The sequence below is a fragment of the Pipistrellus hanaki genome (genome assembly GCF_964339955.1).
Source record: "Pipistrellus hanaki genome assembly, chromosome: 4".
NCBI lineage: Eukaryota > Metazoa > Chordata > Mammalia > Chiroptera > Vespertilionidae > Pipistrellus > Pipistrellus hanaki.
In genome coordinates, this window is record NC_140506.1 from 69,923,904 (window position 1) to 70,045,799 (window position 121,896).

Genomic DNA, 121,896 nt, shown 5'->3' on the forward strand with positions numbered 1-121,896 from the left:
ACTTTTGCACTTTTTTTTTTTTTGCTCGTTCATCGTCATGAGACCTCGTGCCTAATGAGGATGATCTTTGAGCACTCCTCTGGTGCTAATTGCCGTGAGCTGAGCTGTCAGCTGATAATTCTCCAAAACTCTCTTGTCGTGTAAAGATAAGGCTGGCCTTGTGGCACTATTGGAATCTGCTCTCATCGTTGTATAATCCAGCTGTGGTTGGAGCATGTTTTTACTTTATGTTTCCCACTAGCGATTTGTTACAAGTTAGTGCGTGGAAAGATGGAACCTGCATCATCCGTTTGCTGGGACACCGGGTGCTGTTTGCTGGTGTCACGAGTTATTTTTATCCTGGCCTACCTTCACTCCGGGCGCCTTGTAACAACTCAGTTCTCCCGTTGCTTTCTCTGTCTGCAGTGCTGCAGACTCACTCTTTGTATTGGGCACTTGGTGTGGATTCAGAAATAAACCCAATTGTGGCCGAAACTGGTTTGGCTCAGTGGATAGAGCGTCGGCCTGCAGACTGAAAGGTCCCGGGTTCGATTCCGGTCAAGGGCATATATATTGGTTGCGGGCACATCCCCTGTAGGGTGTGTGCAGGAGGCAGCTGGTCGATGATTCTCTCTCATCGACGTTTCTAGCTTTCTATCCTTCTCCCTTCCTCTCTGTAAGAATTCAATAAAATATATATATATTTTTTTAAAATTGTGAGTGGCATCAAAACCGGGTGGTGGCAGTCAGCTGTTGGAAGGTCACCCAGGTGACAGAGGAAAACCTTTTAACAAAGCCTCACAGAGCTCTAAGAATGTGATCAAGGATCCCCGTAGGAGGAACGTCGAAGGAATCCAGTCCCTGACGTTACAAAGAGGAAACTACACCAGAGATGCTGTTTAAGCTCAAGGTTACCTAGCAGGTTGGAGGCGAAACTAGGTTAGGACGAGGTCATTAGACCTGCCGTGCCCTTCCTGCCTCATCGTGCGGTTGCACATTTGCAAAAGACTTTACATATGATTCTTACTTTCTTCCTAGACGCACGTGTGCATCCAACAAACAGCCCTGGAGCTGGTCGGCCGAGGTATTGAGGTTCATATAGTTGCTGACGCCACCTCATCGAGAAGCATGATGGACAGGATGTTTGCTCTCGAGGTAATTGTCCTGCAGCAGAACAAGTCATTTACCGAGTTTCCCAGATCAGTGTGAAGAGCACTGAGTATTTGACAACAATGCAGGGTGTGCCTCTGCGACGTGAGCGTGGGCAGGCAGGACCGCGCTCCTTGGTTTCCAGAGACCTTTCGATCTCACCCCCGTAGCCTATTTTATAGCCGCTGCCTCCTTGGATCTAGATAACTAGTGACGCCAAGAGCTCCTCGATGTCTTTTGTCATAACTTTGCTGGAGATTTGTGCATGAACTGGGAGAAATTCCAGTAAGCCGAACCGGAACCATTTGGAGATTTGCCAATTAAAAACAGCTCGCCTAGGTTTAACTCACCCGGGATTTAGCCCACGTGTCAAACACAAGGCCCGCGAGCCAAATCCAGCCCGCCAGGCCTTGCAATGTGGCCCGCACCGCGCTGTCATCACTGCACTCCGCTGTCAGTTTATGACATTGTCAGTTTATGACTGTTCAGTAAACCATTCGGCCCTCGATTTAGGCTGGATTTTAGATTTTGGCCCCTTCTCTGATTGAGTTCGACACCCCTAATTTAGCCAAACCGAGGGCGTAGTGGGCCTAAGCCTGGTTCAGCCTCATGGGAGGTTTCCTCAGACGGAATTTCTGGGACTCGGAGGCCTGTCCCTGACTGCATACCACTCACGTGCGGTGTATCGTGGTTCTCTGACTAGGGTGTCAAGATGTGCCTCATCGTCCTTTGAAATATTCCCTCCATATTGTGAAGATTCATTCCGTGTGTGTGTGTGTGTGTGTGTGTGTGTGTGTGTGTGTGTGATTCTAACCCTATAATGCTTTTAGAGTAATGTACATGTAGGTTGAGTTGCTGAGTTCTTTAACGGATGGCCTATGAACCACTTTCTCTGTAGGATGGCTGTCCTCTTTTTAGCCTGCCGCGTTCCCTGGGGGTGAGGAGGGGAAATGAGGAGGAATCCGGGGTGGAAAGGAGAGGAGTCAGTGGGGAGGACTGGTGGAGAGCAGGTAGGGAACAGCATTTGTTTACGGTCCTGGTTGGCCATCCCTCCTCTGTTTTATTCCTGCCGCAGTGGATTCTGTTTGGAGATTATGGGTGGAAGCAGGTGTATTGGTTTTGGTTAAATATTTTTAAGTCCATTTGGACTGTTGGGTTCCCTGGTACCTAAGGTACTAAGTGTTGCTTTTCCCCACCTCAGCAAAGATCTTTAAGCTGCTTTTACAGCCGGGAGTTCATCACCTTCCACATTTCGGGTTTTAATAATGAGTTTATCACTCCCACCGCCAGATCCTTGCTGCCCAGCCAGCCGCTCCGCTCCTCGGCGGATAATTCATCTTCCTGGGAGTGCTGGGTTCTGGAACTTGAAGTGTTTCCAAGGAAGTGAAAGCTAAAAGCATACAAGGAGCACAAATCTTCCTTGTTTATAAAGATAGTTCAAGGACGTTTGTTCTACTGTCGTGTTAGTTTTTTAGACGTGTCTTTATTATGGCATTTATTATAGAAGATGGTTATTGTTGGCAATCCCGTCTTCTCCCAAGACTCAAAATAAAATCTTAGCTTTTTATCATCGGAATCGCATTCCTTGAGAGGCGACCTGTGATCTCAGTGAGGAGGGGTCCACCCCGGGGAGGGTTCATGTGGGTGTGAATGCAGGTTCTGGCGTTTTGTAAATTTGTTATCTAATATCTGTGCCTCAGATTGCTCACCGGCGAAAGGGAAGTGACATTCACTACCTGGGAGGGTTTGGGGAGGATCAAATGAGATAATGTGTTGGTAGCACTTAATACCGTGTCTGACACTGTAATCACACATGATAGCTGCTGCTTCTATTCTTATTGTTATTATTTGTTGTCTTCCTGAGGTTAGTCTTACCAGAAATGTATTAGCTTGCAAGACCCAGAAGGGACTAGTCCTGAGAAGTTCTTAGGAGGAGAGAAGAGAATATAGTCCAGGGTGGACTGGGAAGAGCCTGAAGCAGCCAGCGTTGAGTTAAGGCGTTGAGGTTGAAAGGGAAAACAGAATCAGGGCAGACGGGGAGAGGGGAGCCACGCCACATTTCTGCTAAGTCTGGAATCGCTGTGGAACTGTCTTAGTTTGTCCCTGAGTTATTGAGAGAAACGTTACATTTTCTCCTCTATTTTATGACCCTGAAAGTTAAACAGCAACCCGCCAGCTCCCCTTCTCGGTTCCTTTAGAACCCAGCTCCTGGAGATAACTCCTGAGACCACCCGTACTGCCTGACAAGGTCATGACGCTCATGAAGTTTATAGCTGCCATCACGGCAGTTCCTGTGCCAGGGTCTGTGCTGGGAGCTTTACTCAGCAAAGCTCTTGGAGCGCCTGCCACCTAGCAGGCCTTGTTGCTTTTCACTAACAGCTGTAGAGTAAGTGCAGAGTGAAATGGAATAAAGCACTCTCCTGAAGTTCATGTCCTTGTGCTTCTGGGGAGTCGTTAGTGTTGCTTGGAAATTTAATGGATTTGCTTCACACACACACACACACACCCAGCCCCCACACCCTGTCCTCTCTTAGAGCCATCATGGGTTTGTGCTCTTGCATTTCTCGGGCGGTGGGCCAGACTAACCATCCCTCTGGCCTGGTTGGACGGATGCTGCACGGGTAACCTGTTACCATGTCCCCGTGTGCGGTCAGTACACCTGGCGTTTCCACTGCCTTCTAAAGCCAGGAACGGAAGCGGTTTGGGACCAGCCCTGCGGGTGTCCTGTAGCTCAGGGTGGCGAGAGGAGCCCGCCAGGGTCTGGAAAAGCCGCCGTGGCTCCCTCCCCGTCCAGGCTGCGGTCGGGCAGGTGCCGTGCGAAGGTCCACCGGTCACGCTTCCCCTGCACGGGTTCTAGGCTTGATTATTTTTGAAGCCAGTCCATAGTGGCCGTAAGGTCGTATAGGCTGTAGTGGGTCTGCCTGGAGCTCCCGGCCTCCCCCACCACGGTGGCCGACTGACGCTCGGCATCTCTGAAGGCTGCTGAGGGGACCAGGCCGGGTCCGCAGAGCGCTGGGGAGCGCTGGCTTCTCCCTGGGACAGCCGGTCTCTTCCTCGGACCTGGGCACAGCTCTCTGTCCTTCCTGCCTCACTGAGGAACTGGAGGGATGGGTGACAGCTCCCTTTTGCTGGCATGTGGGATTTTCTAAAGCACCTTCCCTGACATTGAGTGTGTGTGACTCAGATCCAGGCTGAACGCTGGAAGTCCGCTGATGCCACAGGGTAAGACAGGCAGCACGGCCGGCCGGCGGGGAGGGCACTGGCGGGGTTTGAACGCCTGGACACACGGCTGGGCTGCAGCTAGTCCTGCGTGTTCTCCCAGCCCTTCTGCCCGAAGCAGGCACACAGTCCTGTGAGAGTCCTGCAGGTGTGGAGATGTTAGAGGACGGAAAAGCAAGGAGGAAAGGCATTCCCAGAGGTGCTGGAAACACCCAGAGCTCACGCCCCTCTGGCGTTTATCCCAGCGCCAGGGGCACCGGCACCTCGCTTTGTGCTTCCTCTTTCCTCCTTTCGTCCCTGCTGTCTTTTCTCCCAGAGTTCTGGTCCTCTGCCCTGCACGCCCTCCGTCCCGGCTCCCGAGCCCAGGCCTGTTCTCTCATAAGCAGGCTGTGGCTCTTCCGCCTGCATCTTCGGGGTGAAGAGCAGGAGCGTGCCGGTGGGAAGGGAGGGCCTGCGGATCTGAAGGAGGATTTACTTTCCCTTTACAGGGCTGTCTGGCTATTCAAGCAACTCCCTCCTTCCTTCCTTCCTTCCGGCCTGATGCACCAAATTTGTGCAAGGGGATTGGTCCCCCACCGCCTCTGCCTTGGCCCCCGCCTGCCATGGCAGCCACCTCCACCTCAGTCTCGGTCACCTCAGCTTCGTTGGGAAAGTCATCCGATCTAATTAGCATATTACATTTTAATTATTATCAATTATTATATTTAATCTTTATTGTTGAAAATATTACAAATGTCCTCTTTACCCCCCAGCGGCGCCCCCCTCCCCCCCCCCCCCGCCATTGACCTCTCCCAGCCTGCCCCCGCCCCCCAGCCCAGGCCTTCACCACCCTGCTGTCTGTGTTCCAGGATTGTGAATATATGCATATTCATGTATTCATAACAAGGTCGTTGGTTGATCTCTCCCAACCCCCCACCCTCTCCTGCCTTCCCTCTGAGGTTTGACAGTCTGCTTGGTGCTTCTATGTCTCAGATCTATTTTTGTTCATCAGTTTATGTTCATTAGATTTCCAGGAGTCGCTCACATGCGGAATCTAAAGAGCAACTCCTTTCCGATGAGAGGCTTGCCTGGGAGTTTTTCTCTCACCTCATCTCCATGGTCCTCACATCAGATGTTTCTGGGGATAACCGTGGGTCCGTTGTTTTGCTGTTTGTTTGGTTTTTTGTTGGTTTGGTTGGTTGCCTTGGGTTTCGGATAACAAGTACATCCAAACAATGAATCTTTACTCCAGAATTCTCTTCTCACCTCCCTTTTCCCTTCCCCCTCCTCCCCGTCATTCCCTCCACTTTCCCCTGTTTGCCTTCCTCCCTCCCTCTTTTCTCTCCCCACCTCTCCACGCTCTCCCTCCTTCCTTTCCTTACATTTCCGTCCTTAGTTTTCTTCCGTGATTCCACTGGAGCGGTTTGGCAAGGACTCTTTGACCTGTCAGTGAATTTACACAATCTTAACTTTTATGCTGTAGTTAATGATGTAGTTAACATCATTAACGTGTTAATGATGATGGCAGTGGTGGTGGGTCCATTGTCATGAGGGGCACATTCTTTTTTTAATATATTTTTGTTGATTTCAGAGAGGGAGGGAGAGACTGAAACATCAATGATGAGAGAGAATTTCTGATCAGCTACCTCCTGCATATCCCCACTGGGGATCAAGCCCACAGTTCAGGCATGTGCCCTTGACTGGAATTGAACCCGGGACTCTTCAGTCCCCAGGCCGATGCTCTATCCACTGAGCCAACCGAGCTAGGGCCAGGGGGGGCACATTCTTAAACGAAACCTGAGGCTCTCCCACCGCCTGTCCTTTCTTACTTAGTGGGAGGACACACATGCTATCCGTCACATGTTTGTGGACAGAAAAGGTAAGTGAGACTCACTGTTTTACAGCCTTGATTTCCCATCTATCCTGGGCAAAACATGGGCTGTGTTCTTTCACTTGCTTCTAGCCTGTAGTGCCAATATCGAGAATAATCACGGTGGGCTTGTGGTGTGGTTAGTTTGAAGTCTGCCCCCGTCACTGAATTCGATAGGATAGCTAAGGACCATGGATTTAATGGAGAATACTAATTACCGTGTCCCAGCATCCTTTCTGCTGTTGTAACCTGGTGTTTGTGCTTTATCTCTCCTCTCTCTAAAGCGCCTTGCTCGGACTGGGATCATAGTGACGACCAGTGAGGCCGTTCTGCTGCAGCTGGTGGCTGACAAAGACCATCCGAAGTTCAAGGAAGTCCAGAATCTGATCAAGGCGAGTGCTCCGGAGTCGGGCCTGCTTTCCAAAGTCTAGGGCCTTTGAAGGACTGGCGTGCCACCCACCATCAGGGGCCAGGGCTGTGACCCGACAAGCCCTTGTCTCTACTAGAATTAAAATGTTAAGTCAAATACTGGCTCTTTTTTTGCGCCTCTTAGTAAAACCTAGTAAAAATGGTCTAACATTTGGGTACCAGCATTTAGTTACCAATGTCAAAGGCTTCAGGTGCTGCTGATCTTCTTTTCTTCTTCTTGACGTGCCCTTATTTATTTAAAAAATATATATAATAGAGGTGCCTGTTTTGTCTATACTGTGTACATTGGTCATAGCTCAGGAGTGCACACTCGTGAAGTTTTCTTATGTTGTGCACTGCAGAGAAAACGCTGTGTTGGCAGTAGTTTGACTTTTGTATTATTGTAACACATATGTGAAGGCTTTAATGTGGACTCAGTGCTTTTACTTTACAAATTGGTTGAAATAGGATTCTCACGTGAGATTTAAAAGCAGGTCTCTGATTCATGGTATCCCCTCCCCTCATAATGCAGTCAGTGTGCTGACTGAGTTGCATTCATCTAACCAGATGGAATTAGGTTGGGTAATTATATATCTTTCATGTTTATGCTAATTTTCTTATTCTGGTCACCATCACTAATTCTCTGTCAATGTTCTCTTTTTTTTAATTGAGTCTTTTCCTAGTTAGACTCGTTGGGTCATTGTTTTAATTTTGTAAACAGATGGGATGATTTGCAATGTCACTGGAGGGCTGTTTTTAAATCATTGAGGTATTACCTTAGCTGACTATCTTTACAAAAATATCAAATATATCTTCTAATATGTATAAGATTTAGCAAAAAGTTAAAGGCTGGATAAAAATGTAGTTCTCAAATGTTCATATTTTTGTTTGATATTTTGCCACTTACCCTCCACTTATATAGGTACCAGTAACAATTTGGTAGTATTAATTTTGTAGTCATTGCTATCCTTCGATAAATTTATTTTCGTTAAATAACTAGCAAAGGGTTTTGAAACTTTTTTTAAGTATTATGTGAACTATGGATCATTGCTGTCTTTTATATTAAAGTAATTGAAGAAAATATATTATGTGAATGAAATTATTGTGTTCCCCACCACACAGCTCTCTGAGTACTATTCCAGGCATTCTACTACTTACTTAAAGGTAGAATATAATGTATAAATGTTGCCATTTATCATTCTGAGAATGTTCAAAGAAGGAAAATCCTTTGCAGAGGTTTTGCTGCCGGGCCGTCTTCGTGGTTTAGGAGCAGTGGAGGGTTGGTTTGTTTTGTCAATGGTAACAGACAACAACCTCACAGTTCTTGTGGGTGTGTTTCAGTTTTTTCTTTTCAGCAGCCTCGTGTGTCAAAAAGAAGAATCAGAGATCCCTCCACATTTTAAAGTAGTTCTTAATAAATTTGATGTAGTGCTTTTCAAACTTCAATATGAGTGCCAATCACTTGGGGATCTTGTTCAAAGGCTGACTCTGGCTCAGGAGGTCTGGGTTGAACCACACTGAGTAGCAACGATTTGACTGACAGCACCAGGGTCCCTTCGCTGCTCCTTCCCTTCTTTTTTCATGAAATGCCGCCACCACGAAGCTTTTCGGAGCTGAAGCCAAGCCTGTGACCCTGCCTCGCTTCCTGTGGCCGCCATGCCAGGTTACCCCAAACAACACACTTATTATCACAGCTCTGCAGGTTCGAAGACTGAAATGGGTCTCCCTGGGCTAAAGTCCGTCTTTCCCAGGGGAGTGTAAGTGCCTTGAAAGCAACACCTGTGCATTGTCTACCCTCCTTCTGGAAACACGTTGTGAGAACCTAGTAAGTTCTAAATAGTGTGCTACGTGGTCAGGATGAAAAGATGCTCGGGCAGCTTATGGTCTGGTATTGAGTTAAGATTCAGGAATGTCAATTCAGTGTTAAAGTTCAGAGAAACCTAATTGGGAATTCTGCCTTCTCCCTTCTTTTTTGCAGATCATGCAAAAGCAGGATGTCAAGGCCTTATAGGAAAACTGAATTGATTTTAATACATTAGACTTTGAATTTGGATGTGTCTGTAACTCTGTAAGATAATAAGATCCTATTAACTGATGGACATAGAGAACTTGAAAACATAAGCAAAAGGATAGTATAGTGTATGGAACTGCAAGGGGGTTAGGAGCCAGGAGCCAGACACTTCATTTATAGAAATGTTAACACATTTGCAGACACTTAGTCTAAAACTGAAAGGGATAACCTGTTCTCTCCTGGAAACCCAGGACCCTGTTATACCCATTCAGGCACCACATTTCTCTGATAAGGTGTGCGAGTTTCCTCCTTAAAAGTTAACATTTGGGTAATGATGACTTTAGAGCTGGGAAGAACTTCCAAGATCATGATTTCAGAGGTCCATGCAGCTATAAAATTCTAACGTGGTTTTGTTTCACAGATTCGGCTGGTGAGGCCCAGACACACTCTTTCTGAAATTGCACAGGTGGTTCCAGACAGTGTGAGGAGAACCAAACTCCTTACCACCTGGGCCGGCACTTTCAGTAGTGGGAGCGGGCGGGGAGGCAATAAGAAGGAGACGGTTTACAATCCATAAAACAGTCCATGAGCAAAGCTGGTGGGATACCCCTGGTGCCCACGGCTGTTCCTGTGCCACAAGCTTCAACCCAGTCTCACTTCTTTTCGGATGGTTTTCGAACTATTTCAGGAGAATGGCTGATCACATGAAAATTAGCATTTTCATTGTTGAGTAACTATATATCAATAGTCCCACATCGTTAATGCCTCTTCTGCTTCATTGAGCATTATTGTCACTGTTTAACCTTGATTAAAAAGAACTGAATAATCACCAGGCCACCACGAGATGTATCAATTTCTTAGGTGCGATTGAAATAGATTTTTAAAATAATTGCACTTGGCTTTTAGAGTTCTTATTTCCATGTTGCTTTTATCTATGAAGCCTGAGAAGGAAATCTCTTACCAAGGAAGTTTAGTTTTAGAGGAGAGACAAATCCAAAATGGTGGCCCAATAAAAATAGCCCATGAATTGCTGTTGGAGAGATTATAATCCTGATCTGCGTGCTTTTGGAGACAGAATTCTGAAATGGCCGTCCAGGTCCCCGCTGTGGTGTACGCACACCTTCTCCCAGTTAACGCTCACCTCAGTGCAGCTGGAAGGGGTTTGCTCTGGGAATTAAGGTCTCAGATCACCTGTAGATAAGAGAGAGCCTTTGTGGTCTTGAGCCAATCAGGGGAGCTCTTAAAAGGGACTGGGCTCCTCCAGGCAAATTGGATTCAGGATGTGGGAGGGCGTCCAGGGAGGAGGCCTCGCCTCGGCTGAGGGTCGTCCCAGGCTGAGGATGGGGCGGCCAGCAAGGAGACAGGGACCCAATTGCACAACCACAAGGAACTGAAGTCAACAACCAACGTGCGGGAGTTTGGAAGCAGATTGCCCTCGGAGCCCCAGGTAAGAGCGCAGGGCAGCTGACACCTGGATCTCCTGCCTGGGGGGACCCTGAGCAGAGAGGGCCGGGCTGGGCCTGGACCTCTGAGCTCCAGAACCAGGAGCGAATGCCTTTCTCTTGCTTTTAGCCACAAAGTTTATCCTTGCTACAGTAGACCAGGAGAAAACTAGTGTGCCTGCTCTTTGGGGTTGTTGTGTTATTTTAACTTGCAGTCATGTATATATGAAGAGAAGGGGGAAGAGATAAGTGGGATGCCATTAAGAGGATACACTATGTCTATTTTAAATTCCAGTTAGTTTCTATTTGTTTCCAGGAAAGTGGGGTAGGCAGAGAAAATATGTCCTTAGTCCATTGTTAGTAAAGTTTTGTTTTTGTTTTGTTTTTTTTTAGTGTAAGGTTAGCTTTTTGTGTTTTTCTTTACAGAAAATAGTCAACTTGGAGCACACCTGTCATTTCTTAATATAATTGTTAGCTGCACCGTGTGTTTTACTTCTCAGCTCTAAGAGTCACTTGGCTTCGGATTTGTCCATTGTTCTTGCAGCTGCTTCCTTGTTAAATTGTCCCTCCAGACAGTAAATGCAAGAAATGAAAGGTGATGTGTCTCAGAACCTATAGTTAATACGCAAGTACTCATTGTTAACATGTATGGAACACATGCAGCTTTGAACTGGGCTTCTGGAAAATGCATATTGTGCTAAAAATGTGATTATGAATTGTTGGAAATGTGGATTTTCCCCCCAAAGAAATTAGAACCCTGAAAAGAAAACATGAAACACGAATGAAGGACGTGGGTGTAAATTGTTAGCTGCTGCTCGTATATTGGTGCCTTTAGGTTGTGTTGTTTGTATGCCAATAAGTAAATGCTCTATTCTTTTGGACAATTCGGCAAAATTTAAATATGCTGTGTCCCATGAAGTCAATATTGGATTTCAGCAATTCATTCCTGAAGGTAGACAGCATGTTTATATCTAGCACAGTGTGTGTGTGTGGTTGGTTGAGTGTCGTCCCATGCGCCAAAAGGTCACCGGTTCAATTCCTGATCAGAGCACTTCCCTAGTGTATAGGCTCGATCCCCAGGAGGGGTGTGCAGGAGACAGCCAACCAATGGTTCTTTCTCATCAATGTTTCTCTCTCCCTCTCCCTTTCCCTTCCTCTCAGTGGCTATGTGATGCATTGTGTAATTGAAATCACAGGCCTGGCTCCATTCTTAATTACTTTGATAATTGGGGCAAATTTCACTTCTCAAGGTTACCAACTGCTTAAGTAACACTGAGAAATGGCCTGGGTGGGAGTGTTCAGGGCCTTGAAGACATGTAGGGGTGTAAGAAACTCAAAGGGGCACTGCACCTCCCGACCGAGGGGCGCAGCATCCTGCAGGGAGAGGGCGGTCGGGCAGGGCTCTGGTGCTGGTCCAGCTCCCTCTGCAGCAGCCCTGACGCCTTTCTGAGAGAGCTCCAGGTTCGTACAGCAAATGGGCTTGGATGTGATAACAAAAATTACCCACCCCTTCCTCTTCTGGATCCTACATGTTACACTTTTCTGAAAGCAATCATTTTAAATAAGATCTAGCTGAAACTGTTTGGCTCAGTGGATAGATCATCAGCCTGCTGAATGAAGGGTCCCAGGTTCGATTCCAGTCAAGGGCATGTACCTTGGTTGCAGACACATCCCCAGTAGGGGGTGTGCAAGAGGCAGCTGATCGATGTTTCTCTTTCATCAATGTTTCTAGCTCTCTATCCCTCTCTCTTCCTCTCTGTAAAAAAATCAATAAAATATATTAAAAAATAAATTAAAAAAAGAACTAAAATAAGATTTACAGGTTGCCTATGGCTAAAAATTGAGCCTCAGAATTTTCTCATAACCAAGCAACTCAAATACAGTGTGACGGATGGCCCTCAGGTGCTAAATGGATTCGATAGCAGAGAAAATGAATCATTGTAGTTGTTCGATCAAGGATGCCCTCTATAAATTAAAGAGAAATATATCTTAGAAAATGCAAACACAATTATGAATGCATAACGATTACCTCACTTTTTTTTCCTTTGATAACCATAAAAAAAAACCTGATTGAATAAGGCATAAGGGTTGTTGTGAGCATTTTAAAAATTAATCTCTATGGAATGTCTGGATTAATTAGAGATATTTTAGACTGACTGCCTTGTTTAAGATCGGTGAGTTTGTTTTCAAGAACAAATGAAGGAGAGCTCATTGCTTTGTCTTTTGAAATGCATGTTATAGATTTTTACTTTAGATGTTGGAATAAACTCCGTGAATACAAATTTGCTAAATGGTGCATTGCTTAGATCAGCTTGGTTGGTCGAAGCGTCTCAAAATTCAGCATCTCCTCTTTACCCTTTAAAAAATGTCTCTATTGAATGAACTAATAAAGATTTAATTGAGAGATACTTAGGAAGGCAAGGTGTTACATTACGTTGGTCCATATTAGCTTGCAAAATAGCGGAGCACATCTCTGGAAGAAATCAATCACCCTAGCATCATTATTGCTAAAATCTGGGTTGTACACAAACTCTCTGAGGGCTCATGAGAATGCGGAACGCTGTAAGTCCAGGTGCAGAGGCTTATTTATAGTAACATCGTCTCACAAACAGGCAAGCACCACGGGTCTGGAGGTGTTAGAACACATAAATATAATACAAGCAAACCTTAGCCAGAGTCCTCTGGGACGAGTTTATTTATGTGTGGGTTTATTTGTTCGTTCTTTCAGTGCCGCTTTATTGATTACCTGGCTGTGAGAGCCTCCCCACGGGGACTGTCTACAGAAGGGAGAGCTGTTGATTCTGAAGGAAGTCGGTGGAGTGAGAGACAGAACGAAGGGCACACGAGGTGATTGGTGCCGAGATGAGGTGCTGGACACAATTAGAGGACAAATTCTCCCCGGAGGGTTTGGAGCTTTAAGTCCAGAGCCTTTCATTTTCATTCTTTCTGGAGGGTTTGTTTGTTTGGGGGTTGGTTGGTCTGGGTTCATACACAAAACATGTGTGGCTGCTTCTCTAACAGGATAGGACATGTCTGGCTGCTGCTTTAATAGGATGGGAAATGGTGCTCCAAGGTCACAGTCTCTCGAAGGAGGTTAGCGTCTGCTTGTCTAAAATTGCTGCCCAGGGTGCTCTGGCCCAGCTCCTGCGAACAGGCATCAGTACAGAGGGCGGACGTGCAAAATGGGTAATGACACCGACGGAGCACTTCCTCTGGGCTGGGCACTCGGATCAGCGCTCCCTGTCTATGATCTGAGTCTCACTACCTTGCCCTCCCACCCGGAGGCTGAGTGCTGGAGCTGGGAGCTGGAATGGCCGCTCTGGTGTGTGGCTCCCCCACTAACATTCCTGAATGCCAGCTGTGGGCAAGAGCGTCTCTTTACTTCCTGTGCCAGGGCAATGTCTGCAAATTCTGTTGAGGAGGCTGGTTATTCACTGCACGGACAGCCACTTTGAGGAAAGGCAGCTCTAATGGGCATGGCCAGTTGTACCGAGTGACCTGGGGTCAAGGTGCAGCAAGCATTGCAAGCCCAGAGCTCTGGGCGCAATTGCTCTCAGGGTGAGGCAGGTAACACAAGGGCCTGGGACAGGCAGGCCTGGCACCTGGGGAAGTGCAGGCCCTGCCACAGGAGCGGGCCCAATGCAGTGCCACCTGGTGGCTACCACAATGGCACGCAGACCCAGGGGTGGCATAGCTTCCAAATCTTCTAGAAAAAATGAAAAGCCAGGCCTTTCTGATCCTGTCTGTAGGCCACGAGACCTGTTTGCCAATGCAGCTCGTCCCCTGCACATGGTACTCTCCTAACTCCTCCTCTAACTCTTCCTCACGCCGGTTTATTAGTTCTCTCTCTCCTCAAATTGTGATGCCAATTGCAACACTTGGGGAATTTTTAAAACTGCTCCCCACACCAATGAAATCTGAATCTCCGTGGAGCAGAGATGACAACCACGTCTGAGGACCAGGCTCTGAAGCCTTGCTACTCGATGTGCCCCTCACATCATCCCCATCGTGCCCGTGGCAAATGCAGACTCTCAACCCCGCCCAGCACTACCGAGCCAGAGCCAGAGCCAGAGCCTGCAGTGTAACGGCATTCCCAGGCGACTCCTACACAGGTGAAAGCATTGCCTACTAATTATCAAGTGACAGGTTGAACCTCCCTTTTCAGCCTTAGGACAGTGGGTCTTAACCACAGTTACACATTAAAATCACCCGTGTGTTTCCAGAATGCCCCCGTATCCCAGCCTGTCCTGGAAGAGTCTGGTTTAGTGGATCTGGGTGAATGCTCGCACCAGCCTCCTTAAAAACTGTCCCAGAGTGAGTCTACTAGGCACAGGGCTGAGAACAACTAACTGCCTTAGTCCAGTGTCCTTCATTTTGTAATTCTACGAGCTTGTCTTCGCCCAATAAATCTCTCTCCTGTAAAGTTGTCTGATAGAGAAAGGTATGTACCACATGATCTCACTCATACGTGGCATCTAATGAGAAAAATCAACTGACAAACAAAAGAGTGAACTGATGAACAAAATAGATCCAGAGACACAGGAACATGGAACAGACTGAGCAATCTCTGGGGGAGGCAGGGGTGGGGGGGTGTGGGGGGAGATGAACCGGGGACTTACATGCATGTATGCATCGCCCACGGACACAGACAGTTGTTGGTGAAGGCCTGGGAGGGGCTGGTGCGAGGTGGAGGGGGATGAAGGGGGTGGAGGGGCAGGAAACATCTGTAATACTTCAACAATAAAGATAAATTAAAAAAAAAAGTCTGATAATTCATATTTCAAAAGGCTCTGGGGGGATTTTGCCTACTACCAAAACTAAGTGAGCAATTATATCTAGGTCTGAATGTTTTGATTACTTGTATTAACTCCTCAACTGCCACTTTTGAAGAGGGGTTTAAGAGTTAGTCTGCCCTCTTTGTAGACAGGCGGTCCTTCACTCCCCGGTTTTCAGCCTGTCCCCACAGCGAAGTCCTCGGGGGGCCTTTCCAAAGAGCCGGGATGCCCGGATGCAACCACACTCGCTGTGTTTCCCACAACTCCAAAGCCTTGGCTGAAGGGAGGGGCAGAACCCGTGCCCCAGGCCCCCAGACACAGGCCAGTAGGAAGAGACAGGAGTGGCTCAGTCAAGCAGGAATCTTGCCTGAGAGGACTGAGAGATCACCTGGGGCAAAGCAGATCGCTCCTGTTTCTCCAGCGGGAGAAAGGAGAGGGCACCTCTTCTGTTCCTGATGGGAGAACTGGGTGTAGTGTTTATAAAACCTGTCAGTACTTCTTGAAGCCTAATCCGACAGGGCAGAGCTGCTCCAGACAGAAGATATTCGTCGTAAATGGGGTATATCAGAACTTTGGCTCCCCTTTCTTTGACTTCTACCCAAATTAAAGAAGGTTTGTTGTTTTTTTTTAATGAACTAGTTGCATTGCTTTTAATCACAAAGATATAAAATAACTACCTTTCCCTATGCATATGGTGTGGCTTACCACAAATCACCAGAAGTATCTCCAGTAAGCCACATGTTCCCCACTAATGAGAAAATGGAGGTCTCCCCCCACCCCCAGACAATCTGAGCAATTCGGCTTATTCTCCTTTGTGGGGTATGCCGGAAAGCTAAATCGTGTATGAGCAAGCAATCTTTGGACATAGTGGCCAACAGGTTACACGTTTTATTCAAGCTTAACGGGCTGATTTATCTGTGTCACATGCTGCAGTGGCTTCCAATCTTCCCGTCATAGCAGGAGTTAAAAGAGAAGCTAACACGATAGAGGGCACTTTTGGATATAAATAGAGATAAAGCTGGTCTAAGAGAAATAACATGTTTAAACACTCTGGCCCAGGGGGCTGGAAAGATCCGGAGGAGTTTAGGTGGATGCTTGGCACAGATCACCTGCGCTGGAGGCTCTTTGGCGCCCCCTTGGGGCACACTATGAGAATAAGGCTCAACCTGGCTTACTACTCAACGGCTCAGCTCTTAGGTTTTCTTAGTTAACCTTCCACATACGTCTTCGTTTACAATAAAGTAAAGAAAGTCCCTGCCTTTGTAGAGCTTACACTCTGGTGGTATCTCAGATTTCATTTCTAAACATGGATCCGATCATCTGGAAACAGTTAGAAGAAAATGAAAATACTAGATCTCTATGGAGGTGTTTCCAGCAGTCCTTTAGGAGTCCGTTTTAATGACGGGTGCTCAGGTGTTTTTCCCTGGTTTTCCCTTCTTCCTTGTGCAAAGACATGTATCATTTGTGATCATTGTAACAAATCTGGGTGCATTGAGAGACTGTGAATGCTTACCTAGAAATTAGAGAATTCTCCAGTAAATTCAACCTGAGAAGTTACCTCACCCAGTTTCCCTTTCAGGAGATAGCGGGATACAGACTTACCCTCCCAGCTGTCATTGGTTCTGTGGGCTTCAGTGTCTCCCTAACCAGGCCCCATCCTAAGTTTCCCCAAGCTTTGAGGGGATATTGTTTATCTGGTAACTGAGAAGCTTAAAGGGCCAGTAGTCTCAAATATAGCAAAACTGAGTCAAGCTTCGAAAAACCAAGACTCATTACTTATTGTTTATAAACATGTAAATTTATAAGGAAAAGTTACTTTTTGAATTAGCATGCCTACTATTTTTAGCTAACAAGAAGCATATACTACTACTACTTGATACAAGTTCCTAAGTGGATCTTAAACTACTCATATGTGTTCTTTACGAAGGCATACATTTGACCATTGGTATTTTTATCAAATTATCTCCTGTGGTTCCGATGGCAGTGGTTGTAAATCAGAAAACGCTGAGCATCGGTGCCCTGGGGCTTGAAGGAGGGCCCAGAAAGCTCGGGTGTGCTCACTGACTGTCTGCGAGGAGACACTTCCCTTTAGCTTCGCGCTCAGGGAGAGACCCCAGTTCTGTAAAGGCTCTCCAAGTTCCTGCAGGCCTACTTGGCGCTAACAGATCTGGACTGACTGGAAATGGCTAAGTCATGTCCAGCATGAAGTTATTCCTTCGTAAGTTTTCCTACTTAGTCATGGTGCTCAAACGTGAGTATCCATGCTCGGGCAGGGCTGGGGGGGCGGGACCTTTCAGACTTAATAGGCTTCCGAAACCGCTGACAGAGTTACCCTGAGGAACTGAAACATCATTCCCCCAAAATGCCTTCCAAGGACATGGCTGTAAAATGGAGATCAGTTTCACTGCAAAGGATACTTTTTGGCTTTGCAATTAGCAAAACAAATTTTTCTTGCTTCTGGCATCAAAATGAACACATAAAAATTAAAAATTCTAAGTTTACGGATTCTAAACAGGTATGCAAATCCCGACGATCCTTCATTGCCAGTTTAAGGTATATTGTAATATCTGCTTAGACAGCGATACTTCAGTCCTGGCCATGAGCTAATATTGGACGCAGACCAAGGTGCTCTCTGGTCTCTGCTTCCTGATGCTGCTCCACCTGGGAGAGTGTCCATCTGTACCCTCCTCTGGCCCCGGGGCCTGGGCGAGCTGAGCTCGGCTTCGTGTTTGCAAGCCTGCCTTTCTTAGCTGCTAAGAGGAACTCACAAATAGAAGCAGGTGTCTTGCCGCTTCCTGGGACTTCCGCATTTTGAGGATGGAAGGTTTTGTGCTAAGCAGGAAGGATGATGAATCTTTGCGAAAGTTCAGAAAATGTATCTGGGCAGCAAAGGGGTTTCCCCTGAAATCAAGATCCCAAGACTATTTCTTCCCTCTGAGAAGTCACTCTGACCTTTCTTCTTCCTTCCTCAGTCTTTTCATAATATGGTAGTTATAAAAATGCCATCTTCATCATCGGTGGACACTAAAATGTGTCTCTGAATACATGCTACTTTCATTTTCCCTTTACAGTTTCTTAAAGCACATTAAACAGATGACCATGGATTTATGTAAGTTCACATGAGTAGATAATTATGTATATATGAACATATTGCCATATTTTCTATAAATTGCTATAAAATGGAGATCACTTTCAAGTAATGGGCTTTGCATGGACTGTTTATTGTCCAAGAAGAGTGTGTGCCTCGTATCTGGAGACTTGGGGCAACAGAGACATACATATCATGTTGAAACTATGGTTCAGGTGAAAAAGGCAAGAAAAGAGCTGTGCCAGCTAATGAAACACTGGCGGTTCCTTTTGTAAATGCCTCAGATATTGGTGCACTGAAATGTACTTGTGATGTTTGTTCCTCAGAGTTTTTTTTTATTATTATTTTGCAAGTTTCTATTGAAGAGAGAGCAATGGAAGAGATAAGCCACTTTTACATACTCTATGTATGTTCTTAATTCAGAGCTTAGCATGTTTGGCATGTTGCAGGCCCTCGCTCGATAGGTGTTTGTTGATTCCTTTGAGAGGTCCTGGAATGCAGGGTGGAAAACGCACTGGGTTAGTGCTGCCCCTGGCAGGTTATGTGAGACCAGGACAGTCGCTTCAGCCAGGCTCACACACTTATTAACTTATTTACCCATGCCAAAACCAGTTTGGCTCAGGGGATAGAGCATCAGCTTGAGGACTGAAAGGTCCCAGGTTCGATTTTGGTCAAGGGCACATCCCCAGTAGGAGGTGTGCAAGAGGCAGCTGATCTATGATTCTCTCTCAGCGATGTTTCTAACTCTATCCCTCTCTCTTCTTCTCTGTAAAAAATCAATAAAATACTTTTTTTTTTAAACTTACTTTCCCAGCGTGCAGCTATTCAGTCAGAAAATGTCACAGTCGATAGAGAACTCACATATTGTTCAGCCCTCTTTTCCAGAGGAATTTGAGCCCCAGATGGATCGATGATTTGCTCTGTCATTAGGAGTAAAACTATGTCCTTTATTCTCATCCCAGCTCTTAATTGCATGCTTTCCCTACAACCCTTACACTTCTATAGAGTATAGCCAATTTGAATGGTACAGAAGACGGGAGGAAAACTAAGCAACGCCCAGAGGGAATGGAGTTACACTGTTTATTATGCCGGCGGGCTCAGAGAAAGATTTCTCAAACTCGGAGCAAAGACATGGATGGAGCTTTCTCTTTTTATATTTTCCTAATGTTTTTGTTTGGGGCTTCCTCCCTTTTGCAAGTTTTCAAAAGAGCTCTCTGCGTGTTTCGTAGCTATCTGGCTGGAAGCCTGTAACCTTGAGCACAGATAACTGAGAGGCACCTGGCATGGGGGTGGGCTATCTAGGGACAGCAGCAAAGCGGCATGCAAGGTCAGACAGCCACGCTCATCTTCCTCATTATTCAAGGAAGCCAAAAAGTCAAGTTAATTTATAGAACAAGGGACCATCTAAAAATAATAGTGTTGACTCACAGAACAAGGAACCATCTAAAAAGCAGACAATTTCATATAGCAGTTTTACAAAATAGGGGTTGGCGTTCTCCCTAATAGTTTTGAGTTCACATTTTATCCCCCCAAGTCTGTGTGCATAGAATTTAATGATATTCCCATTTGACAGATGGGGGGGGGGGGACAAAAACAAAGAAAAGAGGGTTAGAGAAGCTGTGCCTCATTCAAGAACATGTTTGTCATAGTAGAAGCACTTACGCTTTTGCTCTTTCTGGCATTACTTCTTTGTTGAGTGTGCAATGTTCCTAGGTCTCTAACCTGAACATTTGTTAATGTTGCTTTTATTGGAAACTAGAGACCCGGTGCATGAATTTGTGCACTGGTAGGGTCCCTCAGGTTGGCCTGTGGGGATCGGGCCCCAGCTTGCGCCCCAGCCTCCAAGCCCCGCAGCCCAGCCTGGCACCCCGCCATGGCCTGGCACCACCCCCTCACCTGCTCCTCCATCCCCCCTGCAGCTCTTTGGCCCCTTCAGTGTGGCTCTTCCACAAAATACCGTGCCCTGGGCGAGTCTATTTTGAAGATGTGGAGTTAGGAGAAGTTTAAAAAATGTGGCTCTCAAAAGAAATTTCCATTTTTGTACTGTTGGTATTTGGGTCCGTTGACTAATGAGTTTGCCGACCACTGCCCTAGGCTCATGGAGGTAAACAAGTTCCTACAGCATCTCCTTAAAATGTTATAACAAAACAATGTTGAACAAAAAGACATTTTCAAAAACATGCTGTACTTTCAGACTTCCGGAAAATGGTGAGTTTCTAGTTCCCAAGTGACCACTTCCCAATCTCTCTCTACTCTTACACGTGTATTCGTTTCTCTGTTCCTTTATTGTCTCGGGATTGAGGAGGAAAGTCAGGCCAGGCATACGTGCACAGGTCTGAGCTAAAATCCAGGAGCTCCCTTCAATCACAGGGTCTCCCTGCCCGTCGCAGGCGCGCCCGTGGGCCCCCGGCTGCCACCGCTCCCGCTGTTCGCCCACGGAGAGGCCATGTTCGCTCGGGCAGGGCTTCTTCGTGGCAGCAGTGGCGGAGCCAGAGTCTTGGGTTTCAGACTTGGCTCCGGACCTGTCTGGTGTGTCGCTGTAGGAGAGTTACTTAAAATGTGTGCCTCAGCCAGGACCCGATCAAGATGATTACTGGTGTCTACCTCACGGAGTAATCTGAGAATGACTGCACGCATTTCCAGGCCATAGTTTTTCTAAAACTGTCTTCTGACTTTAAAATAACCTTCTCTGGAAAAGATAAAAAATAATAACCTTCTCAGTCATAACAGCCATAAGCAGACACAGAAGGATGCCAACAGGCAGAGGTAAACTGAGTGCATCCTGGCATCAAAAATTCGTCATTCTCACCGGTCAGTGATTCCTGACAACATGCCGAATGCTAGGCCTCGGGGCCCGGAGGGGAGACAGCAAGGTAACTTTATAAATCCTGCCCCTTGCCATCACTTATCCACAGTGCTGATTTCATTTTTATAATTCTCTGGCTAAATAAGAACCTGATGAATCATTGCATAATTAAATTACCCTGAAACAGCAGGGTTGCACCCTGGCTTCTCTCAAATAGGCCAGGCGTGTTTTCTCTTCATTTGGTTGATGGAAGGAAGGTGACTCCTAAGGGGAAATATTTTTCTTACTATATTTTTAAATATGAAAAAAAAAGTATATAGGAGAAATAAAGGACTTCCATCACAAATATCAACATTTATCATTTTAAACTTTTACAGACAGTTAACCAAAGAAAAGGTTCAACAACCTCTGAATGTTCCTTTAGATGTTTGTTTCCAGCATTTGGGTGAAAAAATGAATCATGTCCATCTAGGTCTGAGCTCTGTCTCTGGCCGACACCAGAGGACTGTTGAAGGGGGGCTTGGTCTATGTCCTTGCTGTTAGCCTCAAAAAATAAGTTGAGTCGAAACTGGTTTGGCTCAGTGGATAGAGCGTTGGCCTGTGGACTGAAAGGTCCCAGGTTCGATTCCATTCAAGGGCATGTACCTTGGTTGCGGGCACATCCCGAGTAGGGGGTGTGCAAGAGGCAGTTGATCGATGTCTCTCTCTCATCGATGTTTCTAACTATCTATCCCTCTCTCTTCTTCTCTGTAAAAAAAAAAAAAAAAAAAAAAAAAAAAAAAAAAAAATCAAAATATTACAAAAAAATAAGTTGAAGCACCAAAATGCATGGATTTACTTAATACGTTATGAGAATACCAACAAAAATATGTATATGTAGAGCTTTGTTATTTCAACATATTTTCAGTAGTTATTGCTTTAGGGGAAAAGTCTATAATTCTACGACAATTTATAAAAATAGTTCCCTTTTTTAAAGCACTGTATGAGGCACAGGCCAGGGGCTGAGGCAGTCCTTATTCTTTTCCTTCCACGTGTGCCTCCTTCATAACTTTTATGACCACAGTTCTGTGTTGGATTCAGGTGTCATGAACCATAGAAATGACCTATCCTGGGTTATGATTGATGATGGACTTTATAGTTGGAGTCCCTTCCCTCTAAATACATTACCTACACCTTAACTGGACCTTCTCTGGGACATTTCTGTCAGTCCCTACAGCCTTTACAGCACTCCCCATGCCCGTTTGATATCTCACTGTCAGAGACGTCTACTCTGTCCCTCTGGACATGCAAATAGTATCTAAAACTAACTGACAGTGATCCTGAAGAGACCCTGTTCTATACCTGATTCTCCTAAAAATGTGTCTGCTGTTGGTTTTAACTTTTCAATTTTTTAAAATCTCCTATCTTTGTGCCAGTTATGTATTAAAATGTCTTCACATTCTCCTCTTTATATGAGCCGTAGCCAATAGCAACTTGTTAACTGGATTCTGAAAGCAAAGATTACCATCACTGCTTTCTCACATTGACTCTCTCTCTCTTTTCTCTTCTCTCTTCTCTCTTCTCTCTTCTCTCTTCTCTCTCTCTTCTCTGTTCTTCTCTCTTCTCTCTCTCTTCTCTGTTCTTCTCCTCTCTCTCTCTCTCTCTCTCTCTCTCTCTCTCTCTCTCTCTCTCACACACACACACACACACACACACACACACACACGATTATATTGAATTGACTTATAAAGTCACTTGTTTTTCTGGTAGATTGCATTTATCAAAAACATTTAAATTCATAATTGATTAATGAAAAGACAGGGCCAAATATTGACAAGAGGAAAATGGAAATAGAAAATGAACCTCCTAGCAAAATGATTTTCAAAAGAAAGTGTTTTTCTTTAAAAACTTAGTTTCTCCTTTTTTTTTTTCTTTTTTTTTGGTGCGATGATAAATGGGATTGTTTTTTTAATCTCTTTTTGTAAGTTTACTATTGGTGTATAAAAAATGCCATAGATTTCTTGGTGTTAATTTCATATTCTGAATTCATTTATTAAATCTAATAATTTTTTATGGAGTCTTTAGGGCTTTCTATGCCCAGTATCATGTCATTTGTGAATAATGAGTTTTACGTCTTCTTTCCCAATTTGGATATCTTTTATTTCTTCTTCTTGTCTAATTGCTATGGCTAGCATTTCCATTACTATGTCAAACGGGAGTGGTGAACGTGGGCATTCTTGTCTCGTGCCTGTTTTGGGGCGAGATGGTTTTAGTTTTTGCCCATCGAGTATGATGTTGGCTGTGGGTTTGTCATATATTGCTTTTATTATGTTGTGGTATGATCCTCTATTCCCACATTGCTGAGAGTTTTTATCAAGAAAGGGTGTTGGAGTTTGTCAAATGCTTTTTCTGCATCTATTGATATGACTATGTAATTTTTGTCTCTCAATTTGTTAATGTGATGTATCACATTTATTGATATGCAGATATTGTACCATCCTTGCATCCCCAGAATAAATTCTACTTGATCATGGTGTATGATCTTCCTTATGTAATGCTGGATCAAATTTGCTAGAATTTTGTTGAGGATTTTGGCATCTATGTTCAGATACCTAGGAATAAACTTAACTAAGGAGGTAAAATACCTGTACTCAGAAAACCACAGGACACTGGGGGAAAAAAAATAGAGAAAGACATAACCAGTGTGTTATGGATTGATAGAATCAACATCATTAAAATGTCCATACTGCCCTACTCAATTTGGCTCAGTGGCAAGAGCATCAGCCTTTGGATTGAAGGGTCCCAGGTTTGATTACTGTTCAGGACATATGCCTGGGTTGTGGGCTCAATCCCCAGGGGATTGCACAGAATCTCTAGATTGCGTTGGGTAGTATGGACATTTTATTTATTTATTTTTATTTTTTAAATATATTTTTATTGATTTAAGAGTGGAAGGGAGAGGGAAAGACAGGTAGAAACATCAATGTTGAGAGAGAATCATTGATTGGCTGCCTTCTGCACACCCCCTACTCAGGATTTCCATGGTAACAATGAGAGAGAGATCCTATTCCATTTGTAGTGATACCAAAGCTACCAGCAGCCTGCATTGAATGAAATGTGTGCCCCTCCCTTAGTCGCCTTCTCTTGCTTGGAGAGGTGGAAAGGAAATTGTTACATTCCTCTTGTCTTCGTCCACCCAACCAACTTCTAGTCTTGTTTCCACTCTAGGTCTCCTGCCCTGTACAATGAATTCTAAACTAAATTTGTACCTCAGCAATTCCTTGCTCAACTGGACACAGGAGGTAGAGGGTAAGATAGATCTTAAACTTTTCTTACGTTGTGGGCAAGACAATGAATGCCTTTGCCAGTCAGCCAAGAGTACATCATATATCTTTAAAGGAGTCTTGAACATGAAGGTAATTAAAATTCATGATTTTGACAAAAGCACTTAAGACTTTTAACTTGAGTTGACAAGTTAATCCCACATTCATTTACTGTGAAGCTGAAGCGACAGAAGAGTGATGAACATGGGTTTTTCCTCTGCAGTCACATGGTGTCTGGGGGGCAGGTGCCCTCTGGCCCAAAGTTTACAGAAGGAGCATTTTACTGAATCCTCACTTTTAGTCACAACCACTTCTTCGCAGAGAGAATGGGCCTCTTGTCCGGCAGCTGAAGCTGACTTTGACACATAATGTTATACCAGGGAGCATGCATACACACTCCGGTCTTGGCTGTTTGGGGTCAATGAGCCACTGCTAACCTTGAAGCAGGGAGAGCTTTGCCTGAGCTACTTCAAAGTCTACTCAGTTTTATAATAAAAAAAAAAATTACTGAGTGCTGTTTAAAATTAAGGTATTAAACTTCTATATCTATTGAGCATACTAAATTGCCCATAACTAACTAATGTGCTGTCAGATCATAAATCAGAAGATGTGTACTCATAAATCATGATTATAAATTATACTAATATTCCCAGTACAAGGTTAAGATTTTACTTTTAACCTTGTACTGGAAATATCTTATAATTTTCTGGTTTCTTGAGCAGAGAAATAAAAAAAACTTTAACTCAATTGTTTTACCTAAAAAAAAAAAAATGCACTGAAAAATAAAAGTTAAAGACTTCCTATAACTTCTTAATGGAACTGTTCTTCTAACTACTTAAATTATGAAGAAATCAATGCAACTTAATTCAAACTGGAATTCCAAAAAATGGGCAATTCAAAGGAACATTTCTTCTACAAGATACACTGGGCCAGAGAGCACTATCAATCTTGCATTCTTAACATGGGGTCTGTTTTGCTCCATAAATCATTTCCTTAAAATATTGGTGCGCTAGGGAAATACATACACTCATGACTGGGGCTGAGCACCTCACACTCCCAGGCCTGGCCAGCTGGCTCCCACTCTGGTTCACTTTTTCTATATTTCCCCCAAGGCACTTACTAACCACGGACGTTAGGTAGCTCGCCGCTCATGTTTATTCTTTTCTTCCTCTCCTTGTGGGAGTTTACGTTCCGTGCAGATAGAGATCTTTATCTGTCTTTCTCACTGATAAATCCCAAACATCCACAATAGTGCCTAGAACATTGTAGGTACTCAACAGAGAGTTGTGGAATGAATAAGAATAATGCGATTTTTTCCCCCCTTAAAATGCATCATTATTCTTATCTGTGATGTAATTTCTTATTTCAAATTTGTTTAGGAATACATATTTAAAAATACACTCTGGGAACATGAGTTATTAAAATACTTATTTCAGTTTATATTTTGCTATTCTAATAAAAACATAAGGGGCACTTTAAATGATGCTCCTAAAAACAACAGTGGTCAAGAATGTACTATTTTAAAATATAATGTGTTTAAACTAGAAAGAGAGACTGAATTGTTACCCTCTGGTCAAATCTTAAAAAGATGTATTTATTTTAGAGCTGTTGCTTATTCCTGCTCTAAATCAGTGTGTTTCCAAGTGTCAGTTTCACCGACAGCTGGCAAAATGAAGATGGCTAAGAGTCACCTAACTGGAAACTACGTGGTTAGCAGGTCTCTGGCTGCTTCTGTCCATCCTGGCTGCTGCTACAAAAATACCATAAACTGGGTGGCTTATAACAAACACTTCTCACAATTCTGGAGGCTGGGAAGTCCAAGGTTATGGCAGCAGAGGTGGTGTCTGGTGAGGGCCCCCTTGCTCTCAGGGTGGAAGGGACAAGGAAGCTTCCTTTGGCCTTTTTTTTTTTTTTTTTTTTTTTAAGGGCACTAATTCCATTCATAAGGCCCCTCCCCTTATGACCTAATCACCTCCTAATACCATCACATTGGAGGTTAGGCTTTGAACACAAGAATTTGGGGGGCACAGACTTTCAGACCATAGCAGTGGCATGGCTGACTATGAGATCAGCTCATTGGATATCAATGCATGCCGTATGATCAACATGGCTAATACTTCTTTTCTTTTTTAATAGTATTATTAATTTATTAGGAATTAGTAAATTCCTACATCAGAGCAATCTAAGTGAAATAAAATATTGAAAGGAAAAGTGTGGCTACTCATCAAAATAACTGTTCTTTCTGACTAATCATTTAATTTTACTTTTTTGCAAATGGATGCCTCCCCAAGTTGGCCAAAACCATTTGTACAGGTTTTCATTGATTTGCAGTAAAATAAGAAGTTTATTTCAAATAAACTTTATTGAGTAGTTGCATTGTATGTGTTGTTTTTAATGTATATACATCATTTCCATCACCTCCAGCAAGTTCCCACAATCCCCTTTGCAGTCAGTCTTCCTCCCCTACCCCCACCATTCTGCAGCCACTAATCTAATACTGTTAGTTCTGGAACTTTGTATAACTGGAGTTATACAGCTGTTTCATCGCATATTTTTTAATTCATCCAGGTTTTTGCATGTGTCGTAGTTTAATGTTTTGTTTGGTTTTATTACTGACTAGCATTTATCTGAACTTTACAGTTCATTTATCTATTCACCTGCTCTTTCTCTATTTGTGTATAGCTCTTGGTGTGGTCATGTTTATATTTATTTTGAATAAGTAGCTATGAATGGTATTTCTGGGTCATAGAAATATATATTTAAAAGAAACCAGCAAATGACTTTTCAAAGTGGTTTATCAATTTTACATTCCTAAGAGCAAAGTTTGAAATTTCAGAGTTGTTGAAAACTCTCTCCAAAGCTCAATATGATCAGTATTAATAATTTTAGTCTTTCTGATATTTTGTGGCATCTCATTGAGGTTTTAATTTATATTTCCCTGATGACTAGTAGTGTTGAACACCTTTCATACCATTTGTATTCATATATACGTGTGTGTGTGTGTGTGTGTGTGAGATGAAGAGTCTACATAAGCCTTTTGCCCATTTTAAATAGTTGGGTTGTTTTTCTATTTTTGAATTGCAAGGGTACTTTATGTATTCTGGATGCAAAATCCTTTTGAAATATAGCTTGTAAATATTTTTTTCCTAGTTCAACATGGCTTTCTTAGTGGTGTTTTTGAAGAGTTGAAGATTTTTATCTTGATGAAATCAAATTGACCTTTTTTTGTATTTTAAAGTTAGTGATTTTTTTTTTTTATCTTGTCTAAGAAGTCTTTGGTACCACTTGATCCAAATATCTGATTCCAAAATTTTTATGGTTTCAACTTGTTTGGTCTCTATCCACTTCAAATTAAGGTTTGTGTTTGGTATGAAGTTTGAGGTAGAAGCCAAGGTTTGGGTTTTTTGTTTTTTGTTTTTGTTTTATGAATATCTAGTTATTTCAGCACAGTTTGTTGAAAAACTTTCCCTTTTGGATTATTTTGGTACCAATGTCAAAAAACAATTGACCATACATTCATGTACTGATATATCTATTTATTAATCTGAGGAGACTTTAACAAAACTTAGTCTTTCCAGTCAACAAACATTTTTATTTTCCTATTTATTAAGATCTTTAATTTCTCTGAATAGTGTTTTGTAGTTTTGTAGTGTACAGTTCTTATTTTCCATTAAATTTATTCCTAATCATTTTATGCTTTTGCATCTTTTTAATTTTTAAAATTATTTCTTAATTTTGTAGCTAATCTATAGTATACTAATATTTATCTTATATTCCATTAACCTTGCTTAAATCCTATCTAATAAAAAAAAATACGCAAATTGACCATCATTCCAACACACAAGATGGCCACTCCCATGTGGTCAAAGATGCTGCTCCCATGTGGACACAAGATGGCCACCACAAGAGAGCCAGTAGGGGAGGGCAGTTGAGAGGGACCAGGCCTGCAAAGGAGGGCAGGTGGGGGGTGATCAAGTCTGCAGGGGAGGGCAGTTAGGGGTGACCAGGCCTGCAGGTGAGGGCAGTGAGGGGCAAACAGGCTGACAGGGGAGCAGTTAGGCATTAATCAGGCTGGCAGGGGACTGGCTAGGGGGTGATCAGGCTGGCAGGTAGAAGTGGTTAGGGGCAATCAGGAAGGCATGCAGGTGAGCAGTTGGGAGCCAGCAGTCCTGGATTTTGAGGATGTCCGACTGCCCATTTAGTCTATACAAGGCAGTTGGACATCCCTCGAGGGGTCCCAGATTGGAGAGGGTGCAGTCTGGGCTGAGGAACACACCCCCATGCACGAATTTTGTGCAACGGGCCTCTAGTTTATTTATTAATTTAAGTGGCTTTCTTAGGATTTTCTATGTAGACAAACATGTCATTTGAGAATAAGAACAGTTTTACTTCCTGTCTTTGTTTTATTCACTGATACTTTCTTCACTATCTTATAATCTTTTCTTAATCTCAGGTATTATATTTTCATTTCAAATACTGTATTCTTCATATCTATAGTTTGATTTGCATGCTATCTTCCATTTCTCTAATTTATGTTCAGTTTACCTTGACATACTTATAATCTTTATCATAGCCTTTTAAACCTCTTTACTGCTACATCAATAACTTCTGCCACTTTATGGTCTGTTTCTCTGGATGATTTTTCTATTGGTATAGATAGTGTTTCCTGCTTCCTTGCTTTTATGGTTATTTTTAGTTGCTGGGTATTGTTGAGGGCTTAACTGAAATGTATTCCTTTAAAGAATTTTGGAGTTAGTGTCATATTAATTTGAGGCTTGATTCTAAGATTATTTCGTGGGCCTACTTCAAGATAGCCTCACCAATAAGTTCATACCCATCTGTGGACTCTATCCAATGCAACATAGAGTCTTTAAACTCTGGCTAATGGAATCATAAGTTATCCCTAGCCCCTTATGAATTGTAGGAATTGTTCAACCTACTGCTTTCCGTAGTTCTTCTTTTCTCGTCTCTCATACATATGCAGATCAGTACTCGGCCAAATATTTGAAGGAACCATTTTGTATGTCTGTCTGTCTCTGCAGCTTCCTTTTTCCCACTGCTCTGCCCTACTGAATCTAGTTGTTGTCTCCCTGCACCTTTTCGGTATGTACTAGAGGCCCGATGCACGAAATTTGTGCAAGAGTAGGCCTTCATTCCTATGGCACCCGGAACCCGGGCTTCCCTCGCAGTCCAGCTTCATCCGGAAGGACATCTGGTCTAATTCCCATATTACACTTTTATTATTATTCTCAGTAAAAAAGGACAGCTTGATAGGGTTCCCCCTCTCTGAGGTGCGATAAAGAAACACCTCTGGCAATTACGTGGCCTACTTTGTTTCCCTTTTCTAAGGGATAATAGTTACTTCCGGTCTGTTACATAATGTCTGAAATCAGTTGTGTAATCTATTTTGTTGAGTTTTCTACTGGAGGAAGTGAAATTCCTGTCATATTTAATCATTCATGGACAGAATAGAATTTTCCTTGCTAGTTTTATAATTTTCACTCTTCAGCTCATATTCCTTATCTGTTTTCCCTTTAGTTCTTTGAACCTATTGATAATATCTGTGTTAAATTTTTGTCTGCTGAACTCACCAATTTGGCCATTTTAGGGTTGGTTTCTATTGATTGCTTTTTACTTTAATATGCATAACAATATTTTAGTTTTTGTATATCTTGTATTTTTTCATGTTGCACATTATTTAAAAAAAACAAAACATTGTAGAACCTCTGAATTATTTGTTTTATCTAGCAGTTAGGTTACTGACTGATCACATTGGACTGTGTAGGTTTGGTTTTATGCTTTGTTAGAGAGACTCGCTGCGAAATCCAGGGTGTTTCTCAAGCCCCTCTTATGTGTAGAGTCAATCTTCAAGTTATTTCTTCCTCGCTGATCTCTTAGGACTTGATTTTCGTTTTAAAAATGCTTGAAGGTTTGAAGTCACCTTACCTTAGGCCACATGTGTCAAACACAAGGCCCGCGGGCCAAATCCAGCCCGCCAGGCCTTGCAATGTGGCCCGCACCGCGCTGTCATCACTGCACTCCGCTGTCAGTTTATGACATTGTCAGTTTATGACTGTTCAGTAAACCATTCGGCCCGCGATTTAGGCTGGATTTTAGATTTTGGCCCCTTCTCTGATTGAGTTCGACACCCCTACCTTAGGCCCTAAGGGCTTGGTCCTTATCTCCAAAGTTTGCTTTTGATCTGTGCTGAATGTACATGGTATTAAGGAGGCGTTACGATATTTTCTTGACAATATAAAAACAAAAAAGCAAAATGATATAAACTCTAATCAAAACATTTGCGAGCCTGTCTCTTAGGCAATAAGGTCAGGTAACAGACCGTGGCGGTGGCCTCAGCAAGAAGCGCCCGTACAGGCTGACTGCGCTTAGCTTGTCGGGACTTCACTCATTACCCTGGGAGAAGCTCCTTTCATTTCCAGAATGGCTTTGAAATTAGATGATGAAATTTACTTTTTTTTAAATTTTTGGTGAATGGTACTTTAGTCATTTTTGTTTACAACTAAAACTCTAGGAATTGAAAATTAACAATCTTGCCCACAAGCTTCTTATAAACTTCAGACTTATGTTCCACATCCCATGGTTCTGCAGCACTCCATCTAATAAACCTCGGTGATGCCCCCGGGTTCTCTGGCCCACAGGTTCACTTGGGGAGATTAAGTCCTCCCGGATCACATGTGCACAGCTGTCACAGTGTGGCTTCTGGGACACTTTTGCCCTTTTAATATATTTTTATTGATTTCAGAGAGGAAGAGAAAGGATGAGAGAGATGGAAACATCAATGATGAGAATCATTGATCAGCTGCCTCCTGCACGCCCCCTACTGGGGATGTGCCCGAAACCCAGGCATGTGCCCTTGACTGGAATCGAACCTGGGACCCTTCAATCTGCAGGCTGACGCTCTATCCACTGGGCAAACCCAGCTTTTTTTTTTTCTTCAGTTTTTTTTTCGAGTTGGCTTAGGCAGAATTCTTCTCTGAGCATTAGAGACAACGTGCTTCCCACTGAACCTTTTTCCAAGTACTTACCAGACTTGTGTGTGTGCGGGGGGGGGGGGGGGGGGGGGGGGGGGCTTGTGTGTGTGGTTTTTTTTTTTAAAGAAAGATTCTTCTTGAATGGACATTCCATTCTTCCAGTTGCCCAGGAAAAAAAGAGTTGGGTTCTACTCAACTCCTGTCTTTATAGCACATGACACATCCAATCAACCAGCAGATCCTGTTGTCCACCCTCAGACTGTGTCTCATTGCTGCAGTCACTGCCTAATGTAGCCACTGTTTCTGCTTCCCCACCCCCCTATAGTGTGCTGTCCTCAGAATGGCCAGTGGGACTCTTATAAATACAAGCCAAGTAATAATGTTGTTTCTCTTCTTAAATATCTCTGAAATCTAAACTCTACATGTGACCTATACAGCCTCACATGATGTGTCTCCCTGCCACTTCCCCAACTTCTCCTCCTTTCCCTCACTCCACCCCCACCCTCACCCCTACCCCCAATTTCTCAAGTTGAAGAATTAAGTCTGAAGGAAGGAAACAAGCAAGCCATATATGGGAAAGGAATTCCAAAAGGCAGGGTTCAATGCAAAGGCTCTGAGGCTCTGTTGAAGAACAGTAAAGAGGCTCCTGAGACCAAGAAGAATGAGAACAAAGGTCATAATAGCTTTCTGACCCCCATTAACTCCAATGTCCTTGGCCGCTGTTATATTCAGCTCCTGAGCTGGGCCTTCAGGCCTGAATGCATCTCTCAGTACAAGAGCGCCTACGAATGCTGCACTAACACTCACCTGGCTTTGGGCTTCACAGTCCTCATGCTCCACCTGAGCATGCCCTCCCTGTTAGCACTGGCCAGCGAAGGTAATACTCTATTTGCATCATTTCTTCAACGATGGGTTGGATATAATGAGATATTAAGGTATTAAAATTTCAGCCAATGAGGTTACAGTTCAGTTCATAACCCGTTTCATCAACCTTGCCTCTTTAATATCATTCACATGGATTCTGTCCTCCCCACCTTCACTGCACAATCTCTGTCCAGGCTTCTCTAATTACCTACTTGGTTTACTGACACTGATCTCCTCTGTCTATATAGCAGCTATATAGAGAATACAGCATTTGGAGTGTAAAGTCTTCCTCTGTACTGAGAAGTAGAAATTATTCATAGATGAAAGGAATGAGAGAGAGAGAGAAGAACTATCCTTGACAGAGAATAAAAAAAGCGTAACATTGTGAGCACTGGGTGTGGTGTGGGAAAGAGGGTTCAGGAAAAGCTAGTTGGAAGAGACCTCAGGGCATCTTTACAGGTTGGACGGATGGGGATTGTTAAGAGAAGCAGGAAAAGTGAGGCGATTTCATGAAGGGCCTTATGAGCCACGGAAGGAGTTGGACTTTTATCCTAACACTGTGGCTCTTAAACTTTAGTGTGCATTCAAACCACGTGGGGCTCTTGTCACAATGCAGACTTATTCACTGGGTTTAGAACAGAGCTTGCTTTTTTTCTGTGGTTCAAATGTTTTGTTTTTGTATTTTTTTGTGTTTTGTTTTGTTTTGTTTTACATTTTAGTACTGAGGACCAATCAATAGAATTAACTCCTCTGAGTTTGGTGTTATGCACCCAAGGAACCACACAGGTTCGGACGGCAGTTGGATGTTCTGGTTGGAGCACAGCCAGGTTTCAGAGCAGACTACGCTCTGTTGCCACTTTGGCCAGAGCAGTTCAGTCAACAGGAAAAATGACTGAGTAAGACTCTCGGGTCCGGCTTCCCATTCTTTCATAGGTAAAATCTGGCTAGACTGAAGGGCAGCTTTGAAGTCATGCATCAGCTGGAGAAGTGCAACATAAGGGAGAATGAGGAGGAAGACTTACTAAAGGCCAGAGGAAGGCATGCCTAGGAATGAAAAGCTCTTGCACTTGAGCTGGCAAAGCTGATTGCTGGCCAGCTCCCTCGGTTCTAAGCAGCCCATTCCCGGGCAGTCTGTCTGTCTGCCACATGGAACGTTTAGCTCTCCGCATGATACTAGATGCTGGTGAGGCTGAGCATAAAGCATCGGGGAGCAGGATTCATAGCGCTTCTTCATTCTCGTCCTTTATTTTAATGAGTCATAAACGGTTTCACTTGTCGGATGCCAGCATTGGTTTTACAAGCGAATGATGGGATGGAGAATAGGTCTGTAAGGCAGCTCATGGTTTTTCTCAGGTCAGTGTGTCCTAAACCAGCCTCTATTTCCTTCTAATGTCATTTATTTACGTGCCCAGTGCTCCCCAAACAAGGCTTATTTTTCACTAATTTTGTAATTAGACTTCAGCATCTGGCAGCTGCAAGCTAATGCAGTTACAGCCAAGAATCTCTTAAGTTTCTTCTGATGGTTATCTTTCTGCTGTGACACTGTTTAATTAGGCTCTAAGTAAAGGATTATGACAAAACATCTAGTTCAAAATTACTTTCTTTTTAAACTATTAACAATTTTTTACCTTTTCCTTTATTTTGTAAAGCTAATTTTTTGACAGTTCATGGTACAATGGGATAATTAATTGGAAGTATAGCATTGCTGACTAAACACTAAAACAAGCTTTTTCTAACTATCACGTTTGTGAAAATTCAGTTACCACATATGGGTTTGTCTCCATAGATCAATTTTTTTTTTCCAAATGTTTTTATTTTGGAAAGATGATGTCCACAGTGGAAATTTCTTAGAAAATATCTAGTGATTGGATTCTACAGTCCCCCTATTTCTCTTCTGAAGAACTGAGTTTTAGAAAGGTTCTTTGACCTTGAGCAGAACCAACTATGCGTAGAGACAGGATAAACCTTCTGCAAAGTAAGAGCTTTGCAACTTTCTTCATCATGAGAATCACTTGGGGTGCTCATTAAAAAAAAAAAAATTTGTTTTCTTTTTCTTTTTTAATTTTTATTGGTTATGGTATTACATAATTGTCCTTTTTTTTAATTCATCAAGATTGATATAATGAGAATGTTCTGGAGAGAAATCTAGTGTGTTGAGGTACTCCAAAGAAACAAAACAAATATGTAAGTGGGAGCAAGGGGAGGGAACGTATGTATATATGTGGAAATCTATGAGAATTTTGCTTTCCTGACTCAGTGGGACTTTTCTGCCTCCGATACACCACCTGCAAGCTAGAGACCAGGAAAGCTTGTGGTATCATTCAGTTGGAGTCTGCAGGCCTGAGAACCAGAGCAGCTGGTGCTGTAAATCCCAGTCTGAGGAGCAGAGGAGATTAGATGCGATGCCGTGTCCCAGCTCAGTCAGTGAGGGAGGAAACGGGGCCAATTCCTCCTTCCTCTGCTTTTTATTCAAGGATTGGAGGATGCCCACCCACACTGGGCCAGGCACAAGTCTTTACTGACTCCGCTGGTTTTATCTGGGAGCATTCTCACAGCCCCTCCCAGGAGTAATGTTAACCTCAGCACCCATGGCTCGCTCAAGAGGGCGGAAAAGTAACCATCACAAGTCTACTTCTTGTCAACTTGGTACCCATCCGCATCTTAAACCGCACTCCGTCACCAAAGACAACAACGTGGTCATAAGTCTGCCAATCATTGAGACAAATATGCTCCATCCAACAAAAATGCACTGCATTCTTCCCCAGAAGAGTTCAAGTCCTTAAGTCATGTTTACTCTTCTCCGTGATAGCCCATAACTTCATGTTGCGGCTGGCCCTGCCCCAGCGCAGTCCAGGACCTCCAGGCTCTTGACTCAAACAGGAAAGAATTCAAGAACAAGTGAAAGTGGAAGCAGGTTTTATTCGGGTAAAGAAAAGCAGGCTGGGACTCAGGTTCCTGGTGACAAGATCAGCAGGTTGAGTTGCCTGCTGCCCCCCTGGTTACGCCTCACAGGGCACCACTGAGACGGCGAAAGCACACATCCGGGTGGATGTGAGCCTTCTGGTGAGTTGCTTGTGGGGTCAGTCAGTTCTTGGGGTTTCATGTGTTTGTTTCCAAGGACGCTTTGTTTCTGAATTTTGTGGTGCCAAATTCTGACTGCTTTTAGTTGGGAGGGGTCTTGTCCCTAATATGGTCTGTTCCAGGACTGTAAGGAGGTTTGCATCCCTTAAACTTCCTTCTGTGTGTGATGTCAGTTTTCATTATAATGATGGCATAATGAGCTTTGGGGTCAGTCTCTGGTCAGTTTTCCCTCCATCTTGGATTGACTTGGTGTTCACTAGTCCTTGTTGTTGACTTCTGTGACCACTGCAGGGGATTCCTGCCAGACCTGTTTTCCCTACGATCACCCATGGAGGTGGGGGCTCTGATGAAAGGATCTAGGGGTTTATTGGCCTGGCGATGTCCACTCCTTCTGCCTCATTCCACTTATCAGGGATTTTCCCTAATTCTTTCTATCCTGCCTCAATACTATGATGTTAAATTGACAGTACTAAAATACTATAATAATACATCCTGTATCTTATGTTACCTAATAAGGAGAGAGAGAAAAAAATGTGTATGTGCTCATGTATGTATCCAATAGGAATTGGTCACATTATTATGGGCGCTGAGAAGCCTCAGGATCCATAAACTGGAGGCCCAGGAAAGCCAATGGTATAATTCAGTAAGTTTCCATGCTTGAGAACTACGGGAGCCTCTGGTGTGAATTCCAGTTCTAAAACAGGAAAAAATGAGAAAATGAGACGTCCCAGCTCAATCAGTGAAGCAGGAAAGCAGGGAGGGAACTTCTCCTCCAGCCTTTTGTTCTGTTCAGTGGCTTAGTGATGCCCAACCATTACTGGGAGGCCAGTCTACTGAGTCTGCTGATTCACATGCTAACGTCACCTGGAAACCACCGCACAGACACACCTAGAAACAATGTTTATCCGGGTACTCCATGGCCCACTCAGCTGACCCAAAAAATTAATCTTGATATCTGGTAATGTCTGGTTTTAAGTAACCTCATCAGATGAGTCTTCTGTGCACACAAAATTGGGGATTACTGCTTTATGTTATTGGTAGGCACCAAATTTGATATTATATTGTATAAAAGTTCAGTAAGATTTTATTCCAAATATGCACATTCTAGAAAATTAATGTGATTATAAATTCTTAAGAAACAAAATGTTTGGACATTTAATCTTACAAGATTAATTTGACTATAAAGTATACAATAGAATGTTCTAGAGAATGTAGTAGATAAAAAAATAACCAATTTATTATTACAACTACATTTATAATTGTTATTTTACCATTTTAGGATTTGCTATAATATAAATTATTGGAAAACTTACCAGCAGGTGGTAGTACTGTTTAACAAATATTGTATAACCTCAGATCATAAAACAAGTAATTATAAATTTAAAAATTGGCTGCAAGTACAACAATATTCAAATACATCAGAATATTGGATTGTGATTCAGAAAACCTGACTCCGAGTGCCAGTTATGTTACTTCTTGGCCTCATCATTTTGCAAAAATAATTTTGTCTCGTGTTTAAATAACATTGTAAGTAAAGTTGGGGTAATAGCTGTCCTTGTGTTGTTTTAAAGGTAGAAACAGAATGATCATGAAATCAAGAGAAGTGTAGAATGCTGGGTAAATGCAGGTGTCAATTCTCCTTTTCCCCTCTTGCTATCCAGGCTTTTATTTTAAGATTTTTTTCTTACTTAGCAACAGTGGTGGTCATCATGTTGCACCTCAAAAGGATGATACTCATTCGGCCAATGATTTCCCATTGTCCATATGTCCAACTGTCTTTTGACTTTTCAATTCTATTTCATTTTCATGTGGTGTAAGATGCCAAAACCCTGCATTTGTTGGGTCTGAGGAAAAGTAGCTCTAGCCTCTGAATACATTTCTGTGCATAACTGTTGCTACTCTTTGCATGACCATGGGCTAGAGAGAAGTCCCAGAGAAACCTAACAACTTCAAGGATTATTTTAAAAGAAGTAGCATCTATATGCACTGGCATATTTAAAAGTATAAGGAGTGTAGTGAGCCAATCGTTCACCTTTATTGAGTATTATGTGCAGGGAAGTGTACTAACCACTGATAAAATGCAAAGATATAGAACCCGGGGCCCTTAAAAATGAATTTTTCCTTGTGTTAGTTTTTTTGTTTTGTTTGACAGGTACCATATTTTCCGGCGTATAAGACAACCCCCTAATTTTACAGTTACAACATAGGTTTAGGCCTATATTCGCTGTATAAGACTACCCCCCACTTCCGAGGCAACACCAGTTCTTTTTTTTTAATAGACCGCCTCTTTGACTCTGGCCAATCTGAGCAGCTTTTTACTAGAACACAGTGTACATGTTACAGGCTTTTTACTAGAACACATGTTACACTGTGTTCTAGTAAAAAGCCTGCTCAGATTGGCCAGAGTCAGAGAGGTTGTCTATTAAAATAAGAACTGGTGTTGCCTCGGAAGTGGGGGTAGTCTTATACAGCGAATATAGGCCTAAACCTATGTTTTAACTGTAAAATTAGGGGGTTGTCTTATACGCCGGAAAATGCGGTAATATTTTTTTTTTATCACATTCAATAGACTGCACACTTTACTAGGTGCTGGGAATACAAGACATGTAATGTTTAGAGTTGCAGACCACCTATACACAAGAGAGACAGGTGTAGTACAGAAGGCCAGAGACAGGCCATGAAAGGAAGGCCCAGCCGGGTGGCTATTTAAATTAAAGCTCACCTGGAGAAGACTGGACAAGGAGAGATTCCAGAAGGAGGAAACACCTATGAGAGCAAGCATTTGATGTGGGTGCAGTAGTAGAGTATAATATGGAGTAAAGGCTTTGGAGCCAGAATGATCGGGGGGGGGGGGGGGGGGGAGGGAATATTAAAACTAAGAAGAATTTGGAGTAATCAGCATGTTTACAAAATCAACAGCTTCTTTATATGTTAATTATATCGGGTCTAGTAATAATTAATGTCGTTTTTAAACATTCGTTTAAAATCTTGCTTGGCGTTGACTTGTATTGACATAACCTTCAAACACGTGGTATCTATAGAACGTGTGAAGTGCAATTAACAAGTTTTGCTTGAAAAAGTTTGTGTTTGGTTTGGTTTTTGTTGCAAAACTAGGGCTAAGAAGATGGCGGATGAAGAGCATATTCGGCACTGCATGCTTTACGAGTTCCAATTAGGAAGAAAAGCAAGTGAGGCTGCAAAAAAACATCTGTAGTGCTCTTGGTCAAGATGCAGTTAGCGCCAGAAAATGCCAGCGTTGGTTTGAGAAATTTCACAAGGGAAATTTTTCGTTAGATGACAAGAGTGGTCGAGGCCGTGTGTCCAATTTTGATCAAGAAGCTCTTCAAGCTCTTTTGGTGCAAAATCCTCAAATTACCCAACAAGAACTTGCGACAACTTTAAATTGTTCACAAAAAAAACAATTTCCAATCAATTGCGTGCACTTGGCAAAGTCCAAAAGTTTGGAAAATGGGTTCCTCATGAGTTGACCGACAACAACCATAATCAAAGAGTCACAATTTGCAGTTCTCTCCTCTCTCATCAAAACCGTTTGCCGTTTTTAGAGCAAATTGTTACCGGAGATAAAGAATGGGTGCTGTATGTTAATTTGAAATGGCGGCCTCAATGGTTGGACAAAAATGAGGCTCCGCAGCCCACGCCAAAACCTGACTTGCATGCGAAAAAAGTGATGTTGTGTGTTTGGTGGAATTTTAAAGGAATTCTTCATTATGAACTTTTACCATCTAACCAAACCATTACAAGTGCAGTGTATAGTGCCCAATTGGAAAGGTTAGCCCAAGCTTTAAAAGAAAAAGAACCCGCGCTGATTATTCGGAAGGGCGTAATTCTTCACCACAATAATGCACGACCGCATACTGCAAGAATCACTGCTGAAAAACTGCGCCAGTTGGAATGGGAAGTTCTCCCTCAACCTGCATATTCTCCTGATATTGCCCCTTCCGATTACCATTTGTTTCATTCTTTGCAAAACTTTCTTCTTGGAAAAAAATTTAATAATGAAGAATGCCTCAAAAATGCATTGACCGAATTTTTTGCATCAAAATCACAAGAATTTTACAACAGAGGGATTAAAATGCTTCCTGAGCATTGGGCACAAGTAGTAGAAAACAACAGCAACTATATTGTTGATTAAATTTTGTTGTATTGTTTAAATAAATTTGATTTAAAAAAAGTATTAGAAAACGACATTAAATATTACTAGACCTAATAACTAGTTAGAAAATGTTCAATAAAACCTCTTCACAACAGCAATAAATTAGTAAGATGGTGAGATATAAATTTAATAATATAAGTGAATAGGACTAATGTATTTGAAAGTTTAAAAACATAGAATGAGAATTTAATAAGTATAATGAGTTCATTGTTCTTACACAGTAAATTGGTATTCTAAGACTGAAACTATAAATCCTGTAAATTTAATATTGTGACAAAGAGAATAAAGTGATTGTAACCACAACTAACGAGAGAGAAAAAAACTCAGAAAAGGCAGAAAAAGAGAATTGAAAGCCCACTTATATTACTGTAAGATTTATATTTCATAACGTTTCACTACAGGAGAGCATTGTATTATACTTTCTGAGAATATAGATAAATCAGTGTATGAAAGAAAGGAAGCTAAATTATAAAATAAACCAACACAGGTGTGAAAATTTAGTAGTATATGATAGTGGAAAACCTGGGTAGTTGAGAAAAAGTTGAAATTCTACCTCAGACATTCTCCTGAACACACAACACACACACATACCCTATGTCCTATCAGATAACAAATTTAAAAATAAACTCTTCCTTGGGAAGTATAGACTTTTTTAATTTATTTTTTAAATATATAATAAATCTTTATTCAGATTATTACAGGTGTTCCTCTCTCCCCCCTCTCCCCCATAGCTCCCCTCCATCTGATTTCCCACCCTATCCCATGCCCTTACACCTATGGATGAAGACAGTGGCAGGGGGTAAGATTTTTGTCCAATGGACTTTTTCCCCCTATAATATTGTTGTGGAGAAGCTCCAGGCACAAAATGCATACTCTATACATTTAAAAAAATAATACGTTTGACCACATGAAAATGTAAATGGTCTCGATGATAAAAATATTAGTCAAAGTACCAACCTGAGAAAGATATTTACAACCCCTAATGCAAAGTCTAGTTTTCTTGTTGAGAATTGTGTTCGTTGTATTCACGTCTTCCCCTCTTTTCAGCATCTCTGGAATGGGTGTCCAGAAGCTTCCTAGTGTCCTCTGTAGAAACAGAAGACTGGGGGAGGGGGCGGGGGAGGGGAGGGGAGGGTTGGGGTATTGAGGCTCCTTTAGCAACATGCCTGCAGCTGGAGCCAAGAGCAGGCTAGCTCTATTTAAAGCCACCAACATTAAATGTCAGCTTAGCAGCCCAGCCCTGGAGGCTTTTAGTCCTTTGAGGAACTGATTAAAAGAAATACTTCAATACCAGCCCTCTGGTTGCACAGAAGACACCGTTTTATGGAAAACATGAACGCGGAGGACTCTGCTGCAATGATTCTGAAGAGTCAGACATGGGAGACATTTGATTTCCTGTCTATATGTTAGACTGCAGGGGTCTTCAAACTACGGCCCGCGGGCCACATGCAGCCCCCAGGGGAGTCTGATCCTGCCCGCCAGGTTTTTTGGGCAGTGAGTGCAGCCAAGGTGTTACAGTAGGGATTAGTAGTTCATATAGTCTGGCCCTCCAGCTCTCTGAGGGACCGTGATCTGGCCCCCACTTTAAAAAGTTTGAAGACCCCTGTGTTAGAGAGTGAAACGTGGCAAAAATATCTGCCTACTTAAGTATAGAAGGATTACTTAATATGTTCAAATTAAAAATTATAGTTGGTTAAATAAAGTACTGTTTCTTAATTTAAAGGACAGATTTTTTTTGTTACAATTAATGATGTAAGATTTGATGAAATGTGGAATATAATGAGCTTCTACAAGTCAAAGAAAGATAAAAAATCCAAATTCACATTTAAATATAAATGGCACTAAAAATGAATAGATATTTTGAAAATTACAACAAAAATGAAATGCCTCCCTCCAGGTTAAATAACATTTATTATAACTGACACTCTGTATGAGCTTCCTGGAGACCAAGGTTCTTGAATGCTGAGGGAACTGAGTTCAAGGCCAGCGTGTAGAACTTGGCAGGGATCGTCTGTAATGAAGGCTTGTTATGTGGGTGGATTTAATAAAGAACTTACACTGTGGGGAAAAAAAAAAAAATGAAATGCCATTTCACCTATCAGATTCACCAAATGAGGGTATAAACAAGACATCCTCAAAGTTTTGCTAACCAATTTGATTCAGTTCTATCAAAATTAGGAACACAAAATTTGACCAGCAATGCAGTATTAAAAAATTATCCAAAGATATATTCACACAGAGATAGCCCCAGAAATTTGGCCCCTGCCTTGTTTTTCATTGTAAAAGCCTTTTGACTGTTAATGGCTGGTTGGATAAATTATGGACTTCAAGCAATATAACATCATTTAGTCCTTTCAGGTGAGGCCGATGTTGTGAGTTAACAGAGAAATATTTTCAAAGTATATTTTTGGCAAAAAAAGACCAGGTTGAGAACAGTAGCTGTGCATACATAAAGTATGCTTTCATTTGTGAAGAATAGCAAATCAAATATATATTCACACAAACAACATTTTAGAGAATATGCCAGCGTTTAACTTTTCAATCAAAACGCTAGTTCCAAAAAAAAAAAAAAAGACAAAAGGTTATGCGACATTTTGGAATTTTAGGTCAGTAGCCTCCAGCAGCTTCTGGTACGTGTGCACAGACTCCGATCTGGATGATGAAACCGACCTCTGTTGCCGGGAGCCTGTGTAAGGTCTTTTGTTTTCTCGGTGTGTGCATCATGGGAAGAAACCCCACTCCTGCCTTCGCAATGGCTTCGCTGTTTCAGCCAAAGGCGGCCGCTGTGCTCCGTGCTCTGATCGTTAATGGGGGTGTCGGGGACTTTTCTGTTGAAAGATGCAGCTCTGGTTTTATGCTTTGGCCTGGTTTTCCTCTCCGCATGAGCTCCCTTTGGAAATATGTCACGGGGTTCCACCCATGAAAGACAGATATTTCTGTTTTGTCCTCCCTGTGCTCGCAGACGTGTTGCGGTTAGGGATTGCCGGAGGAAGCAAATATTGTCGCTGCTGTGGCTGGAACGGGTCCTTCCTTTCAGGTGGCTGTCAGGACCAGTGCTGCTGTTTTTGCTCTTGCCTGAGTTGAATGACTTATGACTGAACTATTAAATTTGGGGAACATTTGACATTTTTTATCTGTCATCCATCAACCCTTTGGAATTGCTTTGCTTGGTAGATTGAAATGCTGTTTCATGCCCCTGCAGATATTTTCCGTTTTCCTGGTCAGGGAAATACAGCCCTGGGGTCACCCGCGAGAGTCATCTGAGCGGTAAGCAGCTGGCTTTCCGAGGTCGGCACCACCAGGAGGACACGGCCAGGAACGTTGGTGGTAACCATGTCCCTGCTAGCATTCAATTCTTACAAAATAACTTTTCTTTTCCTCATATATTTTACTTTTGTCATAATGGTAAAACTAACCAAAAAATCCTAGAATTATCTTAACCTTCCTTAAGAAACCCAAAGAAATAATGAAAATTTGTGTTGTCATGAATTATAGGTGGCCTTGTGGGACTATGATAAAAGTTGGCCTGCTTTAATTTCAGTTCTTTAGCTAAAAGCATTTCGAAATTCCTATTTACACTGGAACATTTTTGTTCTAACCCTTCAGGATAGGTTACTCCTTCTTTCAGCAGCCTTTGTAAGATTCTGACAGGGAAATTGGTAAATGAATCTGATATTATCGATACTTAAGGATAGTAAAGAAATCTTGGTAATCCAGTAATCAATGAGACAATGCCTTTTGTGTCTACATTTATTCTATTTTGACTATAAACTTAAGGGTTAATTAGACTGTCTGTGACTTGACCGGACACAGATTTACTGTTTTACTTCCTAAGATTGTCAGTTGTGTGTCTCTGGCCTTGAGGCCTAATGCCGAAAGAGGGTCTGACACGCTGCAAGAGTTGGTTCATCATGATGAGTAGATGCTGGAGTGAAAGCAGCTGTTCTCTTTAAACTGAGCTAAAAGTAAGTGTTAAGAAACCTGGCTTTGTTATTGGGCCTGTTGAGCTGTGCTCCCTGGCGTCCAGAAATCGGTGCCGAATTAATCATCTTGTCTCCAGCAAACTTCTGAGGCGATGTTCAAAGAACAAAATTCGGATTTTATTAAGCCCAGGAGTTTAGTAAAACAAGAAAATGGAACACATAAAGAAAAGATCATTTTTCTTTCCATTGTGTAATATGTAATTGTCTCTTACATAAGGCATATTTCGGTATTAACATTATGTTCTCAAAACCTCTTTCATATTAGAACACATAAGACAAATCACTTCTCTAAAGTTTGAGAACCTAGAAGTTATTCCTATCCTCAATTCTACTGTTAAGGATACCTATACTGTACTTGAATTGCCCTGAGAATCTTAAGCACATACATTTATTCATTCAACAGAGGTATATCTGTTGTGTTCCTACTAAGTACCAGGTTCTCTTTCTATGCTTTGAGAATACAACAATAAATTAAATTTTGTATTAAAAATACAAAAATAACATGTTCTACAACTAATTATAACCTTCCATATACTCGGGAATTAAGACCCTTTTTTCCTAATTGAGGTTTATATCATTTATCATATAAAAATAACTTATTGGAAAGGCACTCGTACACATTCCTTCCATATTTTATTCCATGATCTCTTAGCATTTACCTTTCGAAAGAAAATTCTCCTGAGTGTAATTTTCCTCTATTTTTAAGATGTGGAGAATTGCCAGTGTGAGGCCTCTATAAAAAAAAAAAAATTATTCTTAAACTGGAGATCTTACTCAGATGCAGATTGTGATTCAGAGTCTCTGGGGTGGGACTCAAGATCATTCTGCATTCAAGCCTCCAGGGGGGCCAAGCGGCTAAGCTCTATACAACAGCAGTTAACTATACTGCAGTCCCCTCTATGACTCCATGACACAATTCTTTAAACTTCATTGTGTCACTCTTCACAGGAAAAAACTGTCAGACATGACTCTCCAAGATAGTGGTTATTTATAATGTGCCCACAGCATCTTTACGGTAAAGATGATGGTCATTCAGTGTCACATGGTTGTTAAGAGTTTGGGATGTAGAATCAGAAAGTCCCCACTAACTATGGAACATTTAGCAAGTTACTTAACCTCTCTAAGCCTGTTTCTTCAATGGTACAGTGGGGGTGACTGATGTTACTTGCTACATAGGGTGGTTATGAAATTAAATGAGATGATGCATGTATAAAGTTCACTTAATTTCTGGCATGAGCTTTGTGTTTAATAAATGCTAGCTTTCCCATTATTATAGGATACAAAGGCTACAGAAGATAGAAAATGAGGGTCTGGTTTTTTTTTTTATCCTATCCTTAGAGAAGACATAATTTGGGTGTATGTTAACTTTTCCAAGGCGGAGAGAGATTGGTAAAGAACAGAAAGTGCAATTGGAGCCAGGAGAGGATGCAACTGTTTTCACTTTTAGAACATGACAGCGGGCCTTACTGAGAACCCACCGTGCATCAGTCAGTCCGCAGCCTCGTGCTTTGCATACGTCATTTAATCCTCACAATAGCCCCGTGGGAGGTTTTCCAATCTCACTAGAGAGGAAACCGGGTAGAGAAAGATTCACTTGCCCATAACAACTAGGAAGTAGTTGATCAAGATGTCATATATATATGTTTTATTGATTTTTTTACAGAGAAGAACGGAGAGGGATAGTTAGAAATGTCGATGAGAATCATCGATCAGCTGCCTCCTGCACACCCCCCACTGGGGATGTGACCGGAATCGAACTGGGACCTTTCAGTCCACAGACCGACGCTCTATCCACTGAGCCAAACCAGTTTCGGCTGTTGAACTCTTCTGATTTAAAAGGACAAAATTGCCCTAGCTGGTTTGGCTCGGCAGAGAGTATTGGCCTGCAGACTGAAGGATTCTACATTTGATTCTGGTCAAGGGCACATGCCCCAGTTGCAGGCACAATCCCCAGTAGGGGATAAACAGGAGGCAGCCAATCAATGATTCTCTTTCATCACTTATGTTTCTTTCTCTCTCTCCCTCTCTAGAATCCAGAAAGACAAACCTTTGGATAGTCTCTAAACTAGGTTTTAGCAATAGGCAATCTCAGAACCACTGTGTGAAAAGATGATTGTGAAACAGATTATAGGTACTGAGAATGGCATGAACATAAGCAAAGGCAAAGACTGGAAAATAGGAGGAAGTAGGGAAAAGACACATTTTGATTAATTGGGGCCTGTATTAATAGCATTGAGTGAATGGGCCAAATAACTTGTATCTTCTAAGATTTACTAATATGACTTTAATCTATAGGAAAGAGACTGTTTTATGACTTCTTGGATTCCCACTAATAGTACTATTTAGAAAAGACAGCCTCATTGAAAAGACCATAAAGCCTAGCAGTTAACATGTATTACAGTTAGGAAAAATATGTTCCCCAAGGATATGAAAGACCTGTATTTTTCTGTGTTATATTTTGGTGTAATGCATGCTTTCCTTTCCAAAATGAATGGTTTATTCTTCTATATAAACTTTCATCACGTAATGCTGCCGTAAGAGGAATAAATAATATCTAACTTCAGCAGCTATTTTCTTTTTGTAACGTTGGGATTATTTTGTTCTCTTACTCAATTTAGAAAATAGGCTCTGTCTGGTCTGTTTTGTTTATTATCTTGGAACTTCAAAGACTAGATCTAAAAAGCATAGCTAGCCAATTGCTTCACTGTTTTCCTACTCCTAAAACTAACTCACTCTCCATCATTCCCTCCCTCTCATTGGGCACGCAGACATGATTCAAGAGACTTAGATGTTTCTAGCTATACCATTCAATGTGTGAACAATATTGGACAAGCCGTTTTGTGTTCTTTGGATCTATTGCACTGCAGGGATAATGACTTAACTAAAGCAGGGTATTTGAGAGTAACATATGAAAAGTATTTTACATTTATCAGGATAACATTTTTTGTAGTTTTGTTATGTCCTAAGAAAAACAGCAGATAAATACTCTAAGTCTTTTTGCATTGACCTGTTGTTTTTGGTTGTGAACCACATTTAGCAGTGTATCTGGCACTGGGAAGTAACTTTTAAAGTGGTAAAGAGCATGTGAGTAAGAAGCTGGGTTTTATGAGTTCTTAAGCTATGCTTTGCCTCTGGGGATCTGGGATAAGATAATAGGTTGGTCCTGTAGTTAAGAATAGAAGTGCTTTCGAAGTAATAGGACACACAGAAACCATATAGAATAGAAATACCAGAAATCAACTTTACAGACAAATTTTAGTTTGATAAGATCAGCTTTTTTCCCTTCCTGCTGTTTTTAAAGTAGATAGAATATAAGGAACCAAAAATTTGCACTATTAAGCTATAATTGAATGGTCAATGCTGACTGGTTGTTTTGTTTGCTCTCAAACTTCATGGCAAATGACAGCCCTGATAGTTTCTCAGTAGTTAACCTGTTAAAGCTCATTCTGTGGATTTTTAAAAAACAGATTTCTTTAATTTACTAGAGAAGAAAAGTTAAACCAAAGGACTCTGCTTATATGTCCTTAGACCTACTATCATTTTGTAGCATGTAAATGCTTATCTACTACAGAAATGGCATAACATCTACAGAAATTCTTCAATTTCTTATACATATAAAATCTAAGAATGATCAGTTTTAACAATAAAACTTTTTATATATGTATGTTTGTTTATTCTGAAACTACACACAATGTTTAGATATAAATGCCTCCTAGGGGAAGAAAATCTCAACTTTGGAGGCAGGAGAAAATAAAAATCCCAGTTCTGGGCTAAAGGGAAACTACACTGCTGGCCTCTGTTTAGACAGTTTTATGGGGAAGGACATCGGGCGGGGTATTTAATATGCTCAAGGCAAGGACCAGCTGTGACTGTGGAACTCCCCGTGTTTGTGATATACCTGGAGGGCGTCTGTTGGGGGTGGACCAATCTATGGTTTTGAGGGGTTGTCACAAGTTAGGTCTCAGGACCTTATTAACTTCTAAGAGTGTAAACAAAGGACCCAAAGATCTTACTTTGGAAGGTTTTAGAAGACACAGGGTCCACAGGCATATTCCATTCGCCGTCAGGATGGTGATGGCAAGAGAGGCTCTGGGGAATGTCACTGTGCACTCGTAAAAGAATGCCAGTAGCAAAGGCAGACATCTCAGTGCTTACCTTACAACAGCTTGGCCTGAGGAACCTCCAGGGGTCCCAAATGGCACTGAAAACCACCGCTCGAAGCATTGTCTGGAGGAAAAAGTTTGAACAAAGAGAACTGGCCTTACTGAGTTTAACAGTATGATTTGCTGTACTCATTGGGAAAATGTTTCATTTATGGAAAAAGGTGTTACATTCACCTTATGAAAACTATGTGAGTGCGTGTAAATTTTGTTTTTGAAAGGCTAAGAAAGCACATCTCACAGAGCTGAGAGATCCTGAGCAGACCAGACTTCCGGTCTCCTGCATACCAGGCCACTTCCTAGCTAGTCTCCTGACTCCCACTGGAGGCGGTGGTATTATTCTGTACTCAGGAATCAAATTAGGGGGGTGGATGAATTACAGGGCTTGAGAAAGCAAGACTCCCAGGCCGGAAGTTCCTCTGAAGGTTCAGGAACCAGAACCTCTTGAAGAGGGGTGGTGACCTGCACAGGAAAGATGAGGAACAGACGTTCCCTCGGACGGAAAGGTAAAAGCTAGGAAGGGGAGTTTTCCATAATTGCTTTTCCTTTTCACTCCCAAAAGTGTCACATTGAGCATACAGTTTTAAAGATATCTCCTCCCTCCTACACACATCTTTGTTGTAACATAGGGGTGTCGAACTCAATCAGAGAAGGGGCCAAAATCTAAAATCCAGCCTAAATCGCGGGCCGAATGGTTTACTGAACAGTCATAAACTGACAATGTCATAAACTGACAGTGGAGTGCAGTGATGACAGCGCGGTGCGGGCCACATTGCAAGGCCTGGCTGGCTGGATTTGGCCCGCGGGCCTTGTGTTTGACACATGTGTTAACACATTGCAGGTATTCCTGATCTCTCAGTAAAGTGGAGGTTTCACTGTGTAGAGAATAAAGTTAGGTGAGAGCTTTCCCTTCCGCTCAGGTCAGCTGGCAGACACGGCCCAGTGCCCAGGGCAGCCAGCTTGGCTTTCCTTTGAGCTCTGTCCGTGAAGGGTACAGTGCACAGACACGGAGCAGACAGCAGAGGGGGTGGTGGGGAGCGGTTATGGGGAAAACTGGAGAGTGTGAGACTCAAATACACCAGAGGAGGGCGACCCCTAAAATTGCTTTCCCTGCTTTCCCTGTCATTCTCCTTTTAAAAGTGACTTCCTTAGACATAGCTTGGCAGTTGCAAATCAGCATCATCTTTTGGCCTTTGATGCAGATCTGAGACTCACCATCTTGAATGATATGAAAATCTAGCATGTTGGTTTTGAAAGGATTTCTCTTGCATCTAATATTCAGTTGATTGTTCTTTCTCACCTGCCAACATGCTTTCTTGTCTCTCAATTATAGGTTTAAATGGCAGGTAAATTTGTTCAGTATCTATGCTAATAAGAGAAAGAACAGCCGAGACCGGTTTGGCTCAATGGATAGAACGTCGGCCTGCGGACTCAAAGGTCCCGGGTTCGATTCCGGTCAAGGGCATGTACCTTGGTTGTGGGCACATCCCCAGTAGGGGGCGTGCAAGAGGCAGCTGATCGATGACTCTCTCTCATCGATGTTTCTAACTCTCTATCTCTCTCCCTTCCTCTCTGTACAAAATCAATAAAATATATTTAAAAAAAAAAAAGAGAGAGAGAGAGAGAGAACAGAACTACTGAGCAAACAATTTTAAAAACTCTAATCTCTAACCTGTGATTTATTTCTCAGGAACTGGCCTCTATTTTTGGTTAAAGGCAATGTGATAAAAATCAAATCTTACATTAAAAAATGAAGAATAAAGTGCCTGGCTGGGTGGCTCAGTTGGTTGGAGCGTTGTCCCCCCCCAAACACCAAAAGGTGGCAGGTTCCATCTCTTGTCGCGGTGTGTACAAAAGGCAATTGATCGATGTTTCTCTCTGCCTTCCTCTCTGGAAAAAATAAAACATATCATTGGGTGAGTTTAGATGTTGTATATCTATCTCCTTTTTAATATAAAGAAAGATGTCCTAATGCGTAATAAAAATTTATTTTATACTTAAGGGTATAAATCTTTAAAAGTATATTAATAAAACACATTGATTAAATATATTGGCATGGCCTTGTTAATTAAGAATGTCTATAAATAGCACTGCTGGCAGATAATATTACATACCACATTCTATGCAACCATTCAAGTCTTCATCTCCCCAAAAATATAATTACAGATTCAGTTGGCATTTGAAGTAAGTGCTATAGCCATATCTGCCTAATGCATTTTATTGCAGCTATTCATTCATCTTTTATGTAGGATGTTTTAAAATATGATAAAAATAAAGAATGCCTTATTTTTATAACTAAAGTATAATTATCTTGCTATTTCAAGGACATAAAATTTAACAATTCCCCTGTATACAGAGTTCTAATTTTAATTTCAGATTACTGTTAGATCTCTTTTTTCATAGCTTCAATCTGCTGGTACAGTATTTTACTTCTTCAATATGGGATAGGAATTAGTGAGACCATTCCTTTTCTCTCCCCTTCTTTCTAGTGTTTCAAAGCAGGAGTTAATCATAAAATAATGGACTACTAACATTATAAAATACTAGAGGTCTGTCTGGTGAACAAAATTAAAGCACTTGGCGGGGGGGGGGGGCGGGTCCCCAAGCCTGGCCTGTGCCCTCTTGCAGTCCGGGAGCCCTCAAGTGATGTCCGACTGATGGCTTAAGCCCATTCTAGCAGTCAGACATCCTTAGCACCAGCACTGCTGTTCCCGACAGCTGTGAACCCAGCTTCTGGCTGAGCGGCACCCACTGGTGGTCAGTGTGTGTCATAGCAACTGATTCCACTCCAGTCGATTTGCATATTAGCCTTTTATTATATAGTATTTTAATGTGTCAAGACAATTCAAAACTAAGTCAGTCCTTTTTCAATTGAGGTATAGTATTAATGAAATATACTCAAGGATAGAGCCGAAACCAGTTTGGCTCAGTGGTAGAGCGTCGGTCTGCGGACTGAAAGGTCCCAGGTTCAATTCCGGTCAGGGGCATGTACGTTGGTTGCGGGTGTGCAAGAGGCAGCTGGTCAATGTTTCTCTCATCGACGTTTCTAGCTCTCTATCTCTCTCCCTTCCTCTCTGTAAAAAAAAATATATATATATATATATATATATATATATATATATATATATACACACACACACTCAAGGATACATAGGTGTCAGTATCAGGAAACACAATGAAATTACTATATGATAGTATCATAGTCATCACCCATTATTAACATTCTTCATCAACTCATAGTACTTAGTGCAGACATTCAGCATTTCCCTTATTTTCACCGTATTACATACAAAGCTTTTGCTGTGAGATTTTAGTTAAGTAATCAGGAAACCAAGCTAAAAGCTGTTCTACTTTTCCTCAGAAGGAGAAACAACCAAGTCAGAGATATATCAAAAAAAAAAAACTTACACCAAAGCCGGTTTGGCTCAGTGGAAGAGCGTCGGCCTGAGGACTGAAGGGTCCCGGGTTCGATTCCAGTCAAGGGCATGTACATTGGTTGCGGGCACATCCCCGGTAGGGGGTGTGCAGGAGGCAGCTGGTCGATGTTTCTCTCTCATCGACGTTTCTAACTCTCTATCCCTCTCAATTCCTCTCTCTGTAAAATCAATAAAATATATTTTAAAAAATATTTAAAAAAAGAAAAACTTACTCTTCATGGAATCCTCTGAAGCAGTTTAAGATAACTTTTCCTCCTATAAAGACAAAAATATCACAGAATGTTTAAAGTTTCTCCACTGTTCTTTGAGAGAAAAATAGAAAGGAAAAAGGAAACATTAGCAGAGTAACTAGAAATCATATTAATACTGTGTTAATATTTCATTGAGGTATTCCTATCAGTTGGACTTGTCTAGAGTTATCAGGAAAAAAAATCTCATGAAGTTTTTGTGAATAACCTAACCATAATTGTTCAGAACCAATAAAAAAAGATTTTTCGATGAAACAGTTAGCAATAATGGTAGGTTTGTGAACAGAAAACTTTGGGGGAAATTTTTAATGTGTGGTCAAGCTGGCTAAGATTAAAAATGGATTTAATTTTGTAAGTGGTTTAATTATCAAAAGTAAGCTGGTGCAGATTTACAGTTTGTTGCTCTTTGTGTTAAAAGGATGAAGTTTTTTGGACTGCAGGTCTGCTCCCGAGAAGATATTGTAACAAGTTTTCTGCCTAGAAAACAAAGATTCTATCTTTTTTTTAAATAACTTCTTGGGTTTTATGTGGTCTTCATCAGGTCTTTGATTACTTAAGAAAACGGAATCCTTCCACAGGAAAAGTCAGCAACAGAATGAGGCCCATTCTCCTTCCGTATAAACCACCCCTCACTGCCTGATGTTTGCTGTCCAGACGTCCTTGTGACATGGCAGCTGTCTGCTCCTGGATCAGCGAGACTAAGACGGGTAGACAATGTTGTACTTTAAATGAACAGGCAGGGCCCGGGAACCCCAAGACGGCTGCTCGCTTCTCCCAGGGCCCTGGCAAAGCTCGTTTTCTCAGTTTCGGCATTCTTTCCTGCACCAAAGGGCCTGTGAGCTGGACTTCATTCAACTGCCACTCAGTATGGGTTGTCAGTACACTCCTGCTGTTCGGTGTACATCTTCTGGAAGAGCTGACGCTCTCCCCTGCCATGAGGCTAAGGCTATTGCCTTCGCAGTGACAAAGAAACGGTGAGAAAATGCTTCTCGCTTGGGGTAGACCTCAAGGCTATTTACATAGTCCCACCACATGCTGTGGGATGGTGGCTTGGGATCTGATATAGTGATAAGGATAAATACACTATTGGATAAGGATAAATACACTATTGAATAAGTATTAAAGTGTGGAATTGAAGTGTGATATCTGAAAGTGTGGAATGGAATGTAGCCAAATTGACAAGCACCCTTGAATGACCTGTATGTAGAAAATAAAGTGGTCTGTATCCCATATGTAAGACCAGATAGTAAGGCTCCTGGGACCACTGATGAGACACACCGAAGACAGGCGCCTATCTGAGCACATAAAAAGAGCAAGCCCCAAAGAAGATCAGAGATGCTCATTCTGCTCCTCCACAGACGGTCACTCTCCATTTTCCCCACCTGCACCCGTGCCGCGGACTGTGAGCTGTCACAAGAGGCCTCCACTGAAGCCGAGCTGCAGCTGCAGCGTCCGTGAAACGTGTGTGTGTGTTTCATTGCGGATCCCCGGGTGGCCTGCCGAGGTCTGGCACCCACCAGGACTCTGGTAAATAAACCGTGAGTGATTTGTGCATTGCATGTTGGTCTCCTGTGTAATTTATGCTCGGTGGAATTATTAAGTACCTGTCAGGTTACTGGCTGAGGCACCCTAAGTCTTAACCTGTGCATACGTCCCTTATGGAATTATTGGGACGGGACCTTTCCTTGTTTGCCCTCCCAGCCTCTGGTTGTGGGCTCATTACATTGAGGAAAGTTAACCTGTGGAGATTTGTTTCTGCTGCAGAAAACCTTGCGGCCTCGCAGAGCCATCTAAGCAGTGAGGATGGGCAGTAAACCCACAAAGATTCAAGGTCCAGGCACCGCACTGACGTTCTCGGGAGTCGTATGGCCTGGTAAGACCCACATTGTCCCCGCGTCCGTCACAGACAAAGACAAGCCCATCGTTACCACAAAATGCGAAAGAGGTACCGGCTTCTGTGAGGATTTGGGGGTACTGGTGGATATTTATTCCCAGTGTAGTATAATACTGTCAGCCATTCTATCCCCTGGTTTAAAGGGCCATAGATGGGGCTGGGGAGCCAAACAGGCTGCCTGTGAAAATGCTGGTCAAACAGATGAAAGCCCGGGGGTGGGGGAGTGTGACATTTGAATCAGATATTTCAGTCACCCATCAAGGCATGGGCTGGGGAGTATGGCAAAAAATAGCAAAAAGAGAAAAGAGGCTATCCCTTGGATTTTGTTCCCTGTTGTGCAAGGGGGCAGAAATCAGTTACACTCACTAGAACCGCAATTCCTGGCAGTGTATAGTGCTAACACAGGAGGGGCCTCTCACCAAAGACCAGCCAGTTACAGAGGAACGTCCCTTCCCATAGGTACTGGACTGACATGTTCCACTGACCTGCATTTGCCACGGCTCAGGCTCCTATGCTGACCAGATGGCGAGTATTCCTACGGCCTAGGCCTACTACCCTCCCATTACTGCTGCTCCCATCCCTGTGTCAACCCCTGCCACCTGCAAAAAGCATAGGAGAACTTCTAGCGGGGACCTGGTGCACCAACGGCTCAGCCGGGGTAATCCAGCTACCCCGATGGCAGTTTCAGCCCAACCATCCACTGACATGACCTGAGCTGCTCTAAGAGCTGTCTGGCTGGTGATCGTACCTGAATCTTGGCCACTGATCCTGTATACTGCCAGCTGGGTTATGGCTTAGACAGGAGACACAGAGGAGTGAATAATTATGAACAAGCATTTATGGAGATAGTAGATGTAGAGACGTTATTTGGACTCAAGTGCAAGAGTCTGAGGCAGGCCTTGTTTTCCATGTCCCTGGCCAGAAGGTGTCTGTACCTCCAGGAGGCAGATGACTTGGCAAAAATACATGCATTAGCAACTGAACTGTCAGCTGACCCTGTAGATTGGGTACACCAGAAGAGTGGACATTATAGTGCTGCCTTTAAAATACAGCGACTGGTCAATAGTTACTGAATGAAGATTCCATTCCTATATAACCCATGGCAACTGGGTCGGTACAACGGAAAAGGGTGTCCTCAAACAGCAAAGTTATGAACTGGAAAACCTACTTGGGCCAAACATGCTTTCCCAAACATTAACACATTTAATAACCGCCCTGTGGGGCACTGCTCCACATGTCAGGCTGGGAACTCAGCCTGAGGCACCCAGTAGGGAAAAGGTGTAGAAAACAAAAGGGCATAGCAATAGATCCGATGTTTGCCATGGGCCAACATGCTATCAAGCCACCAAATCTGTAAAAGGACTTTCCTCTGGGCTGGGTCCGGTGCTTCCTGCTCCTGCACAGGAAGAACTGCTCAGTCTCTGGTGGGACCAAGGGAAACGTGCTATCCGCAGACCAGTTCATGCATCATTAAAAGGGGAGAGAAGGTAAGGGCCCTGGCCTGGCCTATTCTTCCCCTTATCTACCTGGCTCACTCCAGAAAAACATCACTTCCCCTGGCCAGATTTCCGTGGCTGCAGCCATGTTAACAGCTAAGATTATGGTGCAAATAAAATTGTCATGACCCTACTAAATATTTAGCTTTCTGGTCTTAGATTTATTTCTACTTTTGCTGTGCGACATCCAAACTGAATGTTGTGTTTTTATACCATATAAGTCTGTTAATAGCGCTTCTCTGTGAGCACATAATAAAAACTCAAGTAAATGTTTTAATCTGACCCCAAGCCTAGGTGAGCTACTAAATCACTGGTTTGGGTCTAGAGGTCATGATGGAGGAAATGTTAATACCTGGACTGCTTTTAATTTCTCTCTTTTCTGTCTCTGTACTGTTGGAGTCAATTGGCAGCTAAGCAGGCCACTTCCCTGCTGCTGAAGCCCCTTGCTGACTTCAGAGCACCTGGCGGCAGAGAGGGACAGTGAGACTGTAAGAGCCAGTCCCAAGGGGGTGAGTGTGAAGGAGACTGTTTTAGGATATGATCGCTCTCTGTCCCAAAGCTGGACCTGGGCCAGAATAGAGGTTGCTTTTCACAAACCCTCCTTAGATGCAGAATGAATAGCAGTTATGATCAGACAAACATAAATCAGCACCTCTCCCTGGCCGCCTCCTGTGTGCCTGTTCCTGGAATAAGCTGCTGTTGTCCTGACCTGGTCAAGCATGTAAAGGTATTTTCTGCACCTGGTCGTACCCATGACAATCTCTTTACCTTATAAAATTCTTGGATCTCCGTGATGCTTGGCAGGAACCAATTTCATCTCCAGCTGCCCAGGACGCACTCTGTATGTACATTTCCCTTCATAAGCCCCATCACTTACCAGGCTGCAGAGGCCAGCCTCTTCCTTCAGTCCACAGAGAGAGATCTTCAGTTTCCAGCTGCCTTGTGGATGGGTGACTTGGGGTATATCAGGAGCTGGAACAGCATGCCTGCATCAGTGGCAACCTAGGTCCGGGGATCTGTTCCCGTGACAATTTCCCCCACAATGGGGGAGGAGAGGGTGTGGGAGAACAAGGCTAGAAGTGTAACCAAATGGTGCAAGGTTATTGGAGTGGAAGGTGACAAACACACCAAGATCTGTGCCCTCCCAAACATTGGTCATGCTATGCTGATAGCTCTCTGGAAGCCTGTGAACCATTACTACATCCATGACTTTTTTTTTTTTTTTTTTTTGAGATAGGGTCTCGCTATGTTGCCCAGGCTGGAGAGCAGTGGCTATTCACGGGCGCGATCCCACTACTGATCAGCACGGGAGCTTTGACCTGCTCCGTTTCCGACCTGGGCCGGTTCACCCCTCCTTAGGCAACATGGTGGCCCCCCGGAGGCCACCATATTGGTGCCGAACTAAGTGCGGACACCCGATCGGCAGAGCGCACTACAGCCCAGAGCTCCTGGGCCCGAGCGATCCTCCAGCCTCAGCCTCCCGAGTAGCTGGGACTACAGGCGCGCGCCACCGCGCCCGGCACATCCATGACTCTTATTAGTTCAGCACATCCACGGTATTATTATAGCTTAAATGTATTGCCAGCCTCCCAATAGTTCTGGCTCACGTGGAATAGAAAGAAAAAGATACCTTTATCAAGAAATTATGCCATCCCTTTTATAGCCTTACATGGGTAAAACTGATAAATTATAGTGTTAATAATAATGTCTATTGAATTTAGTGTCTATTTAATTGAAGCTAATGAGATCCCGACGGTATTTGTTGACATATTCACAAATCTCCTCTCAATAACACTAAAGGTCCCCCAGAATTGAGCTCCAGACAGCTGTCCTAGGAGGGCTGACTATGGATTTATGTTGGTTTCTCTGCACTGTAGTGGCAGCCCAGTACAGCCCATCAACAGTTCTAGAATGTTCCTATCCTATTATGCTACATGTCTGCTATTCGTGTGAGAGGTGAAAATAGTGCTACAGGCAAATCACAGCCTTGCCAGAACCCACATTTTGGCCCCAGCTTCCCAGAATAAGCAACTTCTTGTATTTTCTTCATCCCATCCATGCCCCGACTGCTACCCCCAGACCCACCTTGACATTGAGGGATACTATGCTAATTTTAGAATAAATGACCACTGAGGTTGTATAATATGCAGTATTAAGTATAGAAGTAAAAAAGGCACCCACATTTTTAAACTACAGTTTCATCAAGTATATCATATAAGTGAAATGTTTCATAACATGGCGAAGAACTTGATTTTACTTACTTTTCACCTATATCTGCAGTAGTCTTAGGGAACAAACTGGGGAGAGAATAAGAGGGAATTTTATATTTGAGTAAGACACTCAAATGTTACAATGAGCTTTACATTAATACACACACACACACACACACACACACACACACACACAGTATAAACCAACATGTTAATGTCTACAATCACAGACCATTAGAAGGAAAGGCCACAAAAGAATAGTTCACTGGTTAGAGGGACTGTAGCAGTTTTAATTTGATGCTCTTCTCCAATTTCTAGTTATCAGATTGAGAAAAGGTACATTATTTAATACCCACTAAAATTTTAGATCAAAATGAATTCAAATGTGTGGCTACAGAGTAGCAGGGACCAGGGAAATGCAGATGACAAGCTTTGTTCCAGATAAAGGATTAGAGTTGACGGTGGTGGGAAAGGACAGACTTTGCTAAAGTGAAATGACAAACTCTAACCTGAAGGCCATACAGAGACAGGACTTGGGACACATTCCAAGTGCTCAACTGGCTGGGCAGGATCCCCACGTCAACCAGTTGGCTTCTGTGCTTGTTGCAGCCATTGGTGAGGCAGGACAGGGCCCCGCAGGTGTCTGAGAGAGCCTCGCTGTCTTGGTGCTGGAAAAGAATGGACATCTGTTTCATGTTTTTTGCAGGTTCTTGTTTTGGCCCAGTGATCCCACTTCTCCGAATATATCCTAAGAAACAAGAAACACCAACTACATGCACCCCTATGTTCATTGCAGCACAATTTACAATAGCCAAGATTTGGAAACAGCCTTATTGCCAATCAGCAGATGAGTGAATTAAAAAGCTGTAGTATATTTAAACAATGGAATACTATGCGGCTGTAAAAAAGAAAACTCTTACCATTTGCAACAGCCTGGATGGTGATGGAGAACATTATGCTAAGTGAAATAATCCAGTCAGAGAAAGGTAAGTATCACATGATCTCACTCATATGTGGAATTTAATGAACAACATAAACTGATGAACAAAAACAGATCCAGAGATATAAAAGCATGGAACAGACTGATGAATTTCAGAGGGAAGGCAGGAGATTGGGAAGTCGGTGAGGAGTGTTTAACCAGAGAACTTACTGGCATAGCCCATGGACACAGATGATAGAGTAGTGGAGGCCTGGGAGGGGTGTGTGCGGGGTAGAGGGGGTCAATGGGAAAATCAAAAGCAAAGGGAGCCCTGACCGGTTTGGCTCAGTAGATAGAGCATCAGCCTGCAGACTCAAGGGTCCCGGGTTCGATTCCAGTTAGGAGCATGTGCCTTGGTTGCAGGCACATCCCCAGTGCAGGGTATGTAGGAGGCAGCTGATTGATGTTTCTCTTCCATCGATATTTCTAACTCTCCCTCTCCCTTCCTCTCTGTAAAAAAATCAATAAAATATACTTTTTTTTTTAAAGCAAAGGGGACATTTGTAATACTTTCAACAATAAAGATAAATTTTAAAAAGTAAAATATATTTATTTTATATCCTGTGTTTGCTAATCCCAATATCTGAAGTCTTGGAGGTCTAATCATACTGTTTTTTTCTGCTGTCTCTGAACTTGAAATTGCTAATATTGGGCTGAACTTAATTTGTCATAATCCTGAGAGGCCCAATTGAGTTTTTCACCAGAAAGCATTGTGTTTTTATTGAGGCAGGAATCTGAGCACTTCCAACCATGCAATACTAACTCCTCAGTGTGAGCTTTTCTGGGAAACACAGGGACTAAAGCCTTGGTCCCAAATCCATGTAGTTAATCTTAAATTATTAAGGACATTGTAGAGGAGACATTTAGTCTCACTTTTGAATGAACTAGCCTTTTCTTATATTGTGTGAACATTTTCCCACTGCCAAAACTAAAAATAAAATAAATAAATAAATAAATAAATAAATAAAATAGGCCATTGGAGCTCATTTCCAGCTATGAACCTGTAAATAAAAAACCTGTTTGGCAATACCTGGATGGCCTGGAACATGGGTCTGGGTCAGGCATTTGTACCACTGATTATTTCTTGCAAAATGGGGCTGATCTGTAACAAGATAAACATTTAAGTCAGAGTCTCTGCGAAAAGAAAGTCATCTAGTCTAGCCATCTATCTGATTAGAACAGGCCGGCTTGGTCAGTATGTCCCAATCTTCACGCTGGTTTACACTATTATGGGAGAAAAGAACATCTGGTGGTCTCATAGATCTCACATATGCATACACCCTGCATGAGAGGTAATTCCTAACATCATTTAGATCCCCAGCACCAATGTATCTTATGCAGTAAGACATGCTTGTAAATATCAGCAAAAAAAGAAAATTTTAAAAAAATGGCAGAATAAAGACCCACAAAAATTCTGTACTCTCTAAAAGCAACAAGAAAACTGATAAACATAGTCAGAATCAACTGTTTCAGAACTCAAGAAACTAATCAAAGGCTTGCAGCAATTGGTTTTATTTACTAAACCAAAAAAATTACTGTTTTTGAGTTATAAATCTCAAGAACAGTTATCTACAAGGAAGCTCCCATAAGACTATTAGCTGATTTCTCAACAGAAATTTTGCAGGCCAGAAGGTATCAGCAAGAAATATAGGTGATAAAAAGCAAGGACCTACAATCGAAATTACCCAGCAAAGCTATCATTTAGAATTATAGGACAGATAAAATGCTTCCCAGACAAGAAAAAGCTAAAGGAGTTCATTACCACCAAAGTAGTATTACAAGAAATGTTAAAGGGTCTTCTTTTCAAAGAAAAAAGATTTAAAATGCAAATAAAATGGCAATAAATATATATCAACAATTATTTTAAATGCAAGTGGATTAAATGCTCCAACCAAAAGTTATGCAGAGATTGAATGAATAACAAAATAAGACCCTTACATATGCTGACTATAAGAGACTCACTTCAGATCAAAAGTCACACAGAGACTGAAAGTAAAGGGATGTAAAACAATATTTCATAACAATGGAAACAAAGCTGGCATATGAATATTTTTGCCAGACAAAATAGACTATGCAAAATTCTTAATGCAATTAAGGGACCACTGGGGCAACATCAAGTGTACCAACATTTGTATCAAAGGGGTCTCAGAAAGAAATAGTAGAAAGGGATTAAAAACATATTTGAAGAAATAATGACGAAAACTTCACTAACAAGTCAAAAGAAATAGCTATACATGTTCAGAAAGCGCAGAGTCCCAAACAATATAAACCCAAAAAGTGCCGAAACCGGTTTGACTCAGTGGATAGAGCGTCGGCCTGTGGACTGAAAGGTCCCAGGTTCGATTCCAGTCAAGGGCATGTACCTTGGTTGTGGGCACATCCCCAGTAGGGGGTGTGCAAGGGGCAACTAATCAATGATTCTCTCTCATTGATGTTTCTAACTCTCTATCTCTCTCCTTTCCTCTCTGTAAAAAAATCAATAAAATATATTTTAAAAAATAAAAATAAATAATAAATAAATAAACCCAAAGAGGCCCACACCAAGATACATCATAATTTAAATGTCAAAAGTTAAAGACAAAAAGAGAATCTTAAAAGTAGCAAGATGAAAGAAGTTATGTACAAGGGAGCTCATATAAAGTTATTGGCTGATTTTTCAACAGAAATTTTTCAGGCAACAAGAGAATGGCAGAAAATATTCAATAATGAAAGAAGAAACCTACAATCAAAATTACTCTACACAATAAGGCTATCATTTAGAATTGAAGGAGAGATAACAAATTTTCCAGACAAGAAAAAGCTAAAGGACTTCATTACCACTAAATCAGTATTATCAGAAATGTAAAAGGGACTTCTTTAAATAGAAAAAACAAAATATAAATAAAAATATATAGAAAAAATCTCACTGACAAAGGAAAACAGTAAAAGCAGTAGATCAAACAACTATAAAGATAGTACAAATGTGCTGGAAACTGCCCATTACCTTCATTAGCAGAAAGAGATGGACAAGGAGTCTGGAAGGCTGATCAACCTTGAAGGCTCTGGCAAGAGTCAGAGCCAGGCACCCACTGTCTAGTTGAGACAAAGAGAGCTGAAGCAACTTCTACCTTTTAGTCTTATGTAAATCCTTGCTGATGGGCTATCATCCAGCTGCTACTGGAAATTGCCTGCCTAAGGACTATAGGTGGATCCCAAACCTGAATAAAAGGGATCACAAGACCAGAGCAAAGCTTAATCTTCTCTTGGGCTCCCACCTGGCCCCCAATATTTCCAAATTAATATTTTTCAGTCTCTTATTTGCGTGTGGCCTCCTCCAAAACCCGAACCCTGAACCTGAACCACACGGGACATGGGGGGACACCCGCAACTGGCAGCCCAATGTGGGGCACCTGCAACTGGTGTCCAATGTGTGTGGGGGGGATTGGGGGGTACTATTCTCACAAAGGTTAAAAGACAAAAATAGAAAGATTGTGTGTAATTACAACAATAAATTTAAGGTACACACAAAATACACATGCAAAAGAGGTCAAACATAACGACAAAAGCATAAATGTGAAAGGGGTTGCGTAAAAATTGTAGTGAGCGTAGAATGTGTCTGGATTTCAGAGATCATCAACTTAAAATTGACTGCTATTGCCTGGCCAGTATGGCTCATTGGTTGAGCATCAACATATGAACCAGGAGGTCATGGTTCAATTCCCAGTCAAGATATATGCCCGGCTTGCAGGCTCAATCTCCAGGGATCCCCAGTGTGAGACATGCAGGAGACAGCCAAGCAATGATTCTTTTCATCTGTTTTTCTCTCTCTCTCTTCCTCTCCCTTCTACTCTAAAATCAATAACAATGTATTTTTTTTAATTTGACTACTATCAACATAGATTGGTATATATGAAGCAAGCACATGATATCCAAAAACCAAAAATCTATAAGATATACAAAAACAAAGGAATCAAAACACAAAACTATAGAAAGATATCAACATGCAAGAGAAGAACAAGAGAAGAAATGAACAGAACTACAAAAACAATCAGAAAAGAAATTAATAAAATGGCAATAACGACATACCTATCAATTATTACTTTAAATGTAAAAGTACTATTAAATATCCTAATCAAAAGGTTGGCTGAATAGCCGAAACCGGTTTGGTTCAGTGGTAGAGCGTCGGTCTGCGGACTGAAAGGTCCCAGGTTCGATCCCAGGTCAAGGGCATGTACGTTGGTTGCGGGCACATCCCCGGTGAGGGGTGTGCAGGAGGCAGCTGGTCGATGTTTCTCTCATCGACGTTTCTAGCTCTCTATCTCTCTCCCTTCATCTCTGTAAAAATTAATAAAAAATATATTTAAAAAAAAAAAGGTTGGCTGAATAGATAAGAAAATAAGATTCCTACATATGTTATCTATAAGAGATTCAGTTCAGATCAAAAGACACACACAGTCTGAAAGTAAAGGGAGGGAAAAATATTTCATGAAAATGAAAAAAGCTGGGGTAGCAATAGTTACATCAGATAAAATAGACTTTAAAAACAAAAGTTGTAACAAGAGAAAAAGAAGGGAATTTCATAGTAAAGGAACCCATTCACCAAGAGGATACAACTCTTGCAAACATCTACACACCCAATTTAGAAGCACCTAAATATGCAAAGCAAATATTGACCGACCCGAAAGGAAGACAATAATAGAAGACTATCACCCCATGACATCAATGTATAAGTCATCCAGACAGAAAATCAACAAGGAAACAATGGCTTTAAATGACAATTAGACCAAATGAAAGTGATATTAAGATATTTCACCCCAAAACATTAGAATATACATTCTTTTCAAGTTCATATGGAACATTATTCAGGATAGATCACATGTTATGTCACAAAATGTCTCAACAAATTTAAGGAGGTTAAAATCATATCAAGCATCTTCTCCCAATGACAATGGTATGGAAATACAAATTAATTATAAGAAAAAAATTATGAAGCACAACCCAAAATCTATGGGACACAGCCAAAGTAATTCTAAGAAGGAAATTCAGAGCCATACAAGCCTTCATGATAAAACAACCAAAATCTTAAATAAACAATCTAACCTTACACCTAAGAAGCTAGAATAAAAAGAATAAAGCCCAAAGCAAGTTGAAGGAAGAAAATAATAATTAGAAGAATGGAAATAAAATAGAGAAAAAATAATAGAAAATAATCCATCAAAGAGCTGGTTCTTTGAAAATATAAATAAAACTTACAAAGCCTTGACCCAGATTTATCAAGAAAAACAGAATACCCAACTAAATAAAAACAGAAATGAAAGAGAAGTGTCAACCAACATCACAAAAGTACTAAAAATCACCAAGAAATACTATGAAAAATTACATGCCAACAAACTGGACAACCTGGAAGAAATGCATAGATTCCTAGAAATATATAATCTCCCAAGACTGAATCAGATATAAACAAACCAATAACTAGTAACAAAAATCAAATTAGTTAGAACTCCCAACAAACAAAACTCCTGGGCTAGATGGCTCCACAGGTGGGTTTTACAAAGCAGTCAAAGAGAATACCTATCCTTCTCAAATCAACAAAATTAAAAAAAAAAAAAAAAAAGTTGCCCCAGTCAGTTCATCTGTCTGTGGACTGAAGGGTCCCGGGTTTGATTCCAGTCAAAGGCACATAATCTCGGTTACAGGGTCCTCCCTGCCCTAGGCCCTGGCTGGGTTCATGCAGGAGGCAACCAATCAATGTGTTTCTCTCACATTGGTATTTCTCTCTCTTTCCATCTCTCTTCCACTCTCTCTAACAATCAATGGAAAAATATCCTCCAGTGAGGATAAAAATAAAAAATAAGACACAGAGAATAGATTGATGTTTACCTGAGGGTTGGGAGTTAGAGGAACTGGGTGGAAAAGATAGATTAAAAAGTAAAAATTGTTAGTTACAAAATAGTTACAGGACATAAAGTGCAGCAAAGGGAATATAGTCAATAATATTGTAATAAATATTATGTAGGGTACTATCTTGGTACTTGAAATATTGGGGGGGGGTCACTTTGTAAAGTATGCTATACACCTGAAACTACTACAAAATACTGAATATAAACTATAATAAATAAAAATTTTAAAACAAGCATTAAATCCACTCTCAGATATCTCTGAGTACAAATCTTAGAAAGCTCTTTAACCCTCAGTTTCCTATTTATGAGATGGGTATAACACTCTTCTCTCAGAGCTATTGTGGGGATTAAGTTAAATGATGTACATCAACACAATAAACCTGTATGTTATTTAAGTCTTCAATAAACTGATCTGTGTGTAAAAAAAAAAAAAAAAGAAAAGAAAAAAAAAAGAAATTAAGAAAACAAATCCACTTACAGTTATATCAAAAAATATACGTAGGAGCTCTAACCGGTTTGACTCAGTGGATAGAGCATCAGCCCGCAGACTCAAGGTCCTAGGTTCAATTCCAGACAAGGGCATGTTCCTTGATTGTGGGCACATCCCCAGTAGGTGGTGTGCAGGAGGCAGCTGATCAATGTTTCTAACTAACTCTCTTTCCCTCTCCCTTCCTCTCTATAAAAAATCAATATAATATATATATTTAAAAAAATATATATATATATATATACACACACACACACACACACACACACACATGCACCCATGAATAAATGTAAGCAAGATTCCACCAAAAAATATTAAAACTAATAAATGAATTCAACAAAGCAAGATCCAAAATTAATATTAAGAAATTGGTTGCATTTTTACATATCAGTAAGAGAATTTTTTTTAAATCCCATTTAAAATTGCATCAGAGCCCTAGCTGGTTTGGTTCAGTGGATAGAGTGTCTGCCTGCAGACTGAAGGATCCCAGGTTTAATTCTGGTCAAGAGCACATACTTTGGTTGCAAGGTCCTCCCCGGTCTGGGCCCCTGGTTGGGGCTCATGCAGGAGGCGACCAATCAATGTGTTTCTCTCACATCGAGTTTCTCTCTGTCTTTCCCTCTTCCACACCCTCTGAAAATCAATGGGGGAAAAAATATCCTCAGGTGAGGATTAAAAAAACAAAACAAAATTAACAACCAAAAAAAGATAAAATTGCATAAAAAAATAATAAGTTACCAAGGAATAAATTTAATCAAAGAGGTAAATGTCCTGTATTCAGAAAACTATAAAACATATAAGAAAGAAACTGAAGTTGATACAAATAAATGAAAAATATGCCATGCCCCTGGATTGGAACACTTAACATCATTAAAATGTCCATTCTACCTAAAACAATCTATAGACTCAATGCAAACCTTATCAAAATACTAACAGCATTTTTCACAAAACTAGAACAAAAAGCCCTACAATTTATATGGAACCACAATAACCCCAAATAGCCAAAGCATTCTTGAGAGAAAAAAAAAGGGCAAAGCTGCAGGTATCCACTACCTGATATCAAACTATACTATCTACAAGGATATAGCAATCAAAGCAGCATGGTACCAGCATAAAAAACAAATTAATGGAACAGAATAGAAAGCCCGGATATAAACCCACACTATTATAGTTAATTAACTTATGACAAAGAATATACAAGAGAGGTAAAAACAGTCTCTTCAATAAGAGGCTTTGGGAAAATTTGACACATACATGCAAAAAAATGAAGCGACCACTTTTTTTATACCATATACAAAAATAAACTCAAACTGGATTAAAGACTTAAATATAAGACCTGAAAATATAAAACTCCTAGAAAAAAACATAGGCACTAAACTCTTTGACTTTACCCTTAGCAATAATTTTTATGGATACGTCTCTTCAGACAAGGGAAACGTCCATGTGAGAGGAACACATTGATTTGCTTGCCTTCCACATGAGTCTCAACCAGAGCTGGGAATTGAACCTGCAACTGAGATATGTCCCATTGATCAGAATCAAACCTGCAGTCCGCAGGCTGACACTTTATACACTAAGCCAAACCGGCTAGGGCCAGGCAGTAATTCTTTACAAATTCTTCCAAAAATAAAAGAGGGGGGAAATTTTTTTCTGATTACAATTGACATTCGATATTATATTAGTTTCAGGGGTAGGAGGAAACTTTCTAGCTCATTCTATAAGTTCAGTATTACCATAATTTATTTAATTATATATATATATATATATAATTAATTAATATATATATGGTGTGTATATATATACAATGGAATATTACTGAGCCATAAACAAAAATGAAATCTAGCCATTCACCACTTGGATGGACCTAAAGGATATTATGCTAAGTGAAATAAGTCAAACAGAGAAAGACAAGCACCACATGATTACACAAATATGTAGAATATAAAAAATAAAACAAACACACTCATAGATACCATGATTCCAAACCAAACAAAGACAATATCAAAATTAAAAAAAAGGGGGGGGGCAGACAATATCCCTCATGAATATGCAAAAGTCCTTAACAAATTCTAGGAAACAAAATGCATCAACATATGAACAGGATTATACATCATGACCAATGGGCATTTAACCCAGGAATACAAGGGTAGTTAGACATATGAAAGTCAAAATTAGTATACAATATTAATAGAATATAGAGGGAAAGCACACATCATCTCAACAAATATTGGAAAAGCATTTGACAAAATCCAGCACATTTCCATGATAAAAAGAAACATTCAATAAACTTATAATGAAAGGGGAACTTTCTTAACCTGATAAAGGCATCTACTAAAAAAACAACCACACATAGCTAGCAACATATTTGATGGTAAAAGATTGAAAGCTTTTCCCTAAAAACAGAAACAAGATAAGAATGTTCATTCTTGTCCCTCTTGTCCAGTATAGTACTGAAAGTTCCAGGTAGGTTAATTAGGCAAGAAAAAAAAATAAAAAGCATTCAGATTGGAAAGAAAGCAGTAAAACCATCTCTATTTGCAGATGGCATGATCTTAGATGTAGAAAATCCTAAGGAAATCTACACTCACAAAAAAATGAGAGCTAATAAGGTTCAGCTAGTTTGCAGGATTAATATATGAAAATCAATTGTATAGAAATACAATTAGCAATAAACCATTCAAAACTGAATTTGAGAAAACATTTTCATTTATAATACCATCCAAAAATATATATATTTAGGAATCCATCTAGCAATAGTGTAATACATATGCTGAAAACAATAAATAAATTTAGAAAGGACCTGTCCTAGCTGGTTTGGCTCAATGGAGAGCGCCTGTGAACTGAAGGATCTAGGGTTTGATTCTGGTCAAGGGCACATGCCCAGGTTGCAGGCTCGATCCTGAGTAAGGGGTGTCCAGGAAGCAGCCAATCAATGATTCTCTCTCATCATTGATGTTTCTATCTCTCTTTCTCTTTCCCATCGTCTCTGAAATAAAAAATACATTTTTTAATTTAGAGAGGACCTAATAAAATGAAAAAATCCCACATTCATGAATCGAGAGACTTAATGTTGTTTAAAATAGCAATAATCCATAAATCAATCTATAGATTAAATGCAATCTCCATTAAAATATAAGCTTCCTTTATTGAATTGACAAACCTATTCTAAAATTCATATGGAAATCCAAGAGATCCCAACTAGCCAAAATAATCTTGAAAAATAAGAATAAATTTGGAAGACTTGCACTTTCCAATTTCAAAACCTACTACAAAGCTACAGTAATCAAGTCTATGTTGTGCTGGGATAAGAATAAACACAGAATATATATCTTTCTCTGTTAAGATATAGTCTGAAATATTTATGGTGAAATAATATATCTGAGATTGGCCTTAAATATGTCCAGAAACCCCCCCCCAAAAAAATGGAGGTGGGATAGGATAAAGAAATAAGACAGGCAGAATGTTGGTAATTGTTGAAGATGGTTGTTGGAGTCATAGAGATGCATTGTGTACGTTTGAAATCTGTTGTAATTAAAGGTAAAAAATAAATAAATAAATAACCAAAAAAAAGAATAAACACAGATTAAAGGAAGAGAATTCAGAATCCACAAATAAGCCCTACAATTTTGGTCAACTGATGTTTGACAAGGGAAAGAAAATAGTCTTTTCAACAAATGATGTTGGAATAACTGGACATCCACATACAAAACTATAAAATTGGACCTCAACTCAACATTTACAAAATTTAACTCAAAATAGATAGATAACCTGAAATAAGAGCTAAAACTATAAAATTCTTTTGTTTGTTTGTTTTTGTTGCTAATCCTCACCCAAGAACATTTTTTTCCCATTGATTTTTCAGAGTGGAAGGAAGAGGAAGGAGAAAGACGAAGAGAGAGAAACAGCATGAGAGAGAGACACACATTGATTGGTTGCTCCCTCATACACCCCAACTGGGGCCAACGAATAGAGCCTGCAACTGAAGTATGGCCCTTGACCAGAATTGAACTCGAGACCCTTCTGTCCACAGATCAACGCTCTAACCACTGAGCAACCAGCCAGGGCAAGACTATAAAACTCTTAGAAGAAAACACAGGATAAGTCTTTATGATCTTAGATTAGGCAATGGATTATTAGATATAATACATGATGCACAATCAACCAAAGGAAAAAAATAAATAAATTGGACTGTTTCAAAATTTAAAACTTTGATCTTTTAGGTTGCTATCAAGAAGTGAAAAGACAACTCACAGAATGGGAGAAAATATTTGCCAAAACATATCCGATAACAATCCAGTACCCACAATATACAAAGAACTCTTACAACTTGACCATAAAATGATAAATCACTTGAATTTTTAAAATGGACAATGGGTTTCAATAGACATTTCTCCAATAAAGATATACATATAGCCAATAAGCTCATACAAAAATATTCATGGGAATTAGTCATTAGGAAAGTATATCAAAATACAACAACATTGGCCTTTATGCCCACTACAATAGCAAGTCTTGTAAGAATGTCAGCTGTTTGATAAAACAGTCTGGTAGCATATTTGCTTCCAATTGCTACTGTAAAAAATTACCACACATTTAGAGGCTCAGAACAACACATACCTATATTCCCTTATAGATCTGGAGGTCAGAAGTTCATAATCAGTTTCACTAAAGTCAAGGTGTTGTTAGGGCTGGTTCCTCCTGGGGGCTCTGAGTTGAGAATCCTTGCCTTTTTCAGCTTCTAGTGGAGCCACCTGTGTTCCTTGGCTTGCGACCTTTCCCTCAATATTCAAAGTGCAGTACACTACCTTCTGCTTCTGTCATATCTCCTGCTCTGACTTGTCCTTTATCCTTCCTATTATAAGGATTGATGTGATTGCATTGGGCCCATCTAAATGACCCTGGATAACCTCCCCATTTCAAGATCCTTTACTTAGTTACCATCAACAAAGACCCTTTGGTCATATAAGGTAAAATGCACAGGTTCTAGGAGACAGAGACATTTGGGGGCCATTTTTCAGCTTACCACAGGCAGTTCCTCAAAGAGTTCAACATAGAGTTACCTTATGACGCAGCAATTCCACTCCAATATATATACCCAAGAGAATTTAAAACATGTCCATATAAAAACCTATATATGTTTACAGTAGCATTATTCAGAACTAATGGCCCAGTGCATGGATTCTTGTACATTGAAAGGAAATTAGAAGAAATATTTTAATATTGCTATTCGCCCTTTCTCTATAATAGAAGTGTCAACCAAATTCACGATCGACAATGACAGATGGAAACACACAAGTGCAATTGGTGCCAGCGAGAGCTTTATATGTATCACACATGTGCAAATCAACTTAGCCATATATATATATATATATATATATATATATATATATATATATATAAGTTTATTATATATATATATATATATATATAATAAACTTGCTTAATTAGACCTGCTTTCTGATTTAGCTAAACTTTTTCCAGCCCAGTGAAGCACCCCAACTTCTCTTCTAAGTACCTGTCAGCAACACAGCAGTAAATATCAACACAAAGCAGATTATTATTGGAAAATGAAGGGTAAAATACTTAATTGCATCAGTGTTTGACTATTCTAGGTGTACCATTTACTAATGCAGATTTTTTTCAATAGATCGAGTTACACAGGGAAAATGAAGGGTAAAATACTTAATTGCATCAGTGTTTGACTATTATAGGTGTACCATTTACTAATGCAGATTTTTTTCAATAGATCGAGTTACACGTATGTTGATATATATGTGATTTGATGTGTATGCTATTTTGTTGTATTGACAGCAAGCTTCAAAACTTCATATGTCAAAATTGCTGAAGGTGTTAACATCATAGACATTTTTACACTTAAAAATGTCAAATTTTGTGCGCAAAAAAAGAACATTTGCAGGAAGTTTTCATTCATTACTTTATTTTGAAGAAAAAGTTGTTGTATACTTCAGGAAGCTTAAGGTGAACATTCGCCATCTTAAGGTATTTGTGAACACCAGTTTAAATGCTTTAAAAGTGATGATTTTGATATGAAGGACAAAGAACATCCAGGTTAACTGAAAAAGTTTAAAGACCAACAATTACAACTATTATTGGATGAAGACGCATGTCAAACTCAAAAACAACTTGAAGATTAAACATTGCTCAGCAAACAATTTCTGATCATTTACAAGCAATGGGAAAGATTTTAAAGGAAGGAAAATGGGTGCCACATCAACTGAATGAAAGACAAATGGAAAACAGAAAAGTCATCAGTAAAATGTTGCTTCAATGGCACACACACACACACACACACACACACACACACACAAAAAAAAAAGTCCTTTTGGCATCAAATTGTGACTGGCAATGAAAAGTGGATTTATTTTGAGAATCATAAAAGCACAAAATCATGGGTTAATCCAGGTCAACCATCAATATCAACTGCAAGGCCAAATCACTTCAGAAAGAAGACAATGCTCTGCATTTGGTGGGATCAGAAAGGTGTGGTATACTATGAGCTTCTAAAACCAGTGAAACCGTTAATACTGATCGCTACCGATAACAAATAATCAATTTGAACCATGCTTTGATCGTAAAATGACCAGAATGTGCCAGAAGACATGGCAAGTAATTTTGCTTCCTGATGACACACCATCACACTCTTCAAAACCAGTTAAAGACACTTTAAAAGATCTTGCCTGGGAAGTATTAACCCATCCACTGTATTCAACAGACCTTACTCCTTCAGATTACCACTTATTCTGATCTATGGCTCATGCACTTTCTGAGCAGCACTTCAAAACATACAAAGAAGTGGAAAATTGGGTCTCTGAATGGTTTGACTCAAAACAAGAAAAGTTCTATTGGGATGATATCCACAAATTATCTGAAAGATGGGGAAATGTGTAGCTAGCGATACATATTACTTTGAATAAAGCACTTTTGATGTTTCTCTTGAAATTATTGTGTTTTCTTTGATTATAAAATCTGCATTCTTAACCAGTACACCTAGTATTCCGTGCGGTGAGAAAACGTAAAGTCATTTTCAAGGCCCACCATTTCTTTTCAGTTGGGTCAAGTTTCTAAGCCTTCTAAATCTCCATTTTCCAGCTAATGAAAAGAAAATAGGATTCTACTGAGTCTCCTATTTACCTACCCCAGGACTTCTGTGAGGATCAAATGTGATGAGGCATGGGAAAATGCTTCACAGACATTTGGTTAAAGTGTAAAATGTTTGCACCTGGCTATAAAGCAAGTCCTGTTCCTGTGCTGAAGAAACTCCAAAGAGGCTAGTCACTAGGGAGAGGAAGAGGGGCATTGCAACGTGATGTCATTACCCGGCACCCACAGCCACTATTTCAGGGTTGGGCTGGGCTATGAGCCACATTTTGCACCATGGGGTCTCGGCTGTGTCAGCTGTGGTTCGGTGGGCTGTCGCTCTGGGGTGGTGGCAGGGCCTGCAACCCACTTGGGGGAAGCCAGGTGTTGCTTTGTCAGTGCCAGGTCCTCAACGCCATTTCTCTGTAGATGGCCAGTGCAGGTCATGGCAACCTCTGCATTGAGCATCTTCCCCCTGGTGATCAGTGTGTATCATAATGACTGGTTGGACAGTCAGAGGGACACTTAGCATATTAGCCTTTTATATATATGTATAGATAGCCAAAAAGTGGAAACAACCCAAATGTCCACCAACTAATGAATGAATAAACAAAAAGTGGAACACCCATACAATGAAATGTCATTCAACACAAAAGGAATGAAGAAATGATACATGCTACAACATGAATGAACCTTGAAAACATTATGCTGTGAGTGAAAGAAGCCAGAAACAAAAGGCCACATATTGAATGATTCCATTTATATGAAATATTCAGAATAGGTAAATCTATAGAGACAAAGTAGATTTGTGACCACCAGAAGAGAGGGGAAAGGAGGACTAAAGAGTGACTGCTTAACAGTTTTAGGGTTTCTATTTGAGGTGATGAATATGGTTTGAAATTAGGTAGTGGTAATGGTGGCACAACTTTATGAACATACTAAAAACCACTAATTATATACTTTTAAAAAGTGAATTCTGTGACATGTGAATTATACTTCTTTTAAAGTCATGCTAATCCATAAACATAAAAGCCTAAACAACCATTCAACCGTTCAACTGTTCAACTGGTAGCTATGACACCTACTGACCACCAGGGGGCAGATGCTCAATGCACAGGCATGGAAACATGGAACAGACTGATGAATCTCAGAAGGGAGGGGGATGGGAGGGCCTGCAGGGATCAGGCTGAAACTGGCAGTCCGACACCCCCTGAGAGGTTCCGGATTGCAAGAGGGTGCAGGCCATGCTGAGGGACCCTCCTGGTGCATGAAGACATGTGTAGTATAAAAAAAACAACTCTTTAGTTTCATAGTTTCATCTTAATTTGGTGGGGTGAATCTTATGGACTATTCTAGACAAATGAAGCTAAGGAGAGACATGCTTCAGAATCCTACGGCAATTCAAAGAATGATTACAGCACCTCTATTCAATAGCCAGTAACACATCATCAAATTCACTTGCCCAGATTCAATCAGCCTCTAGTCTCTAAGAGCCCTAAGCCTCACAGGGATGCACATTGGTGCACATGGAAAGTTAAGGCGGGACAAGGGGTGGATCAGTAAAGTCATGTAGAAAAGCTCCTGGAGTTCTAAGAAAGGAAACCTCCTAGCCAGGGCACTCTGGAAAGGATTCACAAAAGCAGTATTGGTCTGGAAGTCAAACCAAGATCTGCATTTAGTGAGGTGGTTCCTCATCTAGTGTAGGATAAAAAAAAAAAAAATCCCTATTTTAACAATTAGGAAATTAGTCCATGTATCCTTCAAGTCTTAATCTAGTCACAAGAGTTTACTTGGACATCAGATTAAGGGAGAATGAAAGTGGAAAAGAAGGGAAGATGGAGGGTAGCATTCAAATCCTAGAGAAGACTTTACAGGCTGAGTGACTAGATGTCTCTCCTGAGATGTAACCTTTATGACCCCTCATTTCCTATTTAGAGCAGCTGAGCAGTAGCAAGTGAATTTTCAATTAGAAGCAGCATTTCTCTCCATTAGAACATAGATCTCAGATTCACAGAAACGAAAATAACAGCTCGTAACTTTCTGACATCGGTTTAGTTCAAGCCAAGATCTCTTTTCCCTAAAGACCATCAATTAGAGCTTGCAAGCTCTGAACCCATTAAACATTTTCCAGCCAGAGAAACTGAGGCTGTATTTCACACACAGCTGTTCTAATTGCTATGTTCCATACGTGCCCCTTCGATCAGTTTATCAGAAGCTGGGTCCAAGGAGAGGTTGGTAGTTATCTCCTCTCTTTCAGGCCTGCTCCTATTTCTTGGCCTTCTTCAGCTCCAGGCTGACATCTGTCCACTGTTGCCACCTCATCTAGTGTTTAAAAGAAAGAGCTGGGGCACTTAAGAGCTAGGCAGTCAGGCTGTCACCACATTCAGCTTTTAGAACATGTGTAAAGCATCTGATTTCACTTTTACAGATGCAACAAGCCAGAGAAGTTAGATTACACAGCTGGCCGAAACTGGTTTGGCTCAATGGATAGAGCGTCGGCTTGGGACTGAAGGGTCCCGGGTTCAATTCCGGTCAAGGGCATGTACCTTGGTTGTGGGCACATCCCCAGTAGGGGGCGTGCAAGAGGCAGCTGATCGATGACTCTCTCTCATCAATGTTTCTAACTCTCTATCTCTCTCCCTTCCTCTCTGTACAAAATCAATAAAATATATTTTTAAAAAAAAATTACACAGCTGGTAAATACCGGTAGTATTAGCTGGTTTTGCCTCCTCCTCTTACTCCTACTATACCACACCCAGAAAAATAGTCACTCTTCCTCCCAAAGAGAATGAAGATCATGTACACCCTGGGCAGGCCAGGATTCTCAGCATCCCGTTGCCTCGAGTCTGAGCACAACTTCATTGGTGCTGATCAGTTCCCGAGGAGCAGGCCTGAGCCTTCCAATGTGGGCATCCAAGCCAGACCGGGGATGTGAAGGAGAGCCCGTGCCCCAGACATCCCTGACTATTTTAACGGTTAGGGCACATGTGTCAAACACAAGGCCCGCAGGCCAAATCCAGCCAGCCAGGCCTTGCAATGTGGCCCGCACCGTGCTGTGATCACTGCACTCCGCTGTCAGTTTATGACATTGTCAGTTTATGACTGTTCAGTAAACCATTCGGCCCGCGATTTAGGCTGGATTTTAGATTTTGGCCCCTTCTCTGATTGAGTTTGACACCCCTAGGTTAGGGAATCAGTCCATGTGTCCCTTCAAGTCTTGATCCAGTCCCAAGAGTTTTACTTGGACACCAGATTAAGGGAGAATGAAATTGAAAATAACCCTTTTCTCTTTATATCAAGCAAAACTCACAGACTTGACAGAATTGAGCGTCTTGGGAAAATGATCTAACTTTTATAGATAAGTGAGTTTTAGGTTGAATACTTTTAAGTATTAGTGATAGGAAGCTAAAATGTATTAAGATACTTCTGGTCTCTCCACAAAAGACCCTAAATAGCCACAGAAATCTTGAGGAAAAACAAAGTTGGAGGAATCACACGCCCTGACATCACACTATGCTACAAGGCCACAGTAATCAAAACAGCATGGTAACGGCATAAGAGCAGACATATAGATCAATGGGACAGAACAGAAATAAACCCACAGCTATATGGTGAATATTTTCAAAAAGAGGCAAGAACATATACAGTCAAATTAATAAATGGTGTTGGGAAAACTGGACACATAAATGCAAAAAATGAAACTAGACCACCTTCTTACACTATGTACAAGAATAAACTCAAAATGAATTAAAACACTTACATATAAAACTTTAAACTATAAAATTTCTATAAGAAAAAATAGGCAGTATAATCTCAGATACTTCTCTTAGTAATTTTTTTTCTGATATAACTTCTCAGGCAATGAAAATTTCAAAAAATGAAGAAATATAACTATATCAAACTAAAAGTTTTTGCACAGCAAAAGAAAACAACAGCCGAAACTGGTCTGGCTCAGTGGATAGAGCGTCGGCCTGCAGACTGAAAGGTCCCGGGTTCGATTCCAGTCAAGGGCATGTACCTTGGTTGCGGGCACATCCTCAGTAGGGGGTGTGCAAGAGGCAGCTGACAATGATTCTCTCTCATCGATGTTTCTAACTCTCTATCCCTCTCTCTTCCTCTCTGTAAAATATCAAAAAAATATATTTAAAAAAAGAAAACAACAACAAATGAAAAGACAACTCACTGAATGGTAAAACATATTCACCAATGATATCTGATAAGGCATAAATTTATAAAGAGCTCATACAACTCAATACCAAAAAACAACAGACACTTCTCCAAAGAGGACATGAGGATGGCCAATAGACATTATGAAAATATGCTCAACCTCATTAATCATTAGAGAAATGCAAATTAAAATCAGAATGAAATAGCACCTTATACCTATCAGAATGGCTATCGTCAATAAATCAACAAACAACAATTGTTGGCTAAATATGTGGACAAAAGGGAACCCTAGTACACTGCTGGTGAGAATGCAGATTGGTGCAGCCATAATAAAAAAACAGTATGGAGTTTCCTCAAAAAAATTAAATATGTAACTGCCATTTGACCCAGTGATCCCACTTCCATGAAGATATCTTAAGAAAACTGAAACACCAATCAAAAAAAAAAATGTATGCACCCCTATATTCATAGCAGCACCATTTACAATAGCTAACATCTGGAAACAGCACAAGTGCCCATCAGCAGATGAGTGGATAAAAAAGCTGTGGTACATTTATACCATGGAATGCTATACTGCAGTAAAAAAAAGAAAAAGAATATTTTACCCTTTGAGACAGCATGGAGGAACTTGCAGAGTAGTAATGCTAAGCGAACTAAGCCAGTCAGAGAAAGACAAGTATCACATGATCTCACTCATGTGTGGAATCTAATGAACAAAATAAACTGATGAACAAAACAGATCCAGAGATACAGAAGCATGAACAGACTGTTGAATCTCAGAGGGAAGGCAGGGGTGGGTGGGTGGGTGGGAAGAGATCAACCAAAGAACTTGTATACCTATATGCATAACTCATAGACAGACAATAAGGTAGTGGAGGCCTGAGGTGGGGGACAGGGGCAGGCTAAAAGAGATCAATGGGAGAAAAAAGGAGACATTCTATATAATAAAAGCCTAAAATGCTAAGTGTCTGGTTGTCCAATTGTCCATTCAACCAATCAAAGTGTAGTATGCTAATGATAGGCTAAGGCCACTCAACTGCTCACTATCATGTGCCCTGACCACCAGAGGGCAGACCCTCTGACTGGTAGGTTGGCTTACTGCTGGGGTCCAGCCGATAGGTACTGAGCCAGATGGGCTGGACATGCCCTAGATCCCTCCCGCGGTCTCTCCCTGGCTGGCTAACCTCCCTCGTCCCTCCCCCACCTCAGTTGTGCACCAGTGGGGTCCTTTGGCCTGGCCTGCACCCTCTCATAATCCAGGACCCCTCAGGGGATGTCAGAGAGCCAGTTTTGGCCCGATCCCACAGGCAAAAAAAAAACAAACTAAAATGCAAATCGACTGAATGGTCACTATGACACACACTGACCACCAGGGGTCAGACGCTCAACGGAGCTGCCCCTGGTAGTCAGTGCACTCCCACAGGGGAGCACTGCCCAGCTAGAAGCCAGCTCATGGCTGGCAAGCACAGCGGCAGTGGTAAGAGCTTCTCCCACCTCTGCAGTGGCACTAAGGATGTCCAACTGATGGTCCCCCTGGGGAGCAGGCCCAAGCCATTAGTTGGACATCCCCCAAGGGCTCCTGGACTGTGAGAGGGCGCAGGCTGGGCTGAGGGACACCCCCCGCTTGAGTGCACTAATTTCATGTGCCAGGCCTCTGATACGTAATACTTTCAACAATAAAGAATTTTTTTTAAAAGATGACTATCAGTTGAATTCTGAGATTTATTTTTTTTTTTAAATATATTTTATTGATTTTTTTTACAGAGAGGAGGAGAGAGGGATAGAGAGCCAGAAATGTCGATGAGAGAGAAACATCGACCAGCTGCCTCTTGCACACCCCCTACTGGGGATGTGCCCGCAACCAATGTACATGCCCTTCACCGGAATCGAACCTGGGACCTTTCAGTCCGCAGACCGACGCTCTACCACTGAGCCAAACCGATTTCGGCTGAGATTTATATTTAAACTAGTGACCTGGTGCACAAAATTTGTGCACATTAAAAGGGGATTAATTAGAGAAAATAATTTAATATTGCTATTTGCCCTTTCTCTATAATAGAAGTGTCAGTGATGAAAGAAAATTAGTAACATGTATATGAAAACGTTCCTCCTGTCAGAGTCTGGGGCACACCACGGGGCCCAGAGTCAAGTCCCTGCCCACCCACATGCATCTCAAAATCTAGTGAGACCCAACCCCAGCCCCTCCACCCCCCATTGAGCTAGATCCAGACCCCACCAGTCCCACCCTTGTCAAACCCTGCCAGGCAGGGGACATAGCCTCAGGTCCCCTGGCCTGGCGCCAGGATGGAGGGCAAGGCCTGAGGTCCCCCAAATCAGACCAGGGTGGGAGGGTGGGGGGTGTGTGCCTTGAGGTCCTCCATCAAACTCCACCAGGTAGAGGACACGGCCTGAGATCCCCTATCAAGCCCCACTCGGTGGGGGGCATAGCTTGAGGTCCCCTGTCAAGCCCCACCAGGCGGGAGGGGTGCAGCCTCAGGTCCCCCAGCCCAGCACCAGGAGGAGGGGTGCAGCCTCAGGTCCCCTGTTAAGCTCTTCTGTGCAGGGGTGTGGCCTGAGTTCCCCCAACCCAGCACTGGGGGTGCACCTTGAGGTCTCTTGTCAAGACCTACCTGGTGGGGGCACAGCCTGAGGTCCCCTAGCCCAGGACCAGGATGGGAAGTGCATCTTAAGGTCCCCATTCAAGCCCTGCCGGGTGGGGGACACAGCCTGAGGTCCTCTGTCAAGCTCCATGGGGGCGGGGGAGGGCGTGGCCTCAGGACCCTGTTGATTGTTCCTTAAGGCTCCTTATGGGAACTTGGCCTCAGCTGTGGGTGCAGCCAGCTTTGTGACAGCGATGGTCAATTAGCATATTCCCTCTTTGTCAGATAGGATGAGAAGCTACTAGAATATATCCTATCTTAAGAGATAAGACTTGAGGTATTTTGTAAGTCTGGGATAAGCTATTATTATAGGCCTATTTCAGGAAACAATGACCAAGACACGTTGATTATGTGACAAGAATATTAGGCATTTAGGGTTAAATGAAGAGCAACCTCCATCTTGCAGGTGGAGAAACTCTTTCGACACCATTTCCTACGGAGACCCAGAGTTCCCACAGCTGTTATACATATCAGAACCAGGACTTCTGTCTAGAGCTGACTCATGTGTCCATGTTTGAGATTGCTAAGCGTTGCCACCAACCAGTTGTAACAAGATCTGATCAGGAGAACACCAAGCCACCACCATGAGTGACACTTGACATATGGGGTGAGGGAAGCACGCGTTTGAGGCAATGGGAGCAGCAGAGGCCACCGGGGAAACTCTGCTGCATGCTGCCGCCTCATTACTGTGCCACCCACGGGAGCGGCCCACCCAGCTCAGTCCCCGAGACTGCCTCTGGTGCCTGAGAGGCTGGTTTGGTCCCAGGGGAGAAAATACTTTTGCTTCTGAGGAGACACAAGGCAGTTGTCTGGTTCTAGAAATGTTGCCATGGGAACCATTCAGCCTTCTGCCACACCCCCAAAATACAGCCAGAAGGAACCTTGGAAGTAGAACCCGGGGTTTAGAGAGCAAACCACCTTCCTTCAAATCAAATACCAAGTGGAAGGCCTCTGCAGGCATACGCAGAGAAGGCTCACTGCAGGTGGGACAGGGTCCTCCCCGCTCCCTGCTGTGTCCTGAAGGAGCAGTTTGGAAGCCACAGGCGTGGCCAAACCACTGCACTGGGGGACAGCCTGCAAAGCCAGCTGCAAAGCAAGCCTCCTGGCTGTCACAGGCTTCTCCGGTCACAGCTCAGAGTGCTTCCTTCCTCCCGCGTGGCTGTGTGTAGCACCCAGGAGAGCAGGCCACCGTCATCCTTTACCAGTGGCTTCTCTGAGTTTGATCCAGAAAGGGCCCAACTGGTCCTATACACGAACATCACCAACTGAGGGGCTTAACAGCACACTCGTGCCCACGCGCGTGCGCGCGCACACACACACACACACACACACACACACGCACACGCACATGCACACGCACATGCACATGCACACAGGCTCACGCCAGCTCTGCTGGTTCCCACTCAGAGAGCCCTGCCCTGGTGTCGGGCGCAGAGGCCCAGGCAAGGGCCCCGGGCCAGACCTTGCTAATGGCCCTGAGTCACTCACTCTGGCTGGGGCATCACAGGCCATGCTGTTTTCCCTCTGTTTTTCCAGATCCAGCCAATCTTTGACTGTCAGCATCTTTCATGAACTAAGAACTGTTAAATTAAGACATAGCTCAGCCTCCCAGAGTTGGCTTTCCCAAAGCAGTATTTTCCTGATTTAACATTAACACACGCAGCTTAAGAAAATCAAGCTCTTCATAAACATGTTGAGCATTAACTCCCAACAACCCCTCTCCTCCCCCACGTAACCTCACAGCGCCCGCCACACACCCAGCCGCCCTCCTCCTGTGCGGGGGGCTCATTACAGAAGAGGAGCTTGATGCGTGGGTTGGGGACACGCTTCTCACTCCAGCTGTACTGTGGACATCCTTTATGTTCAGACCTACATCATTAATGGTCACTTCTTCAAACGAAGTAGGGTTTGTTTTAAGCTAAATTAACTACACATGGAGTTGGAGTGAGTGAGGCTTATTCCCCAGGGGAAATGGAGCAAGGACAGCAAGCTGGCTGGGGTGGGGGAGGTCCCCAGGAAGGAGAGGAGTAGCAGGCCCCCGGAACGGGCCCCCCCTCGGCATTCTTTGGCTCCCCAAAGGGTTTTATCAATAAGATAGAGCCACACAGCACATTTGATGCAGGGGGATGCACGGTCAGGCCTCTCCCCAGGTTCATGCTGGCCCAGAGGGGAGGCCAGTGTCACAGCCAGGGAGGAGGCAGGGGCCAGGCTTTGCAGAGAGCGCAGAATTGAGTGGACAGGCCGCCCGGGTGGAAATGTCCGGAGGCACAGGTCAGGGAACGGGAACATAGCCAAGGCACGGGGCGCCCAGATCCACAGGCTGCTGTGTGGTCACACAGCTCCACGCCCTGCAAGCCCCCAGCTGGGTTCTGCAGAGCAAACGTACTACACCCTCCTTACCCACACCCTGGAGACAGGCTGGGGGCCACTGAGCACAGCTTCTGTAAACTGAGGCAGCAGTCAACAGGAGAGACCAGGCCCAGGCCGTCTGGGAGCCCCCCCTCCTAACAGGCCTGGCTTTCGGGAGCCTCATCCGGCCCTCTGAGAGCTCTGTGGTCACTGCCCAAACAAGGCAAGGTGTCTGGTCAAAACCATACAGAGAGCTAGGGGAGGACACAGCCACACCAGGAGCCCCCTTCTCTTCCCCCCCCCTCCCGCTGACACACACGCACCCTCCCACTGACACACACCCTCACACCTGTTCCTCACTCACCGGTCAGGGAGCCGTGGCCTCCAGCGCTAGAGTCAGCCTTGAACGCCCCTGGAAGGTGCAAGAGTTTTAGGGCATTGGGCCCTTCCCTACTGACCAGCCAATAGCCCTTGACCTGGGTGGCCACTGGAGCCATGTGGGGAGTTCCAAACACCTGCACCTGAGCCGCGCCCAGAAGCTGAGTTGGTCCGGAGGAGGCCCAGGTCCGCAGGTGATTCTCATGTCCCAAAGCCAGAGCCTCAGAGGCACCACGTGCCTTCAGGCTCCGCAGCTGCAGCCTTTTGAGACTTTCAGATGAACTATCAAAGGCGAGGGGCAAGGGGCGAGGGGCGAGGGATCTCTCTCCAGGGTCTCTGGAAAGAGCTGCAGCGCCTAGTGTCCAAACTCAACACCGAGGTGACCACCTGGAGGACCAAGTATGAGACTGATGCCATCCAAAGGACTGAGGAGCTGGAGGAGACCAAGTGAGCTCAACTATGCCGGGAGAACCTGGAAGGCCAAGAGGATGGGTGGGCCCTGGGGATCTCACCACCATCAGCCACAGCTGAGACCAGAAGGAGGCAGTTTACAGGCTCCTCTAAAGGAGGGATGAGTATCTAGACAGGTTCCATCATTTAGGGCTCACAGCCAGCCTTCAGGTTCCATCATATAGGGCTCTCTTACCTTGTCCTCCGCCTTAAGTGCTGGGTCAGACAGGGCAGTCAGGAGCAGGGGCTCCCCTCCAGGCGGCTCCTCTGCCTCTGAAGTGCTTAGGAAGCCTCCACAGGCCTGGGGTGTCTGGGGTGGAGCCTCTCTGTGATGCTGGCAGTACACAGACCACATCCCGTGGCTAAGGTTTCCACTCTGCCTTTCCCCAGGACATTTACCATAGAGGACACCTGTGGTAAATGTCCTTGAGTCCTCATTCACAAACTAGAGAAGTGGACACTCTGCTTGAAGGGCCTGAGGAAATAAAAGTGGACACGTAGATGTGGCTCTGAGCTGGCCTCTTGCATAAGAGGCTGCTTGGGTGCCATGGGCCCACCGCCCCCCCCCCCTCCCCACACACACACACCCCCTCCCCACCCCCACCCCCGCCAACCCCCAGAGAAGCCCTGCATGTGAGCCCTGTGCCTCCTTGCTGTGCCTTCTTCCACTCAATGAATTTGTGGCGACAGGATAGCAGTAACCACTGTACCTTCCAGCTGACACAAATCTTTTATCTAAAGATCTTCAACGGTTGAGCCTAAATTGCCTTCCTGTAAACTCCCACCTCCTGCCCCCAGCCCTTTTTTATTTTCTACTGTGAGCTATTCAGGAGCTACCTGCAACTGCCTGCTCTCACTCCCGGCTACACCTAAATCTCATCCCTCACCTCTCTCTGCCTGGAATTTCCACCCCAGACACCCACATCTGTGCAATACCAGATTTTGTAAATTTCTGCGTTATTTCCTAATTTGGGAGGTGCAAAACTTTTTGGGTTTTAGGACTATTTTCTGAAGCCATTCCAATGAATGTGACCTTTTGTCCCTCGCAGCTGGCATGAAGCAATGGTCCTGTGTAGCTACAGGGGAGCACAGTGGAGCAAGTGCCTCACCTACCCGCTCTGAGGCCTCTGCTCATGTGTCCCCTTCCCTGCTTTGTTTTCTCCATAGTGCTATGTCTATATGTTGTGTATTGTCTGTCCCGCCTAGAACAGAACTTCCATGAGGGCAGAGATCTTAGTCTGTTTTGTTTACTGCTGCTTCCCTAATGCCTAGAACAATACTTGGCACAGAATAGAAACAAATACTTGTTGAATTAAAGAATGGAAGTGATTGCTTCATCTTGGCCACGTCAGCCTAGAGCTCAGCGCCACACTCCCGGGCCCCCTGCCTGTGGGCTCCCATGTTTCCTTGATTGCCCCTCTTGCCCTCATCCACAGGAGGAAACTGGCTGCCAGGCTCCAGGAAGCGGAAGAAACAGCTGAAGCCGCCCAGGCCCGGGCTGCCTCCCTTGAAAAAAATAAACAGAGACTCCAGGCAGAAGTCGAGGACCTCACCATTGACTTGGAAAAGGTCAGAAGGTCAAAGGCTCAAAGGCTGCCTATTTGCCGGGTCAAAGGGCCCACAGAGAGCTGGATGAGACTGTCATATGTCTGGGGTGAACAGGAAGAAACAGTGGCCTATGAGGATGAAACACAGGGTCTATATACAGGCCCACTGAAAACAGGCTCCTGCTTGAGTATGTGTTTATATATATATATATATATATATATATATATATATATAATCATAATTCTATATCTTAACACTCAACGAGCCACTATTTAAATAGACCTATGACAAGGATAAAATTTAGTCCCAGGAAGCCATGTAATATATTATCCCTGTTCCCTATTCTCTCATAAAAACCATTTCCCACAGAGTTTGTGTGGCTAAATATTCCTCTTTGCATCTTTGTGGTTCAGGCTGATTTGCCAGTCTTCAGCCAAGTTAAATAAGATCCCCTGCCTTTCCATATCAACCTGGTCTTGGTCTACACAGGACCATTGCTTCACGCCAGCTGCGAGGGACAAAAGATCACATTCATTGGAATGGCTTCAGAAAATAGTCCTAAAACCCAAAAAGTTTTGCACCTCCCAAATTAGGAAATAACGCAGAAATTTACAAAATCTGGTATTGCACAGCAACAAGTATATAGTTACCAGAAAGTTATGAAAAAAATGAAAAATCTATGAAAAAATAATGTCTAAGAATAATCAGCTTTGATTCACAGAAAAATAATACCAAACCCATCTCTGAGTTGGACAATGGATGTATAATGTATAGTAATTCATTATAGAGAAATACATTATGGGGAATTGGGCAAATGTCATAAATCTGGGAAGGATGTTGTGGCTCATTTTACACGTGAGAAAATTCTAGCCGAGGAAGGTAAGGTAGACTGCCCAAGGTCACACATCTAGTAGCAGAAGTTTTAGAACTAGAATGTAGCTCTTTCCTGATTCCCTAAGCCTGTGCTTGTGCCATAAATGTTGAATTATATCCCGATCCCCAAGAAGTCTGTGATCACCAGAGTCCCTGGGGAAAGAGAGGAAAGGAAAGGAGGGGGCAGCAGGAGGGGAAAAGGGAAGGAAAGTCAGAGACCATCCCCATCTCTCCCTAGGCCAATGCTGCAGCTGCCGTTCTGGACAAGAAGCAACGGGTCTTTGACAAGATGCTGGCTGAGTGGCAGCAGAAGTGCGAGGAGCTGCAGGTGGAGGTGGACAGCTCACAGAAGGAGTGCCGCATGTACATGACAGAGAGCTTCAAGATCAAGACCGCCTACGAGGAGTCCATCGAGCACCTTGAGTCAGTGAAAAAGGAGAACAAGACCCTGCAGGGTGAGTCAAGGGCAGGGAGGTGAGCCTGCAGGGACAGAGACACAGCCAGAGCCCACTTTCTCCCAGGCACATCATGGGTTTAAGCAACTGGCACACGGTAGGTGCACAATAAATGTTTGTTGACTGTCTGGCAAGAGTTTTGTAGAGCACTCAAGCACTCAGTAATATAACTTCAGGCAAGTGAGTTACTTTAACTATCTGTGTCTCCATTTCCTCATCTATAAGATAGGGAAATAATACTATCTTCCTTGTAAGGCTGTTGTGCTAATAAAATACAATAAAATGTGTCAAGTCTTCACTTAGTAGAAGAGCTGGCACAAATAAAAGCTCGGTAGATTTTATTTTAGCCCTTACATCTGTTATGTAAGTAATATGCATATGTATACTTATTCCTTACATATAAGAATTTCGGGCTGGAATTTGAGGCCTTGGGGGTACTGGCAGGGTGGGGGGTTGTCTCCAGAAAGGAAGGCCTTGCATATAGAACTGACAGCCCCAGAGTTCTGGGCACTGGCCCTAACACTACTCTGTGCTTGCTTACCCTTCTCTGGGCTTCAGACCCTCATCTAGAAAAAGAGGAGCTTGGATCCACTCAAGCCCTGATGCTCCACAAGCCCATGACTTGGAGTGTGTTGCTTCTCTTTTGATACAATGAGGCTAGGAGTGCCTGCTTCTGGCCCCAGCAGAGGAATATCTGTGCCACATGCCATGACCCTGCGAAGCTGGCAGTCCTCATGCACCTTATTAACAAGAATATTATCTTTCTCAGAGGAGATAAAGGAACTGATTGATCAGCTGGGCGAGGGAGGACGGAGTGTGCATGAGCTGCAGAAGTTGAAGAAAAAACTAGAGATTGAGAAGGACGAACTTCAAGTGGCCCTAGAGGAAGCGGAGTCTTCCCTGGAGGTAACCTCGTGGCTGTGTCTTTGGGGGCTGAACACTTGGCAAGGGTCTGCAAACCTGCTTAGACAGAAAGACTGACATTTACATTCCTGGCAGGTTGAAGAGAGCCAGGTGATTCGAATTCAGCTGGAACTGGCTCAGGTGAAAGCTGACATTGACCGGAGAATTCATGAGAAAAAGGAAGAATTTGAAGCTACGAGGTGTGGGGCTGATGGGATGGGAGGCTGACTGAGTGCATGATGGAGCAGAGTTCAGAAATCTGGATCTCTGCCACTTACTAGTCATGTGATGTTGGGCAAATTAGACCAACCTCTCTGAACCTCAGTTTCCACATCTGTTGAACGACAATAATGGTAGTACTTTATACAGATTGGGTACTCTGTGGTTAACAAACACTTTGAAATGTCTTACTTCAATGATTCATCACAAAACCCCATGAAATAATAATCTAATCAAAAACTGGACAAAAGACTAGAATAGACATTTCTCCAAAGAAGATATACACAAATGGCCAATAAACACATGAAAAGATGCTCCATATCACTATTTATCACACAATGAGAACCCCAAAGCTTCCCCTCCCTCAGCTGTGGTGCTATTTACCTGTATTGCAGGTGCTGGTAGTCATGATGTGTCCCCATCTGAGTGAAAGCTCATTGAAAGCAGGTTCCATGTCCGATGTTACTTAATACTAAGCCTGGAAAATAGGCGCTGAGTACAAGCTTGTTTTCACTGGACAGCTGTAGGGACAATTGCAAGCTTATAGGCAACGTGTATTCATCTTTCACATCCCCACAGTACCATTCTTCTTGATGATCTCATCAATACTGGTTGAATTTTGATAACTAGCTTTAAAGAAATAATAATCATTGCAGTACCATTTCTTGAGCCTCAGTGCAGATGGAATTTTAGAGAGACAATTTAAAATAGCCCTTTCTTATTTTTCTTAATTCAAAACCAATTAAAAAGAATACAGGAGGCAAATTTATATAAGTTTTATTATGCTATGGTTCTAGATTGAGAACTTAATGGGTGTCCATCATGGGCATTCTTATACTTATACCCCAAAATTAAAGGTACCTGCAGAACTGGGGGGCAGCCCCTATTCCAAATGGAAGAATGACCAGAACTCATCAATCATGCAGGTAGATCCTAAAGAAGATACCAGATGGGTTTCCTGCACCATCCAGACAAGGAGGCATTTCAGCTCCTTCCACTTGCTAAGTGTTAGCCTCCAGAATTAGACACCTCATAACACATATCCCCTGCCTTGGCTTGGTGACTGTTTATTCCTGGGGTCTGCTGGCCCTAGTCCGATTGATCTCTCTCCACATCACTGTGCCAACAGCATGTCGAGGTTAGAAGGCTGGGAGCCCTGGGGTCTGTTATCCATGTCTTGATCCATCTTCACTCTCTTATCCCATTTTCCCTATTGGTCATAGGAGCAGATATGCCATCGGTAGCCATGACATGTCTTAAGCAAACTAGCTCATGAGTCAACACGAGTCAAGACCCCACAGAGTTTAGTTTTCCAAATGCCATTATATTAAGTCCCGCAAATATTTATCAAGCTCTGTATATGGCCTAGGCCTGTACTATGGAATATAGAGATGAGTAGAAAAGACCATCCTCCCTTGTGGAGCTCAGAATCCAGTGGAGAGACAGACACACACATCAATTAACACAAGGCTGTGAGCAAATAATCTGTGATGTGGTGTTTGCCTCTCCTGGGAAGGGACCACAGGGAATGAGTGGCTGATTTAACCCGGAGTGGCTGGATGGAACAGCTCCACATTGGATGTAACCTGTACAAGAATCTAGAGCAGTGCCACTCAAGGGTGGTGCCTGTTTACCTTCCAAGATAATAGAAGTACAGAATCTAAGAGGACATTTTTAGAAACTTCTATAACAATTGAGACTGTATGACATCCATGGACATGATCAGAATATTTTATAAGAGTATTAGTTTCTGATATTAAAATAAATGAAAATGAAAAAAATTAATAAAAAAAATAAACTGATGCCACACCAGGTAGAGAAGGAAAGGGAACTCCAGATAGAAGGTTCAACACATGTGAAAGTGCAGAGGTGGGATTCACACAAGGGTACATCATGACTGGAGAAGAGGGGCTCATGATGAGGCAAGAGTGATGGACAGGGAGGGAAATGAAGCTAGCAGGATAGGCCTGGGTGAGGCTGTGAAAGGCCCTGTTGAATGCAAGTATCCCACAATCTCTATAAGGAAATCTTGTTAGTTTTAAAAATCCATTTGTGGGATGAAATGAGCAGTAGCTCTTCCTTCTTGGGAAGACACATTACAACAGAAAAACAAGCCCCTTAGCCTCTCATGAGACAACACAGGCAAGCACATGGGGAGCATTGTATTCCAGGGAACCACACTCTGGTCCTCTCGATGGGCTGTGTGGAATTCAGGCCTGCTTGAGCACGCTAAGCCTAAGGAAGGTTTATCTAAACCACCACAGCCTTACACAGAATGAGCCAGATATAACCCAATGGTGTCCATTATGAGGAAGGAAGCCTGTGTAGAACCAGTCCAGGCATTTTTCTAGCAAGAAGGGGCAAAGATGTCAGAACGTCCAGCTCTGGCCCACAAGGATTTTCTCAACTTCTCTCTCTCTTGTCCTCTAGGGTGACACAGATCTCAACAGCAGACCATTGAGAGGAAAAAATATGTGAAAATGGAAAACTGGGGTCTTTCTGAGAATGTTTGTTATGCAAAGGAAAGTGCAAGCCCAGAAAAAGACAGGTGCTAAGAAATAAAGATAGCTATGGATGGAAGTGGGTTTAGGATATAAATGCCAATACTTAGAGGAATTAAAATTAGCATGGCTTCCCTAAGACTGTATCAAGATGTGTAAGCACTTGGAAAAAAGTAACAGTGGGTCTGTTTCAGTTGAGATCCTACATGTTCATGTTCAAGGATGGAATACGTAAAGTCTGTGTGACCTGGCTGTTCTCTGAAAATAATTCATCACATGGACAATTAATGTCTTGTCCCAATGCAGCTAAAATAAAATATGAAAAATAGACTGACTGGAGGTTTTTAAGTGAAGAATTTTTATTTTTCTAAGACTTCCAAATCCAAAGGCAATTTTTACAATATATCGGAGTTCTGTTGTGTCCCTATATCATAACTCACAGGCTTGTTTCTATTGAAACCATGAAAACTATGCAGTCATAATGATGTTCTTTGCAAATTTTCAGGGTAGTCTGAGTCAATAAGCCAATCTAGGTTTCATAAAGTTCAGGAAGTTATGGAATCCACTGAAGGGATGGTAAGATCCATCCTGGCTGATATCTGAGGCTTCCAAATGATCCACCTCAGCATCTTCCAGAATATGTTCAGACACAGGTAGGTCAGCTCCATAAGGGCAGATTGTTTTGTTTTACTCACTGCTATATTCCTCAGCAACTAGAAAGATCAGGCCTAAAATAGACACACTGTGACTGAGTGGTAGAGAACTAGTGGCCTCCCAAGGTAGTCCTTCCAGACATTACCAGAAAGTTCTTCTTTAAATCAAGCTGAGATCTGCCCTGTGGCAGTATCCCCTTGAAAACCCTGGTTTTGATACCCAGAATAACAACCTTAATGGAAGACAGTTCTCCAGGTTTTCTCTTCTCCAGGCTGAATATTCCTGGGCCTTTCAACCATTCCAAGTATGACAGGGTTTCTGCTGTCACCTTATTAACACTACTCAATCCTTCCCTCTCTTCACTTCTCTGGTCTTCAGAGTGAAGGGGTAGCAGGGGCAACACTATGAGGGCTCCTTGCCAGTTCACAGCCCCTAGAACGCTTCCTAAGACTCTGGAAAATGGTGTCTTCCCTTTGACTATTAGCAGTCTGACAACTCTCCAATTCATTGGCAGACAGAAATCATTATTTAAGCTGATAGAAGAAGGGATAGTAATATCCCACTGGTAGTTCCCACTCCATCTTCACATAGGCCCATGTCACCCTTGTAACGGTTCTAAACGTGGTGCTCTCTAGCAGCTCCAGAGGGAACCAGCTTTGATTCCTTCTGTGAAAATGGACCAAGTGTGAAGACACTGCCCTCTGGTGGTAGAGTCTCCAGATGCTGTGTGTGAATTCAAGGGATATTAAAAGGCTGTCCAATCCAACGCTCAAGCAGTTGGAGATTACCCTCCATAACATCTCTGAAAAAAAAAATGGTTATCCAATTTTTACCTGAATCCTTCCAGTCAAAAAAAAAAGGCAGCCCATTGCAGTTTTGGCTGATAAGCATGGTTCAAAAGTCCCATCTACTCTTAAACCAAAATATGTTTCCTTCTATTTTGACATTATTTTGATTTAGTATTCACCAGCAGTATGACTTTGGGCAATTTAACCCAGCTCACCTCCTGTTTTCTCAACTATTAAATGGGAAATAATAACAGCATCTGTCTCATTGGAATATGAAGTTTAAACAAGATAACTTGGCATAGAGCCTATTGTGCTTGACACTTGGACTTTTGCCAATTTTCTTCTAGCATTCCAAAGGATTTCAACCCTTGACCTTCCAAGGGAGGCTTGGCTGGGCTGACAGCAGCAGGCCTCTAGCTGGAAAAATGAGGTTTTAAGACTTCTTCATTGTTTCCTGGAGGATGGTCAACTCTGTAGTATACACACACACACACACACACACACACACACACACACACTTCCAGAGCAGCTTTTCACTTGAGGAGGGTGGCAGGAAGGAGATGTAAACAACTCAGTGACTTGCCCAAAACCAGTTAAAAACAGCTACAAATTCTTTGTAGCATGAGATGAGGTGAGGTTTCTAACCCAGTATTTATTTTAAAAATGGACTTCACTTAATCACATATGCTGTTTTTGCCTAAGGACATATAATTCCAGAATAGCCTAAAGGCCTAAAATGATATAATCAATAGTCTTAAGAATATTATTAGTTAGTATCCACTATCACTGAAATCAGGGCATGGGCACCATGTTTCAGGAAATGGAGCAAAGACCATTTAAATTATTTTGCTAAATGTTTTGAGCTAGCTTTCAAAATTGCTAAATATTGTATTAATTATATTTTCTTATTTTCTATATTCTTTTTTAAATACTTTTATTGATTTTTTTATAGAGAGGAAGGGAGAGGGATAGAGAGTTAGAAACATTGATGAGAGAGAAACATGGATCAGCTGCCTCCTGCACACCCCCTACTGGGGATGTGCCCGCAATCAAGTTACATGCCCTTGACAGGAATTGAACCTGGGACCCTTCAGTCAGTAGGTCAACGCTCTTTCCATTGAGCCAAACCAGTTAGGGCTATTTTCTATATTCTTGGTGCTCCAGCATCTGGGACCTACCTGCCTAAGGACACACTGCCTCTCCCAAAGCTAGCCAGTTATTAGAGAAGCAACCAGCTTTTATACACAGACCAACCCAATCCAGAGTTCATACTCTGAGCCACCTCTTCTATCTAGCTCTTATACTCTAGGAGTCAATATTCCCCTGCCCTGCTCACACAAAGTCAGGTACTGGACAACTAGAGATAGCCTCTAGGTCCCAGAGCCCACTGAAATTATTCAAACTAGCCAAATCCTAAACCTACATAGCCTGCCTCGCCCATTCCCTCCCACAGAAACCACAGCGAAGGTTCATGCCCATGTTTTCCCCTCATTCTTTCTGCCTCTTGATGAGCCTTGTGCTTTGCCACGTGGCCCTAAGAGGCATGCTATTATATGCAATGTGCTGAGGTCCCAGAAAACCCCAGTGAATTGTTTGTGAATTCCAAAGAAATAACCCAGAGGTCTGGCTGTGAAAGACATGAGTTTGTTAGGACTTAGGTGCACACACTGATGACAGCCAACTGGTAAAGTTTACTGTCACACTGGCTACCACTAAGTCCCATCCAACCTGCTGATGGGCCTACATAAGAGGCGGGCTGGCGGGGGGAGGGGGGGCTATTGTTGTGCCACCACCCAGACTTTCCCAGCATGGTTTATAGAGTACAGAAAACAGAGAAAAACAGGGCTTGCAGGGGAAGGGGCACATACCTGTGTGAGTTCAAAACCTAGCTGTTTACAATCCAGGCTCACATCTAGAAGCAGTCTCTCTCTAGCCTTTCTTAGACCAAGTTGCTGGCCAGGTTCCCAAGATCTCACAGTCCACTTACAGATGGCCTTCACTATATTTCCCATAGGGTGGGAGGGGGAGTTGGATCATGGGAAGGGGCCCATGTTCCCATTTACCATACACATGCTGTGCCTCCTGTTTCTAGGTATGTTGCGAATATAAAAACTTCTTTCTTCATGACAATCATTTTCATATCTATTTGTCTTACCATACCCAATTAAAACAAATTACAGGTACATTTAAAAACACCAGCCCTAGCCAGTTTTGCTAAATGAATAGAGCATCAGCCTGTGCACTGAAGGGTCCTGGGTTCGATTTTGGTCAAGGGCACATGCCCAGATTGTGGGCCTGAACCCCAGTACGGGGCATTCAGGGGGCAGCCAATCAATTATTCTCTTTCATCATTGATGTTTCTATCTCTCTCCCCCTCTCCCTTCCTCTCTGAAAGCAATAAAAATAATAAATAAATAATAAAAACATCAATTATATTCCTCCTTTTTTCACGTGTAAATGAATCCTTGTCTTTGTAGGGAACCCAACAGGTTCTGGGTCTCTCCTATGGAGCATATCTTTTTTTTTTTTTTTTAATTGATTTTTTACAGAGAGGAAGAGAGTCAGAAACATCGATGAGAGAGAATCATCTATCAGCTGCCTCTTGCACACCCCCTACTGGGGATGTGCCCGCAACCAAGGTACATGCCCTTGACCGGAATCGAACCTGGGACCTTTCAGTCTGCAGGCCGACCCTCTATCCACTGAGCCAAACCGGTTTCGGCCCATGAAGCATATCTTTTAAGTGCTTCCAGAAATCACAAAATCATCACAAAAACCCTGACCCTTCCACCTACAAGCTACCAGGAGTTGGGGCTGGGGATCTGTTGTGAAAAGGTCATCCTTGAGTTATGGTGGAATCACAAGATTGGAGAAGAACCTGCTGGCAATTAGAAGGAACTATTCTTCCCTCCCCTTCCTAAACTCTGACTTAGGCTAATAAAAAATGTATCCTGTAGCTTTGGAGAAGTGATTCTATAAAACTTTTCTCTACAGACATTTAAAAAACAACTTTTAGCCAAAACCGGTTTGGCTCATGGTAGAGCGTCGGTCTGCGGACTGAAAGGTCCCAGGTTCAATTCTGGTCAAGGGCATGTACCTGGGTTGCGGGCACATCCCCAGTGAGGGGTGTGCAAGAGGCAGCTGGTTGATGTTTCTCTCTCATCGACGTTTCTAGCTCTCTATCTCTCTCCCTTCCTCTCTGTAAAAAAATCAATTTAAAAAATATATTTAAAAAACAACTTTTAAATATAGGTACAAAATAGTAACCATAACATGTAGACGAAGGGGGAAACTGTATTATTAGAATTAGTTATGAGAATTAGATTTAGGGCTTAGGAAAGCCTCTGTGTGGGTAAGTACAGAATGCTATAGGAGAGGCACTCAGCCCAATCTTGAGAGATAAAAGGTGTTCCAGAGGAAATCAAATCTTGCTGAAGCCTAAGGATGAGTAAGAATTAGGCATAGTCCTGGCCTGCATTGCCCAGTGGTTAGAGCCTGTGCACTGGAGGGTCGCAGGTTTGATTCCCAATCAAAAAACTAAAACCATTTCACCTAAGAACAGGAATGAGACAGGGATGCCCACTTTCACCACTCCTGTTCGATATAGTACTGGAAGTGCTAGTCATAGCAATTAGACAAGAAGAAATAAAAGGTATCCAATTTGGAAAAGAAGAAGAAAAACTGTTATGATATGATACTGTACATAGAAAATCCTAACAACTCCATCAAAAAATTATTGGACTTAATAAATGAATTCGGCAATGTAGCAGGATACAAAATTAACGCCAACAAATCTATAGATTTTTATACACCAATAGTGAACTTACAGAAAGAAAGATTTTTAAAAATATCCCATTTACCATCGCACACAAAAAAAGTAAGATACTTAGGAATAAACTTAACTAAGGAAGTAAAAGACCTTTACTCAGAAAACTATAGGACCTGAAAAAAGAGATAGAGGATGACATAAACAGATGGAAGAACATACCATATTCGTGGATTAGTAAAATCAACATCATTAAAATGTCCATACTACCCAAAGCAATCTACAGATTCAATGCAATCCTCATTAAAATACCAATAGTATATTTCAAAGACCTAGAACAAACTCTCCAAAAATTCATCTGAATAAAAAAAGACCTGGAATAGCCATAGCAATCCTGAGAAAGAAGAACAAAGTTGGAGGAATCACAATACCAGATATCAAGTTATATTACCACGCCACAGTTCTCAAAACAGCCTGGTACTGGGATAAGAACAGACATACAGACCAATGGAACAGAACAGATAACCCAGAAATCGACCCAAGCCATTATGCTCAATTAATATATAACAAAGGAGGCAAGAGCATACAATGGAGTCAAGACAGTCTCTTCAATAAGTGGTTCTGGGAAATTTGGTCAGATACATGCAAAAAAAAAAAAAAATGAAACTAGATCAACAACTTACACCATATACAAAAACAAACTCAAAATGGCTAAAGGACCTAAATGTAAGACAGGAAACCATAAAAATCCTACAAGACTCCATAGGCAGCAAAATAACAGACATATGTCGTAGCAATATCTTTACAGACACAGCTCCTAGGGCAATGGAGCCTAAGGAGAAAATAAACAAATGGGACTATACAAAATAAATAGCTTCTGCACAGCAAAAGAAATCTTCAACAAAACAACAAGAAAGCCCACTGCATGGGAGAACATATTTGCCAATGCTACTTCAGATAAGGGTTTAATCTCCAAAATTTACAGAGAACTCATGCAACTTAACAAAAGGAACATAAACAATCCAATCAAAAAAATGGGCAAAGGACCTAAGAGATACTTTTCAAAAGAGGGCATACAAAAGGCCGAGAGACATTTGAAAACATGCTCAAAGTCACTAATCATTTGAGAGATACAAATCAAAACAACAATGAAGTACCATCTCACACCTGTCAGAATGGCTATCATCAACAAATCAACAAAGTGCTGGTGAGGATGTGGAGAAAAAGGAACTCTTATGCACTGCTGGTGGGAATGCCGACTGGTGCAGCCACGGTGGAAGACAGTATGAAGTTTCCTTAAAAAGTTAAAAATGGTCCTAACCAGTGTGGCTCAGTGGCTAGAGGGTCAGCCTGCGGATTGAAAGGTCCGGAGTTCGATTCCGGTCAAGGGCATGTGCCTTGGTTGCTGGCACATCCCCAGTAGGGGGTGTGCAAGAGGCAGCTGATTGATGTTTCTAACTCTCTATCCCTCTCTATTCCTCTCTGTAAAAAATCAAATAAAATATTTTTTTTTTAAAAAGAAATATTAAAAAAAAAAAAAGTTAAAAATGGAACTGCCATTTGATCCCACTTCTAGACCTATGTTCCAAGACCAGAAACACCAATCAGAAAGTATATATGCACCCCTTATGTTCATAGCAGCACAATTTATAATAGTTAAGATTTGGAAATAGCCTAAGTGCCCATCAGCAGACAAGTGGATTAAAAAACTGTGGTACATCTACACAAGGGAATACTCCACCACTATAAAAAAGAAGAAAAAAAAAGAAGGAACTTTTACCATTTGCAACAGCATGAGTGGGAATGGAGAGCATTATGTGAAGCAAAATAAGCTAGTTAGAGAAAGATAAATATCACATGATCTCACTCATATCCTATCTAATAAAGAGGGAATATGCTAATTGAGCATCATGCCCTCACAAAGATGGTGGCACCCACAGCCTATAAGAAGGGAATTTGCTAATTGACTACCACGCCCTCAAAGATGGCAGTGCCCATAGCCACAAGATGGCAGTGCCCAGTCCCCTCAGCCCCACCAGGGTGGCAGGCACACGGCATGGCCAGGCCTGCCCCCAGGCGGGTCCAGCCACTCTGCACACCTGTCTCCGGAGTCCCCAGTCCCCTCAGCCCCCCAGCTGCCCAGGGCCGGCCCAAGGCGCAAGCAGGCCTCGGATGGTGGCTGCCCAGCCACCCAGGTCCACCCGAGGCTCAGGTAACCAGGGCCAGCCAAGGCTTACACTGCCGGCAGTGGCAGCAGCAGAGGTGTGATGGGGACATCGCCTTCCCCTGATCGCCAGGTTGCCTCCTGCCCCTGAGGGCTCCTGGACTGTGAGAGGGGGCAGGCTAGGCTGAGGGACCCCCCTCCTCACTCCAGTGCATGAATTTTCATGCACTGGGCCTCTAGTGTGGGATATAATGGTCAATGTAATTGGTTATGCTAATATGGACACAGACACTGGGGAGGTGGGGGCTTGCCTGGGGTGGGTATGGCTGGGGGGTGGGGGGTGTCAACTGGAGAAAAATGAGATATATGTAAAATTTTAGACAATAATTTTTTTTTTTAAGGCCCTAACTGGTTTGGCTCAGTGGACAGAATGCTGGCCTGCGGACTGAAGGGTCCCAGGTTCGATTCTGGTCAAGGGCATGTACCCATTAGGATGTGTGCAGGAGGCAGCTGATCGATATTCTCTCTCATCGATGTTTCTAACTATCCCTCTCCCTTCCTCTCTATAAAAAATCAATAAAATATATTTTTCGCCGAAACCGGTTTGGCTCAGTGGTAGAGCGTCGGTCTGCGGACTGAAAGGTCCCAGGTTCGATTCCGGTCAAAGGCATGTACCTTGGTTGCAGGCACATCCCCGGTAGGGGGTGTGCAAGAGGTAGCTGGTCGATGTTTCTCTCTCATCGACGTTTCTAGCTCTCTATCTCTCTCCCTTCCTCTCTGTAAAAAATCAATAAAATATATATTTTTTAAAAATCAATAAAATATATTTTTTTTAAAATAAAATAAAATAAAACTATGTCTGATGCCAGGTGGGGCACTGGAAATATCAGGGGGAACACTTGGTCAAGAATATGAGTGTCTAATCATGATGTTGTACCTCTGCAACTAATACAAAATAATATGGAATGTAAATGGAATTTAAAAATAAACAATTGCTGCCGAAACCGGTTTGGCTCAATGGATAGAGCGTCGGCCTGAGGACTGAAAGGTCCCGGGTTCGATTCCGGTCAAGGACATGTACCTTGGTTGTGGGCACATCCTCAGTAGGGGGTGTGCAGGAGGCAACTGATCGATGTTTCTCTCCCATCGATGTTTCTAACTATTCCTCACTCTTCCTCTCTGTAAAAAATCAATAAAATAAATTTAAAAATAAACAATTGCTATGGGGGTGAGAGAGAGAGAGAGAGAGAGGACCAGAGATTAAAATTAAATGTCTCGGTAACTGTTCTGAGGCTATTTCTTTGCTTTTCATTATTATAAAGAATCTGATATCATTGATTTGTATTAATTTCATCTACCCAATTATAAACTTCTTCAAAGAAAGAACTATCCTTTGTAAAGAGGTGGGTTCTAAATAAAACACTATTGGTATTCTGAATCTTAATACCAACTCCAGTTGGTTCATTTAACTTGCAGACATAGGAATCCTGCTTCCATGTGCTCTCCTTCCTTTGCAAAGATGTTCCTGGGAGTGGATAATTAGTTAAAATGTTTGCTCCACTCTCAATCTGTCCTCAATCTTTCTATAACCAAAGACTTTGTAGCCATGGAACAAAGTAAAATAAATCAGTTACTTCCAGTGCATCAGTACTCCATGATCAACTGAATTAACTGACCCCAGAGAACATATTGAGACTCTGAGACTGGGAAACTGACAAGTCACTTTTGTGAACATCACCTTACAACCAAGCATTAGGGTCAAACTCATAAGCTACTAGAAGAAACAAAATAGGCAGCAGGTTAGCAACTTGCAGTGACCCGGAGGAAGAAGTGCCGCTCCTACATTTCTGAGTTCAAGGGCAGCAAGTCTAGCTAGAAATTCAGTGTATCTGTAATCAACAAAAGCATGTCTACACTATAGAAAACTTTTATATGAAATTCGAGACAAAATTTTGAAAAAATGCCTAGAAACAGCATCTCAACGAATTGAGAAGATGCTCTGGAGAATGACCCGTTTTGCAGCTAATTTTATACATTTAGAATCAAAGGAAGGTTACATGAAATCCACTGGTGGTACATTAAGGAAGCAGGAGAAATCAAAGCAGGAAAAGCAAAGGAGGGAAACATCTAAGATTGGATAAAAAAAACAAAATGGAAAAGCACATACATCTTTTACGTGGATGGGTAGAGGATAATTATAGTGCATAGATACAGGTGCAGGCAACAAAATAACAGCGAGTTTTGTGGTCTTGTGTTCTGGTTCTGCAGGTTGGGCTTTTCAGGTCTGAAGAAGAAAATTACTCAGGCATTTCAAAGTTGTTATCTTAGCTGCATAAGAACAATGGGTGCAAGGCTCACTTAAAGATTGACCTTTGCACTGAAACCGGTTTGGCTCAGTAGATAGAGCATCGGCCTGTGGACTGAGGAGTCCCAGGTTCGATTCCCGGTCAGGGCATGCACCTTGGTTGCCGGCACATCCCCAGTGGAGGGTGTGCAAGAGGCAGCTGATTGATGTTTCTCTCTCATTGATGTTTCTAACTCTCTATCCCTCTCTGTAAAAAATTAAAAATTAAAAAAAAAAAGACTGACCTTTGCTAAGGAAGTTATAGGACTGGGACATACATGACTATCCACCGTGCCCAACCCAGTTAGGAATTTATTATGAGACCATCCTGTGTGGTCACTTTCTGTCACTGAGCTTGCCAAGCCTGACAAGCAATCCCCTTTTCCTTCACAAGTTAAGGAAGAGGCACCTGCAAAGCAAGCACTGTCTTCAGTGGGGGATTGGGAAGGTCTGAATTCCCCCAACTCCCACGTCCTGTGGTGCCTGCCATGGGGGGTGGAGAGAAACAGGGGGGCAGGGAACAAGTGATTCTAACCCAGGACGGAACTCAGGTGCTTTCCACAGAGGAAAGTGGCTCTGAGGGGGGCTCTCTGAAGGGGAAAAAAAAAAAACACGTAGTCGTCCCTAGAGTCCCAGTGACTGGCAAGGCCCCAATTCTCAGCAACTCATGTACTGACAAACGCTCCTGGGACACAGCCACGGAGCCACACTTCCGGTTCACAAGCATGAGGAATGTCCTAGGAAAGGAGTAAGACACCTACGCTCCTTCGTCACCACCTCCAGCCGGTGTGTGTGACTCCGCTGCAGAAGGGCCCACACAGAGCCTCAAACGCCGACTCTTCCCCCCACGCCGCCCCCGCCAGGGAACGAGCCTCGCGGCCCAGGCTTCGCGCATGCGCGGGCGCGCGGCCGCTCTGCGCAGGCGCGGTGACGGCTTCCGGTATCTGTCAGCCGCTCCCACTGGGCCCCGGTCCTCCGCCAGCGCCCGCCGGAGCCTGTTCGCGTCGACTGACCAGAGTCCGCGAATCCTCCGCTCTGAGCCGGTCCGGACTGCCCCGAGCCCAGGTAAGGGGCCGTGGGAGCGCGCTTCTGACCCCGTGAGCCTCCATCGACCTGGCCTCGCCGCGCCCTGGACCCCGCGGGGGCGACGAGGCGAGGGTTTAGGCCGCGGGGCCCGGAGGGCGGGCCGGGGCTCCCAGCCCGGCCTCCGGAGGGGCGGGGGGACCCCCGCTTCCCGCGGGACCTGCGGAGCTCGTGGGGCTCCGTAAAGGTCGCTTCTCCCGCAATGTTCGAGCTCCGAGCGTCCTCCGGTGCCCAGAATTAACGGCTCCTTCCCCTGCCTGCGCTTCCATCGCCCTGTCTGCACCTTTATTGTGGCCATTTATCACCGTCTGTAAAACTGTAATGTTAAGTGGAATCGTCTCCCTCTAATCGGTGGGTCACGGGGGACCGTTTGTTTCTTTAGCACACGGCGGGCGCTCGTGGGACATTTGGCTTCTATCTAGGGCAGCCCTCAGTCCTTCAGTTATTGGGAGACCCAATTCTAGGGAAACCTTCCCTAAATTCTAGGGAAACCTTTCCCCGAGTTCCTTAAGATTCCCCCTCTTGAGTACCGCTGTCCCCTAACTCAGAATGGCACATCCTGGCTCCTTGCAAACCTCTGATGTAGCAGCACCTGTCACATTCCCACCCTCCAGTCCGACTGTCAAAATTCTAATCCCGGCACCGCCCACTTCCTTGGATGACCCTGGGAAAGTCTTCTTTCGAGTCCCAGTTTCCTCATCTGCAGTAATAACATGCTTAGGGCTTTCTGGCGAATCAAGTGAGTTTATTTATATAAATTGCTTAGAGTAGTTTCTGGCCCAGAAGTAAGTGCTCAGTACACAGTAGCTGTTATTATTGCTTCTGTGCATTCTTGGCATATTTATCTTCCCTTCCTCCTAACCTCCCTCACTCCTCACTTGAGGTCCAGAAAAGGGTCAAATTGACTTATATTTCTGGCCCCGACCTGGTACTTACACTTACATTGTGACTTTGACTCTGGTTATAACGCCATCTGTTCTCATACTGCAACGTTAGACCCTGTTTTCATGGGCCTCAACTCATCGCCTAAATTATCCTACTTCTGTCGTCTTTCATCAGTTTTATCTAACCTTTTGGGTTTCGTGTAGGCTCTGGGTTTTTTCCGGGTATATAAAAACAAAAGGGAGGAAAGCAGACGGGTATTTTTGCCCGGTTAGGGAATTGGTGTTAACTAGCTCCTTCCTATCACAAAGTAGTCAGAGAATTTCTGGAGTCAATCCATCTACTTATCACAATTTAAGGAGGGGGTTCATCTTGGAAAAATTAAAACTCCTGCTTGGAGAGGGAGGGCCAGTATTCCAATCGAGTTGACTAATCCCATGCTAAAACAAATTTTGCATAAAGAAGTTCAGAATGCTTGGCTGGTGAGGCTGGTGCCGGAAGTTGGAACCTGTCTCTGAACGTGTGGAGGGTGTGGTGACCTTGTTGGAGTACCTGGTATTGCTGGGCTGGGTAGTGAGAGCAATTAGGAACCAGATGAATCATAATCTTGAAAACTGACTCAGGGAACTGAAATTTCCACTGTACAAATACTTTCAAGCTCCAAGGCCAAGTTCAGAGGATACTAACTGGTGTGGACTTCTTGGGATGGTTCAAAAGCCTTGGGTCGACGGGAGAAAGGGAATTAACTTATTGAGCATCTGTTCTGAGTTAGGCTTTGTACTGTACTACATGCTTTCACATGTTATTTCATTTAATCCTCCTACCAACAGCCTTGGGATGCCAGTGATATGTGCATTTTACAGATTAAAAAAAAAATAAGATTTAAAGATACTAAGGTCTCATAACTTTATGTGTCAATAGCAGGATTCAAACCCATGTTCCCTTGGCTCCAGAGCCCATGGCTAACCAAACATCAGAATGACTCTACTCAAAGTGATAAATAAAGGAGTTTGAAGGGAGGGAGAATTCCTGGAATCATATTATACTATAAATCATCTTAGAGCGAGACAATAAAAGGTCACCAATAGGAGCTTATTAAATTTAATGTCACCACCTTCTTGTCTGCCCCTTTTTCTCCTCTCTACCCTCATGAAGACAAAGGTTTTGAAATTTAACTTAAAATACTAATCACAGTTTAGAAATGATAATTATTATCCTATGATAGAAGTTATCTTTACCTTGGTACAAGATTCAAGCTATTATTATGCTCCATTCACTGAGTTTCATGAATACAGGTTGCATGTACTGAGTGCCTTATAAATTTGACAAACATGACTGTTGTCTCGGCCTAATGACTTAAAATAGCCACATGATTATAAAAGAATTACAGGTCTGACCCTGTGTCCAAATATGGCTCTTGAATAATAAAAAAATTAGAAATACAATATTAGAAGTAATTATGCCATTGTGAAATGCTTACCTCTTTAGAAGGCTTTGCTACATTACTTACAAATGAGAAAGCCTTTGTCTGCAACTGCTCTTTTTTAACTATAGATGAAATATGTGCTTTTATTGCATATAGACTTCACATTAAATTATTAACTTGAAAACAAATTTTGTTTTACTTAACAAATTACCATATAAAGTGTAGCTGTAAACTAAAGTGCTTTTCATTAAGGAGATATTTGTAACACTACATGTTATTTTTAGTATCTGTGAGTAAAACCTGTTGTGATGTGTCAGCATCTGATGTCAGAGATAAAGAGAATCATGCAGTGAGTCAGAAAGGTGTTTTGTTTGTTTTATCCTCACCCAAGGATATGTTCATTTTAGAAAGAGGAAATGAGAGAGAGAAGCATTGGTGTGAGAAAGAAACATCAATTGGTTGTCTCCCCTATGAGGCCCAACTAGGGACCCAACCTGCAACCTAAATTTGTGCCCTGACCGAGAACCTAACCCAAAACCTTTTGGAACACTGGACAGCGCTCCAGTCATCTGGCCAGAGCTAAACATTTTTTTTTAATTTTTTTTTTAAGTTTTGTGGGAAACAAGGCCACCAAAAATTTTGGTTGCCTCCAAAAAAAAAAAAAAAAAAAAAAAAAATTGGGGGAGAGAGAGATGAACATTTGTTTAAAAAAAAAAAAAAATTAGCTGAAACCGGTTTGGCTCAGTGGATAGAGCGTCAGCCTGAAGACTGAAGCATCCTAGGTTCGATTCCGGTCAAGGGCATGTGCCTTGGTTGCGGGCACATCCCCAGTAGGGGGTGTGCAGGAGGCAGCTGATAGATGTTTCTTTCTCATCGATGTTTCTAACTCTCTATCCATCTCCCTTCCTCTCTGTAAAAAATCAATAAAATATATATATATATTTTTAAATTAGCAGTCTCATTTGAATTTTTTAATTGTTTTATTTTTCTATTAGAGGCTTTTTCTGTATTTGTGAATTGCAATTAGATTTCTAGAACATGCAAAAGTAAAAAATTAATGTCCTAACCATCTTCACCCTTGGAATAAAAGGTGAAACACTGGCATTTCTCTGTCAGTTCAAGATATCAAATGTTTTATTTAAGGGTGCACTTATCTCTTTTTGATCTTTGGGTTCCTTTATAACAATCAGTAGAGACATTTTTTTCTGCTTTCCACTGAAATTAACTTCTTTGTCTGCTGAACTTTGATTGTTCACAACCTTCTCTGTCCTTGCATTTATTTCCTGCTTACATCAGAATTCCTATTTCACATTTCAGTCTCCACCCTAGGTTTGACTTGTACTTTAACATGTATTAAAACTTCAGAGTGTTATGAGAGTGCCTCTTAGGAGTTATAAAATGGGGTGCTTTTTGAAAAATTTCTCCTATTTCAGGTAATGGTTGCTTCTTCAGTGGATCTAGATTTGAGTGCCTATAAAATAGAGAATTTTATTTGATTTTTAATTTAGTGATATTTCACATATTCCTGCTTTTCATTTAGTTACAATAAAAAGTTAAAGAGTAATATAACAAATACTTGCATACTCTTATCCTGGATTCACCTGTTGTTAACGTTTTGCCACATTTGCTCTTTATATATCTACATGTACTGAAGGATTGAAAACAAATTACAGAAAACATCATCACACTTCATCATCTTTATCATCTAAGAGTTAGGACATTATCCTACCTGAGGGCAAACCATTATAGTTAAGAAATTGAAAATAATTTTGTATTGTTACATAATATGTAGCCCAAATTCAAATTTACTCTATATACAAAATGTCTTTTATGGCTATTTTAAAAATACAGATTACAATCAAGTTTCACATATCAACTTTGATTTTCATACCTCTTTTAATCTAAAATAGTCCTCACCCCAACTTGTCTTTTTTTAATAGTTAGGACCAGTTGTTTTATAATATGGCACACACTTTGGTTTTAACTGTTTATTTTCCTTTTATGGTATTTAACTAATTCTTTTTATTTTCTATAAACTGGAAATTGAGTCTGGATCTTTATTAGATTTAGAGTAAATATATTTTGCATAAATACTTCATAGCTAGGTTGACCATATTACCAGGTTACTCCAGGATAGTCCTGTGACCTATTATCACAGCATAATTATTAATAGTGCCCCTTTTTGCTCTCTCTCTTAAAAAATATATTTTTATTTATTTATTTCAGAGAGGAAGAGAGAGAGAAAGAGATGGAAACATCAATGATGAGAAAGAATCATTGACCGGCTGCCACCTGCACACTCCACACTGGGGATGAAACCCACAACCCAGGCATATGCCCTGACCTGGAACTGAACCATGACCTCCTAGTTCATAGGTAGATGCTCAACCACTGAGCCACGCCGGCTGGGCCCTTTTTGCTCTCTTGAAAGTATTCTGGTCTGGATGATACATTAAGTGGTCACTACTTATAAATGACTAGAGGCCCAGCGCATGAAATCAGGAGAGACCCAGGACCCACAGTCTCGCAGCTCAGCGGGACCCAGAAGAGTCCCGCAGGTGACTGTGACGACAATGCGGGAGGCAGGACCCAGAAATCCGCTCACCACAAGGTGGGACCCAGAAACCCACCTGCACCTTCGGTCAAGTTCTCCAGAGTCAATTCCCGCCCACACGTGTACGCCTCTCCGTGCGTGCAACCTGCCCACCCACACACGCAGCCTCCTGCTGACCGGTTGTTATAGCGTGATGGCCTGACAGCCACAGGCTTTTTATGATATAGATGATATGCACTTCATGTTGCCTCCCACCAGGAGGTCCTCAGATTATATTGGTTCACTATTTATGATACTAAGTGTGATCATTCAGTTAAGGTAGTGACTGCCAAAATACTTTTTTTTTTTATTGTAAAAGCATGTTTTTCTCTTTGTGATTAGTAAGTAATCTATAGGATGATCACTTGAGACTGTCTGAATATCCTGTACTTCAACAATCTTTAACCCATGGTTTTAAAGTTCCTTGATGACTCTTGACAGAATAAATTATATATTAGTGATTACAATACTAGTTGTGTTTAAATGATTAAGTTTTGACATTGAGATTCTTTTTTAATGGGAGAATAATGTTTTATTTATTCCCAAACATTTCAAGATCCCTAGACCAGTGTTTTTCAACCTTTTTTGGGCAAAGGCACACTTGTTTCATGAAAAAAATCACGAGGCACACCACCATTAGAAAATGTTAAAAAATTTAACTCTGTGCCTATATTGACTATATATAAAGTAATTCTCTTGAATAGGAATCAAATAAACACAAAGAAAGTATTTTATAATTACTTTATTATGAAATATTAAGTAAACAAAATAGTGAAAAATTATAAAATTCTTGTCTTGTCTGCACCTACGGCACACCAGGCAACATCTCGCGGCACACTAGTGTGCCACGGAACAGCGGTTGAAAAACGCTGCCCTAGACAATTTAAATATTGGCTGCCTGTCATTTTAAATGCTTTTTTTGTTGTTGTCCTTGCAGCTTTGTATCCTTTGAAACCACTAAGAATAATGTCCCTGCATCAGTTTTTACTAGAGCCAATCACCTGTCATGCCTGGAACAGGGATCGTACCCGTAAGTACGCTATTAACTTTGTGCCTTTATTTTGGTACTTTTGATACTTTTGGATGTAGGCATTTTTGTGATCATATATGTTATAGTCACATGTGAAAAGGACAGATATAGGATCAGAAGGGAACTGGGTCAGTCCTTCGGTTTGCAGATATAGGAACTGAGGCCTAGAGTTTTGGACTTTCCAGTGGTTTCACACCAAGATAAGGTTAGGGCAGGGAGAGGAAGAAAGAGAGAGATGTGATACATTGATTGGTTGCCTCTCCCTCACACTCTGACAGGGCCAGGCCAGTGATTGAACCTGCAACCCAGGTGCATGCCCTTGCTAGCACCCAAGCTTTCTGGCTCCTTGTCCATTTCTTTTACTATACCACTAGAGCAGCAGTCTGCGGACCACTGGTGGTCTGTGAGGTCCAAAAGGTTGGCGACCGCTGCACTAGAGGACAGTTTATATCAGAGACATATTTAAATCCATTGTTTGGAATGGTTGTGCCATAACCACACTCATCAAGCATTTAGTCAGAATTCTAGGACCTAGAAATAAGCTGTTTCAGAGACATATGGTTTATTCCTGAGGTACAAAGGGCAGTATTAACTTGTATTTACAGTCTATATATATATAAAAGCCAAGTGACCAGACAACTGATCGCTAAGACTGATGTGCACTGAGTTGGCCAACGGGCCCAAGTGGGGCCCCAATCAGCCCCCTTTCAACCCCCGCAGCCCCTCCCCCTGGCCAGCACCCCCCCCATCAGCCCCCCCAACCCTGATTGGAGGTGGGACCAGATGGCCAACCTCCCGCATCCCCTCCCCCCACTGCCCCATCGGAGCAGGCTGGCTGGACCCCACCCATGTATGAATTCATGCACAGGGCCTCTAGTATTATTCAAAACAAGCTTGAGTTTCTAGTTTTCTAGCCCCAGCAAACTAGAAAGGCATGGAGAAGACTCTTAGAAGTAGGGATAGTATAGCAAGTAGAGTGACAGGTAATATGACAAAGAGAATGAACAAAAACAAACAAACCTAGAAACAGAAGTGTAGTGTTAGGCCCATGAGTTATTTTTAAAATTGAATTATATTCATTCTTTTTAAAAAATAATAGCTTTATTAAGATAGAGTTCACATAACATAAAATTAATCCTTTTAAAGTATACAATTTAGTGATTTTAATATATTTACATAGTTATGCAACAGTCATCACTATCTAATTTTAGAGTATTTTCATCACTCCAAAGAGAAGCTCTATACCCATTTGCCTTCTAGTTTTCCTTAAAACTTCCAGTTGTAAGCAACTACTAATCTACTTTCTGTCTCCATGGATTTGCCTATTCTGGATATTTTTTTATAAGTGAAATCATACAATTTGTGCGTTTTTACATTTGGCTTCTTTCACTGAGCACAATGTTCTTAAGGTTTATCCATTTTGAAGCATGTATTAGCTTCATTCCTTTTTATATTGTATAGACATACCTCATTTAACTTATTTGTTTCCACTTTTTGGCTATTGTGACTATTGCTGCTAGGAACATTCACATACAAGTTTTTATGTGGACATATAGCAACATCATTTATTTCTTATTGGTTAGAATTTTTGACAGTTGTATATGTCTCTGATACAGTGAATGTTTAAGTTTAGTTTTTCTTTATATATTTTTTTATTGATTTCAGAGAGAAAGGGAGAGGGAAAGAGATAGAAACATCAATGATGAGAGAGAATCATTGGTTGGCTACCTCCTGCATGTCTCCAGTTGGGGATTGAGCCCAAAACCCAGGTATGTGCCCTGACTGGGAATTGAACTGAGACCTCCTGGTTCATAGGTCAGTGCATCCTGGTCAGGCTTCACTCTACTTTTTAAATCCCAACTGTAACATATCTCTTTTTTGTGTGACAGTTTCAAGTTCAAATGTTAACTATTGACTTTTTTCTCCAGAGATTGCTCTTAGCCCCAATAATCATGAAGTCCACATCTATAAAAAGAACGGGAGCCAGTGGGTGAAAGCTCATGAACTCAAGGAGCACAATGGTCACATCACAGGTAAAAGAAGATAACCATGAATTTAATATAATATTTTCAAATTTAGCACTCTTTCATTCAAATAAGGAGACTAATAAAGTAAGTCAGCCATAATATTTAAAGTTGTATTTACTGAGTTTTCTTTAGAAATTTTCAGAATATAGCATAATAGTGATCTCATTTTTTTTTTTTTTTTTTTTAGAGAGAGAGAGAGAGGAAGGGAGAGAAAGAGAGAAAAATCAATGCGAGAGAGAAGCATCCATATGTGCCCTGACTAGGAATCCAACCTGCAACCTGGATACGTGCCCTGCCCAGGAATTGAACCCACCACCTTTCAGTACACAGGACGATGCTCCAACCAACTGAGCCACACTGATCTCAATTATTAAGTGCTTGTTTTAGCTCAGTTGGTACACACACTAGTGTACTGGAAACTAGTGTTATGGAAAACTGAACCTACTATGAGGACTAAGGAGCTTAGATCAGGAGATGAGCTGTCAAAGTGAAAACCAGACAGCATGTCAGCTGTGTGAAAATGTAAGCCAAACTGAATTTCCAACTGCTGCGGGAGCGCAGTGTCTTCCAGACATTTCCTGCATGTTCTGGGGGCAAGGAGGAATTCCAAATACTGAAAAAGACAGAGTAATAAACCCATATATCTACCACCCAGAGTTAACAGCAAGAAAGATAAATGACTTTTTTTCCTGTGCCAGAAAGCTTAGGAATCAAATATTTAATAACAAGGAATATTATTCTAGATAATGGTAAAGTCTCCTCTCACCACCAGTTCTGTTCCTGTCCCTCAGAAGGCAGTCTGTAATTTAGTATGACGTTGTCCTAGTCCATATTTTACACTTTTATATACGTATTAAGCAATCTCTAGTACTGTTGGCTAGTATTTTTCAGAGGCTGCCAAAATGGCATCATATCATACATCTCTTGAGGCTTGCTTTTGCATTCCACATTGTTTCTGAGTTCTATGTTAGTGTATCTAAGTCAAGTTTGTTCCTTTTAATGGTTGTTTGGCATTTCATACCCATTTATTTACTCTTTCTCTCCATCAAAGGACATTTATGTTGCCTGTTTTTCCTTATTACATTGTGCTAAATCAAGCATGCCTGTGCAGATCTCTTTGTACATGTGTGATATTCACATAGGGTAGATTTGTTGTATCACAGGAATAGATACATCTTCAACTTTGCTAGGTATCATCAGATAGCCTTCATCCCATCAGCCTTGTATGAGAGTGCTTATTTTCCCATACCCACTGTGGGGCATGCAGGAGGCAACTGATCAATGATTCTCATCATTGATGTTTCCATATCTCCCTCTCCCTTCCTCTCTGAAATTAATAAGAATATTTTTTTCAATTTACTCTTCATAACTTTTCATTTAAAAATTTCTCACTGCTGTCTTGGGTTTCCTCTCCTCTCAGTTGTATTTGCACTTAAGTGGGCAGCCAAGGGACTGATGGTGACTTTCTATTAAATTTGGACTCTGAAATTTTGCTTCTAATCCCCTCACATACTGATTAGCTTAAAGTTCTCCTTCCCCCAAATCAGAGAAAAACATAACGTGTTTTGATCTTCTGCACCTTTACATTGTATTCTCCAGCAAAAACTTGTGAGCATCCCTTTTGCTTTTACCAGGATTTGTATATAATGCTAGTGAGTACCCTGACCTGAATGACTACATATTACCGAACAAGCACCAAAGACATAATTTCTATTTTTGTTGCTATTGCTTTCCCACAATGTTATTTCTATTAGGTTTGGCCTATTTACTCTAAGTCCCTTTGCCAGTGGCCTTATGGCCTAAAAATAATATTCAAAAATTTTAAATTGGAAATTTTGCCTTAGGAAATACTTTTACATGGGAAAGGGCTAAAATGAAAGACCAGAGAGATAGCCAAAAAAAGTGAAATATTTAGTTGTGTCCTTTTTCTCCCCTGATTCTTTTTTGGAATCCTTTGAACTTGGGCCTGTTTTCTGTCCAAATGCTCAAATTATTATTTTTTTTAAGTCTTAAAAAACTGTTGTTGAAAAATCTAAGTATAACTCTGTGGCCAAGGATCAAGCATATTTTCTCAGAAGATAGTAACTACAGGAAAATTAAATTCATCTTCTGAAGCTTTCTAGAAAAGACTAGTCAGTGCTGCAGAAAAAGAGTATAGCAAACATCAAAGGGATATCAGAGTCCTGGTGGATTTTTTTCCTGTGAGTTTATTCTTTTGTGTTAAATGTTTAATTGCTATCTTTTAAAACACACACACAAAAGACATTTTACAATGGACAGTTTTAAACCGATAACAAAAAAAGATAATAGTGTAATGAGCCCCTTGTATACTCTTCGCCCAGATTCAACAGTTATCAACACACAGCCTGTCTTGTTCTCAACTCGCTTCCTGTACTATTTTGAGGCTCATCCCAGACATTGTATCATGTCACATTTCAATTTGTGTCTCCAAAAGATAAGGACACTGTCTCTCCCCTTCCCTTCCACTCTCTAAAAATTAATAGGGGGTTGGGGGCAAATATCCTCAGGTGAGGATTAACAACAACAAAAACAAATAAAAAATAAAGATTTTCAGGCAAAAAAAATCTTAAGAGGGATATCTTTAGAAACCTGTGAATGGGCCGAGACCGGTTTGGCTCAACGGATAGAGCGTCGGCTTGGGGACTGAAGGGTCCCGGGTTCGATTCCGGTCAAGGTCATGTACCTTGGTTGTGGGCATATCCCCAGTAGGGGGTGTGCAAGAGGCAGCTGATCGATGACTCTCTCATCAATGTTTCTAACTCTCTATCTCCCTCCCTTCCTCTCTGTACAAAATCAATAAAATATATTTAAAGAAAAAAAAAAAAAGAAACCTGTGAATGGGTGGAAAGAATGTTCCTGCTTAGTTTTGTATCCTCTGCAATTATTAAAACAGCTCTGTTCTAGCTGGCCTCATGGAGGATCCCGAGTTACAGAACTTTGTGGAGAAACATCCTTTCCTTTGTGATGTGGTGATCCGGACCACATCTGGCCCCTCCATACCAATGGCCACCGGCCTGTGCCATGTCAGTTGTCATTGGCGTAGGCAAAGGAGATGATGCCACGTCTCACTTGCAGGTATCGACTGGGCTCCCAAGAGTGACCGCATCGTCACTTGCGGGGCAGACCGCAACGCCTATGTCTGGAGTCAGAAGGATGGTGTCTGGAAGCCAACCCTGGTGATCCTGAGAATTAACCGTGCCGCCACTTTTGTCAAGTGGTCCCCACTAGAGAACAAGTTTGCTGTGGGAAGTGGAGCAAGACTCATTTCTGTTTGTTACTTTGAGTCTGAAAATGACTGGTGAGCAACATCTGAGTTTTTTTTTTTACTTCTCTCTATAGAATCATACGTTTGAAGCACTATATTCTTGGTGACTTCTTGAGAACTAGGTTAAGGCTTAACTATTGCTTCAGTTTTTCTTCATCTGAAGGTTTTTTTTCCTCTGAATTTCCCATTCTCTGATTCCACGTTTTTCATTCCTATGTGCACATTGAGTCAAATCTCACATCTTTCTCACATTAATCTAGAGCTGTTGTTTCCATGTCCTGATCTCCTAACCTGTTTGTTCTATAAGCTATTACTACTCTGACTCTGTACTACCCAAATAGCTGTTTTCTTACTCTGATATATAAATTATAAACTTGAAAGATTCCCAGTGTCCTGGGAAATAATTATTTTCCCTCTTATCTCTATCCACTTAAATTTCTAGGATTCCTACAGATAACAATGTTCTCCTTTCTTTAAAGTTTATTTGCTAACCAAATTATGCCTTGGTATAATGCTTTACTTGTTTAAGCCATTGAAGTAAAAATTGGTCAGATCTTGGATATATAATCAGCCTGTTGTACTTTTTTTATAAATCACTTGTTGCTAAGCCAGTCAAAATGCAGACGTTTATTTTATGGCTAAGTAATTTACTTTAACTATTCCTTCCTTCTTATTTTGATAAGAAAACAACTCTGCTCTGCCTGACATGTATTCAGGAGGGAATAACTACTCTTTGACCCGGAATTGTCATTTAGCAGGAAACTGGCCGTGTGTGTTTGCACTACAAATAGCAGAGTACACATTACTCTGTGTTAGTGTTCCTACTGTTTACTTTCTGCGGAAAGGGATTCTCATATTACACTTTGTAATCTAGTAAAACCTCGGAAATTTTGATTCTTTAAAAAGAAAGTATGAATTTGCAGCAAGATTGAATTATGCATTTAGACATGCATTTTTCCTTCAAACGTGTAAAATTAAGGCTAACAAAATGTTGCCTGCTATAAAACATTTAGAAAGCTCACTATAATACATGTGTAAGAAACAATTTTTCTTTCTAGGTATCCCTCGATGTCAGTGATTGTTCACATTTTTAGTCATTAAAAAATAGTCTCAGATATAGGTAAATTGGGCTTTACTGTAGTACAAAGTGTCATTTGAACAAGCTGTATGTTCAGGGGTTTTTCAGCTATAAAACAACATTTTATTGGTATGATATGAGTACTTTAAAACAACCTTTAAGCCTCTAATTTAAAATAACTATATTAAACAAGTAGAATATTGTCTGATTTTTCAGAATGAAATTTTTCAGATAGGTTCCTAAGAAAAAGGTTGTATAGAAAAACAATTAGTTTTCAACATTTGGCACAATATCAAGCCTCTCATGTTAAACAGAGCATGATCGGTTTTTAAGCAGCAGTTTAAGGGCAGAAATTATGCCAGAATCATGACTGATTTAAGACATAAATAAACTCTTTAAGTGAAGCTAGAGAATTAGAGTCTAATCTCCAATAAGAGGTTCTGCTGATTTCATGATTAAATTTTCACTGAAAAAAAGTTTTAAAAAATTTGAAGCTTCAGGAAACTTTGAAAGGAAATGAAGTTATCTTACAACCCAAACTTAACCTAAAATGAAATAACAAATCACTGAATATTTATAATAAAAATTCAAGTAATTTCAAACCTCCATTTTTATTTCAAAGGTTAAAGTCAGACATAATCTGAAACTCCATGGGGCATTACCAGAGTTCATCCATAAATAACTTACTACAGAGGATCCCCTGGTAGCCCGAAAAATTCAGAACCAGTTGCCCTGATAAGAATGTCAAAACCTAAGACAGGAAAACAGGAAGGACAATCTGTGGTTCTTTCTCTCTTCCTTTAGAAATGTACCCTCTCTCTGGCAGGAAACCTGGTAGCCACCACGTAAGAACCATGCATTGGTGTTTTCGCCTGACATATTTGTAAGTCATTTGGTTTATGGATAAACTAAAATAGTTTTTCTCCTTTTGTAGGTGGGTAAGCAAGCACATTAAAAAGCCAATTCGCTCCACGGTCCTCAGCTTGGATTGGCATCCCAACAATGTTTTGCTGGCAGCAGGATCATGTGATTTCAAATGCAGGTGGGAATTGGTAGACAGGCTTAAGTTGTTGTTCATCAGTCATCTTTCGACAAATATTTTTAAGGTCCCTTTTTGTAAGGTACTATGCTAGGTACCATAAGGGATTCCGATGAAAGGAGCTTGTGGTCTAGAAAAGGGACTAAAAAGCAAGTGCATAAATCAACAAAGGAGAAAGCAGTGGACTTGGAAGTATGGGAGAAGAAAGATGAAAGGGTGGGGATAGGAAGTTGTCCTTAGGCAGAACACCCATGATTCGGAAAGGGGGAAGCGTTCTCCTCTCCCCCTCCCTCAACCACCCAAGCAGCAGACTGCAAATGCCAGAGTGAACTAAGATCAGCAAAACAGCTGAACAGTGTACTGCTGAGCTACTATTGTGCTGTTTCTTTTCAGTGAAAGCTTTTTGTTATTAGTATGAGGCTAGAAGAAATACAGCTACTTAGCTAACTCCTTTAAGGAATGTATAAGTAATTGCTTTTTTTTTTTTAATATATTTTTATTGATTTTTTAGAGAGAGGGATAGAGAGTTAGAAACATCGATGAGAGAGAATCATCGATCAGCTGCTTCTTGCACACCCCCTACTGGGGGTGTGCCCGCAACCAAGGTAGATGCCCTTGACGGGAATCGAACCCGGGACCTTTCAGTCCGCAGGCTGACACTCTATCCACTGAGCCAAACCGGTTTCAGCAGTAATTGCTTTTTTTAAAGTTGTTCTTTATCAACAGGCTTTTTTTTCCTTTAGCCGGAAGGAAAGCAAATAAATGTTGCTTTATGTTGACTAAGTGGTGGATTGAGAGATGGGATGCATCTTTTTTTAAGAGGGTATATGGAGAATTTCCAGAAAACCTAACTAGTGATTTATATCCAAGAATACCCAAGGGGGCCCGGCTGGTGTGGCTCAGTGTTTGAGTGTCGACCTATGCACCAGGAGGTCACGGTTCAATTCCTGGTCAGGGCACATGCCCGGCTTGTGAGCTCGATCCCTAGTGTGGGACATGCAGGAGGCAGCTGATCAGTGATTCTCGCTCATCATTGATATCACTATCTCTCTCTCCCTCTCCCTTCCTTTCTGAAATCAATAAAAATATGGTGAGTGGTGTTTTGTTTTTTTTAAAGAATACCCAAGGGTGTTTTTGTTTGTTGTTGGGGGTCTTTTTATTTTTTTTTTTACTAGTAAACATATATATTTTTTCTTACTAGTAAATATATATAAATAGTTTGACTATTAGAGGGGGATTCAGTAGTGTCAAGGTACTTTTTGGAAAAATATTGGTTCTTGTACTTAAGAACCAATGTAAGAGTAAAAATAAATAGATATTCTCTAGAATTTTTCATACTTAGTTTTATTTTTGTGATGTTACCCAGAGTCATTTTAACTCTCTTAGAAGATGGAGCTAAGTGATCATACCACCTGGATCATCAGGCTATACTAAAAATCTGATGTGAAATTAGGTTACAATGTTTTTGTTACTAATCATTTCTAGAAATAAACTTTGCTTTGGTTTGCGTTCCTTTGGGTATGGATCTGTTCCGTTCCCACACTGCAGTTGGCGCAGCTGAGAACCACCCCTTCTTTCCCGGACTCAGATGACTAAAGCAGTAGCCACTGTGACGCTGATTTAAAGCACAGTGATGCTAAGGTCACATCATCTAACGACAGCTCACTGTGCCCTTCCCCTCTCGGGTGCCCTGACTCTTCCAGAGCTGCTACCGCCACTGTCATTTGGAGGGAAATATTCTAGGTCATTTAGGGAGTCTTTAGGTTCAGGAGTTTTTGAAGAGAAGCTTTACAAAATAGGTACAGCATTGGAGGGCAAAAGGAAATAAAAGGATAGATTCCCAGCTGTTCTTTATCCCTTTTGCTTCCCACCTTAAGGAATTAGAGAAAGAGACTGATGATAGCAGGCCATAAAGGATCCACCTTCATCCCGGACGATACCTGCCACAAAGGCTGGACAGTGGGCCTGAGGGTACAGCGAGCACGCCCTCTGCCTGACAGTGCTAGGGAAAGCCGGCCTGCTCTTCCCCCGGCTCCCTCAGCTTTCACTTTAGATGTCCCTTTCTTAAGTGAGTTCATGCTAGGGACATAGTTTCCTTTCTCCTACCACTTGACTATGTGGGCTTCTTGGAACACTGTGCTGAGAACGAGGGTAAAGTAGACAAGAAACAATGCTGTGCTCATTTAGCGAGATCTCCCATGGGCAAGGGAGGGGGAGACAGCACAATCCTCCCCCAGAATGTACACTTCAGGAGGGAAGAGCTTTTGGGCTCGTTATTTCTAGAATGGCACTCCTAGAGCAGCAATCTGTGATTATTAGTTGATTGAGTATGATTGACCTGTATGCAGCCTAGAACCATTCTGTGTCTCAAGAGGTTTCTGCATGTTAATTTGTCCCATCATATTTTACTCTGAATTCTGAGACACCTTGTAGCAGCAGCCTGTAGCCTATTTCTGTCGAGATATATATATATATATATATATATATATATATATATATATATATATATAAAGCCTACGTGACTGACTGGTTGATCGGTTGCTATGAAGCACACTGACCAGCAGGGGGAAGACGCTAAACACAGGAGCTGCCCCCTGATGGTCAGTGCCCTCCCACAGCGCGAGCGCCACTCAGCTGACTGAAAGGCACCAGACGCTGAGCTCACAGCTGGCAAGTGCAGCTGCAGCTGCGCGAGCTTCTCCCACCTCCATGACAACATGATACCCAGCGACCAGACGGGCACAGTGGGGCTGGGATGAGCGGGAGTGGCACAGCACCTGGCCCCGCTACTACATCCCCAAGGGGTCCTGGGTTGCAAGAGGGAGCAGGCCAGGCTGAGGGATTGCAAGAGGGAGCAGACCAGTAGATGAATTCGTACACCGGGCCTCTAGTGTGTGTGTGTGTGTGTGTGTGTGTGTGTAAAAAATCATTTACTTTTTCCTTCTCCCCCTGCCCCTTAAACTGCAGAGTGTTTTCTGCATACATTAAAGAAGTGGATGAAAAGCCAGCCAGTACACCCTGGGGCAGCAAGATGCCTTTTGGTCAGCTGATGTCCGAGTTTGGTGGCAGTGGTACTGGTGGCTGGGTGCATGGCGTCAGCTTCTCCGCCAGCGGGAGTCGACTGGCCTGGGTCAGCCATGACAGCACTGTGTCCGTTGCTGATGCCTCAAAAAGCGTGCAGTGAGTATTTGCCTTTTGTTTTGAGTTAAGACATGGGGTGGGATTTCTCATCAGCTGCCTAAGGCTGCCCTTCTCTGGGTGCTTATGTAGGATGTAAGCATAAAAATCTACCTGAGAACTACAAGGCAGCCTTTAAAGTCAGAGGCTCACATTTAGATTGTCCACTTGAGGAAATTTTAAAGAGTTAAAATTTAAAGTTTCACTTCCAGAAACACTTCTTAATATAAGTGTTGATAGTGATTCCTTTAAAGTACCTTCCTGGTTTGCTACTGATAAGAGTTCCTTCCAATAGCCAGTTTAGTCTGTTACTACGAATTCCTTACATGTGAATGCCACACACCAGCCTTAAATTAACTGAGGATGAATCCTTGCTCTGTGTAGTCGGTGAACAGTGACTCCATTAATCTGGGACTTCATTCAGTAATATTAAAACCTTAAGCCAGTTCTTTTGGTGTATGCTGGAAGAGCTCAAATCACAATGACTCATTTTTGCCTGCTCCGCCTTAAAGAGAACATTAGGCATCTTGTTAGACATCAGAATTCATATTTGTTCTTATGTTAGAGGAAGAATATCCTTTCCTAGTGCATCCCTTCCCATTGGCAGCCAGAGGTAACCCACTTTTAAAGGTTTCCTGACCTAATCTGTAGGCTGGCAGTCGGTCACATCAGTGACAACAAATTGGTATTTCAGAAAGGATATTTTTCCTACTGGGTTGAATTGCATTCTTAAGCTTTATGGGGGTTTTTAATGTCCTTCCCTATTATAACTGATATAGTCTTCTGGAAGATTTCTATACATATATATAGATACTTACAGTAGCCCTAGCTCCTAACCCAGGTGGAGGAAAGAGGCTTTACTAACTGTTAGTGGTCCCAGCCCTCTGGAATCCCGAGTGAGAACAAGCAAGGAGAAAATGGCAATCGTGAGGGACACTAAGAACTTTAGGAGATCAGAGAAAGGGGAAGCCACTTTAGGCTGATGTGCTCCAGGAAAGCTTCATGGAGGTGATCAAATCAGAGCTGCGCTTCAAACATGGTGAACTTTGGATAAGCAGGAGGAGCAGAGAGAGCATGTGGTAAAGGGGTGTGGGAGCAAAGGCAGAGATGGGAAAGAACAAGGGCTTTTTGGGGACCAAGCTGTAGACCAGTTTGTCATGAGCTGGAGAGGGAGTGGGGTAGGTAGACTCAGAGGGGAGCAGAGCATAGGCTAAAGAGAGCAGAAGGCCTCAGTGTCTCAGGTTATCTCAGGGCCGTTTCATGCTTGGGATTCCTGAAAGGCTAGGTCATAGGGCGCCTTTTAAATGAGTGGTGGTTTATACTGCCAAGGCCCCTGTGAGAATGGGTCCTTTGTCATCTTGCGTATCCATAAAGAACCTGAATGGTTCCTTGTATCTCCTTTTAACAAGTGTTCTTGTGTTCAGGGTCTCAACTCTGAAAACAGAGTTCCTGCCCCTCCTGAGTGTGTCATTTGTCTCGGAGAATAGCGTTGTAGCAGCTGTAAGTATTTCTCTTCATCTTTCCTTGTAATACACTGTATATAATTCTCCAGAACAGGGGCAATGTGTGCTCTGTGACTTTGTGCATTAGCACAAAGTAGAACAGCCTTTTAAAAGAAACAGAGCTAGCCCTAACCAGTTTGGCTCAGTGGCTAGAGCGTCAGCCTGTGGACTCCAGAGTCCCATGTTCAATTCAGGTCAAGGACATGTACCTTGTTTGTGGACACATACCCAGTGGGGAGTGTGCAGGAGGCAGCTGATTGATGTTTCTTTCTCACAGATGTTTCTAACTCTCTATCCCTCACCCTTCCTCTCTATAAAAAAAATCAATAAAATATATTTAAAAAAAGAAAAGAAACAGAGCTAGCCTTTAGGAATAAGAGGCGCCTGTGGTGGTGAGCATTCTCTGAGTGGTTGGTAGGTAGACAGTGTACCCTCCAGGCCTGACCGATATCTTGTTTCAGGGCCATGACTGCTGCCCAATGCTCTTTAACTATGATGACCGCGGCTGCTTGACTTTCGTCTCCAAGCTAGACATTCCAAAGCAGAGCATCCAGCGCAACATGTCTGCCATGGAACGCTTCCGCAACATGGACAAGAGGGCCACAACTGAGGACCGCAATACAGCCTTGGAGACTCTGCACCAGAATAGCATCACGTAAGTGCCACCCAGCGCCTGGGACCCCTGCACTGGATCTGAGTTCCTGGATGCTGCCTGTAGCCAGGGCCTAAAAGTGAGCTACACCCGCCTCGTCATCCTGTCCTTCAAGGTGTAGATGGTACAAGGCATCTCACATGAGGATACAGATCCTGCTGTGGATTGTGAGCTGGTGTGGACAAACAGTGCAGCCCAACCCATTGAGCCACACCGGCCAGGGCTAAGTGGTGCTTTTCATCATGTTGAGTGAAAGGGACCACTGGGCTTAAAATAGGCTGAAAAATTTTGTGCTCTATTGAAAAGTGTAACTTGAAGGCACAGCAAAACTTTCTTTACACTTTTCAAGTTTCTCTGTCTTGAATGACTTTTGAAGTTATTTCTTGTGAATTTTTCTTAAGCTTCTCTGCAGACTGTGTATCAGGAGAAAAGAAACTCTTTGCTCTTTGAGACTTTTAGTTTAAAAAAAAGACAGACCCTTGCAGATTGACATGTTTACTTTTATTTGCAGATATTAAGCAAACGTTTTTTTTAAAGGATTAGATAGTATATATTTTAGACTCTTAGGGGCTCTATGGTGTCTGTCACAACTACTCAACTCTTCTGTTGTGGAACAAAAGCTGCCATGGGCAGTACGTAAATAAATGAGCATAGCTGTATTTCAATAAAATGTTATGGACACTGGAATTTTAATTTCACATAATTTTCACGTCATGAAATAATAGTTTTGGGTTTTTTTCCAACCATTTAAAATCGTAAAATTCGCTGGGACCGGTTTGGCTCAATGGATAGAGTGTCGGCTTGGGGACTGAAGGGTCCCGGGTTCGATTCCAGTCAAGGGCATGTACCTTGGTTGCTGGCAGATCCCCAGTAGGGGGTGTGCAAGAGGCAGCTGATCGATGACTCTCTCTCATTGATGTTTCTAACTCTCTATCTCTCTCCCTTCCTCTCTGTACAAAACCAATAAAATATATTTAAATAAATAAATAAATAAATAAATAAATAAATAAATAAAATAAAATCGTAAAATTCATTCTTAGCTCACTGGTAGTATGCACCATTTGCCATCCCCTTCCCTAGAGGTAATATTTTAGTCATTTCAGAGGAGAAAGGAAAATATTGTCTGAGCTACTGAATTGATTTTATTGGAAGTTTTTCAGATAATTAGGCTGAGACAAGTTGTTTCATTTGTGTTCCTCTGTTTTGCACGGTTGGGATTTTGTGGTGTTTCTGACTGTTGCTGACATTTATAATGATTAATTTAAACGAAGGAGAGCTCTTGGCTTACATGCCCTGGTTGTCAGAGAGTCATCAGGGATTTTTTGTTTTTGTTTTTTTGTTTGTTAATATATTTTATTGATTTTTTTACAGAGAGGAAGGGAGAGAGATGGTTAGAAACATCAATCAGCTGCCTCTGGTATACCCCTACTGGGAATGTGCCCACAACCAAGGTACATGCCCTTGACCGGAATCAAATCTGGGACTCTTCAGTCTGTAGGCTGACACTCTATCCACTGAACCAAACCGGTTTCAGCAGGGACTTTTTGTTTAGATTGGATTTCAGTCTTCATCCTGCCTTTGTTTGTTTGTTTGTTTGTTTGTTTGAATTGGTTTCTATTTCAATCATTGCTGTGGTCCTGGCCACACTCTGCTACTGGGCAGTTTGAATGTTGTGTGGCCTGGATTGTCTTGTTTCTCCACATCATTAATTAATGTGGGTCCTTCCTCTTTCCCTCATATCAGTCTTTCCTCTTCTGGCCATCTGGGAATATAGTGCATTTTCTTATTTTCTGAGTCAGATTGCTGCAGCCTAATATTAATAGACAACTTGATATTCAGGAGTTGATAGACCGTTTCCTTGAAATGCCCTTATACTATTAGGAAGGTTGGGGCTCACTTCTACCACATACCTTACAATCTCTTGTTTTTGCTTTTTTTTTCAGTCAAGTATCTATTTATGAGGTGGACAAGCAAGATTGTCGCAAATTTTGCACTACTGGCATCGATGGAGCCATGACAATTTGGGATTTCAAGGTATTTTCTTCTTTTCAGAACAAATCCTGTTTGTGTTAAAACTTCCTATGAGAAAAACGTTTCTCACTTTTTGAAACAAAATATCAAAGCCAGTGCAGATCAGACATGTAAGATATTACACTGACGTTGTCTTTAAAACCTAAAGGTCATTAGCAGGAAGCCACACTTTCCCAGTGATTTGGAATTTATACTTCTTTCTAGATGTCCATCTATTCATTGAGGAAAATTTGGTGCTGTTTCTGTAGCAGGCCCTGTGTTGAGTATCCATCTAAATTTAGCTACATAGATGTATTTGTATGGTTTACCCTAATTAGTCTAATAAACATTTGCTAAGTGTCCTCTGGGTGCCAGGCATGGTGCTGGGTACTGAGGGTATTGAGATGAAGGAGCCCCTGGGGTGCTTGTCTGGTGGGAGAGGGCAGAGGGTCGGGATTATCAGACTCCGGGAGAGAAGCAGTGCCTGTTTTTACGTTGAGGAATGTAGGGTCGCGTGGACTGCAGCACTGCAGGGAAGAGCTGCACCCCTAGATGCAGTGGGATTTCAGGAATGGTTGGGGGTAAAGGGGTGCACACTATATTCAAGGCACTGCCAGTGGTGTGGACTGCGGTGTGAGGCCTACAGACGCAGAGGATGGAGCTAGAGAAAAGAGCTTGGCATGGTCAGGGAGAGGAAGCTGGGCTTTGTCTACAGACAACTAAAAGCCGATGTAGAAAGGCACCAGGCTGTAAGGCGGGGGTGGCCTAGGCAACGAGAGCTTGGGGCAGAGGCTGCTGAGTCCAGGAACGGGAGATGAGGACATGGGCTCCAGCTGTGGCAGGGGTAGTGGCCAGGAGGCTCTGGACAGAGAGCGATTTAGGAGGCCTGATGGAAGGGGTAGTGACAAGTCTAAGGACTCTGTATTCTCCAGCTTTATCGAATTTTGCCGTTGTACATTTCCATGATGTTTTTTCCTCTCCTTGGGTCAAATACATAGTATGGTAAAGCCTCCAGAATATTCTGAAGAAACAAACCATCTTTCTCTAAAAGTATCCTCCCCCGCCCTCACTGGTTTGGCTCAGTGGATAGAGCGTTGGCCTGCGGACTGAAGGATCCCAGGTTCTATTCCGGTCAAGGGCACATGCCTGGGTAGCGGGCTTGATCCCCAGTAGGGGGTGTGCAGGAGGCAGCTGATCAGTGATTTTCATCATTGATGCTTCTATCTCTCTCTCCCTCTCCCTCTCTGAAATCAATAAAGAAATATATTTTTAAAATAAAAAATAATAATAATAACAATAAAAGTATCCTCGCCACCCCTTTTTTTAATCTTCATATGCTTTAAGTCCTGGGCATCTGTAGTTAGCACCACCCGGCTGGTTACAGTCATGCCCTTTATCCTTTCATCTCTCAGGCCATATCTTTTTCTCCCTTTTTGTACTTGTGTGAGCTACCAAGTCCCACTGCAGTTTTCTCTTCAGTCCATCCACCTGAGAGCACCTGCTGTGGTGCAGCAGGCTGACGCTGTGTGGCCTGCAGAAACATGGAAGCACTGCCATGAGGGCATCTAGAGTGGGAAGAAGCGAGGGACGTGTGACAGGTGGCCCTCATCAGAGAGGAGGCATGTGTCCCAGGAACACAGAGGGTGCCCAGACCTGGGGGCTGGGGCAGAGGAGATGGGAACGCCTGGCCTGGAAGGGCAGCAGGCCTGGAGTCTCGGTACAGGGAGACAGGGCCCGCACCTCAGCCGGGAGAGGAAGGGGAGAGTAAGGCCGTGGGGGAAATGCCAGCATATACAGTCCTCAGTAACCATCGGTTCTTCCTTCCACTTTCAAGACCTTGGAGTCCTCCATCCAGGGCCTCCGGATAATGTGAAGCTGAGTGAGCCTCCCAGTCCAGCATGACAAACTGACAAACTGCCCGGCAGCTCCACCATTTGCATGATGGTGAGGAGAGCCAGCCGCAAGGAAACACTGAAGACACGTATCGCGCAAATGTTGTCTGTGTGGTTTTGTTTGAATATAATTGGTGAAAGTGTTGGATTTTTAAATGCAGCAGTGATTGGGTTTTGTTTGTATTTTGGTTTTTGTTTGTTTGTTTTTTTGGTTTTTGTTTTTGCTATTTCATTCCATTTTTGACCAAAGCTTCTCTTTTAGTAGTTTATTATGGAAATTGTCACACTAACTTAAAAGAAAGGGTGGAGAGGTATGTAAGTTGCTAAAAATTTAAATAAAAATACTGAATATGTTTTTGGTTCTGTTTCCTTATAATATTTCCATGTTTCGTTGAAAGACTTAATCACTTCTTCTTTAGGTTAGACTAGTTTTTAAGGTAAAATCTTAGATTATTTGTTTCTTAAAGTGAATACAAATGGTTTTTCTTCAACCAAAAGAACCACTTTTAGCATTGCAGTGCTTTTGCAAAGCAGGTGAATTGTTCCCATACTGCACAGAGATGCCCACCACCATTAAGCAGCCGCGCCCAAATGGGAGCTGCTCTGAGACCCGAGGTCTGGGCCCTGGGCCCTGTGCCAACAGCAGGAGCAACTGCCGTAACAGTGTGCCGCCCGGGGCATAACGGGAGGGAGGGTGGAAGAGAAAAGGACACGTTATCATTTTGGTTTAGTGGTTATTGTGCCCAAGCTAAGTTATTTTCATCATAATCAGACATGAAGTTTGACATTCCAAGGTGTGAATATAAATGAATAACAAAGTAAATAAATATAGAGTAGCCTTGAGTGTAGCCACTGGCCCAGGAGAAGTAGAGCAGGGATTCAAACACAACTTTAGTTTTAGGACCTGGGTAACAGCGCTTCTCAGAGGACGTCATGACAGTCTCAGAAGAGTCACTTTGCCCGTCTGGTGACTCATGGGAGCATGCTTCC

General features: G+C 42.2%; 2 protein-coding genes and 2 long non-coding RNA genes across 4 annotated transcripts in view; 2 read left to right on the plus strand and 2 right to left on the minus strand.

The window, feature by feature from the left end:
* Positions 1-7,687, plus strand: part of ISOC1 (isochorismatase domain containing 1) — a 20,435-nt gene extending 12,748 nt beyond the window's left edge. The window contains exons 4-5 of the mRNA XM_084881440.1: positions 1,018-1,134; positions 6,481-7,687. Of these exons, the coding sequence (XP_084737566.1) occupies positions 1,018-1,134; positions 6,481-6,627 (264 nt within the window). The 3' untranslated portion in view covers positions 6,628-7,687. The remainder of the gene's footprint in view (positions 1-1,017; positions 1,135-6,480) is intronic.
* A 34,958-nt stretch (positions 7,688-42,645) lies between these two features.
* On the minus strand, positions 42,646-98,088 carry LOC311621429. The gene is made up of 9 exons (XR_014794830.1): positions 97,991-98,088; positions 58,577-58,648; positions 57,077-57,235; positions 56,619-56,654; positions 55,235-55,430; positions 50,932-50,974; positions 49,025-49,172; positions 47,278-47,349; positions 42,646-43,855 (listed from the first exon to the last, which is right to left on the minus strand). It is a non-coding gene; the product is annotated as an uncharacterized lncRNA (long non-coding RNA).
* A 64-nt stretch (positions 98,089-98,152) lies between these two features.
* On the plus strand, positions 98,153-121,259 carry ARPC1A (actin related protein 2/3 complex subunit 1A). The gene is made up of 10 exons (XM_084881435.1): positions 98,153-98,294; positions 104,151-104,243; positions 106,172-106,276; positions 109,367-109,589; positions 111,569-111,676; positions 114,641-114,853; positions 116,275-116,350; positions 116,814-117,007; positions 118,948-119,038; positions 120,849-121,259. Exons 2-10 carry the CDS (start codon positions 104,180-104,182, stop codon positions 120,885-120,887), a joined length of 1,113 nt encoding a protein of 370 aa, XP_084737561.1. The 5' UTR covers positions 98,153-98,294; positions 104,151-104,179; the 3' UTR covers positions 120,888-121,259.
* LOC311621431 lies at positions 106,464-109,360 on the minus strand. The gene is made up of 2 exons (XR_014794832.1): positions 109,123-109,360; positions 106,464-108,880 (listed from the first exon to the last, which is right to left on the minus strand). It is a non-coding gene; the product is annotated as an uncharacterized lncRNA (long non-coding RNA).
* Positions 121,260-121,896: the final 637 nt, after the last annotated feature.

Excerpts from the sequence above, each read along its gene's own strand:
- ARPC1A (XM_084881435.1), top strand. The coding sequence starts at position 104,180 with ATGTCCCTGCATCAGTTTTTACTAGAGCCAATCACCTGTCATGCCTGG. Across the intron at positions 114,854-116,274 it reads GATGCCTCAAAAAGCGTGCA|GGTCTCAACTCTGAAAACAG; the intron begins GTGAGTATTTGC and ends TCTTGTGTTCAG. Across the intron at positions 116,351-116,813 it reads AGAATAGCGTTGTAGCAGCT|GGCCATGACTGCTGCCCAAT; the intron begins GTAAGTATTTCT and ends ATCTTGTTTCAG.